Source organism: Mesoplodon densirostris, chromosome 15 (genome assembly GCF_025265405.1).
Source record: "Mesoplodon densirostris isolate mMesDen1 chromosome 15, mMesDen1 primary haplotype, whole genome shotgun sequence".
Lineage (NCBI taxonomy): Eukaryota > Metazoa > Chordata > Mammalia > Artiodactyla > Ziphiidae > Mesoplodon > Mesoplodon densirostris.
The window spans coordinates 16515423-16637318 of NC_082675.1; the positions used below are offsets into that span (position 1 = coordinate 16515423).

Sequence of the window (121896 nt, forward strand, 5' to 3'; positions counted from 1 at the left end):
CACGACTAGTTCATAAGTAAAATATAAAACTTAAAAAAATGCACACACACAAAATTGCTGAATGAAAATACCAAGTGTAGAACTGCTTTATCACGTTTTGCCAGCTCCTCATGTTTCTTCCACACTTAACTTTTCAAAAACAAATTTTCTGGAATATGTTTTGTCTTTTTTTTTTTTTTTTTTTTTGTGGTACGCGGGCCTCTCACTGCTGTGGCCCCTCCCGTTGCGGAGCACAGGCTCCAGACGCGCAGGCTCAGCGGCCATGGCTCACGGGCCCAGCCGCTCCGTGGCGTATGGGATCCTCCCAGACCGGGGCACGAACCCGTATCCCCTGCATCGGCAGGCGGACTCTCAACCACTGCGCCACCAGGGAGGCCCCATGGAATATGTTTTGTCTTTTACACTTTCCAGTTTTTGCAGATCAGGATGTTAATAAAAATAAACAATTTGAGGAAATTCGATGAGTGTTATCATATTTGGAAATATCAGGGTTTCAAAAAAATTTTCATGCTTTACTCTTAGTGATGTGACAACACTTACGTGGAAATCCATCCACTGCACGTTAAGATGGGTCATACCAAAAGCAACACTGAAGCAAATATATTATAAAGGAATATAAAAATGATGAAAATGTGAGGCTTCGTAACTAAGAGCAAACACTTTAGAGTTAGACAGCATCATAGTATCATGTCCTAGTATATACTAGTGTTATATACCAGCATTATAGGGTCAGTGTGGGGATTAAATGAGATGTCATAAAGGATTTAAGGAATTAAATGCTAAATATATTCTAGCCACTATTTTTATAGTATGAAGCAGAATAAACTAAATAATAAGCTTCTTAGAAGTCCGAGGGTTTTTATATCTTTGCTTTGATGAGTTTTGAATCCTGCCACTAATTTCCATGGGGGGAGGTACTTGTTCATTCTTCTTAGCTTAGGGTTGACCTGTCTCGAATGGCTTTAAATCAGCAATTTTTGAAGTGTGGTTCTTCAACTCCTGAGAGCCTTTCAGAGGGTCAAGGAAGGAAGCACTATTTTCATAATAATTGCAATGATAGTAATTCTAATTTTATTAATAAGAGTAAAACTAATTTCATAATCTCATATTTTATTTCATAATTTCACGTTAGTAGACATAATACTAATTGTCTAATACTATTTTTGTTTTTTACTGTGTTGACATTGGCATTGGTAGTGCAAAAGGAATAGCGGGTAACTCTGCTGATACCTTAGCATGATTCATGACAGCGGTACCAAAGCGAGTTATTCTTCACTACTATGTGCTCACAAGAAGAAGAAGAAAAAAGCTAGTTTCATTTAAAAATGTGCCTGATGAAGCAGTACTTTTATTAAATCCCAACGCTTGAGTACACATCTTTTTAATATTCCATGTGATGAAATGGAAAGTACCGATAAAGCACTTCTGCTGCATAACTAAGTATGTTGTTGTCTTGAGAGAAAGCCCTTGTACCATCATTTGGGTTAGGAGTTGAACTAGTCACGTTTTTCATGGAACACTGTTTTTACTTGAACGAATGACAGACAGACTTTGGTATTCAGATTTGGGTATTTGGCAGATATTTACTCAAAAATGAACGTACCACGCTTTCTGGCAGTGACAACCTCCCCACAAGAACGTGCCTCTTGCAAAGGATCTCCTTCATCCCTCTCCAGCAGAGAAGAGGAAACACAAGAAGAAGCACCTGGTGCAAAGCCCCAGTTCCTATTTCATAGATGTGAAATACCCAGGATGCTATAAAATCACAACCATCTTTAGCCATGCACAAACAGTAGTTTTTTGTGTTGGCTGCTTTACTGTCCTCTGCCAGCCTACAGGAGGAATAGTAAGGCTTACAGAAAGATGCTCCTTTAGACGGAAGCAGCACTAAAAGCATCCTGAATCAAAATGAATGGGAAACCATCCCAATAAACACATTTTGGATTAAAAAAAAAAAGAATGTACCAAGTCTGTCACTTCAAGGAAAACAATAGACACTATGGTTACCAATGATAAAATTGGAGCTTTCCAGTAGAAATAAGAATTTTGGAAAACTGATACACACCTCAGTGAGCTTGATAGCTTGCCAATACATAAAGACCTTTCTGATGAGATCAGTGGTTATATTAATGAACGGTATTTAAAAATATATATAGTATAATGACATGTGACAATATTTGGAAGATCTGCATAACTCAGTGAATCAATATTTTCCCAATGACTGATACATACTTTTAAAGAATCAATCACACATGAGTAAAAGATCCATTCAAAATGAAAGGTAGATCAGTGGATTTCCTTGATGTGGTTTTAGATTCCACCTTGCAACTAACCTTTAAGAAGCTATCACATGTCGAGTTTTGGTGTATTATCAAAGAAAAATACCTTCAACAATCAGAAAAGGCTGCTAAAATATTCCTCCTTTTCCCAATTGCATCTTTGTGAGACCAGATTCTCTCCATATATTTCAACCAAAACAAAACATCACCACATTGAATGGAGAGGCAGACGTAAAAGTCCATTTTCTACTGTTAAGCCAAACATTAAAGAGATTTACAAAAATGAAAAACAATGCCTTTCCTCTTGCTCATTTTTTTGGAGGGGAATATATATTTTTCATTAAATACATCATGTTAAGATTTAATAGGTTTATTTTAAGTATTTAAAATAAAAATTAAAATTTTTTCTGTTTTATTTTATTATTATTTTTTTTTTGCGGTACGCGGGCCTCTCACTGCTGCGGCCTCTCCCGCTGCGGAGCACAGGCTCCGGACGCACAGGCTCAGCGGCCATGGCTCACGGGCCCAACCGCTCCGCGGCATGCGGGATCCTCCCGGACCGGGGCATGAACCCGCGTCCCCCACATTGGCAGGCGGCCTCTCAACCACTGCGCCACCAGGGAAGCCCCTGTTTTAATTTTTAATACAGTAAATATCAATATCTAAACCTATATAAACTAAAGTTTTTTGAGATCTTTGATGATTTTTAAGAGTGTAAAGAGGTTCTGAGCCAAAAAGTATAAGAACCACTATTCTAAATAGTTCTCCAAACTTGGGCTGGTCTCCTTTAACTATTCACAAGAAGATAGTACTTAGGGCCAAACCTGTAGTAGAAAACGATCACTTCCTAGTCAGGTTAGGCAGGGGAACATTGTGAAGAAGGAGCCTCAGAAATTAGAGTTAGCATTGTAATAGTTCATTCTCACAGTAACAGGCAAGTCTAATAGAGTAGGACCATCGAGTTTAAGGAAGGCAAGAAAAAGACCTTTAGGGAAAGACAGGCTGCAAGTCTGCATCAGGAAAAATAAATAGCTGAAACAAATGACTTTGGATTAGGAATTCTGTTTGCTCTTGATATGTGTGTCCCTAATCTATTTATAGGAGTAACTTCTCCCTTCCTGATCAAAAAATACAAAAGGGATTCTTCAGTTGGGTCTCACCATGGGCCCACAATTTCTGTTCAAGAGGGCATAATAAGAAGTGTGAGAACAATGCATTGTTGGAATGGTACCACGGTCAACTTTCAAAATTTAGCTCTAAGATTGATGTGGGAACCCCTCTATGGTCTGTCTCCTTTTCAGTCAACAAGAGAACAAAGTCAGCCCTGAAGCTCAGGACCTTTAGGATTCTGACCTTCAGCCTGAGGGTAGAAGGTAATGTATATACCTGAGTATTGTTTAGGCTCTGAATTTAATAAGGACAAAAAGCCATGAGAAACCATTTGACTCATTTCAGCCGCTCCATGTCCTGAAATATTCCATCTTACTGTGATGAAAAGAATCAAAATATGATCTAACTCCAAAATGGGTTGTTGTCCAAGAGGAAAGGGAATAGTGACCAATTCTAGCTTCAGATGGGATTGTTTCTGAAAATAGAAGACAGAGCATTACCAATGAGGTCAAAGCAAGAACTGACTGGAATCACCCAGTAGGTTCTTCAGTCCTTGGTTTGATCACTGCAGGAAGCTTTCCTGATAGCACCTTGGATATCGACCCAGGCCATCTTGATCACAAATTACTATTTACCTTCCTCAACACTTATATGTGAGGAAAGTAAAGAATAACGATATATATGTGAACCCTGGAGTCAGCCTGTCTGGATCTGATCCTGTATCTCTCAAGGCCTCAATTTCCTTCTCTGTAAAATGAGAAGAGTGATAGTACTGACTTTTAAGATTCTTGGGAGGATTATTTAAGATAATGCATGTAAAGCACTTAACACAAGACATGGCACATACTAAGCGCCTAATAAACGGAAGTTATCATGGAGCGTCTTTGCTTCGTATTCCCATCTGTGAGCAGTTTTTTCCGTTATTTCTCAACATAACCCTTTTCTTTCGGGGCTGCTGATCTCTGAGGCATCTGGTCCCTTATATCCCTGAGTCATCATCATTGAGATGCTGGGTTTCTGAAGTCATCCCTCCTACTGCTCTCTAGGGCTCCCTCTCTTGACTGCTTAGCTCTCACGGGGGCTCAGACCCACAAGCCGTGGCTGCGAGTCTCTGTCGGGCTTGGCCACCCGTCTTGGAGAAATGTCCTCAGTCCCCTTGGTGATCACCTAAGACCGAGACCCATTGGACCCAGAGAAACGCCCCAGCCCAGAAGCGGGAGTGAGGCCGGGGGTGGGGCCGTCCCCTGGGGTGAGGACAAGGCTAGGGGCGAGGCCGTTCTCGGAGATGCGCGCGAGGCCACACCCCGAGGTGAGCGTGCTGGGGGCGGAGCCACACCCGGTGGACGTGAGGCCGGGGGCGTGGCCGCGTCGGGGAGCCGCCCGGACAGTGAGGGATGCGCCAGCTGTCTCCACGGGCGGCGCGCGCAGCCGCCCCCGGGCGTGAGGCAGCGCAGGGGTTAAGGCCGTCGGCGCCACCTGGGCGCCGCTGAGGAGACCCACGAACCGGCGAATCGCGCGCTGGCGCGGCGAACAGGTGCCCGTGCGCGTCAGGCGCCGGCAAGGGGCGGGGAGAGGGGGCGCGGCCGGAAGCCCCGGGCCGGGTGCGGCCGTCCGGGTGAACTGGAGGAGCTGAGGCAGTCAGGAAAGAGCTCGCCGGGCTGCGCGGCGCGCGATGTGGAGCCGCCGCCTCGGCCCCTGCAGCAGCCGCTGTCGCCGCCGCTGCTGCTGGGGCTGCCGCCGAGCCGAGGGACATGGAGCGCGGCTGCAGAGAGCGGCCACCGGCAGCAGCAGCAACGAGCGTCGCAGCGACAGCGGAGCGCCGCCCGCCCCGTGAGGCGCTGCCCGGCCGGCGGCGGCAGCGGGAGCAGCAGCAACAGGGTGGTTGAAAAGCCGGCGGCGGCCTTCTTCCTCGCAACCGCCCCTCCCGCTTCGCCTCCCCTCAGTCTTCGCTTTCTCAGCCTTCCCTTTGCCACCCTGTCCTCCTTCCCAGCGCTCGCGGAGCAGCTGAGCCCGGGGGCGGGAGAAGGGGGCGCGTGCCGCCGGCGCGGGGGAGGGACGGGGCGGCGCGCGCCGCGCCCAGGGCTCTCGGAGACCCGGGGGGCGCGTGCCGCGGCGTGAGGAGAGGCGCGGGGCGGTGCGACGGGGCCCCTCCCCCTTGCAGCCTGGCGCGCGCCGGCCGGGCCGCACCGCTGCGGGCTCCGCGCGCGCGGGCCATGTCCGCCTTTTGCCTGGGCTTGACTGGCCGCGCTTCAGCACCCGCCGAGCCGGACAGCGCCTGCTGCATGGAGCTGCCCGCCGCGGCCGCGGACGCAGTCGGGAATCCAGCCGCCGCCGCCGCCGCCGCCCTTGTCTCCTTCCCCGGGGGCCCCGGGGAGCTGGAACTGGCGTTAGAGGAGGAGCTGGCGCTGCTGGCGGCCGGGGAACGGCCGTCCGACCCCGGAGAGCATCCTCAGCCCGAGCCCGGGCCTCCAGCCGAGGGGGCCGAACTGCAGCCGCCGCCCGCCCAGGATCCCGAACTGCTGTCGGTGATCCGGCAGAAGGAGAAGGATCTGGTCTTGGCAGCCCGACTGGGCAAGGCACTGCTCGAGAGGAACCAGGACATGAGCCGGCAGTACGAGCAGATGCACAAGGAGCTGACAGATAAGCTGGAGGTGAGGACGTCCCTCCTGGGATGGGTGGGAAGCGGGGGTGGGGGGGAGCCCAGGCACCCGCCTGCCGGCCCTCGGTAGCCTCGGGAGCCACTCACCCACCCCACCCCACCCCACCCCACCCCACCCCACCCCATCCCATCCCATCCCACCCCACCTCTTTCTTGCTCATCCTCCCTCACAGAAAACCACCTGGAAGCGGGGTAGCATGGAGGGTTTGGGATTATCAGACGAGGGCATTCATTGAACCCACCTGGCTTTCCCACCTATTGAACCCACCTGGCTTTCCCACCCTACTCACAGCAAACGGGTCTATGCACGGCTCCAAACACTGTGGGCCGTTCTGTATACGTACTGTACACAGCATCTAAAATAGAGTTTACAGTATGACTAATTTATACAGCACTGAGGTGATATCCGCACACAGAGAAATTAGAAAGTCGCGAAGCATTTAAAATATGCTCCATGTTTTCAGAGAAGTAGTTAATCGCTAATCAGGGTGTTAGCCTAAAGCGTTTCAGCTTTGGAGTTAAGGCCTCCAGATGCCCTTGTCTTAACTTCCCGGCAGCTCAGAGTTGTGGGAAACAAGTGCCCCTAAAGGAGCTTTATATAGCCTTCAAATAGTGAAGGATTAGGAAGTATCGTTCCATTGCAGAAATCAGGTGAGCCTGGGCTCCGCATGTGACCACTGGTTGTGGATTTGATTTGGACCTCAGTATTTATATGTATTTAAACAGTACTTTTCTGTTTCTGTTCTGGGTCTCACACATGCAATTGGATTGCCAAATGCAACCTGTGAGAACCATACAACTTTAACCATTGTTATAAATACCCCTTAAAGTATCTGTAAGATTTTTGCCACTTCTCTGGACCAAAGTCTTTTGCAGCTATGCCTGTTTGTTTTCTTGACCTTAACTAGAAAAGGGCCTTGAAAGTGGTACAGGTTGCCACCATTTATAAAAATTAGATTTTTTTTAAGTGGGGGTAGGAGAGGTGCATATATGGCAGTGGGGATGAGCTTATCCTTTTCTGCCTGTGCATTTACTGTTGTTACCCAATTTGGTTGCAACCAGTTCTTTTTATTCTTAGTTAGAAGAGAATAGTACAGCCCTGAATGAGGTCTGAAATTGACCATAGTCTGGTTCCATATCACTGCTGCGGGCCAGACAGTCAGAATGTAGATTCAGAAACTTTTCTATAATAAGTGTGTCTGTATTCCAACGACATATCAAAAGTAAATCAGGGAAGAAAAAAAGGAAACCACTGTAACCCTGTAGTTCAGTTGGCCTCTTAACTAGGTCTGCCAGTCGATGAACTCCTGAGATACCTCTCTGAAAAGTGGTTTGTGAAACCTATAGGTAGACTGCCAAAAAGCAACCCAGTGAATTGAATTGTTTAATTTTCACTTGAAGTAGAGGTCTAGGAATAAAAGGGTGTCTTTTTTTTTTTTAAGAGATTTGATTACAGGCTCTATATACAAGTACTACTGCAGAGATTTATGCTTGTGATTTGAAATTCCTTCAGTGAGGGACTTGATGAAAGAGACAGCTAACTTGAAAGGAACATCATATCAGTCAGTTTGATTAGTGATAGATTTCAGGGTAATCCTGAGTGTGCAGTTATACACATCCTGGTTTCCATTTGGAACCTTTATACATGTCTTCAACAAAGGAAAAAGGTATTCAAATTCTGTAACAAGCAAGGTTCTATTATAAAAGAGTAAATTACATTTGACTTTTTGCTGTTGACTTGATAGCAGTAATAAAATAGTTTAAAACTCTTATTAAAGTATTTAAAAAAATCTTCACTCCTCTCAGGTCAGCATATGAACTATAGTGTTAAAAGTTTACTTTTAATTTCTGGAAGTTGGTTGCACAACAGTATGAATGTACTTAGCACTACTAAACCAACAGTACACTTAAAACTGGTTAATATGGTAAATTCTATGTTATGTATGCCTTACCACAATTTGAAAAATAACATTTTTAAAAAGTGAAATATTGATCAATATTAATGAGTGATGAGGGGGTTCAGTTATATAATTTCTTCTAGGTATATCTGAAAATTATCATTAAAAATTTTTAGTTTTTTTTAAAAAGTACACTTAAAATTATCAAGGTATTGTCATTAGTTTCTTGTTAATTCTTTTAGTATTAATATGAGAGTGACAAATCTCATTAACAGGGGCCGATTTCATTTGATACCTGCAAGTGAATTTTCCCTTGCAAATTACACCTGTAAGTATATTTTTTAAGCAGCTTAGATTTTAGAATGTCTGCTTGAACAAATTCTTTCGAAAGTTTAATACAGCCACTCTGCTGGATTTTCAATTAAATTCAACATTTAGGAGTAGAGAACCAGCCATCTTACTTTAAAAAACATTTGTAATTTTCTACAAATTATCAGACAGTGGAGTCAAACACATTTTCTCATGGGTTAGTTTGAAAGATAAACACGAGTGGACTCTGAATGTTGGTTTGACTATTAAATAATGAGACTTTTTTTTTTTTTTTTTTTTGGTACGCGGGCCTCTCACTGTTGTAGCCTCTTCCCGTTGCGGAGCACAGGCTCTGGACGCGCAGGCCCAGTGGCCATGGCTCACGGGCCCAGCTGCTCCGCGGCATGTGGGATCTTCCCAGACCAGGGCACGAACCCGTGTCCCCTGCATCGGCAGGCGGACTCTCAACCACTGCGCCACCAGGGAAGCCCTGAGACTGGTTTTGTTTTAGTCCCATCTGCTTACTTCTTCAAAATTGGCACCTTTCTAATTTCAGAACCAAGTCATTTTCAAGATCTTTTCTACTTATTCATTAGCTATTATTAAATACCTCTCCAGTATTGTGCGCCAAACCCAAGATTGTGTTTTGTCATTTAAAACGTAAAGTACTTGATCTTACACTGCTCTCTCATTAAAGGCACACTCTTTAAAGTCTTTAAAGGTTAACATAGAAGTTTTTTAATTAGGCATCTCTTAGGGTTAAAATGAAGATTCATTTTAATTTGAGAGATTGTAAGGTTTTGGTCATTTTTTTCCCACCCTTAAATTAACTATCCTGTATTTTATTCATTCCCTGAATCAGATTTTCACATGCTTAATTTTTAAATATAAATTTATTTATTTGTTTATTTTTGGCTGCATCGTTTATTTCGTTGCCGCGCTCATGCTTTCTCTAGTTGCAGTGAGCGGGGGCTACTCTTCATTGTGGTGTGTAGGCTTCTCATTGCAGTGGCTTCTCTTGTTGCGGAACACGGGCTAGTTGTGGCTCGCGGGCTCTAGAGCACAGGCTCAGTAGTTGTGGTGCACAGGCTTCGTTGCTCCGTGGCATGTGGGATCTTCCCGGACCAGGGATCGAACCCATGTTGCCTGCATTGGCAGGTGGATTTCTAACCACTGCGCCACCAGGGAAGCCCCTCATATGCTTAATTTTTTTTTAATGCCTTTAGATATTTTATTTCTTCTGCATCTACCGTTAGTCCTTTTGCTTTTAAAACATATCCAGCCAGGTCCTTGGTAGTTTCTTTTTTTTTCCCCAGAATATGAACTAAGACAGTAACTTGGGTTTATACGCTTTTTTTCTTCAGAGATTAAATCGTTTAGTTTTTTAAAAATATGTTTTTAGGGCTTCCCTGGTGGCGCAGTGATTGAGAGTCCGCCTGCCGATGCAGGGGACATGGGTTCGTGACCCGGTCCAGGAAGATCCCACATGCCGCGGAGCGGCTAGGCCCACGAGCCATGGTCGCTGAGCCTGCGCGTCCGGAGCCTGTGCTCTGCAACGGGAGAGGCCACAACAGTGAGAGGCCCGCGTACCACACACACACATACACACACAAATACATATATATATATATATATATATATATATATATGTTTTTAAAGTCCAGGATTCCCTTTTTTTCCCATTCTAGCTGAGAGTGAATTATCTCTTACTGCAGAGGTAATCTCTTTCCTCAGTTACATTTTCTTCCCCTTCCCTAGGCCAATGCTAATGATTCTAGCATTGTTTTCTCTTTTAAGAGGCAAAACAAGTAAGGTGAAAATGATTCATAATTGGGTAGTACATTTAGGTAAGCAAACGCAGGGGTCCTTATTTGCATTCAGTGCTTGGTCCACTTAAAAAATAGTATTTTTCTTTGTATTTTTTAAGAACCATATCCTGGACCTAGGAGAATAGTACTGCTTTTTTGGTTCTTTGCAGAAATCCATTTCTGTAACAACGAATTTTAGGTGGGCTAATGATATTAACTTTTGTTTTTTCAGGTTTTTTTTTTTTTTTTTTTTTTTCTTTTTGCGGTATGCGGGCCTCTCACTGTTGTGGCCTCTCCCGCTGCGGAGCACAGGCTCCGGACGCGCAGGCCCAGCGGCCATGGCTTACGGGCCCAGCCGCTCCGCGGCATATGGGATCCTCCCAGACCGGGGCACGAACCCGTATCCCCTGCATCGGCAGGCGGACTCTCAACCACTGCGCCACCAGGGAGGCCCCAGAGTTTTTTTTTTTTTTTTTTTTTTCTTTTTGCGGTATGCGGGCCTCTCACTGTTGTGGCCTCTCCCGCTGCGGAGCACAGGCTCCGGACGCGCAGGCCCAGCGGCCATGGCTTACGGGCCCAGCCGCTCCGCGGCATATGGGATCCTCCGGGATCGGGGCACGAACCCGTGTCCCCTGCATTGGCAGGCGGACTCCCAACCACTGCGCCACCAGGGAGGCCCCCCCAGAGTTTTAAATAAACTTTTTTAGAAGGGTTTTAGATTTACAGAAATATTGGAAAGATGGTACAGTGAGTTTCCATATGCCCTGCCCCCCAGTTCCTCTATTATTAACATCCTACATTAGCATGGTGTACTTGCCATAATTAGTGAACCAATACTAATACATTATTGTTAGCTAATATCCTTAGTTTATTCGGATTTCTTTAGCCTTTGCCAAATGTCTTTTTCTGTTCCAGGGTACCACCTTACATTTAGTTTGTGTATCTTCTTAGTCTCCTCTTTCCTGTAACACTTGCTTAGACTTTCCTTGTTTTTGATGACCTTGATAGTTTTGACATTAACTTTTTTCTTTTTTTATTGAGGTCTAATTGACATACATCATTATATTAGTTTCAGCTGTAGATATTACCTTTTAAAATACCATATAACCCCAAGAAGCAGGGAATAGCATGGGCAGAGCCTGACCTCCACACTTGCTGATACTCTGCCTAGAGTTTACTGGTTAATTTAGCACTTAATTGAAAGTATATTCTAGGAGAAACCTTCCTTTTCTCAGAGTAGACAAAAGGCTAAATTCTGTATGTTCATTAATAGGAAGGTCTTGATTTTTTTAATTAAAGTATTGGGAAACCTGAATTAGGAAGTTTGTCACGTGTGCAAAGAAATGTAAGGACAGAATAGACTGATCGGCACCACCTGTCCTCAACCCTGCCCCACCCCCTGCAAGTGGATTAGATTGTTTTAGTTGCTTGGTTGGGCTGTTCACTAACAGCTGTTTGCTGAATATTTTTAAGTCTCTCTGTTCTTTTAGAACACAAACCTAATTTATCTGGCCTCTCAGTAACACTGTGATTACTGAGTTCTTGCTGTTTCCTTCTGCTCAATCTTTTCCATTTTGGAAAAACTCAATAAAACCAAGTATCACAATTTTAGGCTGGTAATTACCATTTACTTCTGCATTTCATCTTTCTGAAATTTGTATAGTGACTAAAACATTCTCATTTTTGGGGAGTGTAGCAAAGTGAGGGAAGCGTAGAGCAGAAAATTTTCATGATGAGGAGTACAAGTCCCTCTCTTGTCATTCCTTTCCCCCTGTGCTCCAAGCTGAGGCTGTATAAAGTATAACGATAATGTGACTTTTTCAACAAATATACCAGAGTGGCTATATCAAAGTTAATTATTCCCTTGAAGTGGTCAACTTTGGAGGCTATACACTTATTTCAGTGAAAACTGCCTTTGCTGATGTTCTCAGAATTTTAATTTCTCTGACTGCTCTGTCATGGTAAATTTGCATCTTTTGGGGGTAAATTAGGCTTTCAGAAACATTTACAAGTCACTCAGAGCAAATTAGGGGAATAAAATGGCAGGATGAAATGAGATGATCTCTCTTTAGACACATCTCAGATGTGAAGTAATGGGACTGATTTTCTTGTATAACTATGCACTGGCCCTTGAAGCTTTCCAAAAGAGGCATTCCAAAAAACATTCGAAAGATGAGAACTTGGGTAGAATAAGAATGTAGGTTCCCAAGGTGAAAAGATGTTTGAGTACTCTGAAGGTGAGGATTCAAATGCTCATCTTAGCTTGTTGAGACGATCTCAGTGCTTGATATCAACCTTCAGTGCATCAGAATTTCCAATAGAACCCAGCTAGTTAGATAGATAGATGCCTGCCTAAGCCTCATCCCGTTCTTAACTAAATCGCATCTTTGGAATTAGTATTTAGATGGATATATTTTGAACAATTATACCAGAGATTTTCTGACAGCAGCAGAAGTTGAGGACCATTGCTTTACATTTCATATATTCCCTGAGGTATAGCTTGGCTTTTTTGTACATACTATGCTTTTTAAGTAGGAGAACATACTTTCCTCTGAAAAGACGAATTTGTATGTGTCTCACAGAAATAAAAAGATGTTCTTATGTCCTTCAATCCAAAAGAGTTCTTTTCTGTCGAGCTGCTACCTCAAACCATCTGTACTTTCCCTGCATACCATTTGTCATGCTGTACAATTTAATACTTTTATCCCACTAGAATGGAAACTCCATAAAGGTAAGGACCATTATGTCAGTGGCTAGCCTATAACAGGCACTCAGGAATGAATGAAAAGATCAGAAATAAATATGCAAGGCTAATAAGTCATGATTTAATAAAAGTGGGCCTGAATCTGAACTTGCCTTAATGATTTTGAAATACAGTGCTATATATAGCAGGAAATATTGAGTTGTGATTTAGAGCATTAAACAAAGTCAAGTGACTAAGACACAAATCCCAGCTCTCCCTTGAGCTTGTTATTGAATCTCTTATCTTCTGCTGCTTCATTTGTAAGAAAAGATGGTTAATCCGAAGCATCTCTGGAGTTCTTTCTAGCTCTGAAAATTCTGTGATTCTAAGTGCCTGCTATTATGCCAGGCATAATAGATGACAGCAAAAGAAATTTTCTTAAGGACTCATTTTAAGTTGTTTAAATGTATATTTCACCAATTAACAGATGATTTACTAAATTTCAAGTGAGTTCCTAAGTCTAGAACCGCCATTCCTAAGGATAAGAGTAAACATTAGGTATTTTCAGTAGGAATGGCATTCTGTTGGTGAAATCAGCCTTCCCTACTCTGGAAGAAGGGAATATTTTTGCAGCTGTGAAATGGGCAACTTCTCCTATGTGGCAGAGTGTTTTGTTGTGCTGACTGACTAGGAAAAAAAAAAGTTAGAAGAATGTGAAAAGAGGAAAAAAAATGAAGGGCTCTGGATTTTTTTTTTTTAATATTTATTTATTTGGCTGCACCGGGTCTTTGTTGCCGCATGTGGGATCTTAGTTGCGGCATGTGGGGTCTTGTTGCCTGACCAGGGATTGAACCTGGGCCCCCTGCATTGGGAACACGGAGTCTTAGCCACTGGACCACCAGGGAAGTCCCTGGAATTTTTAACGGTTCTAAAATCCTCTTCATTTTTCACCCAGCACTTAGAGCAAGAGAAACACGAACTAAGAAGACGATTTGAGAACCGAGAAGGGGAGTGGGAAGGGCGTGTGTCCGAGCTGGAGAGTGATGTGAAACAGCTTCAGGATGAGTTGGAGAGGCAGCAGGTTCATCTACGGGAAGCAGATCGAGAAAAAACACGGGCTGTCCAGGAATTATCAGAACAGAACCAAAGGTTATTGGATCAACTCAGCAGGGTGAGTCACAAGTTAAGAATTTATGGTATAAAATACTACAAGTTGAAACAGAGTTTCTGTGTAATGTCAACCATATATAAGGTAAGGGTAGTTCTGATTTTTGTTGCCTTTGGTATTGATATCAACAAATGAAGTATTTTTCACCTATAAGAATTTCAGCTGTGGTGAACTAGGTGTCAGGAGCAAAGACCCTTGCCTGTCATTAGTCAGCTGTGGGACTTTGGCAGTCACTTAACTTGGGAGTTTTCTCATTTTTAAAATGTAAGAGTTTGCTTAGTGATTCGATGTTCCTTATATCTCTACAAGTCTGTGATTCTTTTACCTAGAGAAAGTCTGTCACTGGTAAAATTATGTTAATGCATTTAGTTCAAATGTTAATTAAATGGTGCCATCTTTAAATTGAAAAGTTTAGGGAAAATTTCTAGAGCAAATGATTTTCGTTGGTACTACATTTGCGAATGTACATCCCTTCTTATTCTTTAAATATGAAGGGAGGTATGTGTATCTGTATATAAAATTTGTTCTCTTTATTTCCACATTAAGTAGAAGTTCTTTATTTGTACCTTTATAGGGTGGTGTCATGGAAGTATTAATTAACCGAAGTCAAGATTGTAGAATCATTGCAGAGAAGGAGTTTGAGGGCTGAGTAGGTGGAAATCTAATTTCAATACAGAACATACTTTTTAACAAATGCAGGCATGTTGTTTATGCCCTGGTCTCTAAAGCCACCTACTTTTGAAAATTAAGAGCTGGATTTACTATCGTACCTCAGACCTTCTTACGAGTTGAAAATAAAATGAGTTCAGTTACCAGAGGAAAAAGAACTACTCTGATAAAATCCCTAAGCACAGACGTTCGCAGGAGAGCACTGCCTTTGTCTGCATGGTTAGTGTTTGGTGCTTAAGTCTCTGGGAAAGGCTTAGCTAGGGCAGCATGTGAAGTTATTTCACTAGTTTGTGTCATAGTTGCTTCCCATGGGAACCCTGAGACTGGTCAAAACCTTCATGCCTCACAGGGAAGTGTAAAGTAAATGCTACCACAAGAGAAACGGAGAGGAAGAAGGAGAGGTACGGAAGGAGTGAGTGGAACAGGGTATCTCGAGGGAGATTGGGGGGGGGGCAGAGGAGAGATAGAAGGAGAGAGATGCCTAATAACTTGGAAAATAGCTAGTTGCAGGAGCTATCAGTATGTGAAGGTGAGAATTCAGGTGGTAGGTGGAGCTAAAGATCTTGCCTGCAGGTTTCTCATCTAGGGAATCAAATCGCCATTTGACTGGCTGGAAAGGAAGAGCTGGACAAGTTCTTCAAGAAGTCATTATAGGGCCAGCTCAGTAGCCTTTCTGACTCAGTTCTATAACCTTTTTTAGCAACCGGGAAGGGATTCTCTATCCTTGTAAGATTTTATAGGTTTTTTGGGGGTTTTTAAAATAAATTTATTTATTTTTGGCTGCGTTAGGTCTTCATTGCTGCGCGCGGACTTTTCTCTACTTGCAGCAAGTGGGGGCTACTCGGCGAGTGGGGGCTACTCTTCGTTGCAGTGTGTGGGCTTCTCATTGCGGTGGCTTCTCTTGTGGAGCACGGGCTTCAGTAGTGTGGCTTGCAGGCTCTAGAGTGCAGCCTCAGTAGTTGTGGCACCCGGGCTTAGTTGCTCCGCGGCATGTGGGATCTTCCCAGACCAGGGCTCGAACCCATGTCCCCTGCATTGGGGTGGATTCTTAACCACTGCGCCACCAGGGAACTCCAAGATTTTATATGTTTTTGAGGCTTTATTCATTATTCATGAAAGATTAACCAAATAGACCTGGCCAGATTTATTTTTTCCAAAAAATTCATAATTATTCTGAACTAGTGTTTCTTATGGAGACTTATGAAAGGAATACAACAAACCAGAACAATTTAAGAGGAAATTATTTCTTGGGAACTAAGTTCATGTTTTAACGTGAGCAGAAGCCAACTCGACTCCGCTTTCTGATCTGGTGAAAGATAAGTGGCCAGAGAAAGCAAATATTAATATGACATAGCAAGAACACTGAGCTTGGAATTTGGATGAATGTTGAATCTTGACTCTGCTTCTCATTAACTGGGTGACCTTGTTTGTGCTTCCCTTTCCTTATCTTTATTTTTTATTTAAAAAAATTTATTTGGCTGCACCAGGTCTTAGTTGCAGCATGTGGGATCTTTAGTTGCGGCACACGGGATCTTTAGTTGTGGCATGTGAATTCTTAGTTGTGGCATGCGAATTCTTAGTTGCGGCATGTGGGATCTAGTTCCCTGACCAGGGATCAGACCCGGGCCCCCTGCATTGGGAGCGTGGAGTCTTAGCCACTGGACCACCAGGGAAGTCCCCCTTTCCTTATCCTTATTTTTTTAAATTATTTTTAAAAATTTATTTTTGGCTGCGTTGGGTCTTCATTGCTGTGCACGTGCTTCCTTTAGTTGCCGTGAGTGGGAGCTACTCTTTGTTGCAGTGCACGGGCTTCTCATTGTGGTGGCTTCTCTTGTGGAGTACAGGCTCTAGGTGCACGGGCTTCAGTAGTTGCAGCACGCGGGCTCAGTAGATGCAGCATGTGGGCCCTAGAGCGTGTGGGCTTCAGTAGTTGTGGCGTGCAGGCTCGGTATCTGTGGAACACGGGCTTAGCTGCTCCGCGGCATGTGGGATCTTCCCGGAGCAGGGCTCGAGCTCCTTTGCCGTGCATTGGCAGGCGGATTCTTAACCACTGCGCCACCAGGGAAGCCCCCTTTCTTTATCCTTAAAATGGAGGTTGGGGACTTCCCTGGTGGCACAGTGGTTAAGAATCCGCCTGCCAATGCAGGGGAAAGGGGCTCGAGCCCTGGTCCGGGAAGATCCCACATGCCGTGGAGCAGCTAAGCCCATGTGCCACAGCTACCGAGCCTGCGCTCTAGAGCCCGCGAGCCACAAGTACTGAAGCCCGCGCACCTAGTGCCCGTGCTCTGCAACAAGAGAAGCCACCGCAATGAGAAGGCCGCGAGCCTCAACGAAGAGTAGCGCCCGCTCACCGCAACCATTGAAAGCCCGTGCACAGCAACGAAGACCCAATGCAGCCAAAAATAAATAAATAAAATAAATAAATTTTAAAAATAAATAAATAAAATGGAGGTAAAAATTTGTACCTCATGCAAGTACTGTTGAAATGAAAATGAGGTAATGTGTTTATGTTAAGCAGAATACGAAGTTAATATGTTTCCGTGTTGATGGTTATTTTACTAAGCCAGTATCTTTATAGTTGAGGTTCCTCTGCCTAATTTCTCTGTAGAAAATACTGATAAGCTGTTCCCAAAGGAATATAGGAGGATAACATTTCCACTAGATCTAGATTCTTGTTATCCTCTCTGGCCTTGAATGTAAGCCCTTGGTGAGTTTTGTGGCTTTTTTTCCCTTTCTCTTGTTAAGCAGGCCAAGCCCCTTGGGTTTCCATCAGCAGCCAGTTTAGATTGCATTTTATTATCATTTTATTAACTGGGTATTCAGGAACTAGAGGAGTTGGGTACTTTGAAGTGAAATAAGATTCTCCTAGGACAAGTTAACAACCAGCAAAAGTAGTAGAAGGCCATGCTTTTCTAACAATGTATATAATGTGTTTTTATAAGCATGAAATGTATAATATCTAAAATGTAGTATATTTCTGTGATGCTTTTGTCCAAGGTTTTTTTTTTTTTTTGTGGTACGCGGGCCTCTCACTGTTGTGGCCTCTCTGGTTGCGGAGCACAGGCTCCGGACGCGCAGGCTCAGCAGCCATGGCCCACGGGCCCAGCCGCTACGCGGCATGTAGGATCTTCCCGGACCGGGACACGAAGCCGTGTCCCCTGCATCGGCAGGCGGACTCTCAACCACTGAGCCACCAGGGAAGCCCCTGTCCAAAGTATTTTTTTTATTGAAGTATAGTTGATTTATTTGTCCAAAGTATTTTTAAATGTATTTCTTTGCTGCCATGTTTTTTTTTTTTTTTTTTTTGCGGTATGTGGGCCTCTCATTGTTGTGGTCTCTCCCGTTGCGAAGCACAGGCTCCGGACGCGCAGGCTCAGCAGCCATGGCTCACGGGCCCAGCCGCTCCGCGGCATGTGGGATCTTCCCAGACTGGGGCACGAACCCGTGTCCCCTGCATCGGCAGGCGGACTCTCAACCACTGCGCCACCAGGGAAGCCCTGTTTTTGTTTTTAAATAACTGCTTTATTGAGATAGAATTCATATACCATAACATTTACTTTTTAAAAGTGTACATCACCACTATCTAAGTGTACAGTAGAACATTTCACACCCCCCAAAAAGAAGCCTGTACCCATTAGCAGTCACTCCTCGTTCCGCCTAACACCCTATCTGACACCCTGACCCCTGGCAACCACTAATCTACTTTTTGTCTCTATGGATTTGTCTGTTCTGGACATTTCATGTAAATAGAATCATACATATGTGACTTTTTGTGACTGACTTCTTTCCCTTAGCATAATGTTTTCAAGGTTCATCCACTTTGTAGCATATATCAATACTTCATTTTTATGACTGAAGAATATTCCATTGTATGGATATAACACATTTTGTTTATTGATTCATTAATTGATGGACATTTGGGTTGTTTCCACTTTTTGGCTTTTATGAATAAGACTGCCATACACGTTCATGTTCAAGTGTTTGTGTGATCAACGTTCTTTTCAGCTCTAAATTAGGATGCTATGAGCATATGTATCCCATAAGCTTCTGGATCCTCATTATGATGAAGGAAGGGATGGGTACTGTTGTAATTTTATAGCTGAGAAAAGTTGAGGGACAGAAAGATATGTGACTTAATTAAGGCTCTTCCGGTTCAAGACTGATGAAGGTTCCTGTGCCTCAATTTCAAATTTCTGAGGCAGCAATTAAGGTCACAGACTTTGGAGCCCAGACAGCCCTGGGACCAGACACCATCTCTGCTATTTACTAGCTGAGTGAGTATGGGAAAGTTTTTCCACTTTTTAAAAGCATAGTTTCCTCCTCTGTATAATGGAAACAATTACACTATTACTATTATCTGGTGCTGTTATGAGGACTAAATGAGTTAATGTATGTAAAGCTCTAACCACAATATCTGACATACAGTGAGTGCTCAATAAATGGTAGCCATCATAATTATCATGTCCTCATCATGTAGATGAGATTTCTGCATCTTGTCCAATGTTGATTCTCTAATTTGAGAGAGTGGAAGAATCTGAAGTGTCCCCAGCACATATTGGCATGTAAAAACATTTTGTTTAGTAGTCAAATCTGTACTCAATAATATTTGTGTAAAATTGACCCTCCTAGGAGTTGAGTCAGGATTATTCTATAGCACCTAGTACCAACACTGCTGCATATATCCTGGGGATACCCTTTTCCCAGTTCATTTGCTCATTTGAACAAAATGCCCTCTAAATTCTCTTCTAGCTCCTAAATTTCTGTGAGACTCATTTTTGTGAAACTCAGGTTGACATATCTGGAGAGAGTATAATTCACTTTTTAAGTTAGAAAGTCATACTATGATAGTGTTGACAGTGGGGGTGTAGGACATGTTTAACACTTAGCCTCCTAACTATATCAAAAGTAGAAAGAATACAGTGGGCCTTACTTTCAAGAGGAAAGGTGAGATATGGGCCATGCTTGTTGCCTAAGAAGAAGGAGATATAAATGCTTAACATGGAGGTTTTTTTAGAATCCTTCTGATACATAAATATAACAGCGTTTTTAGCAGAAACTTCCAGAGCCCGCAGATGCTTTTCTCCCCAACAGCAGCAGCTAAGATATCAGAGTTCTGATCGGTATTAGAGCCTTGAAGTGGTTATTCACTAATTTAAGCTACTACAGTTCGTAACGCAGTTTAGGCACTATAGAAAGTTCTGTTTATATCCTTCACCTATTATTGGTGTGTAAGAGGTTTTTTTACACATTCTTGATGGTATTATATTTTCATTTTGTTTATGGACTCTTTTACCAAACAGAAGTGTGTGCTTTTAGTGAAGTCAAGTTTATTAATCATTCCCTTTATGATTTGACTTTTGTGTTTTGCTTAAGCCTGTCCTCCAGGTCATGACAATATTTTCCTGTATTAATTATAATTTTATTAATTATAAAAATTTAAGACTTGTTTTTTACATTTAGATCTTTAATCTGTCTAGAATTTATTTTTTACTATGATATGACATGAGTCCAGCTGTGTTTTCTATGTGATTTATTGTCTCAGCACTGTCTGTATCCCCATGAATTTCTAATGCTGTGTGGATTTTTTAATGAAAAAAAAATCCTAACATTTAGTCTTGACTGAAGAGCCAAGGTAACTTAAAATAAAAAATTTAGAGGATTATATAAAACTGTATTATTTTGCTAGGGCTGTTGTAGCAAAGTACCACAGACTGAGTGGCTTAAACAACAGGAAATTATTGTCTCACAGTTCTGGAGGCTGGAGGTTCAAAATCAAGGTGTTGTAAATATTGTTTCCTTTTGAGGGCTATGAGGGAAGGATCCACTCCAGGTTGCTCTCCTTGCCTTGTAATAGATGGCCGTCTTCCCCCTGTGTCTCCTCCCTCCTTGTATATCTGTCTGTTTCCAGATTTCTTCTCCTTATAAGAACACCAGTCATACTGGATTAGGGCCCAGCCTAATGACCTGTTTGGTTTTTTTAAAATTTTTAATTAAATAGTTGTAATTACATAGTTGTGTAGTTGATTTACAATGTTGTGTTAGTTTCTGGTGTAGAGCAAAGTGATTCAGTTATATATGCATATTCTTTTTCATATTCTCTTTCATATTGGTTTATTATAGGATATTAAGTATAGTTCACTACACTGTGCAGTAGGACCTTGTTGTTTATCTATTTTATATACAGTAGTCTGCATCTGCTAATCCTAAACTCCTAATTTATCCCTCCCCCACCCCCCCTTCCCCTTTGGTAACCATAAGTTTGTTTCCATGTCTGTGAGTCTGTTTCTGTTTCATAAATAAGTTCATCTGTCTCATATTTTAGATTTCACATATAAGTTATATGGTCTTTCTCTTTCTGACTTCACTTAGTATGATAATCTCTAGGTTCATCCATGTTACTACAAATGGCGTTATTTCATTCTTTTTTATGGCTGAGTAGTATTCCATCGTCTATATACACCACATCTATTTTTTTTAATTGAAGTATAGTTGATTTACAATGTTGTGTTAATTTCTGCTGTACAGCAAAGTGATTCAGTTATACATATATATACATTCTTTTTTTATATTCTTTTCCATTATGGTTTATCATAAGATATTGAATGTAGTTCCCTGTGCTCTACAGTAGGACCTTGTTGTTTATCCATTCTATATATAAAAGCTTAACATCTCCTAACCCTAACCTCCCACTCCATCCCTTCCCCAACCCTGTCCCTCTTGGCAGCCACCAATCTGTTCTCTACGTCCGTGATTCTGTTTCTGTTTCATAGATAGGTTCATTTGTGTCATATTTTAGATTCCATGTGTAAGTGATATCATATGGTGTTTGTCTTTCTGATTTACTTCACTTAGTATGATAATCTCTAGTTGCATCCATGTTGCTGCAAATGGCATTATTTTGTTCTTTTTTATGGCCAAGTAGTATTTCCTTGTATATATGTACCACATCTTCTTTACCCATTCATCTGTCAGTGAACATTTAGGTTGTTACCATGTCTTGGCTATTGTGGACAGTGCTGCTATGAACATAGGGGTGCATGTATCTTTTTGAATTATAGTTTTGTCTGGATATAGGCCCAGGAGTGGGATTGTTGGATCATATGGTAACTCTGTTTTTGGTTTTCTGAAGAATCTCCATACTGTTTTCCACAGTGGCTGCACCAACTTACATTCCCACCAACAGTGTAGGAGGGTTTCCCTTTTCTCCACACCCTCTCCAGCATTTGTTATTTGTAGACTTTTTTTGTCGTTATTTGTAGACTTTTTAATGATAGCCATTCTGACTGGTGTGAGGTGGTACCTCATTGTAGTTTTTTTTTTTTTTTTACCACCGGTACGCGGGCCTCTCACTGTCGTGGCCTCTCTGGTTGCGGAGCACAGGCTCCGGACGCGCAGGCTCCGGATGCACAGGCTCAGCGGCCATGGCTCATGGGCCCAGCCGCTCCGCGGCATGTGGGATCTTCCCGAACCAGGGCACGAACCCGTGTCCCCTGCATCGGCAGGCAGACTCTCAACCACTGCGCCACCAGGGAAGCCCTCATTGTAGTTTTGATGTGCATTTCTGTAATAATTGGGAATGTTGAGCGTCTTTTCATGTGCCTATTGGCCATCTGTATATCTTCTTTAGAGAAGTGTCTGTTTAGGTTCTCTGCCAATTTTTCGATTGGGTTTTTTGTTGTTGAATTGTGTGAGCAGTTTGTATATTTTGGAAATTAAGCCCTTGCAATGACCTCTTTTTAATATGATTACCTCTGAAAAGACTGTATCTACAAGTAAGGTCCCATTCTGAGGTATTGAGGTTTGGACTTCAACATATGAATTTCAACCCATAACAACCATTTTGGGGTGTTTTTTTGCCAACAGGTTCAACTCTTGGATCTTAGTACTGTCCGTGTAGGGAGTGTTCACAGTGGTGCCACTTTCTTTTTTTTTTTTTTTGTGGCTGTGTTGGGTCTTTGTTGCTGCGTGTGGGCTTTCTCTAGTTGTGGCAAGCAGGGGCTACTCTTCGTTGTGGTGCAAGGGCTACTCTTCGTTGCGGTGCAAGGGCTTCTCATTGCGGTGGCTTCTCTTGTTGCGCAGCACGCAGCTTCAGTAGTTGCAGCACGTGGGCTCAGTAGTTGTGACGTATGGGCTCAGTAGTTGTAGCTCACGGGACCTAGAGCGCAGGCTTAGTAGTTGTGGCGCACCGGCTTAGTTGCTCCACAGCATGTGGGATCTTCCCAGACCAGGGATCGAACCCGTGTCCCCTTCATTGGCAGGCGGATTCTTAACCACTGTGCCACCAGGGAAGTCCGTGGTGCCACTTTCTTTGTGGGTTGCATACACTCAATAACATGTTTACTCACCAAAGATGCTTATGCCTGTGACCATACAGCTAAGGTCTACCATGACCAATCCAATGGGGAGAGATTTAGAACCTTTAAGTTTATTCTTTGAAAAAGTCCCAGATTCACCTCCCTCCTACTTTTCCTCTCATGACTAACTGGCATTCAGATCTTCTGTGTAGATTAATGAAACCTTTATTATCATTATTTTTTAGATTTTTTTTCCCGGCCACACTGTGTAGCCTGTGGGATCCTAGTTCCCTGACCAGGGATCGAACCCACGCCCCCTGCATTGGAAGTGCAGAGTCTTAACCACTGGACTGCTAGGGAAGTCCCTAGATCTTCTTTAATTCAACATTTGGCAAATACTTAATTGAGCAAGGCACAGGGGATATAGTGGGAAACACAAAACTTCTGTTGTGTAAAGGTAGTAGGGAGAAAGATTTAAATAACTAAACAAATCCACAAGATAATTATAGATTGTAATAGGTACTATAAAGGGTGATGTGATGGCAAATGACTGGAAAGAAGAGAGTGACTTTAGAAAGGATAGGTAGGGAAGGCTTCTCTGAGGAGGTAACATTTGAGATGAGACCTGCAGGCTGAGGAATCAGCCATAGAAGAGTCAGGGGAACAGGGTTCTTTGATGGATCCTGTTAGATTGTACACTCTCTGAGTATAGAGACCACATCTGTATTGTTTATCGTTATAAACAGGCAACTAGTAGAGTGGGCATTCAATAAAAGATTGTTGGTTGTTATTTTTTTTCTTGACTATCTAGGGTACCTAATAAAGAAATTAGAACTCTCTTTTTCTGAAGATTACACTACCCCTCCATGCACTCCATAGAAGAGCTCTCTTGACTGTTTCAGACTCACTGTTATGCCATATGTGTGCTATGTGAAAACCAGTGGTCAAAGGAACCATGAATGTCATTGCTGTGTTGGGCAGGCTGTAGATAGTGGTGACCCAGTTGCCTAGAAATCTAGTGTTGTCTTCATAGATACTCCTTCTGTAATTGCATGAAACCCCAATCTTCCATGAATTGAGAAGAGTGACTATGGAATGGACAGAGCTTTTTTCGTGTATTGATGTAAAACCTGCAAGTACTTTGGCGTTGTGCTGTGTCTCTCCGGTGGTCTGTAGGTTGGTCAGTTACTGAGTGACTGGCCCTGTAGTCCTCTGATCTTGCTGGTGGAGAGGGAAATGAGCATTTTCACTTTTACCAAAAATTTCTCTTGGGGAGTTGCATGGTTGTCTAGTGGTTAGGGTTCTGGGCTTTCACTGCTGCAGACCAGGTTCAGTCCCTGGTCGGGGACCTGAAATCCTGCAAGCTGTGTGGCGCAGCCAAAAAAAAAAAAAAAAAAAAAAAAGTTCTCTTGTCTCATAGGATGGTTGGCCATTATTTGGGTATCATTATGGCTTTCCCTCCTTTCCTGGGTGCATATAATCTGGACAAAACTGTCTCCAGCTGTCTGTCATCTTTTCTTAGAACCCCAAATTGTCCAAAGTATGAAGAAGGAGACAGTCAGAGGTTTCCTTTGGAAAGCTGTATAGTGAGCGCTCTTGAACAGAGCCTCATCGAGGATGTATAGTTGCTCAGTGTACAGCCCTGGATGTAAAACTCTTGAGAATTCACCTTAAAGACCATTTTTCCCCTTATTATTATTGTTTTAGTACTGTGCTATATTCTTTTACTTTTTATTTTCCCAGGGCCCTCCCTATGAGTTCTTTCCCCCTTCATTGCAGCTCTACGAGTGTCTCTAACAAACCTCTCCCTGGTTCCTTACATCCAGAATTGTGGTCATATGCCTAGTCACTATGGCTTTGGTTTACTATCTAATTGTGCCAATAGGAGAAGCAATATTGGGGGCAATATGCAAGAAGGACTGTTCCAAAGTCTGCGTTAAGCCAAAAAAAGGTTGTTACTGTAGAATCAGAGATAGGGAAGGAGATAGAAAGAGTTCAACAGGAAGTTAGGCCTAGGTCCAAGGCCAGGAGAAACCAAAGCCTGCATTTTTAAACTTGAAGGGCTTAGGCCAAGAAATACCTGGAGGAATAGTCTGAAGATTGGTGATGGAGAACTTAAGATGAAGGAACAAAGATTCACTTGTAGCTCAGGTGAAACCAGGCAGTTTGAAATCTATGTCTCTGAAAGCCTGGCACTCAGTAGGGTATTCTTTTTGTGAAACTTGGTTTTTCTGTGTAGGAGAGGGGTGGCTTCTTAAGAAACTAAGCCTTATTGAATATCCCTTAGTAGATATTCAGGAATTTCAATTTTGCCTCTGCCTTAAATTTCCACTTACAGGTTTTTAAATTAAGAAAATATGTGTATACATTGTTTTTTTCCAACGGCAAAAAGAAATCATGTTCATGGTAAAATGAAATTCAGACAATACAGAAATGTTTGATGTAAACAGTGAAAATTCTTGATTCTCCATCAGAGAAAGTGCTAATGACAGTTTGGTGTTAATTCTTTTGCATTTTTACACACACACACACACGCATAATTTTTCTATTTATTTTTGCTTTTTTTCTCAAATAGAATGGTTTTGTTGATTTTTTTTACTTAGTAGATCTTAGACTTTTTTTTCATATTTTTAATGTTTGAATATAGTATTGCTTGTACATATGGATGTACCATAATTAGTGTAACCATTTCCTATTGAAGAGCATGTGCACTGGTTACAGTATTTTACTGTTACAAACACTGTTGCAGTGAACATCCTTGTTCATATGTCTTTGCACTCATATTATCATTTGTCTATGATGGGTTCCTAGAAGTGGGATGTCTAGGTCAAAAGATACGTACATTTAAGATTTTAATAGATATTACCATATTGTCCTCCAAAAATGTTTCAGTAGTCTGTACTCACCCTAACATTTATCTTTGTTAAGGCTGAAGAACCTATCATTCTGCGTGCATATGTAGTAAAACTATAAAGAAAACTCAGGTGTTTTTCATCACAAAAGTCAGGACACTGGTTCCCTGAGGAGTGAGGTGGGGAGGAGGAGTGGGGCAGGGAGGAGGAGTGGAAGAGGATGTTTGTCATCATGGAATGGTGCTAGGGGAGGAGGCTTCTGGTATGTTCTACTTCTTGACCTTGGTGATAATTACATGGGTGTTTATTTTACAATTATTTGTTAAACAGTACATATGTGTTTTATGTATTTGTCTTTATATGTGTTATATTTTGCAATAAAAAGAAAAAACCAGGCTAAAATGTGAAGGGTTGACAAACTATGGCCCACAGATCAAATTCAGCTGCTGCCTATTTTTGTAAATGAAGTTTTATTGGAATGCAGCCACACCCATTTTCATACTGTCTGTGGCTGCTTTCATGCTTCGATGGCAGAGTTGAGAAGTTGTGACAGAGACTGTATGGCCCTTTAAGAACAAAGTTTGCCAACCTCTGCTCTAGTAATTGAGCTAGAATAAATTAAAAGTTAGATGGAGAGGAGCTTCCCTGGTGGCACAGTGATTAAGAACCTGCCTGCCAGTGCAGGGGACATGGGTTTGAGCCCTGGTCCAGGAAGATCCCACATGCTGCGGAGCAACTAAGCCCGTGCACCACAACTACTGAGCCTGCGCTCTAGAGCCCGTGAGCCACAACTACTGAGCCCGTGCACCTAGAGCCTGTGCTCCACAAGAGAAGCCACTGCAAGTAGAAGCCCGCGCACCGCAACGAAGAGTAGCCCCCACTCGCGGCAACTAGAGAAAGCCCACACACAGCAACAAAGACCCAATGCAACCAAAAATAAATTTTAAAAAAAAAGTGAGATGGAGATATCCAATTATGCTATAATTTATTTTTAATCAGAAAAAATACTCTAGGCAATTGTGTATTTATAATCATAATAGTTGCAATTATACCCTATAATTTGATAAATAAAAACTAAAACATATTATCGTATAAAAAAGAAAAAATCACTTACTCATTTAACCAATATTAATAATGTGCATCTACTATGTATGATGGCACTCTTCTGGGTAACAGAGATAATTCAGTGAACAAGATAAATTTCCTGTCCTAAAATAATGCAGGAGGTTGACAGTAAAGAAGAATATACAGGTCTGTATCCCCAGCGTGAGCACCAGTTGCCTCCTGCCTCTCCAGGAGACTCTCTCATATCAGGGTTCAATGTGTGGACCAGAACCCAGTGTGTAGATTCAACATTCTCTGATGTTGAAGGAGAATTTGGTACAAGGCAGCTCTAACTCACTTTCACCCTAATTGAATTAATTATTAAAGTTGATTCACCTTTAAAAAACAACACAAAAGGAAAGTACATAAAAACTACAAATCAGGTAGTGATAAATAGCTAGGAGTAAAATAAAGCCAGGTAAGGGGGAGAAAGTGGTGGCTGTGGGGACAGTTCAATTTTTGATAGAGTTGTCAGGAAAGAATCTTTGAAGAGGTGAAATTTGAGGAGACACCTGATAGAAGAGCATTCCAAACAAAGAGAACAGCCTTTAAAAGCCTAGGAATGAATGGAAAGCAGGCTGATGTGACCAGGGTGCAGTCGGCTTAGGAAGAGCGTAGGAGATGAGGTCAAAGGGAAGTAGTCAGTGGTCAGATGATGTAGGGCCCGCCATGATACAGATTTGGGGTTTTATTTAGTGTGCTTCAAGGCCAGTGATGGGTTTTTGGCAGGGGAGCATCATTACCTGACTGTAACTGTTTTTAAAAGATTACTCTAGGGCTTCCCGGTGGCGCAGTGGTTGAGAGTCTGCCTGCCGATGCAGGGGACATGGGTTCGTGCCCCGGTCCGGGAAGATCCCACATGCCACGGAGCGGCTAGGCCCGTGAGCCATGGCCGCGTAGCCTGCGCGTCTGGAGCCTGTGCTCCACAACGGGAGAGACCACAACAGTGAGAGGCCCTTGTACCGCAAAAAAAAAAAAAAAAAGATTGCTCAAGGGCTTCCCTGGTGGTGCAGTGGTTAAGAATCCGCCTGCCAGGGGCCTCCCTGGTGGCGCAAGTGGTTGAGAGTCCGCCTGCCGATGCAGGGGATACGGGTTCGTGCCCCGGTCTGGGAGGATCCCATATGCCGCGGAGCGGCTGGGCCCGTGAGCCATGGCCGCTGAGCCTGCGCGTCCGGAGCCTGCGCGTCCGGAGCCTGTGCTCCGCAACGGGGGAGGCCACAACAGTGAGAGGCCCGAATACCGCAAAAAAAAAAAAAAAAAAAAAAAAAAAAAAAAGAATCCGCCTGCCAATGCAGGGGACATGGGTTCGATTCCTGGTCCAGGAAAATCTCACATGCCGTGGAGCAGCTAAGCCCGCGAGCCACAACTACTGAGCCTACGTGCTACAACTACTGAAGCCCACGTGCCTAGAGCCCGTGCTCCACGACAGGAGAAGCCACCTCAACGAGAAGCCCGCATACCACAATGAAGAGCAGCCCCTGCTTACTGCAACTAGAGAAAGCCCGTGCGTAGCAATGAAGACCCAAGGCAGATTACTCTAGCTATCACAGGAGAATGGACTATAGGGGCCAGGGGTGCAAGCATAGAGGTCAGGGAAGAAGACACTCGCCAGTGGAGATTTGGCAGTAGCTTTGATTATAGAGGTGGTGAGAAGGGTTCGATGGGGTGTATGTTTTGAAGGTATAATAGAGCCAACCAGGACTTTTTTTTTTTTTTTTTGCGGTACGTGGACCTTTCACTGTTGTGGCCTCTCCCGTTGCAGAGCACAGGCTCCGACGCGCAGGCCCAGCAGCCATGGCTCATGGGCCCAGCCGCTCCGCGGCATGTGGGATCTTCCCGGACTGGGGCACGAACCCGCGTCCCCTGCATCGGCAGGCGGAGTCTCAACCACTGTGCCACCAGGGAAGCCCATACCAGGACTTCTTAATGGAATGGATGGATGTGAGAAAGGGAGTTAAGGAAAGAATAATAAGAAATGACTCCTAGATTTTTGTCTTGAGCTACTGAAGGAATGGTGGCATCATTAACTTGAGAGACCAAAGACTAAAGGAGAGGGGTAGGTTGGCATATAAAATCGAATAATTATTTTTGGACTAAGTTTGAGCTACCCTTTAAACATCCATGTTAGTTTCACTTAAGTAGAACAATGAGAATTCTGTTGTATTGAGGTGAAATATTGAGTTAAATTTCCCACAGCCATCTGAGCTCTCAGTGCCTGAGACTCTGTTTTACCATCTTCTGTTTGTTGTCAGCAGGAATTTATTCAGTGACTGAAGCTGTATTCAGATGAATACCCACTCCCCCAACCCCGACTTCTATCCTCTGTGATCCCCCCTCCTTCTCATTTGTCCCCCACACTCTCAGCTCCTAGAAGAGCCCCTCTTCTGAGCTGGTGTCTGTGGGATGACATGAGTAGGAGGACATTGGTGCAAACAGGTGCTTTATTTCCTACCTGTTCGGAGCTGTATTCCTCAGTCTGCCTCTAATGTCTTATCCACACACAAAGAAGATAGGATGCATACTAGCTGGAGCTAATCTTCCCTGAAAAGCTAATTTTCCCCTGAAGAGTAAACAGATCCCTGTTCTTTAAACAGCTCATTTGGGATTAGCAGCCCTGCATCCATATACTTCTTGAAGCAAATTTCTCCCAGGTTTCTTTCTCAAAGTTAAAGGCTTTAAAATCATGACCATTAGTGTCGTGGTTGCTCTGCCTGGTGACACACAACCATCCTTGTTTCTAAAACACTTTACAGTGAACAACCACAGCTGTTCATCAAAAGTAGTTTTAATTGCTGAATGGGCTTTTGTTCCTTTTGGGGGCAGGGGGCTGTATTTTACTTCTTAAAGTCTGTTTCATTTACAGGTGTTGTGTTGTAGAAAAAAGACATGGCAGTTTTTAGTCAGCTTATCCTTGAAAGAAATTTTGAAGACAAAATTATTTCCCAACCAAATAACAGTAATTTAAATTTCCAAAAGGACACATATGGGACCTCCTCTAGTCTCATTACCACTGGAACTGGTAGTAATTATTCTTTATTTGACAGATGAGGAAACTGAGCATCAGAAGTTTAGTGACATTTGCTCAAGGCTTTGCGCTGGTTACGGGTTTCAGGATTGGTTTTTGTACCTTTTCAAGGAGGGGTAGTCAGACAGAAACAAAAACCTCCTCACATATATTTCCATCTTATTGGCTTGCTTTTTAGTTGATATTTGCTGAATGTTATTGTGTTGGATGTCCCTTAACTTCAGAGTCACTGAGTAAAATGCATCCAAAGGCTTGAGGTCCACTTTTAGCAGCTTCTGTTTGTTACATCAAGGGTGTGCTGCAAGGATTGAGAAGTATTTGTTGAGAGGCTCACTTCAGCTAGAACAGAAAACAGGCTTTTGCATATAGGAGCTCTCCTCTGTGAAGACATTTTCAGCTTTTTCCAGATTGGTACTAATGCTAATTAGTAGGTTAAACACATTAGGGTGCTAATTGCTTGTTCTTCAGCATATGGGTGTTTTCTGGTAGATTCATGTCTTGATTATTTGAACCTGCTCTTAATTATTTTCCCAGAGAGGGAGCCATTCCTGATTCAGGAGTCTTCAGGTTGGTTCTGTTAGTTACAACTATATCATGTTCTGATTATCTTTTTCAAAAGAGGAGAGCCTAAGGTTCTGGGATATTAAGTCTAAATTTAGGGGGTTGCAAGACCCAAGAGTCGGATAAATCACTGTGGGAATAGATCTTCTCTCTTTTTAAAAATATTTTATTTATTTATTTGGCTGTGTCAAGTCTTAGTTGCAGCACATGGGATCTTTTGTTGTGGCGCGCAGGCTTCTCTGGTTGCAGGGCTTGGGGTTAGTAGTTTGAGCACGCGGGCTTAGTTGCCCCGTGGCATGTGGGATCTTAGTTCCCCAACCAGGGATCAAACCTGCGTCGCCTGCATTGGAAGGCGGATTCTTAACCACTGGACCACCTGGGAAATCCTGAGAGTAGATCTTCTTAATGCTGCTAGATTTGACTTAATACATTGGCAGTCAGCTTTTTTTTGACATTGAAATCTGGATTCCCTTCGTCTCTGTAGACAGCTTAGTGTATTGTGTTGGAGTGATGAAAACAGAGTTAATTGAGCTTCCCCTGCCTGGTGTGAGATGAGGCCTCTATTTGGTACCTGGCAAGTGAATTGCAGGTGGTAATAAGGTTGGAGTTTACTGGCAGAGAAAAAAAATTGGCTGCAAATTGTGTACTCTTGTTACCTGTGCTGGCTGTGACCCATAGTTCTGGTCCCTAAATATTGTTACCTTGAAAAATAAAGTATGTGTATTCAGTGAGTAAACGTAATCAGCAGAAAAGCAGGTAGTGTTTTGACTCTGACAGCATCTTCCCCATTGCTCTTCATTTGAGTCCAGGACAATGATCCAATGCTATAATATAATTTTTAGAACTGAAAAAGAGCTTTTAGTCTAGCTGGACCAGACTAGAAAATGTAAAATGTTTTCTTTTCAGAGGTTCTACATATTTGATTGCATTTTAAAAATTTTGTCACTTTGAAGAACTATTACCAGAATACGTATAATGTGCTCTATTGAGATGAATGTCACATTAAACAGGTAAAAGACCGTTGGTACCTCAGGTTGTGCTGCCAGCTTACCTTGCCTTTGTGCCCTCTCCGTGAACCAAACAGTATTATACTGTTGTAAGATGAGTGGTGTAAAAACTGGTGGCATTTGTAACTACTTCACTGGGTGAATTTTAAAATGTATTTCAGTACTTTAAAATCAAAGCTAAATCCACAAATACATCATTATTGAGTAAAGCTACCACTATCGTCCTTATCTTCCAATTTCAAATTGTTTTTTTTTTAATTTATTTATTTTTGGCTGTGTTGGGTCTTCGTTGCTGTGCGCAGGCTTTCTCAACTTGAGGCAAGCGGGGGCTACTCTTTGTTGTGGTGCGCGGGCTTCTCATTGTGGTGGCTTCTCGTTGTGAAGCATGGGCTCTAGGCGCGCAGGCTTCAGTAGTTGTGGCTTGCAGGCTCAGTAGTTATGGCCCATGGGCTTAGTTGCTCCGCGGCATGTGGGATCTTCCCAGACCAGGGCTCAAACCTGTGTCCCCTGCATTGGCAAGAGTATTCTTAACCACTGCACCACAAGGGAAGGCCTTCAGATTGTTTTTAAAAGACCTGATTATTTTTAATGAGCTTATAAGTTGTAGACAGTTAAACTTATAACACATTTAATGTTAATAAAAGGTAACCTTTATCTGTATCAATTTATTGAGCCTTCTGATAAGATTATATATGGGAAAGCATATGGAGTGGGAAAAACCTCACCCCACATAACTTGGAAAGCCATTAGTTTAGGTCAGTGGTTCTCAAACTATGGTCTGAGGAGCCGTAGGTCTCCAAGAAGTGCCTCAGAATAGTTTCAAGGAAGGAAGAGCTGAAAGGGACATTTAGCTGGTGGATTCCTGTCCCCTTCCCCATTTCCATTTCAACCTGAGCATTTTTATGTTTCTTATATTGAAGTTCTGCTTAGTTTTTATTTGGAAAAAATGGGTTTTCAGCTGTGTATTAAAACATGATTTGTAAATCATTAATCCATTAACAAATAGTTAAGAAAGCTGAGGCCCAGGGAAGTTAAGTGACTTGCCAGATCTGCAGTCCTAGTCCTTTGCTACTTCCAGTGGGGCTCTGACTGACAAATAAAACAAGGCTCTCATTGGGAGTAAATAATATACTGATTATTTGCAATAAAAAAAATTATTATTATTTTTCACAAAAAAACCAAAGGAGTGGTGTTCACTATTTGCAGAGGGATAACCCTAGTTATAGTTTTATTAAATAACACTGAAGTTTCTGTAACAGATAATTCCCCAAATCTCAGTAGCTTAACTGGGAAGTTAAAAACTGGTATTCCAGATTGGTGGTTGGTTCTCATTTCAGGCAGTGATTCAGTAACCCAGCCATCTCCTTCCGTCTTGTGACTATGCCACCTTCAACAGGTGGCTTCCAAGGTCATAGCAGGAGGGAAAGAGCCTGGAACTTTTCTGGGGACCATGCCTGGAAATCGTGCACATAGCTTCCACTTATTCACTGGTCACAATTCAGTCTCAGGGTGCACTCAGTTACCAGAGAGGCTGGGAAGTGTAGGCCAGCTTTGTGCCCAGGGAGAAGTGGATGGGTAAACAGCTAGCCAGTCTCAGCCATAATGCCATCAGTAGAAAGAGCCTTGGACTTTCATTTTCTGTGCTTCAGTTTTCTAAGGAGTTGGAGTGGCTGATCACTAAGATTCTACCAGTTCTAACTAGGATGGCAGATGTAGTTGTAAAAGTACCACATGCACCATTTTGTTCCAAATAGAGAAGCTGTTGGTCTTTTTGTACTCAGGTGATATCTCTAGAAATTGGGTAAATTCCTTTGAAGCTGTAACCTGATGCAGAATTTCCAAAAAAAAAAAAAAGAATCTGTTTTTCAGATTGCCCTGGGGTAGTATAGACACATTCATTTTTATATTAGGTAGGATAACAGTAACTGCTGTAACAGATTAACCCTTAGATCTCAGTGGCTTTTGTTTCTCATTTCCATAAAGTCCAAATAGTGTTCCTCTTTAGACATGAAGGAAAAAAATGGCATCATGTTTTAATGGAAAGAATTGGCCTGGAAAGCGGAAGACCTCAGTTCTAGCCCATGCTCTGTCACTAACTTTCTGAACTTAAATAAATCCTCACTCTGGGTCTCAGTTTGTGTCAGTAAAACAAGGGGATTGAATTAGATGGTTCTTTCACTCTCTAAATGTCCACATATATATAGATATTTATGTGATCTCTATTAAAAAGAAAATTCTTAAGGGAAACATTCTCACGTTATGTGGTATATTGGGGGTCTGTTTGCTTTGTAACTCTGCCTTCTTTACATATAGAACATATCCATCCTTCTCTGAGACCAGGGGTGGTTTCTCACCTCACCAAAATTCATTGCCTCTGTATGAGAGACAGAGAGAGGTTGAGATGATTGGTGCCATTACAAAATTTATTTTCCATTCTGGTCATGCCATACAAGGTACTTTCCCTGCACACAATTGATGATGTAGGCAGTGAGGAGGTGTTTACATGCTTTTCCTGTTAAAAATTATGCAGCATAGTATTAAGGTTTTACAAACCTGAGATTCCCAACTCTCTATGAATAAGTCAGATTTACCATATTACCCTAATTTTACTAGTCACATTCAGTGCTGTATGTTTAGTATTTGCAGAACTGGAAGAATTCCCCCTACACACACCTGTCGTCATCAGTTGCTAGGTTACATCTTTTTACATGGTCCCAGTCTGGTGATGTTTCTATGGATACCAGTTATTTCTTCTCCTATGACACTGCTGTGGTCAGGGTCAGCGTACAGGCAAGATGTAACCATGATGTCAGAGATGTTTTAGCATACGGCTTTCCATCTATATTAATGATAAGACCTAAGTAATAGATGTAAATTCCATGTTTTCTAATATTATATAAATTAAGGAAATGAAGTATTAACTGAATCTTGGATATACTTCATCACATAAGATCTTTATTCCATAATTATTTCACAGAAATAAACCTAACAGGTTATGAACTGTGAATAGGAGACCTGCTATACTGTGTCTAGCTCATGCACCACACAGACAGCATCTTTCCTCCTGTAGGGAGGGCTACCCAGGGAATATAAGCATTATCTTTGACCTTGTCCTTAAAGGTTAGGGACACTTGAGGATGCTCTTGTCAAACTCAGTTTATCTAAATGATAAAGCCTGAGGTCTATATTGTATTGCCATTTAGTATCACACATAATGATGTTTGTTTTCCTCCTGAGTTTTAGACAATATGAAGGCAGGGACTGTGTCTTTAACTGGTTTTTATCCCAGCAATGCTTGGTATTATGCCACACACATGACAGCAATCCAGAAAAGGCTTATTGATCTGAAGACTGAAAGAGTAGTTAATTACCAATTTGACTTTAGATTCCTAGCATAAAGTTTTAAGATGGTGAGAACTCCTTCATATTACAATTTTGAGGGTCAAGCTTAACCCATGTTACTTAGCTTTTATTGTCTGACTCTTTTATCTCACACTTGAGGAAACAACTAGGGCCTTAAGAGGATGTGACTCATCTAAGGTCACAGAGCAAGAAAAGCGGTGGTTTATGCAAATGTGTATTATAAAAAGTTTGAAAAAAACAGAGTTTAAACTCTTTGCAATGGGCTTCCCTGGTGGCGCAGTGGTTAAGAATCCGCCTGCCAATACAGGGGACACGGGTTTGAGCCCTGGTCCGGGAAGATCCCACATGCCGCAGAGCAACTAAGCCCGTGTGCCACAACTACTGAGCTTGCACTCTAGAGCCTGGGAGCCACAACTCCTGAAGCCCGCGTGCCTAGAGCCCATGCTCCACAAGAGAAGCCACCACAATGAGAAGCCCGCGCACCGCAACAAAGAGTAGCCCCCGCTTGCCTCAACTAGAGAAAGCCCACGTGCAGCAACGAAGACCCAGTGCAGCCAAAAAATAAATAAATAAATAAATAAATTTATTTTAAAAACCCCCAAAACAACTCTTTGCAATAAAAAAAATTCTGAAGTGTTTTGTTTTATGCAGTCTGTGTGTACAGACATAGATTATTGAAGAGGAACTTCAGTGTTTAACAGGAGCTCTACAAAAAGCATACCAATTTGGGGGACTTCCCTGGTGGTCCAGTGGCTAAGACTCTGCCCTCCCAACGCAGGGGGCCCAGGTTTGATCCCTGGTCAGGGAACTAGATTCCGCATTCTGCAACTAAGAGTTCACATGCCACAACTAAAAGATCCCACATGCCGCAACTAAGACCCAATGCAGCCAAATAAGTAAATAGATACATATTATTTAAAAAAGGAGAAGAGCATACCAATTTTTATTTAGAGTCAATTCAAAGCCTTGCAGTCTATTTAAATATTTGACTTACTCCTCAAAAACCAGATTGAAGTTGAACATAGCATAGGATTGAGGACAGTTTTCAAAATTAACATCCTATTTAAAAACTGTCAGAAATGGGGCTTCCCTGGTGGCGCAGTGGTTGGGAGTCCACCTGCCGATGCAGGGGACACAGGTTTGTGCCCCAGTCTGGGAAGATCCCACATGCCGCGGAGCGGCTGGGCCCGTGAGCCATGGCCGCTGGGCCTGTGCGTCCGGAGCCTGTGCTCCGCAATGGGAGAGGCCACAACAGTGAGAGGCCCGCATACCGCAAAAAAAAAAAAAAAAAAAAAAAAAAACTGTCAGAAATGAATTAAAAAGTTATTCCTTGCAGGCAATGGCACTTCCTTAAAGTGAAAGGAATTTACTTACCAAACACAGTCCTTTTGTTTGGGAAGAAACAAAGTGAATGAAAAATGTGTCTTCTGAAATGCAGACTGCCAAAGGTGTCAGTAATGGACTTCAACTGCCAGTGGGAGAGACAGACAGATCCTAAGAACACTGGGGAAAGTGACAAAGCAGAAGCTTTCAAGAAATGAATTGTAATTCAGCATGAACCTCCCCTCCTTCCTGGGACCAGAGAATCAAAGAATCTGCCTCCTCCTTTCTCTTTACACGGCCACATCCTTTGTTGAACTTTATGCAGTAATCATCCATGTATCTTCCTGTATTTATGCTCTGCCCCCTCATTTTTTCCCTTTGTCAGCCTTCTTCCATAAGAGTTCTGAACAGCTTATTGCCTTCAGGGGACTCCCCTTTACAACCAAATAAAGTTGAGGCTCCTTGGCATGGCATTCAACGCCCTGTACCATCTTGGACCTAGCACAGATTTCCAGCCTTGTCTCCCACTACCTCTCTGTTTATACCCTATGCTTCAACCAGATTAGTCTATTTCCCGAGACTGCCCTGTGCTTTCCCACCTCACATTGTCTCCTGTTGCCACCTGTTGGAATCTTCCCCAGGCCTTAAGACCAAGTTTGTTTGCTCCTTCCTTCATGGGTCTTTGCTGTTCTTTCCCCACCTGTTTTTTTTTTTAATATTTATGTATGTATGTATGTATGTATGTATGTATGTATGTATTTATTTATTTATGGCTGCGTTGGGTCTTCGTTGCTGTGCGCAGGCTTCCTCTAGTGGTGGCAAGCGGGGGCTACTCTTTGTTGCAGTGCGCGACCTTCTCTTTGCAGTGGCTTTGCTTTGTGGATTCTTAACCACTGTGCCACCAGGGAAGTCCCTTTCCCCACCTATTTTAATCTCTCCTGCTGACTACCAAGAGCACTTTAGTACTTTCCTTTTGTCATTTATGTTCTGTTATCTGTTATGGTTAATTCATGTCCTTGATTCTGTTGAGTCAAGGGCTGTGCAGTCAGGGCACCTCCCACAGGGGGCTGAGGACCTTGTTTGAAATAGAGTGAGTATAAGACAACATTCATGGGCTTCCCTGGTGGCGCAGTGGTTAAGAATCTGCCTGCCAATGCAGGGGACACGGGGTCAAGCCCTGGACTGGGAAGATCCCACATGCCACAGAGCAACTAAGCCCATGCACCACAACTGCTGAGCCTGTGCTCTAGAGCCCGCGAGCCACAACTACTGAGCTCACGTGCCACAACTACTGAAGCCTGTGCGCCTAGAGCCCGTGCTCCACAACAAAGCAAAGCCACTGCAATGAGAAGCCTGCTCACCGCAACGGAGAGGAGCCCCCGCTGGCCACAACTAGAGAAAGCCTGCGCGCAGCAACGAAGACCCAACGCAGCCATAAATAAAAATTTTTTTTAAAGATGACATTCACAAGTCAAAATAGGCATATATTACTTAGTTCCATGGTTCAAGTGTATAGCAAATATAACTGTTTACTAAAAACTTTTACCCAGAGGATTTATATTTTACTTCCTTTAATGCACGCTCACACTTGCTGAATTCCTTCACTATTGTCTATATCACTGGTTCGCAGTCTTTCAGTATGCTGACCCTCCTCTTAAAAATCTAATCCAGTGACCTTCTACAATTTTTTTTTTTTTTGCGGTACGTGGGCCTCTCACTGTTGTAGCCTCTCCCGCTGCGGAGCACAGGCTCCGGACGCGCAGGCTCAGCGGCCATGGCTCACGGGCCGTGGCGTGTGGGATCCTCCCGGACCGAGGCACAGACCCGTGTCCCCTGCATTGGCAGGCGGACTCTCAACCACTGCACCACCAGGGAAGCCCTACAATATTTTTGAACAGCCTTATTGAGGTATAATTTATACTTTATACAATTCACCCATTGTAAGTGTACAATTCAGTTATTTTTAGCAGATTTATAGAATTGTGCCACCATCACTGTGATCCAGGTTTAGAACATTTCTGTACCCCTACCCCCGCAAAAGTTCTTCTGTGACCTTTTCCAGTCAGTTTCCACCCCTCTGCCCCCCCCCCCGCCCCCACCCTTAGCCCCAGGCAAACGCTGATCTGCTTTTGATCTGTATTGATTTACCTTTCCTGGATATTTTGTATAAGTAGAATCAGACAACAGGTAGTTTTTTGTGTGTCTGGCTTCTTTAGCATAGTGTTTGTGAGGTTCATTTACATTGTAGCACATATCAGTAGTTAGTTCCTTTTTATTTCTGAATAGTATTCCCTTGCATGGATATAGTGTGTTTTGTTTATCAGCTCACGGGTTGATAGACATTTGATTTGTATATAGTTTTCGACTATTATGAATAGTGCTGCTATGATCATGCATTTGATTCATATACAAGTCTGTGTGTGGACGTTTGTTTAATTTCTCTTAAGTGGAATTGCTGTCTGGTATGTCTCTGTGTTACTTTTTAAGTAACTGCCAAACTGCTTTTTCAAAGAGGCTTTATCACTTTATATTCCCACCATCGATGTCTGAGAGTTCCAGTTTCAACATAAGAGGACCCCCTTTTTTTTTTTTTTTTTTTTTTTTTTTTGGCGGTATGAGGGCCTCTCACTGTTGTGGCCTCTCCCGTTGTGGAGCACAGGCTCCGGACGCGCAGGCTCAGCAGTCATGGCTCACGGGCCCAGCCGCTTCACGGCATGTGGGATCTTCCCAGACCGGGGCACGAACCCACGTCCCCTGCATCGGCAGGCGGACTCTCAACCACTGCACCACCAGGGAAGCCCTCCCCTTTTTAATATTAAGAAAAAAAATTGTATATTCTCACTTGATAGTAGATGTCATTTTAGTATCTGCAGGTTGATAAGAAAGAATAAAAATGACATTAGGGAATTAGTAATACTTCTAGAAGGATTTATAGCCTGTAATCACAACAGCATTTAATGACATCATATATTTAGTCTACAGGCAGTGCTTTGTGTGCACTCTTTTAGCAATTTAGTGTCCCCCAAGGATCCATGGTTGGGAGCTACTGGTCCAGATGACTTGTTTAGAAATAAATATAAGCTGTCTTTTTATCCATCTTCTATAAAATAGAGACCTACCTCATAAAGTTGTTTAGAAACTAAAGCATTTGGCCCATAATAGGTGCTCAATTAGTGACAGCTATTAATACTAGGGATCAGTGTGACTTGACTATAGAGTATAAGCTTTGGAGCCATACAGGTGAGAATTCTAACTTTCCTGAACCAGGCTAAAATAATAGCAGTCTCTCCTTTAGTCAAACTGCCTTGGAATGGAGACTGTATGGATTCTTGGAAACATTGCTTTTCATGCTTGTTCCTTGCTAACTTCAAAATGCTGTATCTATCCATTTCATTTGGTCTCATCATTTTTGGATTGGAACCTTCTTTTCCTCCCCACCCTCAATTTATCAGAGTCACTTAGCAAGTATTATTCCTGTATTCTAAAGCTAATTCTCATCCCTGATTACACCTAAGAATCACCTGGGTAGCTTTTTTTTTTTTTTTTTTTTTTTTTTTGTGGTATGCGGGCCTCTCACAGGCTTAGCGGCCATGGCTCACTGGCCTAGCCGCTCCGGCATGTGGGATCTTCCCGGACCGGGGCACGAACCCGTGTCCCCTGCATTGGCAGGCAGACTCTCAACCACTGCGCCACCAGGGAAGCCCACACCTGGGTAGCTTTTGCACTGAATACTGATTCCTGGGTCCCACCCCCAGAGATTCTCATTTCACTTCTCTGGGATGTGACCTGAACATCAGGTTTTTTTTTTTTTTTTTTTTTAAAGCAGGTGACTATAATGTGTGACCAAGGATGAGAATTACTATTCTAATATGAAACCAGGATTAGTGACAGCTGTTCTTGCCTACTTTAGTGTCAGGAGTCAGAGTTACAAGTATCTTAATTCCTTCATTAATAGAGACATTAAGCAAAACAGAGTCTCTGGGATAGCCTGTTAGCATGACACCAAGCCGCTGGAGGAACCTCTCAGGTTCCACCTAAGTGGCCTAGTCAGTGTCTGAAAGGAGGTTGTGTGGAATGAAAGCAAAAACTTTAAGCCATGCTCAAGTCAGGGCATGTTTCATCCATCATCACTCCTTCTAGGAGGCCATGTGACATAGTGAGATGGATTCAGGTTTTGGCACTAGATGAATCTGGATTTATTTTGGTTCTGTTGATTACTAGCTGTGTTGATTGAGTTCAGAGTTTGCAACTACACATTTTTCTCATGTGGAAAAAAAGAGGGATTACTAAAAACACAACCAGAGTCATACTATACACCTTACAGGGTTGTTAGCATTGTAGACTATATATAAAGTTCTTAGCATACTTGCTGGCTTAATAAATAGCAGTTGTGTGTATACTACTACTCATGCTAAAGACTGTCTTTGACTTGTTTGTATCCCCGGTGCCATTCACAGTGCCCTAATGCTCAGAAGGTTATAAAATGTGATGATATAGAAAACAAAATTTGATTTTTTTAAATCAATCTGACTGTTCTCCTTGGTAAATAATTGAGATGTAACACTATAAAATTAGTGCTTAGCAAGTGAATGTTGCTATACATTATTGTAATGGCAGTATCCCTTCATTTTTGTTTAATGAGATTCATGGTCAAAGTCATGCAGTGTCATATAACCCAGGGACAAGAATAGTAGCACTTCAGTATTTAGCAAGAGATGCTTTAATAGTTAACAGCAGGTGTGATATAAGCAAGAGAATGGGTATGAGGGACAGCTATGAAAAATAATCAGGCAAGAAGTCAATATCAGATAAATCAGAGTCAAAGAGCTTAGGACAGATAGATAAGTGTAAATCAGAACATGTAAGACAAGTACAGTTCATCATGTATTTTTTTTCCTAGCTGTGTCTGCAGAGGGCCTAGCAGCAATGATATACTGGTAGTAATGAGTACCCCTAATGCACAGATTTTACTTCCTAAATATCATTCCCCACTAAAAGGAACCTGCGCTCCTTGGAGAAAAGAGTAATTCCAAGTCTGGAGTAAGAACTTAACAGGGTGAGCCTGAGACATCATTTTGTGCTAGAAGCAGGAAAGCTTTCAAAATCTAATGGAATAATTATATGTGTACTTCAAGTGAAAACAAGCTAATGGAGTTGTGTCAAAGGACACAGAAGGTAGTTTGAAAGGACCCCCACTGGCTAAAGTTGGGACAGTTGGAGCATTAGGCAGAATAATGGCTGCAGTTGATTTATACACATAAATATATAAAAATCCATGATTCCATGGTAATACTCAGAAAAGAGAAGCTTCCCCTACCCCACAGTTTAAAAATTAATATCAGCTCCTTACTCTAAACACCAATGAAAGGAAATAATTGACCATTTTTCTAGTAGCAACTGTTTTAACGTAACAAGATAACTCTAGGTAATGAGGGTATGTTCTTTTTTATGTAAGAATGCCAGCTAATATTTGTAGAAGTAATGGTATAATTAGGAATCACCATTTCAACTCCTAATAAAATACCTGATTCAGGCAAAAAACATCTACAGATGATAAAAATTATTAGGTGAGAGGCAGCTGGAGAATTGGAAATATTACCCCACAGATTATTTGGTTATTTCAAGGGGAAAAACACAGCTTTACAATAGAAGGATTACCTTAACCTAGTGGTCTATCTTGGCATCACAGAAAGTGGAATAACCAGGCATTATGTGCTTCTTGTTGGGGTGCAGCTTGAGGTAAACAGCATCACCTGTGAAGGGGTTTGTAAAAATTGTTTAACCTTGAATCTGTTCAAGGCTTTTAGATTGACTTTCAGTTTACAGAAAATACAGAGGTTAGAGCAGGAGCAAACTATGGCCCTTAGGCCAAATCCAGCCTGTAGCCCTTGAGCTAAGAATGGTTTTTACATTTTTAAAGGATTGTTAGAATAAGACAGAAATAAACCAAGAAACAAAAAAGAATATGTGACAGAGATAGTATGTGGCCCACAAAGCCTAAAATATTTGTTTTCTGGACCTTTAAGGAAAATTTGCCAACCCTATTTTAGAGGAACAAGTCTAATTGCTACAAGGAAGCAATTAGACAAATCTGGAAAGTGGGCATCCCATAGGAAAACTGGCTGGGTCTATTCAATGTCATAGAAAATGAAAAGATAAGGGGTGGGAATTTATTCAAGATTAAAAGAGACTTACAGATGTAGAAAACAAACTTATGGTTACCAGGGGATAAGGGGGCAGAGGGATAAATTGGGAGATTGGGATTGACATATACACACTACTATATATAAAATAGATAACTAGGGGCTTCCCTGGTGGCGCAGTGGTTGAGAGTCCGCCTGCCGATGCGGGGGACGCGGGTTCATGCCCCGGTCCGGGAGGATCCCACATGCCGCGGAGCAGCTGGGCCCATGAGCCATGGCTGTTGGGCCTGCGTGTCTGAAGCCTGTGCTCCACAACGGGAGAGGCCACAGCAGTGGGAGGCCTGCATACCCCACACACACACAAAAAGATAACTAATAAGAACCTACTGTACAGCACAGGGAACTCTACTCAATACTCTGTAATGGCCTATATGGGAAAAGAATCTAAAAAAAGGATATATGTATATCTGATTCAGTTTGCTGTACACATGAAACTAACACAACTTTGTAAATCAACTATACCCCAATAAAAACTAAAAATAAAATAAAATAATAAAATAGCATGAGAAAAAAGCAAAAAAGATTAAAAGACGAGAATTAATATTGTTAAAATGACCATACTGCCCAAAGCAATCTACAGATTTATTGCAGTCCCTATCAAAATACCCATGACATTTTTCACAGAACTAGAGCAAATAATCCTAAAATTCATTTGAAACCACAGAAGACCCTGAGTTGCCAAAACAATCTTGGGAAAGAAGAGCAAAGCTGGAGGTATCACCCTCCAAGACTTTAGACTATACTACAAAGCTACAATAATCAAAATGGCCTGGTACTGGCCAAAAAAAAAAAAAAAAAAAAACAGACACATAGATCAATGGAACAGAATAGAGAGCTCAGGAATAAATCCAGGCACCTATGGTCAATTAATCTACAGCAGAGCAGGCAAGAATATACAATGAGGGAAAGACAGACTCTTCAGTAAGTGGTGCTGGGAAAACTGGGCAGCTACATGTAAAACAGTGAAATTAGAACATTTTCTCACACCATATTAAAAAAAATGGATAAAGACCTAAATGTAAGACCTGGAGCCTTAAAACTCCTGGAGGACAACATAGGCAAAACATCCTTTGACATAAATTGTAACAATATATTTTGGGATCTGTCTGGTAAGGCAAAAGAAACAAAAGCAAAAATAAACAAAGGGACCTAATTAAACTTAAAAGCTTTTGCACAGCAAAGGAAACCATTGACAAAATGAAAAGACAGTCTACTGAATGGGAGAAAATGTTTGCAAACAATATTACTGATAAGGGGTTAATATCCAAAATATATAAACGGGTCATACAACTCAGTATCAAAAAAAAAAAACCTCACAAAGAACCCAATCAAAAAATGGGCAGAACACCTGAATAGACATTTTTCTAAAGAACACATACAGATAGATGGCTAATAGGCACATGAGAAGATACTCAACATTGCTAATTATTAGAGAAATGCAAATCAAAACAACAATGAGATATCACTTCACACCTGTCAGAATGGCTATCATCAAAAAGTCTACAAATAACATGGGACTGAGTGAACTGATGAGGATGATTATAATTTTTGTGACTTTGTTTGAATAAAAAAAAAATCCCACAAGGACTCAGAGGCAAAAAATATACAAATCAATTTTCACTGCAAAGTAAAGGAGCTGTTACAGTGGAGGATTACTGGACTGAATGTCAATATTATGACATAGTATGAGGGTGTTTTGTGTTTGGTAATTGCAATCATTGTTGCTTTTGTTGTGGTCATCCATTTACAATGCTTGGTGTCAGTCTATCTCTTGTAAAAAAAAAAAAGTCTACAAATAACAAATGTCGACGAGGATGTGGAGAAAAGGGAATCTTCATACACTGTTGGTGGGAATGTAAATTGGTGCATCCACTATGGAAAGCAGTACGGAAGTTCCTAAAAAAACTGAAATTAGAACTATCATATGATCTAGCAGTTCCACTCGTGGGTACATATTCAGAAAAAATGGAAACATTAATTCAAAAAGATACATGCATTCCAATGTTTATAGCAGCACTATTTACAATACCCAAGACATGGGAACAACCCAAGTGCCCATCAACAGACAGTTGGCTTAAGAAGATGCGGTACACACACACACACACACACACACACACACACACACACACACACACACACACACACACACACACGAATACTACTCAGCCATAAAAAAGAATGAAATTCTGCCATTTGTAACAATGTGGATGGACCTAGAGAATATTATACTTAGTGAAATAAGCCAGACAAAGACAAATACTGTATGATATCACTTATATGTGGATTCTAAAAAATAAAACAAGTGAATGTAAATAGCAAAACAGAAACAGACTCCCAGATATAGAAGGCAAACTAAACTAGTGGTTACCACTGGGGAGAGAGAAGAGGGGAGGGGCAAGATATAGGGGTATGGAATTAAAAGATAGAAACTACTGTGTATAAAATAGATAAGCAACAAAGATATATTGTATAGCCCAGTGAATTATAGCCATTATCTTATAATAACTTTTATTTATTTATTTATTTATTTTTGGCCGTGTTGGGTTTCGTTTACTGTGTGAGGGCTTTCTCTAGTTGCGGCAAGTGGAGGCCACTCTTCATCCCAGTGCACGGGCCTTTGACTGTCGTGGCCTCTCTTGCTGCGGGGCACAGGCTCCAGACACACAGGCTCAGTAGTTGTGGCTCACTGGCCTAGTTGCTCTGCAGCATGTGGGATCTTCCCAGACCAGGGCTCGAACCCGTGTTCCCTGCATTGGCAGGCAGATTCTCAACCACTGCACCACCAGGGAAGCCCTATCTTGTAATAACTTTTAATGGAGTATAATCTGTAAAAATCATTGAATCACCTGAAACTAATATAATATTGTAAATCAACTATACTTCAATAAAAAATATATAAAAGTATATTGGGAACTTCTTCCAGACAAGCTCGAATAACAGGAACCAGATTACCTTCCTACCTAAAAAAAAAAACCAAAAAAATATATGAAACAATAGTTTTCAGGACACTGGGCATCAAACAATGAAGGATAGTGATCCCTGAGGGACGGCAAACAAAAGAGATGAGCTCTACAGTTGTCCCATCCTGCCTTGAGTTTCCAGGCTCTGACATCAGGAGCAGGAACTGAGCAGAGTCCAGTAGATTCCCTGAGTTAATATGGAGCTGTGAGTCTAGGGAGACCAGTGTAGCAACAGTTCATAGGACAGAGTACCAGAAAGAAAAGATAGATGGAGAGAACCAGAGATCTGCAGAAGTTCTCTCTTGAATACTCAGCAGAGACTGATTAGCACAAGACATGAGCAAACTAGTCAAGACTGGGAATTTGAAGAAATTAGAAGCACTGTTGCCCAGTGCTCACACAGTGATGGCAACAGGCACTGTTACCACCAGCTAGACAGGAAAATTTCATAATTCATTAGACATTGGGTAGAGTACTCAGGAAGGTCTTGCCTTTGTAGTAGGGAATAATTAGCTCTAGACTGAGCACTGCTCTGGACCTACCTAACAAATCTTAAAAGCAAGATTCAGAAGGATCAAACCAGGGCTTCCCTGGTGGTGCAGTGGTTGAGAGTCCGCCTGCCGATGCAGGGGACACGGGTTCGTGCCCCGGTCCGGGAAGATCCCACATGCCACGGAGCGGCTGGGCCCGTGAGCCATGGCTGCTGAGCTTGCGCGTCCAGAGCCTGTGCTCCGCAACGGGAGGGGCCACAGCAGTGAGAGGCCCGCGTACCGCAAAAAAAAAAGGATCAAACCATGTCCAAGTAACTTAACTGTTTCCCAGAACAAAGCTCAAAAAGAATTATAGGAATAACAAAGAGGCAAGAAGACATGATCCATAAAGAGGAAAATCAGTCCATTGAAACTGACCCAAAGCTGGCACAGATATTAGAATTAGCAGAGAAGAACATTAAGAGAGTGATTATAACTTGTACTCTGTATGTTCAGAAGTTGAGTAGAGACACAGAATATATAAAATAGATCCAAATAGAACTTCTAGGAATGAAAACTACAATGTCTGAGATGAAAAGTACACTGGCAAGATTCATTGCAGATTAGACATTGCAGAGGAAAAGATTAGGGAATTTGAAGGCATAGCAATAGAAATTCTCCACAATGAACCACAAAAAGGAAAAGAGAAGAGCATCAGTTAGCTGCAGGACAACTTCAAGTGGCCTAATACAAGTGTAATTGGATTCCCAAAAGAGAGGGAAGTACAGAAATAATATCTGAAGAAATAATTGCTGAAAATTACCCAAACTTGATGGAAAGTATAAACCCACAGATCTGAGAAGCTCAAGGAACACCAGACAAAGAAACAGGAAGAAAACTACACTGTCAATTAACAATTTATTGCCTTTCAGCTCCAGATGCACCCTCAGTACACACTCTGAGATAAACAAAGGAATTCTTTAAAGTTAGTGTGATGTTAAGCTTTCTTAATACAGGGTTCTGGTGCTAGAGGGACACTGTAGGAGAAAGAAGCTCTCCTGCTGTTTCTGGTGCAGGTTGAGGGTCAGAGGTGTCAGTGTGAGGACATCTGGTGTAGCCTTCCACAACATGGTCTTTTTGCAATGTTTGCACCTTGTCCTTTCTTCAGCTCTTTGAACATATAAACTAGAACCTCCATGTGATCCTGTGCTCTGAAGGTTTCCTTCCCCCATCAACACTCAGACTCTCTCCTGCATGTCATTGGTTGCCAGTTACCTGCTCCCCATCCGCACTCCACAGTATAGCTTATTGTTTGCCTGGGAACTCCAGACCACCTCTGACCTGGCCAAACTAGCAGACTTCTCTGCTATCCAGTGGGCTATACCATACCTCCTCCCAATGAGGTCTGAACCCTTCTACATCTGTCCTTTATGGATATTCTCATTCAGCTATAGTGTACCATATAGGGTTTCCTTATTTCTTTTAGTTACTCTTTTATCATGGTTAATAACCCTTTATATTAAATTCCCTCTTTCTTTTTTTTTTACATCTTTATTGGAGTATAATTGCTTTACAATGGTGTGTTAGTTTCTGCTTTATAACAAAGTGAATCAGCTATACTTATACATATATCCTCATAGGTCTTCCCTCTTGCGTCTCCCTCCCTCCCACCCTCCCTATCCCACCACTCTAGGGGGTTGCAAAGCACTGAACTGATCTCCCTTGTGCTATGCAGCTGCTTCCCACTAGCTATCTATTTTACATTTGGTAGTGTTTATATGTCCATATATATACACTACCACTCTGTCACTTTGTCCCAGCTTACCCTTCCCCCTCCCCATGTCCTCCAGTCCATTCTTTAGTAGGTCTGCATCTTTATTCCCATCCTGCCCCTAGGTTCTTCATGACCTTTTTTTTTTTTTTTTAAGATTCCATATATATGTGTTAGCATACGGTATTTGTTTTTCTCTTTCTGACTTACTTCACTCTGTGACAGACTCTAGGTCCATCCACCTCACTACAAATAACTCAATTTCGTTTCTTTTTATGGCTGAGTAATATTCCATTGTATATATGTGCCACATCTTCTTTATCCATTCATCTTAAATTTCCCCTCTTAATCTACTATGTGATTTCTTTCTCCTGGTTGGACCCAACTGCTACATGCACCAAGGCACACAATAATCAAATTGCTTAAAACTAGTGATAGAGGGAAAATCTTAAGCAACCAGAGAAAAAGACACAGTATGTAAAGAGGAACAAAGAAATGAATGACATCATATTTCTCATCAAAAATAATGTAAGAGGGAATATAATGGAGCACATGTTTAAAGAACTGAAAAGAAATCTTTCAATCTAGAATTCTACACACAGTGAAAATATATTTTGTAAGTTAAGGTGAAAGACATTTTCAGACATACAAAAGGTGAAATAATTTTATCAGCAGATTTACACTGCAAAAAAATGTTAAAAGAAGTTTTTCAGGCAAAAGGGAAAATGATACCAGATGGAAATCTGGATCTACACGGAGGAACGGAGAGAGCTAGAAATGGTAATTATATGTAAATACAGTTTTTTAAAATTATTGAAATGTCTTTAAATCATAATTGACTATTTAAACAAAAACAATAACAATGTATTATGGGGTTTATAACATTTGTAAAAATAAAATGCATTACAACAATAGCCTAAAGGCCAGAAAGGGAGAAATGGAAGTATGCTATTATAAAATTATTATACTATATGTGAAGTGGAAGGATAACACTTAATGGTAGACTGTGATAAGTTAAAATGAATATCATATACCCTAAAGCAATCACTAAAATAATAAAACAAAGAATTGTAGCTAATAAGCCAACAAACAAGATAAAATGGAATCATAAAAATATTTCATTAATTTTTTAAAGGCAGAATGAGAGGAAAAATAGAAGAACATATAGTACAAATAGAAAACAAATAGAAGGTGATGACTCAAACCTAAACTTATCAGTAGGTCACGTTAAATGTAAATGGTTAAAACACCAGCAGTTAAAAAGCAGGATCTGTCTGATTGGATAAAAAAGTAAGGCACTAATAGGTTAAAAATAAAAGGATGGAAAAATTATACCATACTATTGCTAGTCAAAAGAAAGCTGAAGTGGCTACATTATTTAATATCAAATAATGTAAGAAAATAAAGTACATTCCAGAGCAAAGAATATTACCAGCAATAGAGAAGCCCATTTCATAATGATGAAGAGGTCACTCAAGAGGACATAACAGTCCTAAATGTTTATGCCTTTAATAACAGAGTTTCAAAATACATGAAGCAAAAAGTGATAGAACTGCAAGCAAAAATAGACGAATTCACAATTCAATTTATCTCTCTCAATTACTGATAGAACAAGTAAACAGAAAATAAGGATATAGGAGACTTGAACCAACTATCAACCAGGTCTGATTAGACCTAGACTTGATAGAATACTCCACTTAACAATAGCAGGATGTACATTATTTTCAAGTGCACATCTTACCAAGATAGACCATATTATGGGCTGTAAAAGTCTAAATAAATTAAAAAGAAGTGAGGTTTATCCTAGGAATTTAGGGTTGATTTAACCTTCAAATATTAATTAATATAATTCACCTATTAACAGACTAAAAGAGAAAGACCATATGATTATCTCAGACACAAAGCATTTGACCAAATCCAACATCCATTCCTGATGAAAACTCTCAGCTAGGAATCGAAGAGAACTTTTTGATAAGGGTCATTTACAAAAAACCTACAGGTAACGTTGTACTTAAATGGCAAAAGACTCCTGAGGTTAGGAACAAGGCAAGGATGTCTGCTCTCTCCACTTCACTTTTTTTTTAATTGAGGTATAATTGATATATAACATTATATTAGTTTCAGGTGTACAACATAATAACTTGATACTTGTAATATATTGTAAAATGATAACCACAGTAAAATCTGGTTAACATCTGTGACCATACGTAGTTAGAAAATTTTTTCCTTATAAAAACTTTTATTAGCTGTAGTCAACATGCTGTATTACATCCTCATGACTTATTTTATAACTGGAAATTTGTACCTTTTGACCTCCTTCACCTATTTCACCCACCCTTGCCTCTGGCAACTACCAATCTGTTCTCTGTATCTGTGAGCCTTGGGTATTTTTTTGGTTTTGTTTTTGCTTTTTTTAGATTCCACATATAAGTGAGATCATATGGTACTTGTCTTTCTTTGTCTGACTTATTTCACTTAGCAGATTCCCTCTACATCCATACATGTTGTTGCAGATGGCAAGACTTCATTATTTTTATGGCTGAATAATATCCCATTATATATATATACACCATATTTTCTTTATCTGCTCATTCATCAGCGGACACTTAGGTTGTTTCCATATCTTGGCTGTTGTAAATATGCTGCAGTCAACATGGAAGTGTATACATCTTTTCGAGTATCTTTTTTTTTTAATTTATTTATTTTTGGCTGCATTGGGTCTTTGTTGCTGCATGCGGGCTTTCTCTAGTTGCGGCGAGCGGGAGCTACTCTTCATTGCAGTACACGGGCTTCTCATTGCAGTGGCTTGTCTTGTTGTGGAGCACGGGCTCTAGGGTGTGCAGGCTTCAGTAGTTGTGGCGTGCAGGCTCTAGTTGTGGCTCGCGGGCTCTAGAGTGCAGGCTCAGTAGTTGTGGCGCACAGGCTTAGTTGCTCTGTGGCATGTGGGATCTTCCCGGACCAGGGATTGAACCCATGTCCCCTGCATTGGCAGGAGAATTCTTAACCACTGCACCACCAGGGAAGTCCCATGAGTTCTTTTTTGCCTCTGCTGCTTCCCACAGCACCTGAGTGGTCAGCAGTCTGGACATAACAAATTCCAGTTTGTCTCTAGGTGTCCTATTTCCCAGAGAATCAAAAACTTTAGACTTGAACAGATTTCAGATTTCTCAGATAGAATATGCTTCCAGATATGAACTTAGAGTCTACTCTGTTTAAATTTTTCTAGTTTTGGTTTTCACAAATTCAGCAAACATTTATTGAGAACTGACTACCAGCTACAGGCAAGGCATCAAGTTATCCATCACTTTATCTTATTTTCTGATGCATTTCAAAGGAAGTTGGAGACATCAGTACACTTTACTCCTTAATACTTTAGGATGTATACCATTAACTAGAGTTCAGCATTTGTTTACAGTTTTTTTTGTATTTGTGTCTGTAACTTTGTGTGCCAGGCACATGATAGGTGCTTATCAAATGTCTATTGAATAAATGAATGACTGAGTCAGATCAAAACACAAAAAGAGAAAGAAGACTGGAGTGTATGCATTCATGAAAGTGGTAGAACCCTATGCAGTTTGCAAAGGGCATTTTGTATCTGCTGTCTTGACAGTCTCAAAATAAAATTCCTTCCACCATATCTTCCCTTCAATCCATTACATGTATACAGAGGCCCACACATACCTGTGTTAGAATATTCCTTTCTCAGAGGCAAAACATTCCATTCTCAGAAGCCAGGAAGAGGGAATCTTTTAGGAAAATGAGGACAGAATATGTCGATGCTCCTCTTCCTGGTTGTGGCTCTGGGGTCACGCTGGGCATGAGCCATGACAAAAACGAGGAACAGCTGATTAGGGTTTAAAGGGAGGTTTGTTTGTTTGCTTGCTTGCTTGCTTATTTGGGGGGGCTTTTGGTCTCAGTATCTCATGGCCTAGCCAGGCTGTCCTCCATACAGACCTGTCACTTTTAGGTTGACTGATGGGTTAAAGAATGAGCAGTTTCTGCTTATCCAAATTCTGCCCATTTTTCCAGGACCAGCTGGCAGTTCAGCTCCTTTGTGAAGACTTCCCTCACCATTTTAGCAGTGATTGCTTCATTTTCTGAACTCATTATCACTGACTTAGCACTTACTATTCACTGCCTTGGAGATTTTATTTTAACTTATTTTTTTATTGAGGTATAATTGATTTACAATATTACATTAGTTTTAAGTGTACACATAGTGATTCAAAATTTTTTAGATTGTATTCCATTGAAAGTTATTATAAAATATTGGCTGTATTTCCTGTGCTGTATAATATATCCTCATAGCTTATTTTATTTTATTTTATTTTTAAATAATTTTATTGATTTATTTATTTATTTTTGGCTGCATTGGGTCTTTGTTGCCACGCTCGGGCTTTCTCTGGTTGTGGTGAGCGGGGGCTCGTCTTCGTTGCAGCACGCGGGCTTCTCATTGCGGTGGCTTCACTTGTTGTGGAGCACGGGCTCTAGGCGCGTGGGCTTCAGTAGTTGCGGCTTGTGGGCTCAGTAGTTGTGGCTCACGGGCTCTAGAGCACAGGCTCAGTAGCTGTGGCGCACGGGCTTAGTTGCTCTGCAGCATGTGGAATCTTCCTGGACCAGGGCTCGAACCTGTGTCCCCTGCATTGGCAGGCGGATTCTTAACCACTGTGCCACCAGGGAAGGCCCGCTTATTTATTTTTTACATAGTAGATTGTACCTCTTTATCCCCTACCCCTAATCTGCCCCTTCCCCTTCCCTCTTCCCACTGGTAACCACTAGTTTGTTCTCTATATCTGTGAGTCTGTTTCTGTTTTGTTATATTCATTAGTTTGTTTTATTTTTTAAATTCCATGTATAAGTGATAACATACAGTATTTGTCTTTCTCTGACTTTATTTCACTAAGCATAATACCCTCCAGGTTCATCTATGTTGTTGAAAATGGCAAAAGTTCATTCTTCTTTTATGGCTGAATAGTATTCCTGTGTGTGTGTGTGTGTGTGTGTGTGTGTGTGTGTGTGTGTGTGTGTGTGTGTTACATCTTCTTTTAAAAAATTTTTTTTAATTTTATTGGAGTGTAGTTGATTTACAATGGTGTGTTAATTTTAGGTGTACAGCAAAATGGTTCAATTATACATATACATATACAGGAAAATAATCTGAAAAAGAATGAATATAGGTTATTACAGAATATTTAGTAGAGTTCCCTGTGCTATACATTAGGTCCTTGTTGGTTATCTATTTTATATATAGTAGTGTGTGTATGTTAATCCCAAGCTCCTAATTTATCCCTCCCTCCCATGTTTCCCCTTTGGTAACCATGAGTTTGTTTTTGAAATCTGTGAGTCTGTTTCTGTTTTGTAAATAAGTTCATTTATATCATTTTTTAAAAATTAGATTCCACATATGAGTGATATCATATGATATTTGACTTTATATGTCTGACTTACTTCACTTAGTATGATAATCTCTGGGTCCATCCATGTTGCTGCAAATGGCATTATTTTGTTCTTTTTTATGGCTGAGTAATATTCTATTGTATATATGTACCACATCTTCTTTATCCATTCCTCTGTTGATGGATATTTAGGTTGCATTCATGTCTTGGATATTGTAAATAGTGCTGTAGTAAACATTGGGGTGAATGTATCTTTTTGAATTATGGTTTTGTCCAGATATATGCCCAGGAGTGGGATTGCTGGATCATATGGTAGTTCTATTTTTAGTTTTTTAAGGAACTTCCTTACTGTTCTCCATAGTGGTTGTACCATTTTACATTCCCACCAGCAGTGTAGGAGGGTTCCCTTTTTTCCACACCCTCTCCAGCATTTATTGTTTGTAGAGTTTTTGATGATGGCCATTCTGACCAGTATAAGGTGATACCTCATTGTAGTTTTGATTTGCATTTCTCAGATAATTAGTGATGTTGAGCATCTTTTCACGTGCCTTTTGGCCATCTGTGTGTCTTCTTTGGAGAAATGTCTATTTAGATCTTCTGCCCATTTTTTGATTGGGTTGTTTGTTTGTTTTTTGTGTTTTTTTTTTTTTTTTTTTTGCGGTATGCGGGCCTCTCACTGTTGTGGCCTCCCCCGTTGCGGAGCACAGGCTCCGGACGCGCAGGCTCAGCGGCCATGGCTCACGGGCCCAGCCGCTCCGCGGCATATGGGATCCTCCCAGACCGGGGCACGAACCCGTATCCCCTGCATCGGCAGGCGGACTCTCAACCACTTGCGCCACCAGGGAGGCCCTGTTTGTTTGTTTTTTGATGGCTAAGTTCTCCAAATATTTATTACAATGGGTCATCAGCAGTAACAGGGCTGGGGGAGGGACACACAAGACTCATTTGCCCTTCAGGTAGATCTTGGGGGTCTGCCCGCCTGCGGGGGCTTCCTTCAGGCCCGCCTTCCGCCAGATGCGCCTCAGGTCTCTCTCGAACCTCATCTGCTTCTGTTATCTCACCATTGCTGGTGGGCAGGAGTCAGCCTGGCTTAACTGAGCCCCTATGCTCTAGGTCTTACAAGCCCCTCCACAGGCACACGCCCTCCTTCTAGAGGAACCACTCTCTAGACTTTTATGGTAATCAGTCCTTTCCTTTGTGACTGGCAGGGGCTACTCTTTGTTGCCGTGCATGGGCTTCTCATTGCGGAGGCTTCTCTTGTTGCGGAGCATGGGCTCTAGGCACGCAGGCTTCAGTAGTTGCAGCACATAGGCTCAGTAGTTGTGGCGCACAGGCTCTAGAGTGCAAGCTCAGTAGTTGTGGCGCACAGGCTTAGTTGCTCCGCAGCATGTGGGATCTTCCCAGACTAGGGCTTGAACCCATGTCCCCTGCATTGGCAGGTGGATTCTTAACCGCTGCAACACCAGTGAAGTCCCTTCTCTGATTATTCTTGAAGATAGATTCCTAGCAGTAAAATTAATGGATCAGAAAGTGTAACCATGGAAGATAATTTCAGGACTTCTGTGGATTTACTCCATAATCAGAAGGATAGCCTTTATTCTAGTTTAATTCTTCTACAGTGTAAACTAGCTACACTTTGTTCATTGTGGCAACAAACTAGAGAATCAGTAAGCAATTTCCTCGTATTGGGATCATCAGACTTGTTTTCTTCCTCAGATTCATCTGGAAATGTTTTTCTTTTCCTTTTTTTTTTCTTTCTAATGTATCCCTCCCTCCCCCCTCCTCCACTTCCCCTTTGGTAACCATAAATTTGTTTTCTATGTCTGTGAGTCTGTTTTGGGGGGTTTTTTTGTTTTTGTTTTTGTTTTTTGGCTGCATTGGGTCTTAGTTGCGGCAGGTGGGACCTTCGTTGAGGCATGCAGGATCTTTCATTGCAGCGTGCAGGCTCTTCTTTGTGGTGCGCGGGCTTCTCTCTAGTTGTGGCATGCAGGTTTTCTCTCTCTAGTTGTGGCACACAGGCTCCAGAACGCGTGGGCTCTGTAGTTTGCGGCACACAGGCTCTATAGTTGAGGTGCTCAGGCTTGGTTTCCCTGCAGCATGTGGGATCTTAGTTCCCCCACCGGGATCAAACCCATGTCCCCTGCATTGGGAGGCGGATTCTTTACCACTGACCACCAGGGAAGTCCCTGTTTTTGTTTTATAAATAATTTCATTTGAACTATTTTTTAGATTCAACGTATAAGTGATGTCATATAATATTTGTCTTTCTCTGTCTGACTTTTTTCACTTAGTATGATAAACTCTAGGTCCATCTGGAAATGTACTTCTTTCATGCTTCCTAATACCCATTCATTTGGGTTTATGTAGTAATTATGGCTGATTGGTGGGAAAGCTTAGAGCTGTTGATTCTCATTGTATAGAAATAGCAATTATCCATGATCAAATGTATAAATAAAGATATTGATTCAGTATGCTTTGAGGATTCACTTTCCAGAACTTAAGTTCTATCAATTGAATGTTTTAATATGCATGCTTCTATGTTGTTGCTTTCACTTTAGCAAATGTAAAATGTGTGTGTTCATTTACCTGTTTCATGTCCTTCCTTGAAAGCAGGGCTGCATCCTAATCAGTCTTTCCTTGCCTGTGGTGGATGTTCAATAACTGTGTGTTGGAATAGTATTGGATTACCATGCTATTTGGAATTGTTGCTTTTTGTATTTTTGCTCTTCCTCTTAATATGTTAGGTCTCTTAATGAATGATCATTTTGATTTTTACAGCACCTTCTCCTGTACCTAGGAGCTCTGAGGTGACAGGTTATTTGGATTCTTTTTGGTTTGGAATAATTATTCTGACATTTAAATGAGCCTCTGTCTGAAAGTGCGCAAATTTTTATTTCTATCTTTTGAAGCTTCCTTGCTCCCGAGAAGTTTCAGGTTTATAAAACTGCAGTTAATTAATAATCTCCACCATCGCATCCCAGATAAGACCTGGGAGGTGACAGAAAGGAAGCAGAAACAAGTTTAAATAGAATAGTGCTTAGCAGTGAGATAGCACTTTATACTTGAAAGCCTTCGCAGACATTAACTAATCAATTTTCCAACACATTGGAGAAGTCGGAAATGGGTTTTCATTATGTACTTAATGGCTGAGAAAGTGAGATATGCTTTTAATCTCTTAACTCTTCCTGAGAAGTGGACATTCACTTGGAACAACTTACTTTTTTTTTTTAAAGTTTAGATGTGTTTGTTTATTTATTTATTTATTTATTTATTTATTTTGATTATTTTTGGCTGCTTTGGGTCTTCGTTGCTGTGCACGGGCTTTCTCTAGTTGTGGCAAGCTGGAGCTACTCTTCGTTGTGGTACGTGGGCTTCTCATTGCAGTGGCTTCTCTTGTTGCGGAACACAGGCTCTAGAGTGCATGGGCTTCGGTAGTTGTGGCACATGGGCTCAGTAGTTGTGGCTCACAGGCTCTAGAGCACAGGCTCAATAGTTGTGGCGCACGGGATTAGTTGCTCTGCGGCACGTGGGATCTTCCCGGACCAGGGCTCGAACCCGTGTCCCCTGCATCGGCAGGCGGACTCTCAACCACTGTGCCACCAGGGAAACCCCTGTGGGAGATATTTTTAAGAAAAAAATCTTGCCATGGATTTTTTTCCATAAGGGAATATCATTATGCTTGAATTCTGTTTGAATAGTTTTTGCAAAATGGATATAACCAATAAGGTAAATCTGAGGGGGCCAAAAGGCTTTTATATCCCAGTTATAGATATTTTTGTAAGTATTGATAGAGTTTTGTGACTACTGGTAAGTTATTAGGTATAAAGGTAAAACTGGCTTGACTCATCTTCTGTCAGTTTTACTCAAATGAAAGATTTAAAAATAAAATTCTTAATGTTTAAAAATAAAATTTTCCTACTGAAAACTGAACTCATCCTGTAATACGGGGGATTTTATAGAATTTGTTTTGTTCTCTGTGACATTTTAGGAGTATGTTAAGACAACTGTAAGTTGAAAATGAATGAATATATACATGTTTTCCCTGTATTCAACAAATTTGTCTACTATGCGTCTGGCATGGTTCTGAGTATTGGGGTTATGGTGACAAACGAAATAAAGGCCCTGCCCCTGCCCGTTTGGAACTGACGTCAAGGGCAGAGAGAGAAGCAGTAACTCAATTAACAAGCTAAGTATCAGGTGTGATAAGTGCTCTAGATTAAAATTAAACAGGGAGGTACTAGAGATTGACACATGTAGGGGTCAGGTGAACAAAGAAGGCCTCTCTGATGAGATGACATTTGGGAAGAGACACGAGTGAGTGAGGGAACAGGCCTTGTGAATATCTAAGGGAAGAGCATTCCAGGCAGCGTGATAGCAAATGCACGGATGGTGATGAAGAGTATGTTCAACAGGGCCGAGGACAGCAGCGAGGCCAGGATGAGTGGAACAGAGAGAACACAGTGGATAAAAGAGCAGATCATAGATGAGGGTGGGTGAGGGCAGGAATCTTTAAGAGTCTTATAAGCCATGATAAGGACTTTGTTATATTTTATTCTGAGTAAGATGGAAAATCTCTAGATTGTTTTGAGCAGTGACATGATATGACTGGGTTTTTAAAGGTTTGCTCTGCTGCTTGGAGAGTAGACTCTAGGAGGACAAGCAAGGCTGGAAGCAGGGGGAGACCACTTAAGTGATGACTTACTGCAGTCAGTGGTCTAGGTGAACGATGATACTGGCCAGACCTAGGGTGGGAAAGTGGGGACAGAGAGTAGCAGTAGGATGAGGATATTTCTTTTGCTTCATAAATATTCATAATGCTTATGCCAAGCACTGTTCTAACAGCTTTATAAACATCAACTCATTCATGCTCATAACAACCCTCTGAGGTAAATTTCAGAGGTACAGCCCACAGGATTTGTAGATGGATTGGATGTGGGTAGAAGGGGAAAAAAAAGGAATCTGTGATAATTCCTTTGTGTGGGCCTGAAACTTCTAAGAATGGAGTTGCCATCTCCTGAGAAAGGGAAGATGCAGGAAAAGCGTTTTGGGGTGGAGGGCCCTAGAACGAGGAGTTTGGTTTTCATACACATTGAGTTTGAGATGCACATCTGGATGTGTTGAGTAGGCAGTTAGATAGAGGAGCCTGAAGTTAGGGAAGAGGTCAGGGCTGGAGATAAATTACAAAAGCTGTCTGAAAGCATTCAGGAAGAAGTGCCCACTGGAGGTCTGGTTGTTGCTGGTAAACCTAACCAGAGGTAGGTGTGAGGAGTCTTTTCCTGTGGCTGTGGTTGTAGAGTGGCATTTTCATTGGCTTTCAGATCAGACCTGCATTTGAATACTAGCTCTATCATTTACTGATTAAATGACCTCAACTATGTGACTTAATCTCATTTAGCTTCACTTTCTTCATCCTTAAAACAGGTTAACAGGACATATCCTATAGCATTGTTAAGATAAAATGTTACCTAGAGCAGTGCTTGGACATGGAAAGTGCTTAATAAATATTCATTATCTTTCTTTTCCTCAGATTTAGTTTGTTGCATTCAACCCAAATTAAAAGGACATGGGCTTCTCTTCAGGATAAAATAAATGTGAATTTAAATATTTATTTATTTGGCTGCATCGGGTCTTAGTTGCAGCATGCGGGATCTTTTGTTGCAGCACACAGGCTTCTCTCTAGTTGTGGCACATGGGTTCCAGAGCGTGTGGGCTTAGTATTGTGACACGAGGGCTCTCCGGTTGTGGTGCACGGGCTCTAGAGTGTGGGCTTAGTTGCCCCGCGGCGGCATGTGGGATCTTAGTTCCGTGACCAGGGATTGAACCCACGTCCCCTGCATTGAAAGGCGGATTCTTAACCACTGGGCCACCAGGGAAGTCCCAAATAAATCTGAATTTAAAGCCTACTTCCATATATATACTTCTGGGGGTGCCTACTTAATGACAAGCTCCAAAAAGGATTTCATTCAAATCTATTTTCTATCAATCAGTAATGACCTTATACAAGAAAGACTTCTGTGAGGTTTATAGAAGGCACAGGGGAAGAAGTTGTGGGTTCTGAGTATTAAAAGATTCCACATTGCAAAAGCACAGTGAAGGTATATGTAGAAGTACCAATCAGCAAATCAGCAGATCAGTCATAGGTAATTTACATCAAAGCTTAAGTAAATCCACCTGAGTCCTGGTGATGACCTATAGGAGGAAATAGTGCCCTTTCCTGGGGATGGGCTATTTAAATCAAAGGGAATTATCTCATTAATTACCTGATGATCCTGCTGGAAATTTGCTAAAGGGACACTCCTGTGGTTTAGCTTAATCCCACTTCTATTTTCTCCAGTCTTAGCTTGACTATCTCAAAAAGTACTCACTTAAGGTGTTCAGATTTTATCTCATACAGTAAACATTTGAGCACCTACTATGTGCTGTATACATTTTTTAAGCAAACAAAGATTAATATGAGTTCCAATTCCTGTTCTTAAGTCCTTCACAGTGTAAGAGAGAAAACACACATGTGAACAAGTAAACAGAACAGACTGTGTAGTAAACAAATAAACAGAATAGAGTATGTAATACTCAAAATAGAGTATTATTACAGGACTGCAAATAATGTAGTCATTTTACCCTAGGAGATTATAAAAGCGATACAGGTGTCACCTCTGAACTGGGCCATTAAGGTTAAGAATTTATCAGGTGAAAATTTTCAGGGAAAGGTATTCCAAGAAGGGAGCACACCATAAGCAAAATCACAGAGTCTTGTACAGGGAAAAAAGAAAAAAGCATAATTTAATTAATAGCTTTGTTTTTATGGTGGTGGGAAGGAGAAAGTGACCACCAGTTTGGAAAGCAAAATTTCCTTAACCCTTTCCCACCTCCAAACAGGAACATTTGAACATTCCAACCTTTTTTAAGGTCTAGATGAGTCCCTGGGTGAGCCATGTGACCAAAAGAAATAAAAAACATTAATAATACTGAATTTTCTTTCTTTATTAGGATTAGCTGTGACAGTTATTTTCTGAGGGAATCCTGAGTGTGTCCCTAGGACAACACCATTTGTCTTCTTGTGAAGGACTCCTAAGTGTCTACTTAGCCCAGCCCATTCCCATCACTGACCTAAATTAAAATTTAAGTAGAATGTCATTCAGAGTATCTATCTTGCCCCTCAGCCTTCCTGTTTATTATGAAAAGGTTCTCAGTTTCTTTTCCAAGTATCTCCATGCAATCTTTTGAAAGCATAAACATTTCGAATTCTGGGAAGTTTGCAGTGCTCATGGTATTTTCAACCCTGAGGGAACAGGGAGGCCTGTTCCAATATAGACATGTTCTTGCAGACAGTGCAGTTCCTCAGTTTAGCTGGAGAGTAATTCTTTTAGCTTGGCTACATTTCCATATCCACTCCCCTTTTTTACCCCTGAGACCTTTCAAGGTTTCTCTATGGTCACCACACCACATCCATGGATAAAAGAGAGTGCCTAGATTCTCTGCAACGCGGCCTCAGTGAGGGCTGTCATTCTCTCCAATCAATCTCTATGCCAAATTTTCTGAGGCTCTTTAAGATCTGTCCTCTTTTGTATTTAATCTTTTAGAGTTTCTGGCCCAATGACTTGAACATCAGGTCTTCAATTCAGTTGATCTTTCAGGTTATTAGAGCTATAATAGTGATGCAGACAATAGTAACAACAGAACAGCTCGCACATGCAGTACTTACTGTGCACCAGGCACTCTTCTCAGCACTTTACATAGATTAATTTATCTCATCCTCACAATGGCCTTTTGAGTCAGCTACCACTTTATCCTGCCTTCTATGCATGTGTGCACTTAAATAAACATATACACATAATCTTAGGTAAATAGGGTCAAATATGCTGGGGTTTTTTCACTTTATATTACATTGTTGAAATCTTTCCATATTAATGCAAGTAATCAGTGCGTGGGTGATTCAGTGGTAGAGTTCTCACCTGTCATTAGTGCAGGTAGATGTATATAGCATTCCATTGCACTGATACATCCAATCTGCTAACAGTGAACACTTTGGTTGCCTCCAGTCTTTTACTATTGCAAACAATTATGCAGTGAACATCCTTCTACATAAATCTTGGGTACAAAGTGAGTTTCATCTGTCTGCATCACATATCTGAACTAAGATAGTATTAATTAGTAAAGTAGTACAGCAGATGTCCATAGCCACACCATTATCGTGTAACAGCATAAACTTACAAGAACCCAATAACCCAACATGGATTAGATGGGCAAATGTCTACCTGTAACAGGCATGGAACTTTGGGTTGTTCAGAAAAACATAATCCCATTAAGCTAAAATAAAATGAAAAGCTTGATCAATATGAAACTTATCTTCATTTTGTTAAAATCTTAAATTTTTCACTTGAAAGAATTGTTAGGTGTTTGTTTCTGTGTTTACTTTGGCTTGGTAGTAAAGTAGTACTTTGCAAAGTCTACTTTGCAAAGAGAGGATACTCTGTATTCTAAAGTGAAAAATAGAACTTGACAGGAAAACTGATTTTCTGATAATACATAAACCATTCATTCTCCAAATATGTTTTAAGCACCAGTGATGTACTAAATAATGTGGATACTAGGGCTCAAAGTCTAGCAGGAGAGAGATTAAAATAGTTAATCTAGTTGAAACCCAAGATGAGAGACCAGGAAAAGAAAATGTTTTTCTTTGAATATTTGCAAACATCAGTACTCTACTTACTATGTCTCAGGTTTGGTTTGGTTTTCTCATTCTCTAACCCTTCTCTATCAACTGCATTGCTATTAAAATTTTAAGTCCCTGTTTTTTGTGATTTGTTTTTCCATTCTTTTCAGTCGTTCTCCCTAAATTGGTATCTCATTTGTTTACCTTTCAGTTACTCGTTATGTGACCCTTATGCATCCCTTCTGGGCCTCAGTTTCCTTATCTGTGCAATGAGGGAGTTCAAATAACTGGTTTGTTTTTTCTAGTAAGGTCCAGCTCTGACATTTTTAGAACCTAAAGTAGAGACCAGATCTGTCTTCCTCACTATTGTATCCCTAGTTCATAGCATAAATCTGGCCACCCAGTAAAAGCTTAATAAACTTTTGTTAATATTTTGACTTAAATTTGGGGGTCTGTGTGTCTACTCTAGTTCTTTGGAGATTTTTACTTTTGTTTTTTTCATCCTATAGTAGCTATACTACTGTACATTTAGACTTGATTCTTTTAATTGCTCAAGGGCAGTTTCTGTCAGCCATGAAAGATACTTAGTTCAGTTCAGACATTTTTTGCGTACTTATCGTATGCCAGGCATTGTGCTATCCACTGGGAATACAAAAATGAATTAGACTCAGTCACCCCTCACCTTAAAAAGCATAAAATGTGGTGAGGGAGAAGGATGCAAATGGATAACTGTAATAAAATGTAATATGTGCTCTGCTAGAGGTGTGTGTCCGGGGTGCTATGTGAACTCAAAGGATTGTTTTTTATTGCTAGACATCTTGTGTCATTTTCAGTCTGGTCAGTTGTATTTTATATTTTCCTGTTCCACAGAGATATCTTTAATCATGTCTTTTATTTATCTAAACATAATCACAGTTGGCTTACAGTCTGTATCTGATAATTCTAGTATCTGAAGTCATTATGAATGTTTCTGTTGTTGTTTGTGCTGGTTCTTGCTCATGAGTCTTTGTTTCTATGGATATTTTTGTTTTTGTTTTACTATAATCTGCTTATTTTTATTAGAAAATTATTTATGGAAATTATTTGATCTTTGGATGAAGTTACCATCCTTCAGAGATGACTTGTTTTCTCCTGCCAAGTGTCTAGTGGCACTACCAATGAGGTTTTTTTTTTTTAATGTTAGCCTTATAAGGACGTTATGAAAAAAATAGAGATTCTCATCTACCCTTCTTCAATTTTCCCCTAATACTAACATCTTACGTAACCATAGTACAGTTATCAAAACCAATAAATTAACATTGAGGCAATATTAACTAATCTACATATCTACATACCTGCTGGAATTTTGCCAATTTTCCCACCAGCATCCTTTTTTTGGCCCAGGATCCAGCTCAACCTCCCATATTGTATTTAGTTGTCATGTTTATTTTGTCTCCTGCAATCTCCGACAGTTCTTCAGTGTTGGTTTGTTTTTCCTGAAGTTGGTACTTTTGAAAAGTAATGAATTGTTTTATAGAAGGTCCCTCAATTTGGGTTTGTCTGATGTTTTGTCATGATTAAATTAGGTTATGCAATTTTGCAGCAATAGCACAGAAATGCAGTTGTGCCATTTTCAGTGTTTCATATTGACATGAGGTGTTGATATATATATATATTTTTTTACTGGTGATATTAACTTCTACCACTCGGCTAAGGTAGTATCTGCCAGGCTTCTCCACTGTGAAGTTACTCTTTTCCTCTTTGTAATTAATAAGTCTTAGAGGGAGATAATTTTAGGCCATATAAATATCCTGTTTCTTGTCAGACTTTCGCCCACCAGTTATTAGCATTCATCCTCTAGCTCTTTTTTTTGTGTATTTATTTATTTATTTATTTATTTGGCTGAGCGGGGTCTCAGTTGCAGCATGCGAACTCTTAGTTGCGGCATGTGGGATCTAGTTCCCTGACTAGGGATTGAACCCGGGCCCCCAGCATTGGGAGCATGGAGTCTTAGCCACTGGACCACCAGGGAAGTCCTCATCCTCTGGCTCTTGCCTGAAACAGTTATTACTGTGATGCTTGCCTAATGGTGATTTTCTGTCTCCAATGGTCCTTCTACATTTATTAATTGGAATTCTTCTGTAAGGAAGAGCTGCCTCTCTTCTCTTATTAATTAATTTATCCAATTTTTTACTTATCATTGTGGATTCATGAATATTTATCTTATTCTATGCATTATAATCCATTGCTGTCAATATTTGTTTTATTGATCATATGGTCCCAGCCTTAGCCATTGGGAGCTCCTTCGAGTTGACTCCTGTGTCCATTCAGTGTACCTCCATCATTTTTTGAGCACTTCCTTTCTTTCTGGCATCACAAGATGTTCCAGGCTCATCTTGTATTTTTCCTTCCCCAACCCTGGAAGAAGCCATTTCTCCAAGGAGCTTTAGTTCATTTATTAGAGATTGGTATATAGAAACCAATGTGAGCAGTAGAATGTCATTACTTTTAGGCCCTCTCAGAAGACAGAATTAGGAAATAAGTGTGTAAATGCTAACATGTTCATAAACAGATACCTATAATCATTTCTCAATCTCTCCATTTATATATGTATGAAAAACCATAAGTTCATTCTGATGTCTCCAGTTCTAATCCAGTACCACAGAGTTCATGTTAGCCTTCCCTCTTTCCTTATTTGTTACTTTTTTTTCCACAAGAGAACCCAGTTCTCATTATCCATGGTACATGTACTTATTTGTTCAATTCTACTAAACACATACAGTAATGTTAGAATTGCTAAGCCATACATCTGTGAGAAGCAAGTTTATTAACTACAGTTCAGTAGCTCTGTAGAGTTCTTTTTTCCCTGAACCTTACAGTATACAGTCAAAAGACTGTTTTCCAAAGCTATTTAAGTAAGTTATTTTCTTCTTGGCCCCCTACAGTTGTGGTTATGCTATTTATTTGTGGTATAGTTAGGTTTATTTGTTACTGCTTGTGTTCCATTGGTTGGTTATAATAATTTACATATGTGAAATATTAATGTGACTCTATCACTGTCTTGTCAGCTCTTTGATGCTTTTAAGAAATCTTTTCCACTTTATCCAGTATTTTTAGCTGTTTTCAGTAGGAAGGTCAGTCCAAATAACCTATCCCACCGTATTACCAGAAATGAAACCTCCCCTTTGGAAAGGTATTGGTGAAAATCTTACTATCTTTATATATTAAGTAAAATATAAATACAAAACAAACTTAACTTCTGAGTTTTATTTTTGAAAGGCTTTGGGAGGAATTGGCATACTAAAGCCTAGTGAGAACAAAAGGCTATCATACATTTTTGCATTTAGTTACCATCTAGTAGATGGCTATTGCTTTTATTACTATAAATAATCAAGATAGCATATTACATGATAAGCCTCCTTTTTACTATCAGTAGGCTCATGGCACCTATTACCAAATTTGAAAGTTTTTAACTGTAAGACCTTGTAAGTAAGAAAATACAGACTTCAGGTTAATTGGATTTTCCAGTTAAGCAAAGGCTAATCATAAACCCATTTTTGGTTCAAATTGGTGTAGATTTTCTATTCTAAAGTATAATCATCTACTTTTCTGACTCAGTTTTTCCATTCTACTGGAAAACTTAGGTTTTCTATTCCACTTCTACTAGTAAAGTTCTGCTACCACCACCAGGGTGACACGTATTCATTATAATTGCAAAATATGGGAAAATCCCAGATGCCTAACAATAAGGGAGTGGTAAAGGAAATCATAACATATCTATTTGATGGAATATTATGCAGTCACTTAAAGTGACGATTAAGAAGTGTAATAATAAATAACATGGAAATGTTTCTGATACCATGCTAAGTGAAAAATGAAAAAATCTATATGAGTAATATGATCATGGGTAATTGTACATACACACATACATACACACGTAGAAAGATTGGGGTAAGATCAACAAAATGTATTTTCAAAACAAACCCATATTCTGGGGTTCTGTTACAGAAACTGAAAATTGAAAAAAAAGGACTTCCTTGGCAGTCCAGTGGTTAGAACTATGTGCTTCCACTGCAGGGGGTGCGGCAGGTTCGATCCCTGGTCAGGCAGCTAAGATCCTGTGTGCCGCGTGCTGCGACCCAAAAAGAAACAAAAACCAAAAAGGATAACCTACGGACTGGGAGAAAATATTTGCAAATGATGCAACTAACAGGGCTTAATTTCCAAGATATACAAACAGCTCATACAGCTCAATATCCAAAAAAAAAAAAAAAAAAAAAAAAGCAAACAACCTAATCAAAAAATGGGCAGAAGACCTAAATAAACATTTCTCCAAGAAGACATACAAATGGGCAACAAGCACTTGAAAAGATGCTCAACATCACTAATTATTAGAGAAATGCAAATCAAAACTATAATGAAGTACCACCAAACACCAGTCAGAATGGCCATCATCAAAATGTCTACAAATAGTAAATGCTGGAGAGGGTATGGAGAAAAGGGAACCCTCCTGTACTGATGGTGGGAATGTAAATTGGGACAGCCACTATGGAGAACAATATGGAGGTTCCATAAAAAACTAAAAATAGAGTTATCATATGATCCAGCAATCCCACTCCTGGACTTATATTCGGAAAAGATGAAAACTCTAATTCAAAAAGATACATGCACCCCAGTGTTCAAAGCAACACTATTTACAATAGCCAAGTTATAGAAGCAACCCTAAATGTCCATCAACAGCTGAATGGATAAAGAAACTGTGCAATACACACACACACACACACACACACACACACACACAAACACACACACAAATGGAATATTACTCAACCATAAAAATGAATGGAATATTGTCATTTGCAGCAACATGGATGGACCTAGAGATTATCTTACTAAGTGAAGAAAGTCAGAGGAAAACAAATATTACATGATATCACTTATATGTGGAATCTAAAGAAATAATACAAATGAACTTATTTACAAAAATAGAAACAAATTCACAGACATAGAAAACAAACTTATGGGATTAATAGATCCACACTATTGTATATAAAATAAACAACAAGGACTTACTGCATAGCACAGGAAACTATATTCAATACCTTGTAATAACCTATAGTGGAAAAGAATCTGAAAAAGAATGTGTGTGTGTGTGTGTGTGTGTGTGTGTGTGTATAACTGAATCTCTTTGCTGTACAACTGAATAACACATACTGTAAATCAGTCATACTTCAATTAAAAAATAAAAATAAAATGGTAGATCTCTCCTACTATAATTTCTAAGTTAATTGGCTCATTTTTTTTCTTTTCACAAATAAGTTAAATGGATGCTCATGTGTAACTAATGCAACTTCCTTGCCTCCATTTAGCAAGAAAGTATATAGTTGGTACTCCTCTGGTGGCACAGTGGTTAAGAATCTGCCTGCCAATGCAGGGGACACGGGTTTGATCCCTGCTCCAGGAAGATCCATGGAGCAACTAAGCCTGTGCGCCACAACTACTGAAGCCCACACACTCCTGCATCTACTGAGCCCGCGTGCTGCAACTAATGAGCCCACATGCTGCAACTACTGAAGCCCACACACCTAGAGCCCGTGCTCTGTAGCAAGAGAAGCCACTGCAATGAGAAACCCGCGCACCACAACAAAGAGTAGCCCCCTCTTGCCGCAACTAGAGAAAGCCCACACACAGCAATGAAGACCCAACGCAGCCAAAAATAAAAATAAAATTAAGAAAAAGTATATAGTTAACAGTTCTCCTTTGGCCAGTTTAAACAAATTTAATATGTTATAGTTTAGGGATATATTCTTATATTGCTAATCATGTCAATTGGAAAAGTAATCATGGAACAGCTCTGCTCAGTGGAGAGAAAGTAATCTGTCCTAGATGGTACTTGACCAAATCAAGCATATCGGGCAGAAGGAACACACTGTCAATTTTTTTTTTGCCAATTTGAGGATTAATTAAATAATAAATAATTACCTGAGCACTCAGATTATAAAAGTAGTTTATTTCAGATAGTTCAAGAAATGTATGTGTTAAACTTTTCAGCATTCTTTTTTTTTTTTTTTTTTTTTGCGGTATGTGGGCCTCTCACTGTTGTGGCCTCTCCCGCTGCGGAGCACAGGCTCCGGATGCGCAGGCCCAGCGGCCATGGCTCACGGGCCCAGCCGCTCCGCGGCATATGGGATCCTCCCAGACCGGGGCACGAACCCGTATCCCCTGCATCGGCAGGCGGACTCTTAACCACTGCGCCACCAGGGAGGCCCTCAGCATTCTTTAACAGAACTAGAGTTATTTCTTGAATTTCTTGTTTTCTTTATTCAATCTTTATGCAATGAAAGTAAAAAAGATGTTTTTCAGAACATTAGAAATAAGTATCTAAAGATTAAAACATTTCATAATACCCAGTGGCGGCAAGGTATTAGGAAGCAGGCATATTTGCACTCTGTCAGTAGGGGTACAGTAAATTGATCCAGCATTTTTGGAGGACAGTTTGGCAGTGCCTATAAAAATGAATATGCATTCCTTTTATCTAGTAATTCCACTTATAGGAATTTATTCACTTACAGGGTGTTCTCCCACAAGTACAAAGATTGATTAGCAAGGATATTTTTTGAAAGCACTGTTTATAATAGCAAAGAATTGAAATACTCTATAAATGTTCATAAGCAGGGACTACTTAAATAAATTATGGTATATTCCTATAACTAAACGCCAGATAACTGTTAAAAAGAATAAGGTAGATTTACATATTGACATAGAAAGATGTTAAAACACTATATATATATATATATTTTTTTATGCGGTATGCGGGCCTCTCACTGTTGTGGCCTCTCCCATTGTGGAGCACAGGCTCCGAACGCGCAGGCTCAGCGGCCATGGCTCACGGGCCCAGCCGCTCCGCGGCATGTGGGATCCTCCCGGACCGGGACACGAACCCGTGTCCCCTGCATTGGCAGGCAGACCCTCAACCACTGTGCCACCAGGGAAGCCCACTATATGTATTTTTATAGCCAAAATTTTAGTAATGTTTTAGATAGATAGATAGATAGATAGATATGAATAGAAAATTTCTACAAAGACTCACAAGAAGTATGTCTAATATGGTTGATATTAGATATATCACTGGAGAGTGGTACTGCTGATTAGGAATAAGTAGGGACTTAAACTTTCATTTCAGTCCTTCAATTCATCTTAATTTTTTTTTCTCTAAACATTTGTTGCTCTTTTTTTTTTTTAATATTTATTTATTTATTTAGGCTGCGCCGGGTCTTAGTTGCAGCATGTGGACTTCTTTTTTTTTTAGTCACTTCGAGGGTTTTTATTTTTATTTATTTATTTTATTAGTTTCTGCTTTATAACAAAGTGAGTCAGTTATACATATACATCTGTTCCCATATCCCTTCCCTCTTGCGTCTCCCACCCTCCCTATCCCACCCCTCCAGGCGGTCACAGAGCACCGAGCTGAACTCCCTGTGCTACAGTATGTGGACTTCTTAGTTGCGGCATGCGGACTCCTTAGTTGTGGTATGCATGTGGGATCTAGTTCCCCGACCAGGGATCGAACCCAGGCTCCCTACACTGGGAGCGTGGAGTCTTAGCCGCTGGACCACCAGGGAAGTCACCTGTTACTCTTATTATTAAAAAAATTTAAGAGTTTAAGAATAAAAGAATACCTGAGCTAAAAGCATACCATCTTTTTGTATATTCACCTATGATTATAGATGTCATTCTCTGTCACAGTTTTGCCACAGCTGTTACTGGCTGCTTAATCGGGCACGGTAGCCAAAACTCATCATTTTGAGAAGTAAACTGTAAGTCCCATGCCTGTCATTTTCTGCTTTCAAAATGAATTATCCTAATATAACCCCACCACCACCAAAAAAGGTCCCAGGGCCATGACTAGCTGCCCTAAACCTAGAAGGAGGAAGTTTTTTATCTCCAAGAGAGGTATGGCTCCTGGATATTAAATAGCTTATCTTTGCAAGGCCACCAGGAGAACAGAACTGAAAGGTATGGCTGCTGAATATTTCTGTATTTCCCTATATTTTTTAGCTTACCTTCATGATGTTGGCCAAATCACCTAACAGGCTGTTCTCAGTGGACTTGTGTGTATGACAGCTCCTTATAACATACACATGGTGTTCTCAGTACCTGAGTTTTTTTGAAAAGCAAACAACTGATCCTAGTTGCCCTAAACTTGTAGCAATGTGATATTTCTTTCCTTTCTTTATTTCCTTACACTTCAGTGATTAGACTCAATCCCACAAAGTCCTGAATTACAAATAGGGAAATGGGCATACCTTCAAACCTGTCCTTTTTGTGTTACAATGTAAGGGAGGAATATGTCTGTAAATTGGGAAAGTGAGACTCAAAGAGGTTAAATGACTCATATAACTCATACCCATATCTATGGTAGGACAGGAACTCTTAACCCTGACCATCTGACCCTTAACTTTTTTTTCCTTTCATCATACATCCCTCCTCTCAGGAGCAGGGCAGATCTCTTCAGAAAGACCACTGTTATTCTGGCTTACTCTCCTACTTGAAGAACTTCAGAGAAGCTCTGAAATCCACTATAGAACTAAAATTGGCTTTGTAACCTTTCTGATACTTTGTTCAGAAAGCATTTAGAACATTAGAGTTATGTCAAACTTCAGAGATTATCATTTAATTTATGTGCAGAAATAGCTAATATTCATTCTGGTAGTCAGGTCTAAGTATCTGAGCCAGTTTTCATCTCTGAAAAAGAAGGAAATAATATACTTTGGAAGGTGCATTAGCTCCTTGCAGATGGTACTTATGTCTGATTGATCCGTTCCCCTCCATCACCATCACAGACAAATGACTGGCCACCTGGCTGGAGGTGGCCATGGTGTGGTGGGACAGCACAGAACCGGGAGGCTGAAGACCAGGGCAGTGCCACTCCTCTCAGCCTCCACCTCCTTGTCTGCAAAATGAGGCCATCAATTCCTGCTTCTTAAGGCTGTTGGAGATTCATATGAAAGCTGTAGGTTAGAAGTCTTTGTGAACAGTATATCCTTGGGCACATCTGAGGAGTCAGACAATTAAAGGAAACATTATAACATAGTGGTTAGGAGCTGAGACTTTGGTGTCATGCTTCCTGGAGGGAAGAGACAAATTTTATTTCTAGGAAGATCACTTTGAGAGGAGACTGTCTACAGGAGCATTTCTGTTACCACCTGGGCTAGATTTGTAGCCCTCAGTGCATCTCTTTGGTTGTCTCATGATTCATGTCAAGGCAGTGATGCTCAGAATGAGGTCAGCTGCCTGAATTACCCAGTGCTTTGTAATCTGAACATATTTGAAACCCTGATAGTCAACTGAATTCAGTATAGGCAATCGAACTGCAGCATTTATAAGAGGAAATTTTCCTTATGGGCCCTAAATTCTATTCGAAGAAATTTCAAGAGTCAAATAAAATTGCTTAGTATTTAAAAAAAGAAGAAAAAGAAAAGAAAGAAAACGAGCCTTTCTAAATTGGACTCATGAAGTTAGTTTCAATAGTGACTGATAGAAATAGGAAAAACTATTTCAAGATACTGTGTAAGAAGGCAGTGTTGCAGTCCTAATTTCGGAGTAAGACAGCCCAAAGTTTACCATTCTGATGCTGTCATTCACTAAAATGTGGGGTAGGTTCCCTGACTTCCCTGAGCCTGTTGCCTTGGTAGTAAATTGAGGGTGACAGGCCCTACTTTGGTTGTGACAATTGAGGTAAAGCATTTAGCACAGTTCTTGGCACATAGTGAAGTACTCAGTAAATAATACTAATTTTATTTTTAGGCAAGGATGACTAATATTGTGTTTCTAAGTGATTAAGAAACAAGCTGGTAGTGTCTAAAATTAAATTTAGAATAAGGAAGAAAAAGAGATGGTTTAATTTTCTTTTGTTGTATGTTTTGTAATTGTTTAAAAATTAGCACTATAGGTTGATTCTTGTGGTGCTGTAGTCTGGGGCGGGGGGCACATTTGTTGAATCTATGGAGCCAAAAAAAGATGGACAATTGATTATACAGCACTTGAAGATAAAAGGAGCTGTTGAACATATAACCATTACTGTAAGAGCCTCATTGAACAGCTAGCCTACCATTTCAACATTATTACCATCCCACCTCCTCTGAAAGCCTTTCCCAACCATTTCTGCACACCATGATCTTTCCTGAGAACGCATAAAGCTTACTGACCGTATTTGGCCTCAGAAAAGCGCTGAGGCAGTTACTTAACCTGTCCTGTGGCTCTCCTCCACAGGGCAGGGTCCAGGACTTTCCTCAGTGGGGGCTTGGCTGGACCCTCCGGAGGATGACTGAGTTCATATCTTTCCAAGGGTGAATTCTTTCAAAGTACTCTCCTGCATATTCAAGAGAAGGTGCTGACACACCGAATGGTATTTGGTGTTTGCTGTGTTTCAGCATTAGAGAATAAATGGATTAGGGTGGGAAATGAGCACCTCAGCCAGCACTCCACAGAGAATCGAAAGTTTCTTGAGGAATGAACAGAAAAAGTCTCAACAGACATGACAGGGTATTTTGAATAGTACCCATGTTGACTGGAAGTAAGAAATACAGACAGAGATGATTTGCCTGGGCCCCACTAAGGAAATGCATGGGAGAAATAAAGGAATTTCTAAGGTATTAGGTATATTGGTCTTATTCTTCCATGTAAAATACTGAGAATGTCTTGCAATTTAGATGTTTGCTGAGCTTCTGCTATGTGCAGAATCATAATGATGATAACTAACATTTGAGAACTTACAAGTTTCTAGGCCTGTTTCCTCTGATCAGCAAAGTGGTCTTAGACCTAGACAGAGTCATTCATGGTGGAGGTAGGGATAGGGGTTAGTCTTGTTTGGGTGTGAGGGAACAAAGGGACCAGGGATGGGAGACCAGTTTCTCATCGTGTACTTGTAGAATAGAGTTGCAAAGAGATGCTTGAGAAATGAAAGGCAAATCAGGCCTCTTTTGTACAACCTCTAAATCAGCTCTATGGTCTCTTCTGCTTGCAGGCATCAGAAGTTGAGAGACAGCTATCCATGCAAGTCCATGCCCTCAGAGAAGACTTTCGGGAGAAAAACTCATCAACCAACCAGCACATCATCCGACTCGAAAGCCTTCAGGCCGAGGTGAGCCTCCCCGTGCAGCAGTGCTTGGATGGAAGTACTTTTCTCATTGGAGGTGCCGTGCCAGGTCTTTTAGACAAGGAGCCCTCTGAACAAAAACCTGCTCTATCTAAAATCTCTAGGGAGACATATCTGTAAGAAACTGAATGGGGAACACTTGACCTTGTTCCTCCGGGTAGCCTGTTGTCTAGAAAAATAAGGTTGCTCAGAGTTACTGCTGAGTGTGTTGAAATTATGAATGCCCTACTTTTTACTGAATATGTTGATCCCTCAAAGAACATCCATGCCAATCCTAAGTAGAAGATTGGAAAGGGAATCCTCCCTTCCTCCATTCCATTTGGGCCCAGTTCAGTCCATCTTAATAGGGCCTATTATTTTCACCTATAAACTGAGAGTAATAGAAGTGTCTACTTCATAGGGTTGTTGTGAGGATATGGTGGGTTAATACTTGGAAAGCACTGTGTGTGGTGTTTGGAAGAAAGTAATGTTATTAAAAGTATATGAGATTGCAGTCAGGGTCTATGGCCTGAGTGGGCCAGAGGGGGAAAAAAAGTAGCACTCAGGGGACAATACTTTGAGAATCCAGTTGTGGGGAGGAGAGGGGAGGGGTCATATCACCAGCCCAAATGGGGGCTCTCTCCTGAGGAGGCTTCCACCTAATCTGCTCCCAGGACCCCTCAACCAAGTGTCCGAACAGCAGCCCTTTGGCTGAGTCACGCTTTGAGGGACGGTCTAGCGCCACATGATCGTGCACCCCAACTGTGGTGAAGGAACCAGCCAGCGTGGTCAGGCCCAAGAGGCCCAGATGGCTGCTCTCCTGCTTCATAAATGACATGAAGATTTTTTCCTAAAGTCTGTCAATATCTTCTCTTTTCTCCTGGCTCTCACTCCCTTCCTTCTTCCCTTCCCTTGGGATTCCTACTGGTATTGAGCAGCAGGTTCTTGAAGTAAGTAGTTTGTGCTGGTGGGTTTGGCATGCCTGTCTGTGACGGTTTGTATGCATGATGTGCTGTTCAACCACCTCTGCCAAAGTCTGACTCCATCGAGTTGCCTGTTTTCCTTTCCCCACCACCCCCAATTCACTGTTGCTAGACCCTCATGACACAGGGTCTTTCCCAGGAATATTTATGGCCAGATTTGGTCCCAAGTTTCAGGGTGTGTAGGATGGGGTGAGGGAGTTGGCTCCCTAATGCCAATTCCTTGCTTCATCCAATAACACTGCTACTTTTAAAAGCCAAGCTATGAAATTGTTTATTTCAAATAAGTTACTTCACATAGAGCTGAACTGCTAAGTTTTTTTAAGGGGTGGGGCTGTGTATCAGAACCATATTACCTCATGACTTCACTGAGTGGAACTTGGGAAACAAAGGCGATCCATGGGAAGGAAAATGTAAAGGTCAGAGGGTATTTAAACGAAAACCAACTAGAGTAAGAATTCCCTTCATGTGGGTAACGCTGCTTCACAAAAGGGCCTGCTCCTTTCGGTCCCTTACCCAGGTGCACACTTGAGAGACAGTGTTTCTTTGTTTGGCCAGATACCTGATCCCTCTGGACAAAGGCCACATACTTCATTTCCCCAGGACAGCATCCTATCTGATGGGTGGGTGGCCAGGGAAGATCTGTGCCCTATGAACAGAATTCAGAGAGTGAGAACAGCCAAAAAGCAGGGGGAAGGTAAAGATTTCAGAGGGCTTGGGACAAGTTAGACATTCATTTCCAAATCTCCCTGGGAAACAGTCTGAGGTTGGTCCTTTTAGTGAATTGTTGTCATGCTAGACTAGAGAGCGTGGAGAACATCTTAAACACAACAGGAGAATATTCACAAGAAACTGGTTGAGAGATCAGTCTAGCAGGGAACTGATAAATGGGAGGAGCTGGGGGACCTGCAGGACTCCAAAAGTTCCCAAGGCCACTAGCAATTGAAGGGATTTGGGAAGGCTTCCCATAGCACCTGAGCAGGGCAGGGTTCTTGGGCTGAAGCATCGCTGGCCTTGGGGAGTGCTAGGCAGCTTCTTACCCAGCATCTCTTTCCTCTTTTCCTCTGCTTTCTCACTGAAACGGAAGAGACAAGACAGACCTTTCTAAAAAAAGGTCTGTGGGCTTCCCTGGTGGCGCAGTGGTTGGGAGTCCGCCTGCCGATGCAGGGGACACGGGTTCGTGCCCCAGTCCGGGAAGATCCCACATGCCGTGCAGTGGCTAGGCCCGTGAGCCATGGCCGCTGAGCCTGTGCATCCGGAGCCTGTGCTCCGCAACGGGAGAGGCCACAACAGTGAGAGGCCCGTGTACTGCAAAAAAAAAAAAAAAAAAAAAAGTCTGTATCTTTCTTGAGACTAGCTAGATACTCAGTGTACAAACATATCAACCTGTTTAATAAAAAGAGAAAAATTGCTTCTATTCACAAATTTCTTGCTCAAGCAAAAGACACTTTAAGTAAAATCAGTTATTTACTTGTGTCCATGTCGTGTTCCTTCCCAGGACACGGGCTGATGCAGGCGCTGCTCTGTTTTCTGTATCCTTCTGGCTCCCCCATTAACCCAGGGTCTGGACCATGACTCAAGAGCCAGACCTGCCAGCAGTGGGGGAAGGACAAAGGAGAGACATAGAATATGAGAATACAGTGGCTCCAGAGGCTGTCTTGGGCATTTTCTTGTGCTCATGACTTGAGAAAGAAGAATGGTCCTGCAGATTAGGTTCCACTGCCCCATAAACTGTGGGGTTGAAGTAGAGTTGTAGGCAGGGGACTTCCCTGGTGGTCCAGTGGTTAAGACTCCGCGCTTCCACTGCAGGGGGCACAGGTTCGATCCCTGGTCAGGGAACTAAGATCCCACATGCCGTGCGGCAGGGCCAAAAAAAAGTTATAGGCAGCAAGGTGGGGCCCTCCTCTGTCTTATCTCTGGAATTTCCAGAGAGCACTAACCTTCCTTGCCTCTGCCTGGCACCCCACATTCCAGCTTCCCCAAAGTTCAACTCCTACTCCTTCCCAGACAGGTTTCCAAAGGGGAGGGGTTTTCGCCTCAGCTTAAGAGTTCACAGCTGTTCCTTCAGAGGTGGAGGCACCAGGCCCCTGCGCAGAGCACTTGGAGAGACACCTGCCTTCGTGTTCCGGGGCTGGTCCCTCCCTCCCTACTCATCAGCCCGGGTGTAACTCCACACCACCCTTGTGGCTCTCCACCCTTTCAGATCAAGATGCTGTCGGATCGGAAACGGGAGCTGGAGCACCGTCTCAGTGCCACCTTAGAGGAGAATGACCTGCTCCAAGGGACTGTGGAGGAGCTACAGGACCGGGTGCTGATCCTGGAGAGGCAGGGCCATGACAAAGACCTCCAGGTACTGGGGCAGAGAAGCAGTCACACAGGACCAGGGTCAGATCAAAGGAGTGCTTAGCTGCCCAGCCAAAGGGAAAGGCTGGGAGGCCAGTGCCACCACCGGGGTCAGGAGTGGGTAAAGCTGAGGTCTCTCCTTGGGCCCGGTTATGGTTCTCCTCAGGCTCTGCTAACTGGGCTGGTCTTTCTCTGCCGAGAACAAGCGTATTGCTACCACAGGTCATCCTTCCAATTTTTTCTGAGCCACTGGCCCCAGGAGCAGTTTCACTGAGTTCTTTCTGGGCTGTTAACATGACTGGAACACCAGGAGTGCTGTTCTGCCTCCTGGGGTTTGTGAAACCTGCCAGAGATTTCAGAGGGATCCTGTGACTCTGTGCTTGCCTCACAATGCTCTCTGCTGCTGCTTCCCCAGGCTGATGCATTTAGTTGGCTGGCACTGAACAGAAACCAAGAAGCTGCCCACTGAACACAGCAAGACTTATATCCTGATTCTGCCAGTTGTTAACAAAGGCACAGGCTGACCCCTCTATGAGCCTAATTAGCCTCTTTTTTCTTCCTAAATGAAATTGCTTCATGGCTATATTTGTACTTATTTGGGAACTGCCACCAGGCCTCAGCTGAATCCCAAAGCTCACACTTGACAGGAAACAACCCCCTAAACAAAAAGATAATCACTCAGCCTCCCCAGAAATAGAGTGTAGCATCTGCTGCCGAGAAAGCTTTGCTGTGCTAGCCTAGGACCACTGGGGCCGGTGGCTAAGAATGCGCTGCTTCCCCTTGGGTGTCCTCTGAGTGTGCCAGTGAGCGGAGTAAATTGCAATGGTGCCGTTCGTGTGGAAGTGGTCAGCCAAGTATACTCCAGCGCCAGGTGTGTCCCCACCCAAAGACCAGGCCTCAGAAGGCCCCACTGGGCTCAGCAGGTGGCTATTGAGGAAAGCCCTGGGTTGTGGGATAAGGAGACCTCTTAGGCTAAGGTCACTTGACACCATCAGTTAAACGGCCATCTGAGTAATTAACCTCTTTAAGGGCAAATTAACAGTTTTTCTCTCCCCATGCTTTTATACCTTCAGCTCAGAACTTTGTATAAAGTGGGGCCTCAGTAAATGTTGAATAGAAAATGATGCTGGCTAAAGCCTCACAGCAGTTTTCAAAATGGAAAGGAGTTTGCTCATATTTTAAGGTTGATGACGATAATAGCCATGAACATCTGTATGGCGCTTTACAGAGAACAGAGTGTTTTTGCATATATTCTAAAACTGGGGCTTAGAAAGATGAATCCTTTATCCTAAGAAGTATAGTAAGTCCTTGGTAGAATCCAGAAGAGGACCCTCCTACCTGCTTTACCTGGTGCTCAGTGATAGTTTCCAGTGTATCACTTGCCTCTGCAAGTCAGTGTTTCACCAGCATTTATTACCCCATCAAGCACTCTCCTGAGGGTTGCTGAGGTAGAGTATGGAGAGGAGAAGGAAAAGAAGTACAGAAAAATGGGAAAATGGCCCTGCCGAAAACAGACTCCTAGTCCAGCACAAATTCGCAAATGAAAAGTCCTTATTTCATATCAAGAATGGGAGACCTGGAGATGGGGAACAGCCAGGACCAGTGTGGACCATGCAGTGCCTGGCCAGCACAGTGGGCTGTGTGTTCTCTAGCAGCCAGAGTCCCCAGTCACACCATGTTCACATCCTCACCATCTGCACACTCGCTGTCTTCCGATTGGGCTTCTTCAAGAGTAAGAGCGTATCACTGGTGCAGGGCCTGCGTCAAGTCAGGGAGTTCCCACCTTGATTTGGAAAATCTGCATTTATGGGCTGAAGTCTCATCTTTCCAAACTATTCGTAATTTTTTTCCTTCTATTCATAGAAAACTCTCCTTAAGGTGTTGCTAATTAGTTCTATTGATGAAATGGCCTGTACTGATACAGAAATAGAAATTTCAGCTCACTCAGGGAGTAGGTGAATGGTCCTAAATCAGACTTGTAAAATGTAGAGCTAGTGGCCTTGGAATATACCTAATCCCATGATTTTAATCCTTTTCCTCAGACAAGGGATGAGAAGAAGGCTGAGCAGGCAGGGCAACAGGCCTGCCACAAGCAGAGTAACCCCCTTTAATCTGGTTCACTATGTTAACTGGGGTTCTGCTGTCAAACACAGATTTTTAAACCACTGATCAAATCCAACTCTGATTTTTTTTTCAGGCTGAGCAGGGATAAAAATTATTATTTATTGAGCACCCAGTAAATTTAAAAATCAGGCATTTTGCTGAACTCTTAATACCCAGTAAAGGATTTGTCCCTCTGAGGGCAACTTAACTGCCCTATCATACCAAGCTGAGCATCTTATAAATGTGTGCAGGGGCCTTGTCCCAATCAGTGGGTGACTTTCATCAGCAGAGAATACAGGCCCTGCTTACTGTAGGGACCCAGGAAGCAAATGACCTGGAGTCTAGACCTCACTCTGACTCCGGGTGTGTACCATTAGGGAAATCACTTAACATCACACCATCTCAGTTCTCGCAACATAAAATGGGGAGAGTGCCCCCACTTCTGCCAACTTTAAGGGCATGAGTATTGTAAGCTTGAACTTAGTATACTCTCCAATCACAAGACGTTTGGTGTCTTCCTTGTTCTTACATATAAATACATTTGGTTTCATCTTTGTTTTATAAAGGGTGATATTTCTTATGTTAGAGCATTCTTATATTTAATAGACTCTTCCTTGCTTTGGTTTGGTTTTTCTGAGTTTGTCTGTGGATCAATTAATGACCAGAGAGGGCAGACCTGTCCTGGTCTTTGTTCTTTTGCTGTTATAATTAATTAAGCACCTTTGAGTGTGCATGAGTAATTGAACTAATGTTGTCCAGTGACTAAGAACTTGTACTTGTCTGTGCTGAACTTCTCCTGCTGAGATGTATGTGGAGTTGTCTAGAAAATAATTGCAAAGCATTTTGTCAATTTAGTAAATGCCGTTTGTAATTGTGCCAAATGCTTCCTAGGCATATCTTTAAAAAAAACAAAACCTAATTTCTTCTTTCTGAGTTTCCTCAAAACCAAGGCTGGAGGAGTTCCCACTGGACCAGTAGGTACTGCTGATCCACTGGAACCATGCAGAGCGGGCTTGCCAATTCCTTTTTCATTCTCCGAGCAGCCAGCCTCCAAACTCTTCCTAGTTAAGGCACATCTAGACCACTGGTGCCATTAGCAAATGTTCTCTGATACTGGACCAGCAGAAGGGAGGCTCCCAGGGCACCAGAATGATTGGCTGCGGGCTCTGCAAGGCAGCTTGCCCCATTCATGAGAACCACAGAGCTCTGAGTTGCCCACTGCCCCTTAGTCTCTGCATCTCTGCAGGAGCCATCAGCCCACCTGGATGACAGTCTGGAAAAGACAATACAGTGTTCACTCTTTTTAATGAACAGGAATGACCCAGAAATGCTATTTTATAAAAGGATAAAATAATTAAATTTAAATCCCCAGAAGTTCTTCTCCCATCCTCACCCCCAAAAATATATATTAAAAGGAGGGTGGGCAGTCCACAAATACAAGAGTAGGAAACATTGCTCCTGTGCACGTGTAGTATATGGACATGTGCATAGCAGTTAGCAAACAGACTGATTCTGCAATTAGGGTCTGTTGTGCTAAAAGTAAGTGTAGTGATGGAGTATGTTAGTAAGAGTGTGGCATTTAGCAGCCACAGTAGAGTTTCCCCTTACATTCAGCAGTAACACCCTCACCAGGTAGCAGTGCCCTGTTTGGACTCCACAGGGAAGGAGCCACAGAGAACGTAGAGAAGGGTGAAGTAGTGGCAACGAAAGAGAGGGAAGGAGCCCTGGCCCGTAGGTCATGATGCCTGCATTGCTGTCCCCTCTTTACCACTGGTGTCGCTGTCCTCCTCTGAGCTTCTAGTGCTATGTAAGGCCCCTCCCAGGCCTAGGGCCTTATCTGTAAACCATGAGGTATGACACAAAGTAGGGAGAGACTGCTTTTCCCATGGGTTTGGGAACTCTTGGTATTACTGCCCAGATGTTATTCCAGATCCCACCCCTAGCTCCTTTCCAAACAACCCTTTTCCTCTTAATTTTTTCATTAAAGTACAACATGCATATAGTAAAGCATACAGATCATAAGTGGGTAGCCCATTGAAGTTTTATATATACCTGTGTGAACACCACCCATGTCAAGACATAGCCCATTATCAGCACCCACAAGTCTTCCTCCTGCCCCCTCCCAGTCAATACGCTGCCACTTCCTCAAAAGCAAACTTCTATTCTGACTTTCATCTCTTTTATCTCAATGAAATTTTGGAACTTTTTATAAATAGAATCATACATTATATATTGTTTTGTGTCTGGTTTTTGCTGAACATCATGTCTAAGAAATTCATCCATGTTGTGGCATAGAGTAGCAGTATATTCTTTTTTTCACTGCTGTGTAGTATTCCAGCATGTGAATATATCCATTCTATCTTTATTGGTGTTTAGATTGTTTCCCATCTGTGGCTTTTATGAATAATGCTGCTATGAACATCCTGTTTGTCTTTCATCTACATTTTCAGTCATTTATTACTGGGTCTGTACCTAAGAGTGGAACAGCTGGATCATAGGATAGAACAGCTGGATCATAGAATAGTAGAACAGATCTGTATTTCACTCATTAGAAACTGCCAAACAGTTTTCCACAGTGGTGGTTCATCTTCCATTTCCACCAGAAATGAGAGTCCCAGTTATTTTACATCCTCACCAGAACTTGATATTATTATTCTGTTACTATTATTTATTTTAGCCATTCTGGTGAGAGTCTAATGGTGCCTTACTTTGTATGCCTGTATGTTTGCGTGTTCAACATTTTATTCTGGAGAATTTCAGATGAACTCAAAAACAGAATAAGACAGTGACATCCCATGTAACCCATTGTCCAGCTCTACAAACCGTCCATTCCTGGCCAGTCCTGCCCTATCTTCATTACATCCATTTGCTCCCCTCTCATGTTATTTTGAAGTAAATCCCAGAATTGTTATAATTTCATCTGTAAATAAAGAATACCTCTAAATAAGAACGTAAAACAATATAACCACAGGACTAGTACACCTAGAAACTTCAGCAATATTTCCTTTAATATCATCAAATATCTAGTCAGTGTTCAAATTTTCAATTGTCTTATAAATGTCATTGTTTTTCACATTTTTCATTTGAATCAAGATACGAATTAAAATATGCCTACATGTGGCAGTTGGCTGATACGTTCTTAAGTCTCTTTTAATCTATAGGTTCCCCCTTTATCTTTTTTTTTTCTTGAAATTTATTTGTTGAAGAAACTGAGCTATTTGTCCTGTAGAACTTCCCAAATCTGGATTTTGTTGACTGCATCCCCTTAATGTAGTCTAGCCAGTTCTTCCCTCCTCTGTATTTTTCTGTAAACTGGTAGCAGGATCTAAAAGCATGATTGGGTTCAGGGTCAGTTTTTCTGTTTGGGTTCAGCCCGCCTCACCACCGTTTGCTGTCTCTCTGAAAGCTGCATCAGAGCCAGCTGGAGCTCCAGGAGGTACGGCTCTCCTACCGACAGCTGCAGGTGAAGGTGGAGGAGCTCACTGAGGAGAGGAGTCTGCAGAGCTCTGCAGCCACCAGCACGTCCCTCCTGTCTGAAATAGAGCAGAGCATGGAGGCCGAGGAGCTGGAGCAGGAGAGAGAGCAGGTGCTGGCATCGCCACCGCTGTGGCACGTGAGGTTGCCCAGGGATCCTGGGGCAGACCCTGGCCTTTGAGAGCCCGTCGGCCATCCCTGTCACCCCGTGCCTGCTGTTTAGCTTCAGCCTGGCAGGGGCCCGTGGTCTGCACTTGTGCAAGCCCCTAGGCCTGCTGGCTGGAGCTGTCACGAAGCAGTGCCTCTTAGGAAATGCTTGTTGACTAATATCAGCCTCATACCTCTTGTATTGACAGGGTTTTAGAACATTCGTGATCCATCCAATTAGCTTCTTTTCATACTACTCATAACCACTCATTCCCCCAATCATGCGCTGATTTCCACCAAAGTAACTGACTATATAAAGATGTGCTTTATGTGCAAATGGGAGGGGCTTGAGGACAGGGAAGATAAGAATTGGGACTCTGTATAGGTGTACTGGGCCCAGAATAAGTATCAGTATTTCTTGGGACAGGTGATTAAAAAAAAAAAAAAAACTTTCCCTATAACTAGTATCTTGGATTCATACACTAGAAGAAGATGGCTGGTGGCAGTCTTCTCTAGAATCCATAATCAGGAATAATTCTTTGTGGGGCAGCTGAGACTGCAGCTCTGGGAAGCCTACTGCCAGGTTCGCTATCTCTGCTCACACCTTCGAGGAAATGACAGCGCTGACTCGGCCGTCTCCACGGACTCCTCAATGGACGAGTCTTCAGAAACGTCGTCTGCCAAGGACGTACCAGCAGGCAGCTTGCGCACTGCTCTCAGCGAGCTCAAGAGACTGATACAGAGCATTGTGGATGGCATGGAGCCCACGGTAAGAGGCCAAGCTGAGAGCTCCTTGCTCCACAGAACCTGGCCGGTGGGAGGTTGAAACCAAATGCAGAGGGTGAGGTTAACCCTAGAACTGGAACCTTATAATGTCTGCAAGAATTTCTTCTGAGCCCTCGTCTGAGAGCACTGAACACTGGGGAGCAGGCAGAGGGCCCGATGCCGGGGATGGAAGACTCCAGAGTCCCTTCCTGCAGGCACAGGATGCAGAGGAGGCCTCCCTCCATGTGGTTACGTGCAGGCCTTGGGGACCTCGAGTGCGAGGGCTTTCCTGGGAGGCTTTGACTGTAGAAATTTGCATCCCGGTAAAAACTGCAAGTTACTTTTCTGTAGCCCCCTGGTCCTGGAGGTGGAGTTAGCTGTGAACAGGCAAACTTAAAAGATCTGAAGCTTCTCTGCTCGAAGGCTAGAAGTGAGCACAGAAAGTTGGGACGATCAACAACAAGGGCCTTTTAGAATTCCAGACGTGGCTCCTCTTGTGGAGGAGAGGAACATTCCCAAAGGCTTCCCAGGCACGCGGGCATTTCTTCCAGCTTCATGTCAGATTTCTGCCAGACTTACTCTCCATTCACCACCCCAGCTCTCGGGTTGTTGTTTTTCTTCAGGTTTCCTCCTCCTACAGAATGGTTGCATCTCTCTACCCATATGAGGTGAAGTGAGGTGAAAGGGTGGTTGTCCTTACCTGAACATGCTGTGTTGATTTGTGGGACGTACTGTCGTGTGGAGGCCGAGTCAGTGTGGGAAGGGGAGCTGTCAGAGTGAGGTGTCCTGTTGGCTCCACGCAATTTCCCTTCCCCGAAACCTGAAACAAAATACATGTCTACTTGTTGTTCGCACGTTGAAATGGAGCAAGAGAATCTCTCTCCTCTAACCCTCGATTTCTTCCCTCTTCTGCCTCTCTTTTTTCCCTCTCTCCCCCTCTCCTCCTCATCCCCCCACTATCTTGTGTTTCCCCAAACCGAACCATCTCTCTGCTCCCCTCCCCATTGCTCCCCTTTCCTCTTTCTCTCTCCCTTTTGCATCTCTCCCACTAACCATCTCTCCACTCCCCTCCACTCTCACCACCTCTCTGGTTGGCCGGCTCGCTCTCTTCTGCTGTCAGAGCTCCCGGAGAATTGATGATGACTCCTTAGAAGAACAAATAAGGCAGACCAGTGAGGATTCGAGAGCCCTAAGGGAACTCATGGAGGGAGAGAGGGGTAAACTGAGGCAAAGCCTAGAAGAGCTGCAGCGGCTCCACAGTCAGGTGAGCACCCCCATCCTCAGCCCAGCACAGGATATGCACGTGTCCCCAGCTCCCTCAGGACCCTTGTGAGTTTCCCTCACCCACGTCTCTTTGAGAAGCAGTTCTCCTCTGACAGATCCTCAGGGGCGGCGACCTAAAGTTGAGGTGAACTGGGTGTCTTCAAGAAAAGAAGCCTGGGACTTCCCTGGTGGTCCAGTGGTTAAGACTCCGCACTTCCATTGCAGGGGGCCCGGGTTCGATCCCTGGTCAGGGAACTAAGATCCCACATGCTGCGTGGCCACGAAGAAGACAGTCCTCTGGTTTAGGCCAAAGTGAAATTGTCAGGGATAAGAATAGCTTGACCCTCCATTTCCTCCAGCGACACACTGCCCTCTACAGAGCCCAAATAATTGGGTGGATTCTGGCAGTTTAAAGTGCCATAGCTCCCAGGACGCTTATGGATGGTTTTCCAGCAGCTTCTGAGCAGGGAAGTTTGCAAACCGAGGAACGATTGATCTTTGCAGGCCTGTTCTCCCTTTGTAAGTGCCGTCACCTCTGCCAGCCTGTTTTTCAGCTTTAGAGGCACTTACCGCTGCTCTCAGTGTTCCTCTCCTGTTTGATCATGATCTCATCTCTTAAGAACACTGGAGAAGGACATCTATATTCTGATCTGAAAAGTTTTAAAGGACTTAGGAGCAGCCCCACCCAAAAAGGAGCTTCTAAAATCTATCCTAGGAGATAAATAAGCGCCCTTCCCTTTGACTGGGGTCACGTGTGGAGGTTCTGCCCCACTTGTGGGGGACACCAGACAGGTACCATTTGAAACCTTGCCCCCTTCTTTCCTTGTCCAAAGCTAGTCATCCCTTCCTGCTACAGGAAGAGGTTGCTGAGAGATGGAATTTAAGCCTGGCTTTCACTTCAGTCAGTATTTCTTAAATTTAAAGGAACTTACAGAAATAAACTCCTGCCTTTTTGGGGTTGTACCCATTAGACTTTCTAGTATTATTCTCTTGGAAGATATTGCACCCCCAGCCATTATTTCTCTCTTCTTCTTGTGAGTGACCAGATAAGGACAGGAAGATGCTCCTGAAAGCTGTATTTTGTTCCTGGCCAACCCCTGGGAAGTAGGGTTGGGCAGCCAAAGACATTCTTGTGCCTAAAACCTAAGATCCTCAGGTGGTCGTTCGTTTGGCTGGGGCGGGGTGGGGGAGTGTCAGACCTTCCAAACTCGGAGAATAAAATGCAAGAGAAAGCAGATATAAAAGTTCTTTGGATTAATAAAAGTCGCTTTGTTGCTTCTCTGAATTAGAAAACTAGAAACCCAAGAGGGCATTATTTGGTTCAGAAACATTAGCAAGGTGGAGGTTGCTGAGAGTCTGCTATGGAACTATTTAGGAGGCCATCTCTACCAGGGAATTTTCCATAAAAGTTCAACTGATAACTGGTTTAGGTCAATTCCTGTGGATTCCCTTTCAAAAAAACCTCATCAAGCAGATGGTTACGCTTGGTCCCAAATAGGATATAGAATTGGGCCTCTGCCAGGGGTCATCTGTTCTTTAGTCAAAGCTGCAGACCTCCCAGCCAAGCCGTCCCTTGGGAGTAACATTGACCTCCCAGGGCAGTGGATGGGATGCGAGTTGAGTTGCCAGGACAGTGGAAATGGCAGACGTCATGGCGGGCAGAGGTGCCTAGTGCAGTTAGCTCAGCGCAAGCCTGTGCTGCCCTAGACCCCGAGAGGCGCTGGGTGGATGTGACAAGGCCCCTGCCCTCCAGGGCCTCTCTCTATCATGAGGGGAGTAGGCCAATTTTGTACCCTTTGGGGAGCAGGGCCCAGACAAGTGGCGTGTGACCGAGGTTCCAGCAAAAACGGATCCTAGACTGTGGTCTGACCTCGCCCATGATCCAGCCTGCACTCCCACTGCTTTCTTTTCTCTCCTGGAAACTAGGCCAGAGGTAAAAGGTATGGGGCCTGGAAGGTGAAGTGCCTGCAATACCCCACCCCCTCAGAGGCCTACCCAAATTTTAAAATAAAAGAGAGCCGAGGTTTAATTTAATTGATAATTACTTGTTTGAGGCAGAAACCCATAGCCAGACCTGAAGACTTGCCTCCTGCCCTCGTGATGGCCGTGGAGAGCTCCCTGCCCACCCACTCAGCCTTTTCTCCCCCATCCCTGCAGCTCTCCAGTGAGCACTGCGCGTGGGGTCTGGAGCTGCTGCCGGGAGCCAGGGAGGACCTGCAGAGCAATATGAAAAGTAGTTATTCTTGGCTCCTTGCCAATTCCCAGGCCAGTAAGCCAGGTCATGGGAGGCACAGTAAGAAACACAGTCCCCAACCCGGTCATTTGGCTCCTTTATGCTTGACTGAAGCACATGCCAGTTACTGCAGGGACATGGAAACTCTGGGGAGTGTGTGCTGGGAGCAGTTGAGGCCCTTACTAATGAGATCTCGGTGACGACTCCTCTAAAATCTCAGCAGGTTCTCTCTCCTCCATCCTCCTAGCCACTGTCCCATTTCAGACCTTCATTCTTTCACACCCTGCCTTTGGTGCTCACTTCCCAGCTGATTGCCTTACCCCAGCCCAGTCACCCTCCATATGATATGGATCCATCTTTCTGAAGCACAACTTGAACATGGGACACCGCTTGCACGTTCTAGATTGACTTCCCATCATCGAGTAATGGGAAGCCTCCAGCCCTCTTGGCACCACGGTCTGGCTGCATCCAGCCATCCACCCTCCATTCCTGTTGTTTCCATCTCACCTCCTTAGCTTTAGCAGAATTGAATGTAGGCTACAGACGGGCGTGGCACAGGCTGCCCTGTGTTCCCACATCTGGGTCTCTTCTCCCGCTCCCTCTACCTGGAAGACTCTCCCCCATCACCTGCACATACAGCCCTACTCACCCTTCAGGTTCCTGATCAGGTCTCACTTCCTCCTCAGAACTCTCTTGCTTCCCTTCCTCAGGGAGCCCCCTGGCCCTGCTTTGTCATGGTTACCCTCACTCCCATCTCACCCTCCCAGTCCAGCCTTAGACCCCCCGCAAGAACAAGCTCAAGGTCTGATGTACTTTTGTCTTCTCCTAAAGCGTCTAGTGCAGCACCTTTCTTAGAGCAGGCATGCAAATGATTGTCAGCCCTGGATATATGACTTCAGGATGTTTCCTTTGATGCTATTCAATCTCGAGGACACCCACCTTAATGGGGAAAAGTGGATTTAGGGGTGGCTGTAACGTAAGTCAGCAGATAAAAAAGCCCAGTGGGTCCTCATGACAGCTGTCAGCTGGAAGGTCTATGGGGGGGGGCACTTACACCCTGAGTGGGGCCCTTGATGTTATTTATTTTGTTTGATCCTCACAACAACTTGATGGTGGGGAATAGTTCTTTTTTTTTTTCTTTTTTTTGCGGTACGCGGGCCTCTCACTGTTGTGGCCTCTTCTGTTGCGGAGCACAGGCTCCGGACGCGCAGGCTCAGCGGCCATGCCTCACGGGCCTAGCCGCTCCGTGGCATGTGGGATCTTCCCGGACCGGGGCACGAACCTGCGTCCCCTGCATCGGCAGGCGGACTCTCAACCACTGCGCCACCAGGGAAGCCCGGAATAGTTCTTTTTCTTCCTGCTTTTTATGGAACTTATGTGCAGCTCAGAGAGGATAAGTCCTTTGTCACTCCTAAGCTGGCAGTCTCTACCTTGATCAGGTTTTCCAGGCCAAAGCAAAAAGTTCTTGTGGAGTTTTGTCTGGAGCATATTAAATGTTTGCATTTCCTGCCTAGCATGTAGTTCTATCTGTCACTCACTCAGCTGGCAGAACACCTGGCTGGCCCACAGCTGGCCTGAGGCCACGTCAGGGCTCATTTGGTCTGAGGAGGGCTGGCTGTTTCTTCCAGGTGCTTTCTGGGTCTTGAGGTCTGGCCTACCAGGCTGTGGAACCTGCTAAGAATAGGGTGAGGCTGGGCTTCTCACCTGTTGCCTCATCTGCCTCAAGGCTCATTGCACCTGCATGCCCTGGCCTGTGCAGTTGCCCAGCCCATTCTTCCCTAAGGCTTCTCACCCTGCTCACTGGAGCTGTCCCTACCATGAAAGCACGGAGCACCAGGTCCTGACATTCCCTACCACGCACCTGAGAGTACAACATCCATTGCCCATAGCGACAACAGATTGTCCTGTATACCTCTTCGCTATTGGGTGTCCTCTGATTTGCTCCTCAGTGGCTGCTACCCCAGGAGCTGGCAACTGTGTTGCCTCAGCTTGGGGGGTCCAAAGTACCTCCAGGGAAACTTGCTCTTCAGCCTTAGTCCTGGGGCCTTTGCTCAGCTTCATTGTCTAAAGATGATTAGACCTGGGCCTTGAAGAGCAGAGGAGTGTACAGAAGGTGATGTCTGTCCCCTCGTGGGAGGGACAGACCTGTATGTATGGATCTTCCCTTGGAAAGATGTAAAAGTATGTGTAATATTTAATAAGAGGGCAGGGTCAGGCATCCTGACTCTAGTCTGATCCTATCAACTGAGAAGAAGGGCTCCCCGCCTTCCATTCATTCAACAGATATTTATTGAAAGCTCTACCAGGCAGGGTTTCTGGTCGCAGACAACTGAAACTTGCTTTGCTTAACTTAAGCAGAAAGAGAATATATTGGAATTAAATCTGAAATCTTACAGAATCAACAGGAAGGCTGGAGAACTGAGCTCCAAAACAGGAAGCCATGGGGAGTGGGGCAACAAATCCATTTGTTGTCCATGTACTAATTTCCCACTGGCCGATGGCTTTGCTGTACCCTCAAGAGCTGCAGCCCCAGGTGGGGGGCCCAGGTACCTAGGAAAGGATGTCTCTTCTTTTGGCTCCCTTAGTGGGAGGGCATTCTCTGCCTCCTACCAAGGTCCATGCAGCCAGGAATGCCCCAGATAGGAAGGGATTTTGGATGCTGACTAGCCCCAAAATGACAACTGTCTACTGCACAAGCATTTGGGATTAAGCATTGTATGCACTTAGGCTCTGAGACACACAGATAGATAGGACACACTTCTCACATGGCAGAGCTCAAGGTATTCAAGGGGTTACTCTGTACAGTGGATGGGTTAAGCTGTGGTCACTGAGGGAGCCCCTAGGAGGGGCACCTCACCACCGAAGGTTGACTGCCAGTGAATGGGCTCTGGTGCCATTCACTGAGGCATGGACGACAGAAAAGGTAACAGGCTTGAAGTGAAAGGTGATGACATCATTTTTCTGTCTAAATTCCATGTAGCTTTGACCTGGGGAGCTGAAGGAAGAAGGTGGAAGAGCCAGGCTGCGTCAAGTGCTGTCACAGAAATGGGAGCCAGGTTCCAGGCTTTGGGACCAGCCAGGGCCCTGTGAAACACAGGGCAGTGTTCCATGTTGAGTGGAAGATGGCTAGAAACAAAACTGGAGTCCCTACCCCCCAAAATGTGTTTCAGTGCCCTGATGCGTGTGTGGCCTTCACTCATTAGGTCCCTGAGAGTGCCTTGAAATGAAGGAGGTGCTGTGCTCTGTACTACCGGGATCTGGCCCCAGGGCTGAGCTCTTCCCTGGCCACTGAGCTCCAGCCTAGCATGAGGCCTCCTCTCTCCTGGAGCAGGGGACAGCAGGAAGTCACCAGCCTGCCCTGCACGTAGGCCCTGAGCCTGCCTGGGCCTTGTTCTTTCCTCCCTCTTGAAGGGAAACACCCCAGGCTGGCAGCAGTGGTATCATCACGTTTATCCCCTTCGTCTCTCATTAGGTGACACTGCTGAGTGTGGAGATGACTGCGCTGAAGGAGGAGAGAGACCGACTCAGAATGACATCTGAGGACAAGGAACCAAAGGAGCAGCTTCAGAAGGCCATCAGGGACCGGGATGAGGCCATCGCAAAGTGAGTGGGCACCACTTGTTTAACTGAAAGTCACATGGGTATGTGCTCAGTTTTAAACGTTAAATCATACAGAAGAATACAAAACGGAAAGTGAGAGTTTCCCCACTACCCGCCCTCACTCCCAATCCCATTCTTCTTCAGACACTACTGTTAAAAGTCAGGTATGCATTTTTTGCAGCTTTTTTACCTATGCATATACAGGTGTACAATATAGTTTTTGCAGATTTCTTTAAAAACATCAGTGAGATGTTGCTCCACATGTCTTGTTTTTTTGTTTCCACTTATATCTTAGAGAGCTTTCCAATATCATTATATACCTTAACTTTTTAATTTTTAGGTTAGTTTTTTGTTTGTTTTATTTATCATTATAGACATCTTCAAGCATACACAGAAGTGAAAAACATAAGATGAATACCGACCTATGTACCTCTGAGTTTCAACACTAACCACCATATGGCCAGTGTTGTTTCATCTATAGCCACCCACTTCTTCCACCTCCCCTCTGGACCACGTTAAGGCAGATCACAAGACATCATGTCATCTCATCCATAAACACTTAAACATAAACACTTTCACATAAATCTCTATCAGAAAAAGATTCTTTTTGTAAAACACACACCAGAATTATCACATGTAAAAAAGCTTAAAACAATTTCTTAATATCATCTAGTATCCAGTGGTCAAATTTCCCCAGTTGTCCCATAAATGTCTTTTTTTAAAATATTTATTTATTTGGCTGTGCCAGGTCTTAGTTGTGGCACTAGGGATCTTCGTTGCCATGTGCGGGATCTTCAGTTGCGGCATGTGGGATCTTTAGTTGAGGCATGTGGGATCTTTAGTTGCAGCATGTGGGATCTAGTTCCCTGACTAGGGATCGAATCCAGGCCCCCTGCATTGGGAATGTGGAGTCTTAGCCACTGGACCACCAGGGAAGTCCCATAAATGTCTTTTTTTTTTTTTTTTTTTTTTTTTCTTTTTGCGGTATGTGGGCCTCTCACTGTTGTGGCCTCTCCCGTTGCGGAGCACAGGCTCCGGATGCGCAGGCCCAGCGGCCATGGCTCACGGGCCCAGCCGCTCCGCGGCATATGGGATTCTCCCAGACCGGGGCACGAACCCGTATCCCCTGCATCGGCAGGCGGACTCTTAACCACTTGCGCCACCAGGGAGGCCCTAAATGTCTTTTTATAATGGATAAGTATCAGACTCCAAAGTCCACATACTCTGTTTACTTGTTATGTCCCAAAAGTCTGTAACACTTCCCCTTCCATCTTTTTTTTTTCCAATTTGCATTTATTGAAGAAACTGAATCTTTTATCTCATAGTTTTTCTGCATTCTAAGTTCGATTGCATCCCCAGAGTGTCATTTAACATTTTTCTCTGTCCTTTATATTTGTAGTAAACTGGGTCATTTTTTTTAACATTGTAATTTCACTGTTTCTTTTTGTTTTTAATTATTTATTTTTGGCTGTGGTGGGTCTTCGTTGCTGCACGTGGGCTTTCTCTAGTTGCGGCGAGCAGGGGCTGCTCTTTGTTGCAGTGCACAGGCTTCTCATTGCAGTGGCTTCTCTTGTTGCAGAGCACAGGCTCTAGGCGCGTGGGCTTCCGTAGTTGTGGCACGCGGGCTCAGTAGTTGTGGCTCTCGAGATCTAGAGTGCAGACTCAGTAGTTGTAGCGCACAGGCTTAGTTGCTCCACGGCATATGGGATCTTCCCAGACCAGGGCTCGAACCCATGTCCCCTGCATTGGCAGGTGGATTCTTAACCACTGCACCACCAGGGAAGTCCCTAGGTCATTTTTAAATAATGTTTTGGGCTTTCTCTGGCAGAGAAGAAATGCATAAATGCATTCTTTTACATTCAAAACATGTGGCGGTACATAGGCAAAAAACTTTACATATTCCCCACTCCCCTGAAAATTATTTGTCACACACCCAATCTGCCGTATACGCTGAGTGTGAGGAGGTAGAAGGTACTAAAAATGCACCTGCTTTGGGGGCTTTACAACACATTAATAACAACATTTGTGCATCACTTTACTACTTACAAAACATTTCATCCTTTCATCATCCCAGCCACAGCAAGAAGTAATACTTTTTAATCCCACTTTTACAGATGAGGAAGTTCCCCCGGGATCACAGCCAGTGCTGATCACTGGCCTCCACCTCAGGTCTCTGACTCCTGTTCCACATCCTTTCCCCTTACCTCAAGGGTGCTTGTCAGGAAGCTAAAATGAGGTTATTTAAAACAATTTGTAAATAGATATTATTTGCCTTTTTAAAAGGTAATATGACACATTTTAATTTCTGACTTTAAAATTCACACCTTCCCACTTTTCACTTCCATATACAATTGTCCCCTCCCCTCCCTTCTGTTCTCTTTAATCGTTTCCATCATCTCCATTTCATAGTTTTACCTTTGGGTCCCCTTGTCTATCTGGTCAGAATCTCATATCAGGTTGTCTTTCAATTTCCAGTTCATTTTGGAATTATCCTTAGTGAGGCTCACAAACCTGTGTTATCTTTGCCATTCCTGGTGGATTTAGTTACTGAGTACTTGAATAGCAGTGTGATATTTTGGAGTGAGACCGTACTTTTATGAATAACAAAGGGTGAGATTGTGCCAAACAAGTAGGGAATAAAATGGTAAAATTAGGGTACTAATTGTAGAAGCCCAATGGGAATAAGAAGCAAAATAAGTTAGAAGTAGAGTCTAGTTGGTCACCTCTCAGCTAGACAAGCGGAGGAGAGCTGACCATCAAGCTCTGACCATACTCTGTCATCAGCATGGGCGGTGGGAGATACAGCCAGAGAAAGTTCCAGGATGCAGGAGAGCAGAAAAAACAGTTGTCCAGTCCCCTCCGTTAAAATAAGTGCACCTAGGTCTGACACCTGGGTGACAGAGGAAATCACCAAATCTACCTTGAAATGCATGTCCTTTCCTGCTGCCAAAGGAGGCCCAGTTAACCTCCTGGGGTCTGACTGAGCAGATCTGCACACTCTCCTCCCTGAGTAGGGAGAATTCTGGAGTGAAGCCCCTGTCCTTCCTGGACCCTGTAAAACAGGGCTGGCCTTAGGGAGGGTGTTGGATCACTCCAGGATAGTTCTTTTTCTGTCCCTTAGAAATGAAATTCTGGGTATACAGAAATTCAGACAAGAGACCTAAGGAATCATTCAATGTGGGGGAATCACACATTTGTATAGGACCATTAAGAATTTTACAAGATCCTTTCATGTACATCATCTCCGATCCTGGCTGCACTTTAGCATCCTCTGGGGAAGTCTCCCCCTGCCAGAGCCCTCTCCAGAACAATTCAATCTGAATCTCTGAGTTTGGGGCAACTTCTTAAAAGCTTCCCCTTACGCCCACCCCGTTATTCTAATGTGCAGACAGGGGTGAGAACCCCCCAAGAAAAATAACTTCCCTCTCTTCACTGGACAGCAACAACCTTAAGGTGTTCCTTATCCTATACAATAGATGAGTTTCAGCTAAGTTAAGTAACAATTTTACCTCCTTGCAGGTGAAAGGTCCTCAGTGAAAAAAATCCAGGGCTAGCAGTCTGCCTTACAAAAACAAAAAGGAGTCAGTTGCTAGTGGTTTCATTTAAATAAGGAATTCTTCTAGCCCTTTGAAATATTCCTTTTTAAAACTGATTTAGGGACTTCCCTGGTGGGCCAGTGGGTAAGACTCCGTGCTCCCAGTGCAGGGGGCCCGGGTTGGATCCCTGGTCGTGGGAACTAGATCCTGCATGCATGCTGCAACTAAGAGCCTGCATGACGCAACTGGGATCCGGTGCAGCCAAAATAAATAAAGTATTTAAAAGAAAAAAAAAGACACATAAAAAAATAAAAGTAGGAAATGCCTCTGAAATAAAAATGTTTTTTTAAAAAACATTATTGACCTGGGACTTCTGCAGCATTGCTTTCCTTGTCTGGGGTTTCCCATGAACGAGAAGCACCAAGATTCCCTAGTGAGCAAACGTTCCGGAGGGTGCAGTCCAAGGCTGTGATACCTAGGTCCGCAAGGTGGGCCCAGCTCGGGGGGGCTCTCAGGAAGGAAGGGGACCCCTCGGTGCCTGGCGGGCCGCAGCTGCTGCTGGACCTCTGCCCCTCCGCCAGCAGCATTACTCAGCACATTCTGGGGTCTACAGGCTGTTCGTGGCGACACCTGCCGGGAGACGCCTGTAAGCTCAAGAGGCTGCCCTGCCGCGGGGCGCTAGGGGTTTGCGTTGACGTTCCAGGACCGCGGGGTTGGCCAGCCGGGCGTCCATGACAACCCGCGCCTTGCAAGGATTTCCGCGGTTTGCGGCCAGCCAGTGGCAGCGGACGTGACGGGAGCAGCGTGCGGCATTTGAGATGCCGGAGCTGATTGGACAGGCTCATTTGAGATGCGGGAGCTGATTGGACAGGCTCGGCTCCTGTCCCCGCAGCTGCAGTGCGGGTGGGCGGTCCTGGTGTGAGAGGTCTGGAGCGGCTTCTCTAGGAAGGGTGGGCGGGGAGCCGTTCTGGGACCTTGGAGTGTCGGGGGAAGTGACCGATTGCTCGGTGGACTTGAGGCCAGAGAGGAAGTGCTGGTCGCGCGGTGGCCCGAGCGGGTTACCCCAACTGCTCTGCCTTCCGGCCGTGCTTAGCTTTGATGTGAGCTGGGCAGCTTCTGCGGTGGGTCCTGTCAAGGCCATGCACATTAGTCGCTGGCCCTGTGCGACTTGAAGTTTTGTTGGTTTTGCCCTTTTGAATGTGAAAGTTAACGGTTGATGGGCTTCCCTGGTGGTACAGTGGTTAAGAATCCACCTGCCAATGCAGGGGCCACAGGTTCGAGCCCTGGTCTGGGAAGATCCCACATCGCGGAGCAACTAAGCCCACGCGCCACAACTACTGAGCCTGCGCTCTAGAGCCCACAAACCACAACTACTGAGACCGTTCACCTAGAGCCTGTGCTCTGCAACAAGAGAAGCCACCGCAATGCGAAGTTTGCGCTCCACAACGAGGAGTAGCCCCCACTCGCTGCAACTAGAGAAGGCCCGCGCACAGCAACAAAGACCCAACGCAGCCAAATAAATAAATAAATTTATTTTTTTTAAAAAGTAACGGTTGATGAAGATAAGGGCTAAATAATGCTCATTTTGGCAGCTGGGCAACCAGTGCCACCTAGCAGAAGCTGCCCAGCTAGTCTCTTGCATTTTTTATTCCCATTCCCCGGCTCCCCAAAAATTGTCCTTTGTGTTGAACAACCATGATTTAGGAATGTTGGGGAAGGTGAACAAAATGATATGTAAAACATATGAAAATGTGAAAATACAAAATGCAAAAGTGTGGGAGCAATTACCCATCAATGATCCTCATCCAGAGATAACCAAGTAGACATTTTTGTGTATGACCTTCAAATACACACAAGCAATTTTTCTTTTACAATGCTTGTATCGTATGTGACCTTGTTTCTTGGGTTTTTTCTCCGCTCAGCATACATCAGGAGTATTGCCCCACTGTCAGTAAATATTCAGTGTCGTGGTTGTTACTGGTGATAGTATTCCATCATATAATTTACCCTAACTGTTGGCTACAACAATTAGCTAAGCTGTGATGATCACCACTGTGTGGCTGCCTTTGCACACACCCTTAAAGGGGGGATTGTTAGTGAAAAGGAGAGCACTAGGAGGTTAAGTCCAACTTGCAAGGGGACTGGCCTTTTGGGGGAAAAATTAGCAGTTCCTTAGTGCTGTGAGGCCTTTGATCTCTGGGTTCCAGTCCTGATTTAAGTGTCATTCTTTTTTAATCACTTCTTGTTTGAGATGGGATGACAGATTATTCCTTCACCTACAGGTTGGTTATGAAAATTGAGAAAATGTATATGAAAGCATGATGCAAAACTTTCCAACCCTCCACAAGTAACATCATAGTTACTGTTTGTTGTGAGTTTGGGGTCAGAGGCTGTTTCCTCATCCTGAGGACTCCAGGTGCCCCAGGCAAAGAACCTGATGCCTCTGGCACAACGTGTCCACGCTCACCCTGGCTTTTCTGTTTTCAGGAAGAACGCTGTGGAGCTGGAACTGGCCAAGTGCAAGATGGACATGATGTCTCTGAACAGCCAGCTACTGGATGCCATTCAGCAGAAACTGAACCTCTCACAGCAGCTTGAGGCTTGGCAGGTAAGGGAGAGTCTCTGAACCCAGGCTGAGTGTAAGAATGAGAGCTTGTTACTGGAGGGTCCCATGCGTGTGGGGTGAGCAGTAATCCCAGTCTTAACCTGATGAAATTCAGGGCTCATGGTTCCCCAGTCCCTGGGGAAGAACGCCTAAAGGAAGATGCTCTCTAGAGCAAGGAACCCCAGGCTGTGCCGGCCTCTAGGCTTGGAACAGGGGCCTCCTTCAGCTAGTCGTCATGGCTTTGTTTAAATTAGCCAAAAAGAAATGGCCGTTAACGTGGAGGGCCGAGGAAGCCCTATATGACTGACTGAAAATTCACAACTGGATGTTTGTAGTTCAGCCATCCTTGGGTTACCAGCAGCTGATGCTCTTCCCTTTCTCAAAGGCCAGCTTCCTTTTTTCCAAAGAGCACCATCCTGGCACAGGTCCGGGGAAAATGAGTCAGTGTGTCCATCTCTAGGACCACAGTCGTCAGAGTCCACTCAGCCAACGTGGCTGCCCACTGGGCCAGGGCCATACTTGCTTTTTGTTAATGAGGTTAGGGTAGTACAATTTCAGAACGTGGTGTAACCATTCTTGTTTCTCCCCAAGAAATCCTAACCAGATAGATGAAAAGTCCCCTGCGGCTTTCCCAGGCAAGCCCCACATTGGAGGGCAGGTTAGAAGTCACTGTTCCTCCAGGGCCCTGCCGGGCAGGCTGCAGGTGCACCGGCTTCCCCCCTAGAGAGCTGCTCCCTGGCTCCCTGCCTCCTGCCCCAAAGCCAGCTGCTGTTTCCTGGCTCACCCACCCTGTTCTTCTCTCTTTTCTCTTGGCTACAGTTTGCTTCCTCAGGGCTTTTTACTATCTGGCTCCTTTGGTTTCTGATCTAGTGGCCTTTCTCAGTTCCCGTATCAACAGCTTTAGTTGTACACCCCTCCTGCCTTTGAGGTGAGATTGAGCCCTCATCCCCCCACCCTCTTCCCTGCCACCATCGCAGTCCTGCCCCTGCCGCCTCCCTTGTGGTCCACCGTGTTGTGTGTCGGTGCCAGCGTCATCTCCGTACAGCGTGCCATGCCATCGATCGAGCCCCGGCCTCCCTCCTCCTTCCACTGTCACATCCGGTGAGCGCGGCAGCAGGTGGCCCAATACTGACAGGCTGACCCGTCTGACCCTGATTTCTTGGTTCCACCTCTTCATAATTATGGGTTGTTTTATAGAAGTAACGGCCGGCATGGAATTATGAGCAGCTCATGTGTGTGTATGTATGAAGTTTTGAACTGATATATTTCACGGAATTATCTTGATATAAATCTTAAAGTATAAAAAAATGCAGGGGGCTTCCCTGGTGGTGCAGTGGTTGAGAGTCCGCCTGCCGATGCAGGGGACGCGGGTTCGTGCTCTGGTCTGGGAGGATCCCTCGTGCCGCGGAGCGGCTGGGCCTGTGGGCCATGGCCGCTGAGCCTGCGCGTCCGGAGCCTGTGCTCCGCAACGGGAGAGGCCACAGCAGTGAGAGGCCCGCGTACCGCAAAAAAAAAAGGAAAAAAATGCAGTTTGCAATGTACCAGAAAACACCTAACAGCAAAGATTTTTATGGAACACTTCCCAAGTACAGGGCACTGTGCTGAGGATTTGACACGGGGACCTTCAAAGTAGGGACTATATCTCATTTTTGTGAGGAGGAGGAGGAGAGGTGTAGGTAGGAAGTTAAATATGAAGAAGGGAGGGGAGGAAGGCAGGAGAGCAGGACGTGAGCAAGGGGTCCACACCCGCCGCCACCTGGTGACCTGGTCAGGAAAGTACCTTTGTTTCACACTGAAACTTGCAAAGACATTTGAGTGACTGGTGAGAGCTTAGGTGAGTGTGTAGGAGTGGTGGACAAGCTGGTCAAGCTGGGAGAGGGGCCCAGCCAGCCCACTTCCTGTGCTCACCAAGTGAGCAGCTGCTCTGGGCTGCTGAGGTCATCTGCCCCGACCTCAGGAAACACCCAGCCCGAAAGCAGGCCTCACAGTCCTGTGCACGAACAGACACGAGCAGCTGATTCACTCCAGCATTCGGCCCAAGGCTCGGTCTTTTCACCAGGACATCCCAGAGCCCATCGGGTTTAGAGTGAAGGAATCAGGCAGATGCTTGTGTTTCCAGCTGATGTTACTAGACAGGGCTGCTTTTGATTCTAAACCAATAGTTTTCATAGTGTGTTAGTGGCGGAATGCCTTTATCAAATGGAATCTTGCACAGACTCAGAATCTAGCAAGTAGAATGGAGAGTGGAGCTGCTCAGTCTGTTAGCCACTCCATGGCATAAAAGCTGATGTTCTGTAAGGTGAAGTCAGGGAGAAGGGGGCGTTTTCTGTGCAACTTTAACACACCGGAGGGGAAAGGTGCTGCTACCCCATTGAGGAAGCCAAGGTAGTGGGCATAAGTTGGAGCAAGACAAGCCGCGAAGATGGTGATGCCCCCTGGCCTCTGCCAGTGGGGGCCAAGCGCGTGGTTGGTGGTCAGCGAGGACGGCACCAGGGAGCCTGTGACCTCACACGTGGGCCTGCCAGGGGTGCATGGGCATCAGCAGTTCAGGCTGGTAGTAGTTTGAAGGGGATGAAGGGGAGGAAAAAGCCCCCTGAGGCCAGGACGTTAGGCTGGAGAGCTGGCAAGCTGAGGCCGCCCCAGGGTTTGGTTGGGGGTGGGTACCAAGTGAGAGGTGCCCACCCAGACCCAAAGGGACACAGGAAGCAGGACAGAGAGGGCCGGTCACAGGCAAGGCTGAGCACTGGTGTGGGCTGGCAGGCTGGGTGGAGAGGCAGACAGGCAAGTATCAGCAGCGGCCATCCTCTGGGCCCATAGAGACACACCTGGTCTGTGGGGTCAGCCGAGGGAGTAATACTAGTGAGAAGCCAGCCCAAGCCCTGAGGAGGCCGGAGGTGCCGCGTGGCTACTGTTGTGTCCCCACACTGCGTCCACACTTGCTGCTTGCTTGGTCGCGTCGGGGCAACCGTGGCTGCAGCCGCTCACTCATCTCATCCCTCATCCTCATCTCTCGTGCTTCCTACATTTGCCACCTCCCCGCCCACCCCCAGCGCTGGGTCAGAGCTGCTCAGCCCGCTCCGCTCTGCCCTCTGCAGGATGACATGCACAGGGTCATTGACCGACAGCTGATGGACACGCACCTGAAGGAACAGAGGCGGCCTGCTGCTGCCCTCTCCAGGGCCCACGGCTCGGGGCGTGGCAATGAGGCCAGCACCGCTGAAGGCAAACGGCTCTTCTCATTCTTCAGGAAAATTTAAACTGGGAGGAGTCAGGCCAGCAAGGATGGGTGCACTGGAGACGACTGAAAAGGGGACGTGGGCTGGGGCCCAGCGCACCATGTGTACACGCCAGACCCCACCCCCGGGCCAGGCTCAGCGGCCACACTGCCCACCCGCACAGGGGCCAAGTCGTCCAGGAGGGCCCACTCGGCCTCTGAAGGCTGCTCTCAACAGAGGGACAGGCAGGAGCCTTGTCCCCACTGCCTGGCCACACCCAGCCTGGGCTTCCCTGGGATCTGCTGCTGTTGAGCAGGGCTCAGGCTGCCTCCAGAGTGGCCCCTTGGTTGGGCTCTGCTGCTCAGACCTGATGGATCACAGCTCACCCCGCCTACCCCTCAGTGACTCCCGTGCCCAGCCCCAAGCACCGTTGCCCTTCTGCTTTGGAATACGGGGAACAGAAGAAATGGAGGCCCTTTCTGCATGCCTCAGGAGGCCCTGGCTGCCCCCAGCTGGTCTGAGCCACGGGGCCTAGTCGTGCAGGGCACCAGGCCCCAGCCTGAACCTCACCCTCCAGCAACCCCTGGCCCAGGGAGGAAGCGGCCCCTCACCTGCGTGCATGCACCTCTGCTGGAGCACCTATGGGCCAGAAGCCCCAGCCTGCGGGGCCTGACGGCTGGGGCTACTCTCGCACTCGGCCACAGCGGGCCCTGCCGGGGCTTGGCTGAGGCCACCCCGAGCCTAAGAGGAAGAAGGGCCTGCCCCAGCCCCCGCCACTGCTGCCCGCCCTCCCTCACCCCCTCCAGTGCAGGCCTTCCTCAACGGGGCCCTCTGCAGGCTTAGCCCTCAGCCCTCTCCCCTTCCTGGCGCCAGGGCTGAGAGGGGTCTGCTCCTCCCACAGGCCCCTGGCACCTCTTACCTATACAAGTTCTTGGCTCGGCCAAGCAAGTCCAGGCCACAGAATGGCTCCGGAGGGGTCTGTGGTCAGCCACTCCACCTCAAGGGCCGTGTTGGCACCACGGGGTGGATGCCTCCAGATGCTGCCCACCAGGCCCACAGAAGGACCAACCCGGCGACCTGACTCCTGATCCTTCCTCAGCGACCACTTCACCTTCTCTGCTGAGGCCCCAACTCAGAGGCGCCCGGACTGAGCCAGCCCGCAAGCCGCTTTACAAAGGCTCGTCTCCCTCCCTTACACGGGAAAAGCACAGCAGGGATGAGTGGAAAGAATGTACCTATAGATATGTACATACCACAGTGCTGTAATTTTGTATGTAGCAATCATGTAAATACATGTATGGATTTTATAATATACATATTATATATGAATCTATAAAGGCATATTTTTAGAAAAACAGCGCACCACTGCTTCTTTTGAAAATAGTCTCAAGAATAAAATGAATTTCTACAGAGCTTCCCGCCTCAGTCACTGGGTACCTAAAGGGGGGTGTTTGGGCAGAATGCAGCTTTACGTTTTCGAACTGCTGGCTGGCTGGCTGGCTGTGAAAAGGCAGTGATAGTGAGTCACCCATGCACCTGGGAGGTCACCTCATGCGTTGGTGCAAAATCAGTGGATTCAGCCAGGAAAAGGCACCTCCACTGGAGAGTGGAGGCAGCCCATCAGTGACGGCTGTTTTGCGAGCAGTGACCCAAGGCACCGTGTCTACACCCACCCTGGCCCTGGGCTCCCTGCCAGCGCCACAGCTGCCCAGCTACAGGCAGGCCCTGCCAGCACCGCTTACCAAGCCGTGAGCAGATCCAACAGCTTGGCAGAAACTCTGAGGCAGAAAGAAATCACTGTAGGCAAAGCTTCCGCTGCATCCTTCTGGGCACACGGAGAATAAACATGGCATTTCCCCTGGCATCTTACCACATGTGCTCCCAGCCAGAGGGGAAGCTCAACCCGGACCCACCTTTCGTGGAGAAAACAAACTTGGCTTCTGAAAGCATCCCTGAGCCTTGATGGGCACCTGTGCAGGACTCAGACCAGAACAAACAAGAGCTGGACACAATGGGTGGGAAGCAGCCAGGCCCACCCAGAGCACAGCTGGAGGAGAGGAAACAGACCCTGGAAGAAAATCTGGCAGCTTGAACCTTTATTTTTAGTATTTTTTTAAAAAGCATAATTAGAAACTTTCAATACAGAAATAATCCTAGCAAACCATTTAAAAGTTTTGTTGTTCAACAGGAATTTCACATCAGGTCCACCAGGACGCCGGTCCAGCCCTGAATTCCCCCTCCCCCACCCCCCATTCATGTATGTGACACTCAGCGGGACAGGCACGCTGTCATCACCAAATCACCCCACCACCTGGGTCTGGATGTCCAGTTGCCAGAAGCCACGGTGGCTTCTAGCCTGGGCTGGAAACTTCCAGGACCCCCTCCTCTTGCCGCTTGAATTTGCAAGCACTGCTACACCAGTGTCACCTCAGAGCCAGGCTGTGGCCCACCCAGGAGGCCTGAGCTCTCCACACCCTCCATGGGACCTGTGGTCGCCAGGATGGTCCGGAGGATGGAGACCACGCTGTGGCTCCCAGCACCCCAACCAGACAGGGCTACCTGCTGTCACCCCACAGCACCGCCTTCCCAGGTCCAGCGCTCCCACCTAATCCTGTGGCTCCAAAGTGAAGGCCTGTCACACAGAACTATGGGCTTTTTGGCAGTTTGGGGAAGTGGAGAGACAGGTCAGAAGAAACCCCCAGTTTTTATTGATTGAAAATGTGCAGTGAGATCTGTGATGTGATTGTCCAATCAGGGCTTGGCCTGGAAATCACCTAGGAAAGGAAATCTAGTAAAACACATCATGGTGTTGAAATAAATTATTCCCAGGTTACGTGATCCTTTTAGGGGAAAGGTGAATGAAGCGTCTCAAGGGGGTGGGGGTGGGGGTGACAGTCATCAAGTGCAGACGACCCTGGTTTCTCCTCCAGGGCACCACAGTGGGTCAGAGCCGGCTCCCAGCCCCAGCGGCCATTCCTTCCCATTCACTAAGAAATCCTCATGCTACCTTTGTACTAAAACAGTCCTGTCAGTGATCCAAGGCTGCCTGCGTGCAGCTCAGAGACATCGTCCCCACAGCCCAGCGGCCCCTGGCACCCACTCCTCACACTCAAAGGTGCCTGGGGCTGCATCGGAGACCCAGGACTCAGCAGGAGGCCCTGGGCCGACAGAGACCGGGGTGGGAGGCCCCTCCTTTCCCACCAACAAACCACCGGGAAGGCAGAGCCGCTCGGCCAAGAGCCTGGCTCCACGACGACAGGAAGCCATTCACTTTTTCTAAAAACACTGGACCCAAAGTGGGGCGGCCACAACTTTCGCTGCTGTGCCAACCAAACCTCAGTAAGAGAAAAAGAGTATGAGGAACTGAATTCATTTGATTTGGCTTCATTTTTCTTTGTTAAAATGATGCTCCTTAGTCCCCTGGCAAGCCCATCCCTGCACAAACACACCCCTACCTTTCTGTTGGAACCAAAACAGGTTGGTATATAAATTAGAAGCCACGGCTCCCCTGGGTTTGTAGCTCAGAGGCATCTGGAAGGCAGGACAAGAAATCCGTTGGCCAAAGGGCAGGAGTGACTCCTTCCATGGAAACGAAGGGCCAGGCCTCTGATGGGAACCCCAGGCCCACTGCAAGGCCAGGTTTCCCCAGCTGCCAGAATGGTTACAGGACGGGATGGGGAGGGGAGGGAGCTGGGCCAGCAGAGGCCCTGGACAGGGGTGAGCCCCTACCTGCCAGGGACAGACACCGACAGCCTGCAAGAGAGAACGAGTCATGTGGAGCCCACTTCACCAGCCCAGGTTGGCAAAAGGTATGTCTAGAATGTAATCCTGTCCCCTCAGGAAGCTGCTGGCAGTAAGTTGGGGTCGGGTGGGGAGGGGGTGTCGCAGCAGGCTGGCATCAGGGAGGCAAGAGCCAGAGCAGGACAAGGGTGATGCGCTGGTTAAAGCAATATACATTATGTACAAACTCCGGTTAATCAGTCCGCTCGGCTGGCAGCGTCCTCGCCGGGCCCAGGCGCCTTGGCCGGGGGGCAGGGGCGCCAGAAGGGAAGGGCAGGCTGTCCAACACCTTCTTGGCACTCGAGGGGGGAGGGGAGGAAGTGCCGATGGCGCCTCCCGGTACAAAAACGTGGAGAGAATTCTTTAAATAACGGCACGAAACAGTGTCCCCCGAGGAGAGGAGCCCCCTGGCCTGGGGCAGGGGGAGTGGCCGCAGTGCAGTCTCTGCAGTGGGCTGGGGGCATTAGCAGCAGCGTTTCTTTCGTTTACTGTTCTTCGTGAGCTTCACCACATCGTTCTGTTGTTGCTGCTGCTGTTTCGCTAAGTTGTCTTTCTTTGCTCGGAGGACCAGCTCTGTGATGCAGTTGAACATCTGTGAGGGTGAAGGAGGCAGGGTGGCCCTCAGACCCACGTGGAGGCCCCATCACAGCGTGGCCACCTCCCTGCCTCCCCGGGCCCAGCTTTCTAGTTCTACTGGTGAGTTTTTTGGTATGTGTATCTTCAAACCCTATCTAGAAGGAGGTGGTGAATTATAAAGGTCAAGGAGGAACAACATCAAAGACCTCTGAGCTACGTCTCAGGGAAGGGGTTTTCCAGTCTTTCTCTTAAAGGAGAAAGAACTCCTTTCCTTCATTTGGACTCTGGACAACACAGATAAAGGTGCCCCTGCGATGGACCAGAAGCACCCAGAGCCTGCCCACTCCACGCTACCTCCCTGCACACCCTGCCTAGAACCTTCCCCGGATCACCCCACAGCCCTCCTCCACTCCCGGGGAAGGTAGCAAGTACGTGACATAATTCGCTTCACTCATTCCCGCAACCCGGGAGGCAGAGGCTCTCACCCCGCCTCAGTCTACAAGAGGAACAGTGGAGCGTGGAGAGGACTCAGGGCCCCGCCACAGGCCCCTAAGTGGAAAAGCCCACACTGTGACCCTAGCCTGACGCAGGGGCCCGGGGTCCCTGCCATCAGGCAGCCCGAGCCCAGGATGCAGTGGGCTCTGGCGCCCCTGGGCTCCACACCCCACGGGCAGGACCCTCCCGAAGCCACGAGGGCAGCCAGCCTGGGCTTGTGGCAAAAGGTCCTGCTTTTCTCCAAAGACTCACAAGCGCTTTCCAGCAGCTGCAGCATTAAGTGACAGGAGGCTGCCCTGGTCCAGAGGCCCAGCCAGTCTGAGGGGATGTGCCTCCGCAGAAGCCTCGGGGGGCTCGCCCGGACACCCACCCAAGCAAGCTCTGGAGGCCACAGGAAAGCTAGCTGGTCTCTGCAGGAGGCCAAGGCCCCAAGGAAAGCCAGAGAGCAGGAAGAGGTGACAGTGGGGAGGGCAGGGGAGGGACGGGGAGGCAGAGGACCGAGTGGACACCGTGCACGGCTGTGGTGTGGAGCACGTCATAGTTTGACTCAGCTTCTCACGAGCTGGAACCTGTTTCCCATTTGAAACATGGGACTGGTTTACCTCAGAGGACCGTTGAGATATGAGGTGGCACCTGTAGAGAGCCTAGCACAAGGCCCGGCACACACAGGAGGCACTCAATCAACGGCCTTTACTGTGACGTTTTCTGTCGGCCACCTGGATGCCCCGGGCAGGCCAGGGTGGGGCAAGGAGGCCGCGGTGGTGGAGCAGCGCTGGGCCGCGCTCGCCCCCCGCCCTCCGGCGCAGGCCTCACCTCTTCCACGTTGACGTTCTCCTTGGCGCTGGTCTCAAACAACTGGATCCCCATCTGCCCGGCGAATTTGTAGGCGTCTTCTGTCTCCACCACCTTCCGCTCAGGGTCGTCATTCTTATTCCCCACTTCAAGGCAAAGCAGGGTCAGCCCAGCCCCATGGGAATGCCCTGCCACCCTCCATCCCACTGTCTACCCTGCTGGGTCCAGCCTCACCTAGTATTCGGCACACGTCATCACAGTTCTGGTTGATTTCGTGAAGCCACCGCTTGACGTTGACAAAGGATTCGGCGCTGGTGACGTCATAGACCACGATGACCCCATGGGTCCCCCGATAATATCTGTAGGACCAGGGTCTGCGTCAGAGCTTCAGCCTAAACAAGAGTAGCCCCTTCGCAGGACCCGCCTGCCCGCATCCAGACAGCGGCTGGGAAACGGCAAGGGGCGAGTGCTTTCCCCCAACACGCCCGGTGTCTCCTCTCCCTCCAGCCTCGGCTGGACATCCAGAGCCCAGCCAGAGGTAGGATGCCGGCAGCACTGCTGCTCATGCTGCTCCCCAGGCACGGTAAGTAGGGAGCGCTCGGCCCTGCGGTGGCCAGCCAAATTGTTCAGAGGCTGCCAACAGCTTGAAACTTCTTTGAAGTTGTTTTATTTTTAAAATTCAGGCAATGTTTGCATTTGACATCATATTACCACTGTCCTCTTTTTAACATTCAAAACTTTTTTCTGTTCTCAAATCTGTCATAGTAAAATGCCATTCCAAGAACACGCACCACTTGTGAAGCCTGCCAAGGTCTGTTCTCACTCCCCTGGGGGCAGGTGGGCACCTCCCCTCCTGCCACTCCAGGCTCATCCAGGCCGGGGGGCAGGTAGGGCCTGGAAATGACCTGGGCATCAGGACGCATCCAAAAGCACAGACCCCGGCGCCTAAGGTCAGCTGGAAGGTCTGCAAGGCAGGAGGATGTGAACATTCCTCTCCAGACGCCACACCCCCCTTCACTCACGTGGCTCAGGAGGACAGATGGAGGACATCGGCCCTGGAAGGAAGAGGAGGACAGAGCCTCGCACTTCTCCAGAGCCTTCACTGACCCAGCGGCCAGGGGACAGCCCCTGCCCTGACACGTCACATCACCCAGCGCTGCAGAGATCTTCACTCACTAGGGGCTTCTGAGAACAACGAGGGTAAGAACCACTGCCTGCAACAGGCCGTGCTCACGGGTAGACGGGGACTCCCCCCCCGACCCAGCCCATAGCGCCTCTGCCCTCCCAGGGCTCATCAGGGCCCCAAGCCCGTAGGAAAGCAGCCCCTCCCAGGTGGCGGTTCTGAGGCACCACAGGCTGCACGAGGACGGGGCCGGCCAGGCTGGCAGGTGCAGCTGTGCTCTCACCTGCCTGCCCGTCAGCACTCGGGCCGACTCCTCACAGTCGAGGCCCGATCACAGGACACAGGTCAAACGAGCTCCATCTACGAAAGGCTGTGGGGCCCTGGGAAGGTTACTGCGTGCACCTTAATGGCACCTCGGTTTCCTCAACTATAAAATGGGGGTACTAGGTCTTAACTCTTGGGGTGGTTGTGAGGACTAAGGAGATAATACATATTTCCAAAAGGGCCAGCTCTTTATTATCACTACTACTATTCCTTCAGTGACAATCTGGGCCCCCAACACAGATGGAAGAAAACCAAGGGACAGCATGGCAGGCAGCAGTGACAGCAGCTTCCCCAGGCCGGCCACCAAGGCAGTGAGAAAAGCCCAGCCTCTCTCGCGACCCCGGCTCTCCACCCTCAGACACCCGCTGACGTCCCCCAGGAGCTTCATCTGCCCGCAGCTCTGCCTTCCTGGGGACACAGCGCCCTGCCCTGGGGAGCCCGAACAATCAAGCCATCCAGGCCCTGCCCCTCCCTGCCCCCTAGAGCACCAGGTCATCACCTGTGTCCACCTGGTGGACACCCACCTGAGCAGGTGCAGGAGAGCATGCCGGGAACCGGTGAGGACATATGATTGTCCCCCACCAGCAAAGGACATGCGAGCAGTGGACTGTTTTTCCAGACCCTCTTTTGCTGAAGACAGTTGAAGATGCCAAGAAATACCTACAGCCGCGGCCCCAGCACAAGCCCCCACTGCTCCCCAGGGCCCTCCGCCTTCTCTGGGACCCAGGCAAGGGGGTGTCACCCGAGAGAACCAGTCCGGAGCTCAGAGCTCGGGCGAGGAGGGCACCGTGTGCTGGGCTTCCACCTCCTCCTGCATCAGTCATCACGTCCACATGCCACAACTTGGCTCTATGCCAGCACAGCGCCGGTGCTTCACACCCACGACCTTACTGATCTTTGCCACACCTGGTACAAGACAGGAGGGTCACCACGTCACCAGTGAGGACGTAAGGCTGAGTGGAGTGAACTGCTGCAAGTCACAGCCTGGGCCTGAGCCCAGGGCCAGGTACGCAAGGGGCTTCCCTGCCTCCGCCTCGCCCTCTGCCCTCAGCACCCCACCCCAGCCCGTGCCCCCAGCCGCAGCTCAGGGTCAGTGAACCCCAGCCACCAGGAGGCAAGAAACAGTGAGGGGGACAACAGGGCGTTCTCAGCAGGCTAACAGGATGCAATTTTAGTTTCTCTTTTAATGCCCTGAGTCAGAAAAGGCCACGTTATTGCCCCCAGATTGCCCCAATCCTTGGAAGAGAACAAACTCCTGAAACAAACTCCAGACTCCTTCCCTCAGCCCCCAGGCAGGCCGACAGCGTGCGGCACTCCCCCTTCCCGTGCAAACCCAGATTGCCTGCAGGCAGCAGAGTTCTCCCCCAGAGGATGAGGGAGGCAGTTCACCCTCTTTCCGATGCCCTGGAAGGAGGGTGGCCGGCCGGGCAGGGCCGTGCTTCTCTGCTGAAAGGGCTCAGGCTCCCCCGCCACACTGCCCTGCCTGGAGCATTTCTTGTGGCCACAGGCCCAGTATCCTCAGCTGCCCTGAATTCCCTGACTGGTTTTAACCCACAGGAGGCACCAGAGCATCTGCCGTATGTCTCAGCCCCAGTCCCTTGGTGGTGGAGGGCCAGCAGAGAGCAGGGCTGTGGACCAGTTAAAGGCAAGAGCTTTGGCATCAGCCAGACCTCAGTTCAACTCCTAACCAAGCAAGCTAGGTTACTGCACCCTCTCTGGGCCTCAGTTTTCTTGTCTGTAAATTGGAGATAATCACAGGACTTTTTATCAGGATTAAATGAAATGAAGCAGGTAAGGTCCTTGGCGACAGTCCCGGCCCAGAGTAAGGATATCTGGGGTCAGTGCCTGTTCCTCCCGGCCCCGACAAGAGGTCTTGGTCTTATTCAGGCCTCGATGCTTGGGCTTCCCAAAGCTCATGATATCTGTCCTACCCCAAGGACCCCCTGACCCCAGCTGCCCTCCTTAGCTGAGGCCTCACTGGCAGCTGCCGAGACACAAGGGGGCTCAGGCAGCTCATCGGGAAGTAGCTGCAGAGACCTGCCTTGGGCAGCCCCCAGGACTGGGGACCCCCGGGGTCTCGGGGAGTCACAGATCCCGGCACATGTGCTCACCACAGGGCTGGCCCGGTGACAGAGGCCCCCCCCCCCCCCCGCTCCAGGCCTGCTCAGGCTCTGGCCCCTTGAAGCCCCTTGACCAGGGCCACCCACCAACCCAGCCGGCACCCCTGGACACCCCGACACTCCCAGCCACCACCGTGGGGGCTCTTCGGCCCTCACACTTCCCACCCCTCAGATCCTGAGCCGCCTCTGGATGGGTGGCCAGCCGGGGGTCTGCCCCATTTTCACCCTGCCGGGAGGAGACGACACTTCTTCGTGCCTTCCCAAGAGCCCCACTCACACAGGCTCTGCTGGGGGAGGCAAAGGAGAGGCCGATGGAAGAAGCGACCCCTCCAGGCCAGGCGCTGGCTCCTGCTCTGCACACACCCCAGTGTGGAGCCCAGGCGCTGCCCATCACAGGGAGCAGGACCCCCTCGGAAGCTCCCTCGTTTGTAAAACAGGGATGATGAGAGTACCAGCTGCAGGGAGCTCAGTGGAATCATCCATGTTCACACGTGGATGTCCTCAAGCATACGGGACTCGGCATTAAAGCAAATCCCAAAGACAAGCCCTCTGGGAAACTAAAGCATAGAGAGTTTAGGCAATTTGCCCAAGGTCACACAGCAGAGCAAAAATGTAAATTCCCAAGTGTCTGCCTTCATAGCCCTGCTCTTTCCTGGAACCTGTTCCATTAACCAACAGCCACTCCACAGGACCCCTGCTGTCTGAAGCTCCAGCTAGGTTTTCCTCCTGTTTACAGCTAAGAATCACAAAGGTACTGCAGCAGCAGAGGAGGACAACCCTCAGCGTGAGCTGGGTTCCCAGTCGACAGCTTTGGGGAGGCAGAGGAGGGGCCATCCAACGGCCTCCTACCTACCAGTGCTTCCAGGCCTCCCAGCAGAGGGAAGCCCCCTCCCGGAAGTCAGGGTGGTGACGGGAGCCTACACGGCTGACCCCATGACCCCGGCTGTCACAGCTGACACCTAACAAGAGCACTGTCATTGCCTAAGTGTTTCACCACCTGGCGAAGCCAACATCACCACTGCTAACCCCATTTTAAAGACAAAGGAACCAAAGGCCAGAGGGTCAGCAGACTGGCGCGCGCTGTCCCACCACGCCCCCTCCTCTTCTTGCGGCCTCAGGAAGAGGAAGGGCCCCACTCGACGCCACCCACTGCAGCCAGCAAGGAGCTCACCTCCCAGCGGTCGCGGGGACCCGGCCAGTGGCATTTCTGTCGTGACCCGGCACTAGTGGCTCAACTGTGTCTGAATGTCGGTGGCAAAAAGGGGTCTGAGTGGGAGCGGGGCTGGCCTGACTCACGTGGAGGTGATGGTGCGGAAGCGCTCCTGCCCGGCCGTGTCCCAGATCTGCAGCTTCACTTTCTCCCCGTTGATCTCCACAGTCCGAATCTTAAAATCCACTCCGATCGTGGTGATGTAACTGCCTGCACACACACAGATGTTAGCAGGGCCCACAGGCCGCCCTGGTCAGACCACGCCCTAAATGGCACAGGTGACCCTGGGCTCCACCGTCCCGTCCCGCCCCGCTCACTCCAAGTGCCTGGTGGACACCGCCCTGAAGAAAAAAGACAAAGTCCGAGCCCCAAGGTGAGGGCAACAGACAGGATACAATGAAACAAAGTGATAAAGAAGACAACTTCAAGAGCAATGAGTGCCACAGAGGAAATAAAACAGGGGACGTGACTTGGGGGAGGGGACACGCCCCTCTACTAGAGTGGCCGGGGCATGGACACGTTCACTGTGGCCTGGGAACGGTGGGAGCCTATGATGCATTCCGGGCTTCTCTTTTCTAGTCCAAACATTTTAAATGACCCACAAAATTAACTTCCTAAAACATAAACAAGTCATATGCACACTACTATATGTAAAATATATATATCTATATACAAATAAAATAGATCACGAATAAGGACCTATTATATATATATGTAAAACAGGAAACTACTCGATACTCTGTAATATTCTGTATGGGAAAAGAATCCAGAAAAGAGTGGATATATGTATTTGTATAACTGATTCACTTTGCTGTACAGCAGAAAGTAACACAACAGTGTAAATCAGCTATACTCCAATAAAAACTAAAACAATAAAACTAAGTCCCCACCTGCAATTTGAAAAACACTGCTCCAGGCGGAGGAGAGGGCAGCAAACGTAGCAGTGGTGGGGGGAGGGGGGGAGGGGGGGAGTGGCCTGAGGTCAGGCACGCGGAGGGAGGCGGGTTGTGGGGGGCGGTGAGCAAGGCCAGGTCTTGGCCTTGGTGCCATTTTCAAGAGCTTGGACTTTCTCCTCAGTGTGTGACAGGGAGGCACTGAAGGGTTTCATCCAAGCATGAGCTGCATTGTAAATAGCTCTCTTGGGGCATCTGTGTGAAAGATGGAGTTAAAGAGAATTTTTGGCAACAGGATAGTCCTGTCCAGGCTTACAAAGGCCCGAATGCTACAAGAGCCCATGTTCTCACTCCATTTGGAGCTGACAGTGTGACCCGGTGCCGGTGCCGCAGCCATGACACACACACAACTGACTCTATCAAGTGTGTAGAGTGGATAGGAAAGGTCAAAGTTCAAAGTGGGGTGGAGATCAAGGAAGGCTCTTGGGCGCAAGTCACATTTAGACCTGGCTTGAGGGAATAGGTATGATTTCAAAGGCTGAGCTTAGCTGGGGGAAAGACATCCCACCCAGAAGAAAAGAACTGAGGCAGCACAGAGGACAAGGCGGCATCTGGCTCTCTGCAGGGACGGGATTACACCAAGGAGAGCAGCCCAGCACCTAGTGCTGTGCGCACTTGATACACAGCTGATGGCTGAATAAGTGAGCGAGCTAGTGAAAACACAAAAAAGCATGGACAGACAGCATGAGGCAGGAAGCTGGAAAGGTCAACTGAAGATAGATAGATTATGAAGGCCAGTGGTTTTCAACAGAGGATTGTTGAGTCAGCCCCCCAGAAGACACCTGGCAATGTCTGGAGACATTTTCGGTTGTCACAACTGGGAGGGGGAAGGGTGCTGGCATCTAGTGGGTGGAGCCCAGGGATGCACTCAGCATCCTTCAATGCACAGGACAGTCCCCACAGCAAAGAACTACAAGGCCCAGAGCTTCAGTGGTGCTACAGTGGAGAAACCTTGCTGTGAACTCCGCTCACTTAAGAGAGGACCGCTGAGGTTTTTAAACAGAGGAAACCCTGCCAGAGACATGCATTAGCAAGATGAACTCAGCAGTCTGGTACGGGATGGGCAGGAGCTGCTGTAATGCTTCAGGCTACAACCAACAGCAGTCTGAACTGGTAGTAGAAATGGAAAGGAGAGAGGTTGCAAAAGAGAACCCTCCAAGAGTTGAGAGCTGACAGGAGGGGGAATCGGAGGGGCATAAGGAGGAAGAGGAATGTTTTCCAGCACAGTGAGAAGTGCCCACTAGTCACCATTCTCGAACAGGAGACAACAGCAACGACAAACCCCTGGTGTTTACTGAGAGATTACGTAGTCCTGGGGAATCCTTGCAGTAACCCTACGTGGGAGGGATGGGGATCGGTCCCACTTTTAAAGATGAGCTGAGACTCGGTCACACTCATGGTCACATAGAGAAGACAACTCCTTCCAATGTCACGCCACCAGGGGTGTGCAGGGCCACTGTCAGGAGAAACCCACGTCTCCCTTCCTCAAGAGAGAGGCGTCCACCACGTAATCACTTCCTAAGTGAAGCTCGCCCCTCAATTGCATCACGGGAATTCCCAGAGGTAGTCACGCATCAGTCCTCGATCAGAGAGGCCAAGACAGCCCCGAAGCCTCTGCACTGAACCTGATGTGCTCGACCAATGAAAATGTGCCCCACTTCACCAGTGATCAGGGAAACACAAGATTGAACGAGCAGCACTCTTTGCCTATCAGCGGAGCAAAAATGAACACCACTAAGACCTAGTACCGATCAGCATTGACAAGGGGCTCTTTAGACCCCTTCAACTTAGTACAGCTTCTGTGAAAGGCGAACTGGCAGTACCTGTGAAAAATTTAAAAGCACATACCCCCTGACCTAGTAACTCCACTTCTATTCAAGAATAAACACACAGTGTGTCCCAAGAAATACAGCACCACTTAAAATAGAGGCAACCAGAAAGCATGCACGCATCAAGAACACTGTTTATGAACGACGTGCATCCCTGAACAGCCCAGGAAGCTGCAGAGCCATTCAAAAGTACCACAAGTCTGCATGTAGACGTGCAAGGATGATCCTTGATATGCCGAGGGGAAGGCAAGTGGCCGGCCCACAGCGTGTGGAGTCGAGTGATAGACACATCACACTGAGCAGAGGCTACCAGGGCACCCAAGGTGGGGGTGGGGCAGGGGGTGGGGAGCAGCGCTCCGTTTTCACTGTATTGAGCCTTCCTGTTTGACACTTTATACAGGCATGTCCTAACTTGTCATTTTTTCTTTCTTTTTTAAATGTTAGGACACAAAAAAGACCCTGAGTAGAAAAAGGATGGGCCTGCAGAAGGATTTTTTTGAACAAGATAGATGAAGACCGATCACAGAGACTTCTAACCTACACCCCCTCCTCCTCCTTCCCTGTCTGGCGATCAGAATGAGGACTTTTCTGACATTAGGCAGAGGCCAGGGTGTTCTGGCGCCAGGAGAAGGGATGTTAAAACCAAAACACCCGGCAGCATCCCAGGGACACACTCACCTGAGAAAGTGTTGTCTGCAAAACATCCCAGGGACACACTCACCTGAGAAAGTGTTGTCTGCAAAACGTAACAGTAAACTGCTCTTGCCGACACCTGCAGGGGAGGAAAGCAGGAGATGAGAGGAGGCCCGGGTCCCCACTCCAACCCCTACCCCTCTTCAGGGAGATGGTCCCGAGTCCTAACTCTTCAGAGGCAAAGCAGCCCCCATCTCCCTCCCCAACCCGCCTGCACCAGAACACCTCTCCCCCTGGATCTCTGACCTCTTCCTCCATCTCAGTGTAAGACACGAGCTGGGCCCGTGTGAGGGCCAGGCCCAGCAACCCCAAGGAAGAGACCCAACGACGGACACGAAGCAGGGGAAGGCCGACCAAGGGATACTGGTCCCAAGGTGTGTCTAGGACATAGTCCCTGGAAAATGCACATCACATGTGGAGCTTCGGTTTGGTGAGAGACAAGGGGCTCCATGGCTGCAAAGCACCCTGGAGATCCTCAGGGCTATTCTGCACATGAAGAAAGTGAGGCGCAGACAACTTGAACCGACTGTCGGCCACCTTCACCCCGGCTGATGCCACGGGTGAATACATGGGCGGCGAGGGGGGCGTCCGCCTGACACCCCTCAGCCCGACAGCTCAGGGTCCTCAGACCATTTCACTTCCCACAGTCTCTCCTGTTCCAAGAACAGGCAGAACCGTCGTAAGGGTGGCTTCCCTTTACTTCAACACATGGCAGCTTTAGCCTCCAGGTGCACCTGTCCTGTGCCCTGTGTCCTCCTGTCCCCGCCCCTGCCCCCACCCCCCAAGCCAGCTGGGTCAACCGAGCACAGAAGGAAAGCACTATAGCACACATAGGGCACTGCGTGTGGCCGGCACTTGGATGTTCCTGCAAGTCCAGCTGCATCTCTTAAGATGAGGTATCAGAGGCTCCAAGAAGCTACACGGCTGGTCTAGGGGCCTCGGCAGGAGCGTGGAGCTGGATCTGAATCCAGGGCTGTCCACCCTGGAGCTCCATGGCTCTTGCCAATACATGCTGCTTGGGAGGTCTTCTTGCATCTGCTTTGGGAAGTGGAACAAAAAAACCCAAAGTGGCTCCTGTGTCCCATGCCTGTCAGAGTCTTAGCAGCAGTGCTATCAAAGCTAGACAAGAGGAGACCTTAACCCAGGGTCTCAGACCCCACGCCTACGCCCCCAGCTAAGAGCGAACTTTGAGTGCGTGTGCCTGGCTGTGGGGAGGAACCCGTGCGCTCACCAGATACTCAGAGGGCGCTGCCGCTGCCCCATTCCCAGCGGACCCAGGCGTCCTCTCTGACGATCTCCTCTGGGGACCTCTCCAAGTGGGTGAGTCGCCCAGCGATGCCCAGAAGAACTTGTCTCATGGAGTGAACCAGGGTCTGACCATCCTGAAGACAGGCTGGGCGCAGCTCTGAGCAGACAGGTGCCGCAGCCCCGGTCCCCGCCGCTCAGCCGCAGCCTGCCGCGCTGGGGCCACTTCCTCTGCGAGGCTTCCTGCCCAGCCTGAGGAGAGCCCCAGTCCTGGGCTAGTCCCTCACGGCGCTCTGCCCAGCGCCCACACCCCATCGGCCCCGCCGGCTCCTTGCTTCCTCCTGGAGACTCCTGGCCCGCTTACTCAGCAAAAACCTTGTGTCTGGGCCACTGGGCCGTGAGTTCCTCTAGGAAGGAGGTCTCGCTTCACTTGCCCTGCACGTTCACGGGGCTGGAAGCTGGGCCCAGCGCTCAGTAGGGGCCAACAAAACACTGTTTAGTGAATTTATGACTAAGCCAGTGCCAATCACAGACAGCCATGCTACCCAACGCTACGGCTGCAGCAGTAAAAGGAGCCCAAGCAGTGGTGGTGAAACTTTCGGGGGGCGGCAGAATCCTTTTTTTAAGTTACATGGTATCTGACTCGCATACGTCTAAGGGCGGGGGGTGCTCTCTGCGTGAAGCAGGGAAGCAGCAGTGTCCCCCCAGCCTGGCCTCTCCAGGGGCCCTTCATTCACCCCAAGCTCGTTTGCAGAGCCGCTCAAAACCACTACAGTCACCACGTCAACGGCTTCTTCAGGCCAGCAGCCACCTCTGGCCTTGCCCTTCCCCCCGAAAGGAAGGGAAACCCACCCAGAGAAACACCGTTTCCTAAATATCCCTGAAGAAGCCACCTTGGGAACACACACTGCTACCATCCACCCTGCAGCACCCGCCCAGGGGAGGAAGTGACGGGTACCAATCTGCCTTCACAGCCGAAGTCAGCAGCTTTCCAGGGGCCATGTCCAGCACGCACCCCGACAGGCCAGCCCCATCATCCTCGACCCTGCAGAGAGCACAGGCCCTGGCCCTTGATGCCTCTTGGTAGCGGGGAGACAGATTCTCTCTGCAAAAGCCTTACCCACCACTCTCAGTCACCACTGCTCTCCCTGCATCAAACTCCTCCTTGCCCCTGCCTTCTGCCTCTTGCCCTACACAGACGCTCTGGTCCTCAAAATGCCTCCACAGAAGCCCCCACCCTTGGCCGTGCTCCTCCCTTGGGCTCTAGTTCCCTCATCCCCCTTTGCTTCGGTTCTAGACTGTTGGAGACCCTTAGACCTTTGAGTAAAGTGTTCTCAGGTTTAATCCTGGCTCAGGAACTAATTCCCTGTATAGGCTCAGACAGGTCACCGCCACTCCGAGCCTCAGTTCACTCATCTGTGAGGTCGAAAGCTTCAACTAGACCTTCAACTAGACCTTCAACAGCCACTGCGGCCTCCAGGTTCTAAGGATGAGTCTGGCTGGCCCCATGGATCAGACGTAATGCTGTTACAAATCAGAGCCAATGTCAGAAGAGCATAAGAGAAAGTATACAACCTTAGGCACAAACAAGAGCTGCAAAAGCTGAGGGGTTGTATTCCAGAAGCGTGTACAATGTGGCAGAGTGGGAAGAAGAGCTCTAGGTTTATACAGAAAGAAACTAACACTCATTGAGGGCCTACTGTTTGCCAGGCCCCACACCAGCTGCTCACAAAGCATCATGTGCATTAACTCCTGGCTTTGCCTCTGAAGAGCTGTGTGACTTGGGGCAAGAGAGTCAGCTACTCTGAGCCTTAGTTTCCTTATTTGACAAACCACACAGGCAGCGTGTAAGGATCAAATGAGAGAGTATCTATGAAATCGTTTGAAAAACCTTAAGGAAGCATCACATAAGGAGCCAGGTTCAGGGGAGGGCGTGATGTTAGTCTCCTTGCTCAGTTGCCAAAGCTTAGTTTGAACTTCCATGGCTACCATCTCCCAGCCTCATAAGCATTGGGCTTTGAGTATCAGCTCACTGTCAGGAGAAATTAAACCGTAAAACATCCGTCTCCTCTACACAACGGAGTCCTACACGCTCGGACTGAACAAGGAACCAGGTCACATGAATCTTGACCCAGTGAGTCTTCTCCCACACCTAACTTCTGAGTGAAAAATCAATACACCATGCAAAATGTACAGTGAGAAAGGGGCCAAGACCATCTCCTGGGTTTCACCAGGGAGAAAAGCCAATAGGGTGCATCTTCTGGCTAAGCTTATGCTTTTCATTTTTGTATATCAACACACAGGCCCCAGATGTCTTGCAAAGAGATAGGGACCCTGACCATGGTAGCCTGACTTTAACTCCAAAAGGAGAGAAATCACCCTGGTGCCAGCCCCTCAGAACCAAGGTGAGGGCTGAAATCAAAACCTGAAAGGCATAAGCCTCAGGACCCCATGAAATGCCCGAGGCTATCTCCAAGAACGAGGCTACACAGCTTGTCTGGTTTTCTTTCATTCAAACCACAATAAATCCATCCTCCACCTTTCTAACTCCTCCCCCAGCCACAGCTACTCTTCATCTCCCTAGTTAGCCCCTAACTTTTCTCCCTTCCACCAGCAGCCTCAGAAGCCTCAGCCACCCTTCACCGGATCCAAACCACCAGCCACGTCCCAATCCAGCTCCACGGTGAGACCACGACCCACCCACCTTCCTGGTCCAGCTATGACGCTGTCACAGCGCTCCCACATCAGGGTCTGACAACCCCTTTGATTTGGTCCCCTCTTTCCTTAACAATCCATGGGTTCCACCACCAACCTGGCCCCTGCCTCCAGGAACATGGCACTGCTGCCAGCACTCAACTCAGGTCTGGTCTATAAGTCTGGCACGTTCCCAAGCCTCCCTCCCCATCATAAGATCCCAGCACCTCTGCTATGCTCCCATAAACCTCCTGGGGCCTGCCTCCCTGACCCCTTGGTCACCCCATAAACCTGCTTACCTGCCACACTCCAAACACTTCTAAAACCCTCCACCCTGGGACTTCCCTGGTGGCCCAGTGGGTACGACTCTGTGCTCCCAATGTAGGGGGCCGGGGTTCGATCCCTGGTCGGGGAACTAGAGCCCACACACATGTCGCAACTAACAGTTCGCATGCTGCAACTAAGGAGCCCACCTGCCGCAACCAAGACCTGGCACAGCCTAACTAAATAAATAAATAAATGTTTAAAAAAAATCCTCCACCCTTTCTCAGAAACCAGCCTATCTTTTCTTAAGACACTTGATATTCATTCATTCATTCAATAAGTATACCTTAGGCATCTACTGGGTGTGAGGCACTGCACTAGGCACTGGAGAGGGAGCTAGGAGCTCTACAGGAGTGTATAAATGGTCAAAGCACTTTTGTAATGTTGGCCAACCCACCTCCAACACCCGTCTAGCAGACAGTATGTAACAGCAAACACACACTGAGCACTCACTATGTGCCCGGCTCTGTTCTGAACACTGTGTGTGCATTATTTCACTGAATACTCAATCAGCCCAGTGAGGCAGATCCTATTACTATTCCATTTTACAGATGAGGAAATGGAACTATACAGAGGTAATAATGCAGCAGGAATGTACCAGGCCCTGTACAAAGTGCTTTACCTGTCTTACCTCATTTAAACCTCACAGGAATCCCATGAAGCAGGTTCTGGGAATATGCCCATTTTACAGAGGAAGAAACCGAGGCTTACAAAGGCTACTGATAACACATCAACAGCTAACATCTATCTGGAGCTCACTTTCTGCCAGGTCGAGTACTAAGCACTTTCCCAGCTGTATCTCATCCAATACTCACACCACCCAGCGAGGCAAGTCCCCACTTCTCAGATGAGGGAACTGAGGCTCAGAAAGGCGAAACAACTCGCCCAAGGTCAGAGTGAGGAAGCTGGTAGTCCTAGGACTCGAACCCAGGTCCCTCCAACTCCAGAGATCGCGCGACTTGACCAAGGTCATACGTGAGGCAGGGACCGGCGCGGCGAGTGGACCGGGCGCCCAGCCCCAAGCCCCGCGTACCCGGCTCCGCAGCCCGGCGCCCCAGTCTCACCTCGGCGCGGTCCGGAGCCCCTCCGCGCGCCCCTGGGGCCGCCGGCCGCCCCGCCCGCCCCGCGCGGGCCGGCACCTCCCCGCCCGCCTGTCCTCCCCGAGGCTCTTGCGGGCCGCGCCCGGCAGGGCCCACGCCGCCTCCGGCCGCTGCGGCCCTTACCGCTGTCGCCGATGATGAGCAGCTTGAAGAGGTGGTCGTAGTCCCGGGCCATGGCGGGCGGGGGAGGCGAGCGCTAGCGGGCGGGGTCGGTGCTGGCCTCGCGATCCGCAGCTCCCTCCGGGGTGCTCCGGCAGCGGCGGATCCACTTCCCGAACAAACAGCCGGAACTGACAGAAACACCTCCCTCCGCTCCCCCTCCTCCTCCTCCTCTTCAGCAGCCGCCGCCGCTGCCACCACCTCCCTCCTTCCCGCCCCGCCCCGCCACTGCGCAGGCGCAGCTCCTGGCACCGCCTCTGCGCAGCCGCGGTCGCGGCCAGCCGCGCCCTCTCCGCGCTCACGCACTGCGCATGCGCCCTGGCAGGGTCTCGCGGGTGCTGATCGGTCTTCCGCGCGTCCTGTCTATGAACGTCTGTGCCGCCAGACCTCCGCAGCCCCCTGCCCGGAAGTCTCGGAGAGCGGAGCTACGGTCGAAACCTAACTGCAAGAAGCCGAGAGTGCCGGAGAAGCCCGGCCGTGGCCCGGGACGGACTCGCTTCTTCATCTTCAAGACTCGCAAGCGCTGCGGAGAGAGAAAGACTGGCAGGCAGTGACCGGCGGGGCGGCTCTTAGGCCGAACTCCCGGTTTCTCGGGACTGGGGACTCGTACACTTCTCTCCCTTCTGTCTGGACGCTGCCTCCGGGGTGCTGACTCCGGGCCCTCCACCGTGTCCCGGGGCTGTGGACCGGACGCCTAGGCGGCTGGAGGCTGCGGAGTTTTACAGGACAGGAGCCGGGACGTAGCGTGTTAGGAGTGTGGCCTTTGACGTCAGCGCTGGGGCGAAGTCACATCCCAGCCCTGTGACCTCTTGAAACCTAAGTTACCCCGTTGGTAAAGCGGGATGGGTGGTTCCAGATTCAGCGTCTCTTCCATCTTGACGCAGAGCTTGGGAGATGAATGACCCGGCGTGTAAGATGCACCCCTGGGATCGACAGCAGCAGCTCCCGCGGCTTCAGTTGTACAGCATCTACAGATAATACTTCTCCAGATCGCGTGGTAGGAAGACCTGGGCCGCAGAAGTTAAGCGGTATTCGGTTTATCATTAGCCCTAGTTTTTTTTTTCCCCCCGTTTTAGAGTAAGTTCCTACCTGCACTAAAAGTAGGACGCGCCTACCGCCATCATTTGTAGAACTGTAGGGAAGAGATTTGTTACTTATAAGTTCTGTACAGCCCTGTCCCTTTCTAGTCAAGTACCTGTTGGATATTTCTACTTGTTTTCTCAAACTTCTTTTTATCTTGACTTTATACAAAATAGTGCTTGTGGAGTTTTTTTAAATGTACAGAAGCTTACCAAAAAGCACAAGTTACTGTTTTTCCCTCAGACCCACTCCTCACAGGTAACCCCTGTTAATAAGTTTCTTGGATACCTTAAAATGCTTAACAAGTATTTCCTGAATGCATAAATGTCCTTCAGTGAACTTTCTTTGTGCAATCACATGTGTATGTAAGTTGCCTTTTCTCTTTAACAACATACTTAAACCTTCTGTCATTTCACAGCTGCGGGGTACTGGCACTCCATCATACGGTGGTATTTAACCACTCTGCTGTTGATAGGCATTCATGTTTATAATTTCTTGTTATTATAAACATTGTTGCAGGGAAGATCCTTGAACAGCACATGGAGTGTCTGACTCAAGCTTTGAGTTGTTTTTCCAGGAGCTGAGAATCAGCCTGGTGATGACAAAAGAACATGGACTTGGGATCCAAAGGTGCTAGCTGGGAGGGGAGCTATTCATATGATCACTGAAAAAATGGTTCTTCTTGGTCTGGGAAAGGTTAGTGGGATCGCCTTTGATCCAACAGTTTTAGGAAATATAAGGGAAGAAAGAAGCCTCAGAGTATTCCCCAGGCAAGCACATCCTCCCCTGACCAGCCAGTGAGGCAGGAAGTCACTCTAGATCATCTTCTCAACGTGCTCTGGAATCAGAGAGACTTTGGTTCAGATGCTTTGGAATCCTGGCTCCATCTCTTAAAAGCTTCGAGATTTTGGAAAAGTCACATCACAATGTCTCAGAGCCCCAGTTTCTTCAGAATAGTTGTAAAGATTAGAGATATGTTTGCAAATTACCTGGCTCATACAGGCATGTGATAAACAGTAACTAATGCTGTTAAACCAAGGTCATTTTCCACTGACTCATTCATGCTTTCGGCCATTTCCTGTTGCAGACTCAAGCACATATGCCCAAGGCAGCCTCCTGATATCAGGGCTGTAGGATACTTTGAAGAAGTAGAACAGAATTGGCCATTATGAAGACCAGACTCCTGACTTGCCTGCCTTCTGGAAAGCAATAGGCATTAATTCCTTCATTTATTCAAGTAGCCATTTAATGAGTACTCACTATTTATTATGTGCCACAGACTATAGGATAGAGCTTTTCCCATCCAGGAGCTTTCAGTCTCATCAGAGATAAGACACACTCATGAGAAATAAAATATACATGACAATATAAGAGAGAAAATAGCTGTCAAGCAGCCTAGACTTCAGAGGAGAGCTATCACTTTCAGCTAGAATGATGGGGAAAGGATTTCATCATAAAGATTTCATGATGGAATTGGAACTTAGAGAGCTGTGAACGGCGGGTGTATTTAGATAGCTGCTGTCACAGCCGTAAGGATCATCTGTTTTAGCTTTGAGGGAGAAACCCCTGCAGGCCAGGATGTGTGCCTGGCTCCCAAAAATGAAACTCTGAGCACATTTCCCTCTGGAAACATTGTTTTAAATTATCTAAACTACAATTCAATGACGAGCTGTGTTATGGTAGCTAGATTATAAAGTCTATATCTAGAAATAGACAAACTTTTGTGATCTGAGGTAAGTAGCAGTATGTGCCACTGATGGGAAACTGTGTTCCACTGTTCTGAACAGCCAGCTTACAGATGAGCTTTGCAGTACCACCTGTTCATACGTTAGAAACTACACTAGGGAGGCACTGAAAGTTCTTGAGCAGAGCAGCAGTATCAGAATCTTTGGGGAAAGTTACCTGGTGCAAGCATGCAGGGTGGAGTTCAGCTGCAGCGCTTTAAGGGTTACTGCCGAAGCCCAGGTGTGAGGTAACAGCAGGCAGGGACAGGTGCCAACGCTATCTATCTACCAAATCAGTGTTTTAAAAAAATCACACAGGGACTGCCCTGGCGGTCCAGTGGTTAGGACTCTGCACTCCCACTGCAGGGGCCGGGTTTGATCCCTGGTCAGGGAACTAAGATCCCACAAGCCACAGGGCACAGCCAAAAATAAAATAAAAATAACAAAATTTACCTGACAACTGGATTCCTTTGCTGATTCAGTAGGTACTGTGTGCCTACTAGGTGCCAGGCACCGAGGATGTAACAGGAGCAAAACAAAGCCCCGCCCTCGGGGAGGTTATGGTACAATTGGGGAAGATGAGTCAACGTACATTCGAGGGCTTACTGTATGCCAGGCACTGATGGAGGAGCTGGAGATGGAGCAGTAAATAAAGCTTTAAAATCCCTGCTTCTGTGGAGCTTACATTCTGAGAATGCAAATAAATATGTGTTAAAAGGAAAAACCAAGG

At 45.4% G+C, this 121896-nt stretch overlaps 2 protein-coding genes across 6 annotated transcripts; one reads left to right on the top strand and one right to left on the bottom strand.

The window, feature by feature from the left end:
• Positions 1–5571: 5571 nt before the first annotated feature.
• Positions 5572–100323, top strand: BICDL1 (BICD family like cargo adaptor 1). Of its 4 annotated transcripts, XM_060118762.1 has the most exons (10): positions 5572–6040; positions 13702–13917; positions 72571–72687; positions 75865–76011; positions 81514–81693; positions 82279–82497; positions 83614–83757; positions 89462–89592; positions 95613–95733; positions 98826–100323. In XM_060118762.1, exons 1-10 carry the CDS (start codon positions 5603–5605, stop codon positions 98985–98987), a joined length of 1875 nt encoding a protein of 624 aa, XP_059974745.1. In that variant the 5' UTR covers positions 5572–5602; the 3' UTR covers positions 98988–100323. The 4 variants fall into 4 exon arrangements, with proteins under 4 accessions (XP_059974745.1, XP_059974741.1, XP_059974742.1 ...); XM_060118758.1 differs by lacking the exon at positions 83614–83757; XM_060118759.1 differs by lacking the exons at positions 83614–83757; positions 98826–100323 and adding an exon at positions 96322–96366.
• Positions 100324–102915: 2592 nt separating this feature from the next.
• Positions 102916–118546, bottom strand: RAB35 (RAB35, member RAS oncogene family). 2 transcript variants are annotated; one of them, XM_060119281.1, is made up of 6 exons: positions 118327–118543; positions 112869–112919; positions 109452–109575; positions 104823–104947; positions 104610–104734; positions 102916–103317 (listed from the first exon to the last, which is right to left on the bottom strand). In XM_060119281.1, the coding sequence occupies exons 1-6, from the start codon at positions 118376–118378 to the stop codon at positions 103189–103191; spliced, it is 606 nt and encodes a 201-aa protein (XP_059975264.1). In that variant the 5' UTR covers positions 118379–118543; the 3' UTR covers positions 102916–103188. The 2 variants fall into 2 exon arrangements, with proteins under 2 accessions (XP_059975264.1, XP_059975265.1); XM_060119282.1 differs by lacking the exon at positions 104610–104734 and having other exon boundaries at positions 103211–103317; positions 118327–118546.
• Positions 118547–121896: the final 3350 nt, after the last annotated feature.

Bases quoted from the DNA above. Each gene is read 5' to 3' on its own strand.
- BICDL1 (XM_060118762.1), top strand. From the start codon at position 5,603: ATGTCCGCCTTTTGCCTGGGCTTGACTGGCCGCGCTTCAGCACCCGCC. The intron at 6,041-13,701 runs GTGAGGACGTCC...TTTTTCACCCAG, and splicing joins AGCTGACAGATAAGCTGGAG to CACTTAGAGCAAGAGAAACA. The intron at 13,918-72,570 runs GTGAGTCACAAG...TTCTGCTTGCAG, and splicing joins TATTGGATCAACTCAGCAGG to GCATCAGAAGTTGAGAGACA.
- RAB35 (XM_060119281.1), bottom strand. From the start codon at position 118,378: ATGGCCCGGGACTACGACCACCTCTTCAAGCTGCTCATCATCGGCGAC. The intron at 112,920-118,326 runs GTAAGGGCCGCA...CCTCCCCTGCAG, and splicing joins GCTCATCATCGGCGACAGCG to GTGTCGGCAAGAGCAGTTTA. The intron at 109,576-112,868 runs GTGAGTGTGTCC...GTGTGTGTGCAG, and splicing joins TGCAGACAACACTTTCTCAG to GCAGTTACATCACCACGATC.